Source organism: Equus quagga, chromosome 5 (assembly GCF_021613505.1).
Source record: "Equus quagga isolate Etosha38 chromosome 5, UCLA_HA_Equagga_1.0, whole genome shotgun sequence".
Lineage (NCBI taxonomy): Eukaryota > Metazoa > Chordata > Mammalia > Perissodactyla > Equidae > Equus > Equus quagga.
Window position 1 is genome coordinate 67,090,614 of NC_060271.1, and position 139,227 is coordinate 67,229,840.

The 139,227-nt window shown below is 47.2% G+C and overlaps 10 protein-coding genes and 1 pseudogene across 17 annotated transcripts in view; 5 read left to right on the forward strand and 6 right to left on the reverse strand.

The window, feature by feature from the left end:
• Window positions 1–460, reverse strand: part of GNLY (granulysin) — a 4,370-nt gene extending 3,910 nt beyond the window's left edge. Inside the window, exon 1 of the mRNA XM_046662904.1 lies at window positions 309–460. Coding sequence (XP_046518860.1) covers window positions 309–396 — 88 coding nt within the window. The 5' untranslated portion in view covers window positions 397–460. The remainder of the gene's footprint in view (window positions 1–308) is intronic.
• A 7,537-nt stretch (window positions 461–7,997) lies between these two features.
• LOC124239651 (probable G-protein coupled receptor 160) lies at window positions 7,998–9,002 on the forward strand (annotated as a pseudogene).
• A 17,372-nt stretch (window positions 9,003–26,374) lies between these two features.
• SFTPB (surfactant protein B) lies at window positions 26,375–36,361 on the forward strand. Of its 5 annotated transcripts, none has more exons than XM_046660395.1 (11): window positions 26,375–26,534; window positions 26,883–27,010; window positions 27,354–27,425; window positions 27,809–27,934; window positions 28,552–28,695; window positions 28,933–29,022; window positions 31,703–31,886; window positions 32,046–32,206; window positions 33,113–33,193; window positions 33,722–33,806; window positions 34,713–36,361. In XM_046660395.1, the coding sequence occupies exons 1-10, from the start codon at window positions 26,471–26,473 to the stop codon at window positions 33,782–33,784; spliced, it is 1,113 nt and encodes a 370-aa protein (XP_046516351.1). In that variant the 5' UTR covers window positions 26,375–26,470; the 3' UTR covers window positions 33,785–33,806; window positions 34,713–36,361. The 5 variants fall into 5 exon arrangements, with proteins under 5 accessions (XP_046516351.1, XP_046516353.1, XP_046516354.1 ...); XM_046660397.1 differs by having other exon boundaries at window positions 34,761–36,361; XM_046660398.1 differs by having other exon boundaries at window positions 35,136–36,361.
• Window positions 36,362–44,547: 8,186 nt separating this feature from the next.
• USP39 (ubiquitin specific peptidase 39) lies at window positions 44,548–75,448 on the reverse strand. Its single transcript, XM_046663014.1, has 13 exons — window positions 75,150–75,448; window positions 72,499–72,568; window positions 70,907–71,001; window positions 69,615–69,751; window positions 68,239–68,391; window positions 64,392–64,617; window positions 62,838–62,915; window positions 61,609–61,676; window positions 60,720–60,908; window positions 56,938–57,080; window positions 47,756–47,891; window positions 45,928–46,014; window positions 44,548–45,075 (listed from the first exon to the last, which is right to left on the reverse strand). Exons 1-13 carry the CDS (start codon window positions 75,415–75,417, stop codon window positions 45,028–45,030), a joined length of 1,698 nt encoding a protein of 565 aa, XP_046518970.1. The 5' UTR covers window positions 75,418–75,448; the 3' UTR covers window positions 44,548–45,027.
• A 1,980-nt stretch (window positions 75,449–77,428) lies between these two features.
• Window positions 77,429–83,003, forward strand: C5H2orf68 (chromosome 5 C2orf68 homolog). 3 transcript variants are annotated; one of them, XR_006888584.1, is made up of 5 exons: window positions 77,429–77,651; window positions 77,729–77,847; window positions 78,745–78,896; window positions 79,263–79,558; window positions 80,485–83,003. XR_006888584.1 is itself a non-coding variant. In XM_046660805.1 (4 exons), the coding sequence occupies exons 1-4, from the start codon at window positions 77,545–77,547 to the stop codon at window positions 79,383–79,385; spliced, it is 501 nt and encodes a 166-aa protein (XP_046516761.1). In that variant the 5' UTR covers window positions 77,429–77,544; the 3' UTR covers window positions 79,386–83,003. The 3 variants fall into 3 exon arrangements, 1 of the variants encoding a protein (XP_046516761.1); XR_006888583.1 differs by having other exon boundaries at window positions 80,488–83,003; XM_046660805.1 differs by having other exon boundaries at window positions 79,263–83,003.
• Window positions 83,004–84,912: 1,909 nt separating this feature from the next.
• Window positions 84,913–89,182, forward strand: TMEM150A (transmembrane protein 150A). 2 transcript variants are annotated; one of them, XM_046660803.1, is made up of 8 exons: window positions 84,913–85,064; window positions 85,600–85,780; window positions 86,224–86,271; window positions 86,613–86,699; window positions 87,318–87,385; window positions 87,694–87,821; window positions 87,987–88,164; window positions 88,406–89,182. In XM_046660803.1, exons 2-8 carry the CDS (start codon window positions 85,716–85,718, stop codon window positions 88,645–88,647), a joined length of 816 nt encoding a protein of 271 aa, XP_046516759.1. In that variant the 5' UTR covers window positions 84,913–85,064; window positions 85,600–85,715; the 3' UTR covers window positions 88,648–89,182. The 2 variants fall into 2 exon arrangements, with proteins under 2 accessions (XP_046516759.1, XP_046516760.1); XM_046660804.1 differs by lacking the exon at window positions 84,913–85,064 and adding an exon at window positions 85,093–85,519.
• A 693-nt stretch (window positions 89,183–89,875) lies between these two features.
• Window positions 89,876–91,742, reverse strand: RNF181 (ring finger protein 181). Its single transcript, XM_046660807.1, has 5 exons — window positions 91,589–91,742; window positions 90,824–90,954; window positions 90,533–90,642; window positions 90,276–90,350; window positions 89,876–90,015 (listed from the first exon to the last, which is right to left on the reverse strand). Exons 1-5 carry the CDS (start codon window positions 91,672–91,674, stop codon window positions 89,956–89,958), a joined length of 462 nt encoding a protein of 153 aa, XP_046516763.1. The 5' UTR covers window positions 91,675–91,742; the 3' UTR covers window positions 89,876–89,955.
• Window positions 91,743–94,054: 2,312 nt separating this feature from the next.
• On the reverse strand, window positions 94,055–100,891 carry VAMP5 (vesicle associated membrane protein 5). Its single transcript, XM_046663383.1, has 3 exons — window positions 100,737–100,891; window positions 94,976–95,113; window positions 94,055–94,500 (listed from the first exon to the last, which is right to left on the reverse strand). Exons 1-3 carry the CDS (start codon window positions 100,737–100,739, stop codon window positions 94,291–94,293), a joined length of 351 nt encoding a protein of 116 aa, XP_046519339.1. The 5' UTR covers window positions 100,740–100,891; the 3' UTR covers window positions 94,055–94,290.
• A 1,790-nt stretch (window positions 100,892–102,681) lies between these two features.
• VAMP8 (vesicle associated membrane protein 8) lies at window positions 102,682–106,049 on the reverse strand. Its single transcript, XM_046663545.1, has 3 exons — window positions 105,896–106,049; window positions 104,388–104,546; window positions 102,682–103,131 (listed from the first exon to the last, which is right to left on the reverse strand). Exons 1-3 carry the CDS (start codon window positions 105,896–105,898, stop codon window positions 102,991–102,993), a joined length of 303 nt encoding a protein of 100 aa, XP_046519501.1. The 5' UTR covers window positions 105,899–106,049; the 3' UTR covers window positions 102,682–102,990.
• Window positions 106,050–115,321: 9,272 nt separating this feature from the next.
• GGCX (gamma-glutamyl carboxylase) lies at window positions 115,322–125,950 on the forward strand. The gene is made up of 15 exons (XM_046662103.1): window positions 115,322–115,462; window positions 115,861–116,031; window positions 117,173–117,331; window positions 117,660–117,825; window positions 119,474–119,552; window positions 120,021–120,127; window positions 121,009–121,172; window positions 121,523–121,788; window positions 121,927–122,058; window positions 122,434–122,585; window positions 123,029–123,198; window positions 123,384–123,514; window positions 123,811–123,958; window positions 124,117–124,312; window positions 124,751–125,950. Exons 1-15 carry the CDS (start codon window positions 115,420–115,422, stop codon window positions 124,935–124,937), a joined length of 2,271 nt encoding a protein of 756 aa, XP_046518059.1. The 5' UTR covers window positions 115,322–115,419; the 3' UTR covers window positions 124,938–125,950.
• A 2,859-nt stretch (window positions 125,951–128,809) lies between these two features.
• MAT2A (methionine adenosyltransferase 2A) lies at window positions 128,810–135,892 on the reverse strand. The gene is made up of 9 exons (XM_046661225.1): window positions 135,687–135,892; window positions 133,538–133,615; window positions 133,314–133,436; window positions 132,467–132,579; window positions 132,237–132,380; window positions 131,822–132,040; window positions 131,415–131,597; window positions 131,132–131,265; window positions 128,810–130,457 (listed from the first exon to the last, which is right to left on the reverse strand). Exons 1-9 carry the CDS (start codon window positions 135,775–135,777, stop codon window positions 130,355–130,357), a joined length of 1,188 nt encoding a protein of 395 aa, XP_046517181.1. The 5' UTR covers window positions 135,778–135,892; the 3' UTR covers window positions 128,810–130,354.
• Window positions 135,893–139,227: the final 3,335 nt, after the last annotated feature.

Below are 139,227 nucleotides of genomic sequence, written 5' to 3' on the forward strand. Positions count from 1 at the left end.
CACAGATGGAGAGGCAGAGGCCCAGGAGGGAAAGGGGGACCCAGGCCACACAGCATGATCAGCAGAGCTAGGATTGGAGCCCCGGCCAGGGCTCACTCCCTTCCTACTAGCTGCCTCTCCCCCTCGGCCAGGTCACTGACAGGCTGGCGCTGAACCTGGCTCTGAGAGAAAGGCCCAGCCTCCACGACGGTGGCGAGAAGGCTGGTGAGGTCCTGGAGACCCAGGGAGCCTGTGGTGCTCCTGCTCGGGGCTCACCAGGCAGGGCCGGGAGGAGCTGTCAGCATCTGCACCAAGGGGGATGTCCTTACCTGGGGTGCCCAGGAGCGCCGAGGCAAGGAGCAAGAGGGTCCGGGAGGTCATGGTGGGGCAGCTGCTGAGGCGCCCTCCACACCCCATTTTATGGAGGCTGGGAACCCGGCTGGGTGACCTGGCCAGGTCCTTCTCTCGGCCACCTCCCCATGTCACTGGGTTTACCACAAACACCAAAACTAATCTGTGGAGAAGTAGGGGGGAGGAGTAACACGTCAGAGGTTCCATGCCCCCCATCATCTCACCTTCCCCCACCCCCACACTACTAGAACTTTCTGAGCTGAGAGGGGTTTGCTGGAGGGCATCAGAGGCCATGGTGCCCACTCTGCCCGGGATACAGTAATGGAAGGAGAAATCCCTGCAACTGAGGGTCAGGCAGGGCCCTTGGCTACGTGAGCATCCAACCCCTCCGCCCCTTCTCTCCCTCCTCTCCTGGGGTCTCAGCTGGTGTTCCTCCATCACATGCCTCCTCGTATCCCTGCTCCCGCCACAGCCACTTAAGCCAATGTAGCACAGATTTAGCCGGATTTAGAAAAAGTCCCAACTCTCCATCCTCCTTCAGCATTCTCTCTAATTACTGCACCCCCTTCCACCTCCCCAGCAATCCCATCATCAGCTGAGTCCCAAGCTTCAGCCCAGCCTCTTTCTCCAAAACATTGTATCTTTCCTGAGTCCATTGGGGCCCTGCTCTCCACTCGGCTTCTGCTGAGAAGAAAGAAGATGGAGTCCCAAGGCGGGCAGGCCTCTTACAAGCTGAGGCATGCTCAGGGCATCACAAGCAAGATTCTCCATCTCTTGGATCCACAGTCCCCTCTCTGTAAAATGGGCAAGGTGTTGCCTGCTCACAGGGCTCCAAGGTGGCGCGTTTGCACGTGGGAGGAAGCTTTGCAGCCTGCAATGTGCTAGGCAAATGTAGGCTGTTATCATGGGCCAGAATTCCCTGCGGTGAGTCTGCGAAAGCTGGTTCTGCGGGGGCTAAAAGGTGCTATTGGGGCGAATGGGGAGGCAGGGTTCCTGTCCTCACGCGGAAATGCCGGGCTGGCGAGCAAGGCTGGCTTCCCATGGACTCCTCACACCTTCACCATGCCAGAGTGTGTGCTGGACCCCAAAGCAGAGCCCTCTGGCTTTCCCAAATGTCTTTGGCCACAAAACCTTTTGGTTGAGGAGCCACTAGAGGGTTTGAGTGGCAGTAACTGATCTGGTCACCTTCTCAGGCTGGTGGGACCAGGAGGGTTACTGGCCTAGCAGTCTCTGGAGCCTGAGCGGCAGTCGTCTTGGAGACAAAAAACAGACAGACAGACAGTCAGGCCCCTCCGCAGAGAGTCCGACTGGGGGTCCTCCTCATTCTCACTTCCTTTCTCAAATGGAGGCTGAGTTGAGAATAGGGAAAGCAGGTTTGCTACACCCCATGGTGGATCAGACTGAACCGAGACGGGCAGGGGGCCCCTCGAAGACTTTCTGGCTGCTCACCCCAACCCCAGGGAGGCAGATGCATTTACACACTCACCACACACACTCACTCACATCACACACCTACACACAGTCATACCAACTCACAGTCACACACTCATTCACACACACTCACAGACACTCAGACACACACACTCCCAAACACTCACACACCTACATACAATCACACACCAACTCACAGTCACACACTCATTCACACACACTCACACACACACACCCCACCTTTATCCCTGCCCATTGTGGAAGCCACTGAATGCCAGACTAAAGAGCGTGGAATTTAATTTAGGCACTTTTTTGTCTCTTATTTTTATGGAAAAAAATGTTAATCAGATAAGTAAGAAAAAACAAATGAAACCACTCATAATTCACCGAACAGATATAAGCCAGTTAAAGATTTACAAGGATATCCATTTATACTTTTAAATACATATATTTATAAATAAGTGTAGTTTAGGTATAATTATAATTATATATCATAAAAACCATTTTTAAGATTTTTTTTTTGATGAGGAAGATTGGCCCTGAGCTAACATCTGTCGCCAATCTTCCTCTTTTTTTTTCTCTCCCCAAAGCCCCAGTACATAGTTGCATATCCTCGTTGCAAGTCATTCTAGTTCCCCCATGTGGGACGCCATCACAGCATGGCTTGACAAGCAATGTGTAGGTCCACACCCAGGATCCGAACCAGCGAACCCCAGGATGCCGAAGCAGAGCACACAAACTTAACCACTCAGCCATGGGGTTGGCCCCAAAAAAACAATTTTTAAACAGCTCTTTTCACTTAACAAAATATCATGAACATCTTTCATGTCAATAAATTTAGATTTCCTTCACCAGTTCCACTGGTTGCCTAATATCCTACATTAGGGATGAACCATGACTGAGTCCTTTGGTTCTGGGACTCACGTGTCCTCCGTGGTGCTTCCACTTGCGGAGCAGAGGCTGAGAAATCCCTCTGATGGCTTGTGCAGTACTCCAGGTGAATGATACCAACACCTTTTTCAGACCGCGTGCTTCATGATCTCAAGATGGCTGCTGTAGCTCCTCCAGACCTCAGGGCCTCATCCCAGGTGGAAAAATAGAAAGAGTGAAGCAGAAAGAGGTGGTACCTATACAAGAAAAGCAAATCTTTCCCAGAAACCTCCATCTCCGATTCATTGGTACTTCTCGGTGCTACCCTGGCTGCAAAGGGCTATAGGGAAGGAAGCCTTTGCTGGGCTTCTGTTGCCACTTTGAACAAAATTGAGATTTTTCAGGAAGATGAGAAGGAATGGGAATCGGGCACGCAATAGCAGCATTGGCTACAGGAGGACTTCTTGCTAAAAGAGGCATTTTGAAGGAAGACGATAGAATTTTGTAGCCAATTAGATATAGGAAATAGAGGAGAGAGGAGGCAAAAGTTTCCAATAGTTGGGGCCTAGGAGACTGGTTGTAAAGTAGAAAAGTCAGGAAAAGGAACTTGTTTGTGAAAATGGAGTTTGAGGGGTTGCATTTTTATCCAGCTATATGGTGACTACTTGAGGGCAGAGGCACCTCGGGGTCAGGATCTCCCCACCACGACTAGAACAGCCCTCAGACCAAATGGTCCAGTGATGTCAAACTCGACTCACCTCATATAAGGAAACTAGGACTCGGAGAGGTCCAGGGAATTGCCCCAGGACTCACAGCTCGAAAAGGATGCATCTGGAGATTTGAACCCAGGCCTGTCTGAGTCCAAAGCCCAAGCCTTTCCCCAACTCCAGTCCGTCTCTGTCCCGAGGCTTCCAGGGCATAGGCGCTGCCCTCTCACAGCCAGGTCGAGCACTGACCCCTCTGCTCTGCCCACCACCTCTGCTCTAACCACTTGTAGAGGCTTATGTGTGAAGACCACATGAATTAAGGGGAAAAGTCCCCAGAAGGTGACTCACGTCTTTCTTTGTTGTGGGGTATTTGGTAAGACCAGATATTCCAGTAAGACCTTGGGGGTTGAGGGGTACCAGACGAAGTTTATGCAGTTCACCACAAACCTCCACCCAGGCCTCTGGGGTCCCTTGTGAAGAGAAACTGGGGCAAGTTCCACCTTCGTCCTACTTGTGGGGTCCCGGGGGACCAGCCTGTTGCAAGTCAAGCCCAGGCCTCCTGGGAGTTTCTGTGTGAAGGCTATTGCTTTCTGTATCTTCTTCAAGAAATCTTTACTTTCTGCAAGGTCATGGTGATATCCTCTGATTTTCTTCTAGGTGCTTTATAGCTTTAACTTTTACATTTAGGCTTATGATTCATCTCAAGTGAGCTGGGTTGAGATTCTGTCGTTTCACATCGACTTCTTGGAAAGAATTTCCTTTTCCCATCGAATTGCTTTGGTACCTTAGTCAGAAATCAACTGACTGTATGAATGTGGGTCTACTTGTGGACCCTTAATCATAGCGACTACTACTTCAATAATAATAAGAAGAAAGCAATTCGCTTTTTTAAATGAGCACAATATTTAAACAGTTAATTCACAAAGGAAGAACAGCCTATAAATATTTTAAAAAGTGCCCAACATCATAAGTTATGAGGGAATTCTATATTAAAACTACAATGAGATGATGGCGTCAAAATGACTAAAATTAAAAAGACAAGATCTCACTTATATGTGGAACCTAGAAAAAAAACCAAACTCATAGATACAGAGAACAGATAGGTGGGTGCCACAGATGGCGGCAGGCAAAATGGGTGAAGGTAGTCAAAAGGTACAAACTTCCAGTTAGAAAATAAATAAATCATGGGAGTGCAATGTACAGCATGGTGACTATAGTTAATGATGCTGTATTATATATTTGAAAGTTGCTAAGAGAGTAGATCTTAAAAGTTCTCATCATTAGAAAAAGAATTGCAACCATGTGTGGTGATAGATGTTAACTAGACTTATTGTGGTGATCATTTAGCAAATATACATATATCAAATCATTGTGTTGTGCACCTGAAACTAATACAATGTTATATGTGACTTATATCTCCATTTTTAAAAAGTGAATAATAATGCTTATTGTGCAAGGTTGTTGGGAGATGTTAAAAATCATATTAAAGAGTTGGCACTTAGAGGAAAAAAAAGACAATCCCAAACACTGATGAAGATGTGGAGCAACCATACTTCAAACACTGTTGGTGGGAGTATAAATGGTACAATCACTTTGAAACTTGGATGGACAGCTTTGCCTGGCGTTAAGCATACACCTGCCCTATGAGCAAGCAGCTCCGCCCCTACAGCTTCACCCCACACTAAATGAAAGCACGTGCACATACAAAGACTATACAGGAATATTCAGACGTTGGACCCAGTAATTACACTCCTAGATACATACCCAAAAGAATCAAAAACAGGCACATACCCAAAAGAATCAAAAACAGGCACTCAAACAAACATTTGTATGTTAATGTTCATAGCAGCATTATTCACAATACCCAAAAGTGGAATCAATCTAAGTGTCCATCAACAGATGAATGGATTAACATAATGTGGTATACACATACACTGGAATATTATTCAACCATAGAAAAGAATTAAGTTCTGACACACACTACAACATGGATGAACCTTGAAAGCATTATGCGAACTGAAAGAAGCTAGACACAAAAGGATAAATATTGTATGATATCACTCACATGACATATCTAGAATAGGCAAATTCATAGGAACAAAAAGTAGATTAGAGGTTCCCAAGGACTGAGGGGAGGAGAGACGAAGGAGTTAGTGCTTAATGGTTATAGAGTTTCTATTCGGGGTGATGAAAAATCTTTTAGACATAGATAGTGCTTATGGTTGCACAACACTGTGAATGTAATTAATGCCACTGAATCATACACTTAGAAAAGGTTAAAATGGCAAATTTTATATTATATGTATTTTACCACAATAAAAAAATTTCTTAGGGGGCCGGCCCCATGGCCAAGTGGTGAAGTTTGTGTGCTGGGGTGGCATCCCACATGCCACAACTAGAAGGACCCCCAACTAGAATATACAACTATGTACTGGGGGGATTTGGGGAGAAAAAGTAGAAAAAAAAAATTTTTTTTTAAAGAGAATGTTCACAGAAACTTTTTCATAAGAGCCTAAAATTAGAAATAACCAAAATAGCCATCAACAGCTAAATGGATAAACAAATTAAGGTATAGCCATACAATATAACACTACTGTTCTAATAAAAAGAAAGGAATTTAGAATACATGCAACAAAATAGATGAATCTCAAACTCTGAGCAAAAAGAAGCAAGATGCAAAAGATTACATTCTGTATGATTCCATTTCTATGAAGTTCTAGAAGAGGCAAAATTCATCTATGGTGAAAGAAAGCTGAGAAATGCTAGGAAGTGGGAGGGAGATGTGGGGATTATTGGCTAGTTGCACAAAGGGGCTTTCTGAGGTGATGAAAATGCTTGATATCCTGCTCAGGGCGTGAATTGCATGGGCATAGACAACTATCAAATCTCACCCAACTGTACACTTAGGATTTCTGCATTTCACTATATGTAAATCATATCTCAATAAAAGGTTTTCTAAAAAATTCTGAAGTTACAATTTTATGACTCCTAATGAACGTGATCAAATACTTTCCAAAAGGATGGTGTCCATTTACATCACCTGTACCAGTTCCCTGCGCTTTCACCAGCATTAAATACTATCACAGTCTTTTCTTTTCTTTTTAAAGATTGGCACCTGAGCTAACAACTGTGGCCAAACTTTTTTTTTTTTCTGCTTTGTCTCCCCAAATCCCCCCAGTACATAGTTGTATATCTTAGTTGCAGGTCCTTCTAGTTGTGGCATGTGGGACGCCACCTCAACGTGGCCTGACGAGCGGTGCCATGTCTGCGCCCAGGATCTGAACCCGCGAAACCCTGGGCAGCTGCAGCGGAGCGCAGGGACTTTACTTGGCCACGGGGCCGGCCCCCTATCACATTCTTTAATTTGCAAATGTAAGTGAAAATAGCAACTATTTTTTGTTTCCACTCATGACTACAAATTGAGTTTCATATTTTCCCATATGTTTGTTTACTGCTACATTTCTTTGGGGGGGAATCATCTTTTTGTGTCCCTGGCCCATTATCGATCAGACTCTACTATTTTTTTCAGTTTGTAAGAATTCTTCATGTAATAAATACACTAATGGTATGATATATTTACTCCAAATATTCTGTCACTTCTTAACTGACCTTTAAACTTGGTAAGATTTTTCTTATGTACAGAAATTTTTCATTTTCTATAGTCAATATGTCTTTTTCTTTATGACATCTTTTCTCAGTTTGTAAAGTTGTCATTACCTCCTTTCTGTAGAAAATCTTTGCTTTCTAATTTTTGTAGTCATAGATATTTTTAATATGACAGTTTAATTCTCTGGAATTTATTTTTGTAAGGTAGGGAGAAGGATCAAAATTTATTCTTTTCAAAATGCTATTGGGTTAATCTAAAACTATTGATTGTATAATATCTTCCTCTCCACGATTTGAAATGACTCTGTTATCAAATATTAAGTTATATGTAATAAGATAAAATTTCGAGCTATCTATTCTGTCTCATTGACCTGAATATCTATTATATTACTTTAAAATTATACTCCAGACATTTTATATACTGTAACACTTTATATACCAAAAGTATATGTAAAGTATACTATATATACTAACCACTAAATATATACTAAATACTAAAGATAATGCTTTAGAAATTGTTTTGACAAATGAAATATCACACTGTAATTCTCATTTAAAATTTTGTTGTAACTCAACAATAATATGGAAAAAATTGATCTCCTTATAGCCACTTTTCCAACCATGAGCATAGTGTGACTTTCTGGTTTTCCGAGTCATCTTTGATAGCTCTCAAAGAAGTTTTAGGAAGAACTCTCCAGCGTGGGGATGCCGAGCATGCTCGAGCCGGGTGGCCTGGGGAGGTGGTGGCGGGGGCGCCCCCCCCATCCCCTAGGCGACCACTCAGACCCGCCTGCGGAAGAAGGACCAGGCACAGTGAAACTTGCTCGGTCCCACACTAGCACACATGACTCGGAGCTTATTCATATGACGTTTTGGTATAACAAAATAAAATGCAGGGAACCAAAAGTAAGATAATTAAAGGCAGTAAAACTGAAATAAAATAGGAAGATCATCAGCCAAGAAAGACCCAGTGGAGAAAGCAGAGGATGGGAAAGAGAGTGAAGCAGGGTTTTATAATGATGTATTTCAGCAGGCTGCCTGAAATTTAACTGAAAAATCATTGCTTTTTCTTTAGAGAACTGCTCTTTTCAGTTACATGAAACAAACCAGCCTCTCGATGTGAACTGTCTGCTATTCTTGCTTATACTTAGGAAAATATAATTAAATATTCTCATGCTTGGCATGAGAAGGAAAAACACCTATAAAATTTTATGGAATATTTTTCATTTCACTAGCATTCATCAATCTTTCACTTTTAGTAAACATTTCCGTTGTATTCTATTTCGGGGATTTTGTACTTTTAGGCATTAGGTTTACTAAATACCACATCTGCCTTTTTACTCAAATTATTTTCTTTACTTGTGGCTTTTTGCATTAGCCAGTTTTCCTGATAGCTTGTATAGATTATTACCTGAATTTCTCTAAAATCACCCTTTCCGTTTAGATGTCAAAAATTATTTTTATTTCTTTACAGTAATTTTAATTTGGATTTCCATTCTTCCTTATGTTTTGGGAGATCTGTCTGTCTACCGAAGTCTGAAAGCACAGAATATTTATTCTTATCAGTGTCCTTTTTGCATCGGCATTCAGAGTTACTGCCTGTCATTTTCCATGGTGATTTTATTTATGGCTTTTACAACCTCTGGCCAGAAGCTATGACCTTGGTACAGGCCACTGAGCTAACTTCCTGTATGAATGAGACTATCCAATATTTTCTCTTTTCATCCTACTCCAATTATAATGCGAGCCCTAAAAAATACTCTTGCCCAAGCTCATTATCTCTTTTCTTGGTACCTGGTTACCATCTGTGCCACTTCAAGTAATCCCCCTTTTTCTTAAAGTACAGATGCCAGCGTTTTCTGAGAGGAACATTCTCTGGTTGTACTTTGTCAATAGTTTTCACATTGCTACAGTGATTGCTTTAATTGTCACAAGCTTGATTTAAGAAACATTGCATTACTTATGGTTCCATTTGTCAACTGGAAATGCTGCTTCATCCCACTTACGGTTCATGATCTTGAGCAAATTGAAAAGCCTACATCAATAATAATTTGTTAATGTCTCAACAAATTATCTCTAACATTACAACTAATCAAAACTTACAACTACAGGGGGCCCACCTGGTAGCATGGTCTTTGGGTTTGTGCACTCTGCTTCCGTGGCCCGGGGTTCACAGGTTCCGGTCCCAGGCACGGACCCGAGCACAGCTTGTCAAGCCATGCTGTGGCAGGTGTCTCACATATAAAATAGAGGAATATGGGACAGATGTTAGCTCAGGGCCAATCTTCCTCAGCAAAGAGAGGAGGATTGGCAGCAGATGTTAGCTCAGGGCTAATCTTCCTCACCAAAAAAAAAAAACAAAACAAAAACAAAACCTTACAACTACAATAAGAATCCTAATTTTTAAAATGAGAAAGAATAATGACTCAGGACATATAAAAATGAACTAAAACTTTTCCTGTCCTAATTTTCATACCTTTTCAAAATGTATCTTTTGGGATTATGATGCTATTTATTAAACAGTATTTCCTTTTAAAAACAAAATAATTCCAAGAAAAGCATTTATATCTGTTCAGGAACATTGCATATTACAAATGTTAATTTGTTATTAACACAAAAGTGAAATGAGTTAACATTTGGCCATACGGATGTTTGTGTCACCCAAAATACTACTGGATGCAAACTGTTATGTAAACATGAGATTCATTGCCAACTTAAGATACGAACTTAAACATTTTTATCTAATTAAAAAAAAAACTCTCAGCAGCAGCCTACCACCCAAGATACAACTGTGGGAGAGGACAGCAAGAGAAAGAAAAACCCCCCGAGTGGCTGCTCCTGTTAGACTTTCTCGCTCTCCACTTTTCCTTCCTTCCAGCTGAAGAGGATGGAAAGTTACTCACACTTCCCAGAATTCATTGCAACTTGGGTCTGGATGTGAAATCAGGTTCTACAATTAGATGCACTCATGTGGGACTTGGGAGGCTGACCCCAAAGCCATCTTTCTGTCCTCTTCTCACTGTTTTTGCTAGCAAGCAAGGTGATGAAAACCTAAGGTTTGGGGGCAGAGCATTTCTTGTATCAAAAGGCTTCTTCAGGGGCTGGCAAGGTGGCCAAGTGGTTAAGTTAGCATGCCCCACTTCAGCAGCCTGGGGTTCGGATCCTGGGTGCAGACCTATCACCAGCTCATCAAGCCATGCTGTGGCAGCATCCCACATAAAAGAACTAGAATGACCTACAACTATGTACTGGGGCTTTGGGGAGAAAAAAAAAAGAGGAAGTTTGGCAACAGATGTTAGCTCAGGGCCAATCTTCCAAAAGAAAAATAAAGGAATCCAATTAACCATTTAAAAAAAAGGCTTCTGAAGTTTGGCTTTCCAATCCCTGGATGGCAGCTTCAGGTGTGTGTTCTTGAACTCTCAGCTTCAGGGTCAGCCTCGCGACAACTATTGTGAGCAAGTTGGTAATCGCTCTAGGAGCATTTCTGGAGGCACAATCCAGAACCAGCGCCTTCAGTCCTACTTATGATTTTTAAGGACCTAATTCCCTGTATTAAGTCCCTTCCTCTCGAAATATCTGGAGTTTTCCTGTTTCCTGCACTCAGCTCTGACTGAGACAGCTTTCATCATCCCAGTAGTCCTTCCATAAAAGAAAGAAGTGGGTGGGGGTCTAATTTACTCTACCAAAGACGGCATGTCTGTCCCTGCACTGTGTCCTCTATGTCTTTAGGGGACCTTGGGAGTGTGGCACGCACACACGTTTAGTTCTTTCTGTTAACCCAGGGGTTTAAACTGCCAGGTCCGTAGTCAACAAGGAGGTGGCTGTACCTTTGAAGGCCAGATCAGTGTTAGTGATGACTCAAATTATCGTACGAAGCCACATGCCAGTCTGTCCCATCACTCCCCATATCCAGCTGGAGTTGGGGCAATAATGTAGCCTCTCGGTGTCCCTTATAAATTTCTCTCCATTTTGCTCCCAGAGGTCCCTGACCCATAGAGCACTGTCTTAAGGGACCCCCTTACGCAATAGGTTGAGAAATCACTGCTATTGCCCATGTCAGCCCATGGCTATGTTAATTTTCTCTTACTGCCCTGACAATTATCACATAGAGGTTTAAAATAATGCCCATTTATTGTCTAACAACAGTTCTGCAGGTCCGAAATCTGGGTAGGCTCAACTGATTCCTCTGCTCTGGGTCTCACAAGGCCAAAATCAAGGTGTCGGCCGGTCAGGATCTTATCTGGGAGGAATCTGCTTCCAAGCTCATGCAGAATGTTGGCAGAACTCAGTTCCATGTGGTTGTAGGACTGAAGTTCCCTCTTCCTCGTTGGCTGTCAGTTGAGGATCATTTTCAGCTTCTGGAGGCTGCTGTCGCTCCCTGGCTCATGGCCTTCTCCACCTTCAAAGCCAGCAAGAGCAGATCAAGTCTTTCTCACACTTTGACTCTCTCTAAAGTCTCCTCTGCCTCGTCTCCCTATCGTCTCCCACTCCACACACATATACTCACACAGGGCCACAAGCCGTCCTGCCTGTTCTTTCTTCTTCTCTCCTTGGACCCCCACTTCAGCACCTCCAGCTGGAGAGCCCTTTCTTTGCTTTATCATCCATGAGTTTATGATTTAAATTTTTGAATTTGATTTATGAGCAGCGTGAGGAAATTCTTTAAAAGTTTTTTAGTTGTGAAAAGCATAAGGAAAACAAATATAAGCCCCCACTTCCCCACAATTCTATAGTCTCTCTCCTTAGAGGAAACTACTGTTAAAACTTTCTTTTTTATCTTTCCATACAAGCATTGTATATATACATTGCTCCATTCTTAATTACGAAATGCAAAACATATTCAGATATGTGCACAAAACGAAATGGACAGCTCAATTGTTTATTATGAAGCAAACATCCACATAACCACCACCCAGGCTAAGAACCCTGCCAGCACTCCAGAAGCACACACTCCATGTCCCCACTCTCCTCCCCTAAGGTGATACTACCCTGACCATAATGATAATCATGTCCTTGTTTTTGTCTCCAGTTCTACCATCTGAGCACATACTCTTAAGCACTATAGTTCCATTTTCTCTGCTTTTGAAATGTATATAGACAGAATCATATAGCACGGACTCTCTTGTGTCTGACGTCTTTTGATCAGCATTAACATGAATGAGATTCATCCATATTGCTGTGTGTATGATGAGTTTGTTCTTTTCTATTACTGAGTACTACCCCATTGTGTGAATATTCAGTAATTTATCTGCTCTCTTGTTGATGAATATCAGTTTTGACCTACTGATACACACTAACTATATTCTTTTTTTCCAACTTTATTGAGACATAATTAAAGTACACTCACCTGCATTTTGTACGACTTTGTCAATTTTTTTTCTTCCTTGCCCCAAAGCCTCCCAGTACATAGTTTTATATTCTAATTGTAGATCCTTCTAGTTCTACTATGTGGGACGCCGCCTCAGCATGGCTTGATGAGTGGTGCTAGGTCCGTGTCCAGGATCTGAACCTGCAAAACCCTGGCCGCAGAAGCGGAGCACGCGAACTGAACCACTCGGCCACAGGGCTGGCCCAACTTTGTCAGTTTTGACACACACTAACAGCTGGCAAAACTATCACAGCATGAAAGTGAACACGTCCATCACCTCCTTGCGTTCTTTTGGTTGGATGGAGGGATGGATGGATGGATGGTTGGTTGGATGGATGGATGGATGGATGGATGGTTGGATGGAGGGATGGATGGATGGATGGTTGGATGGAGGGATGGATGGATGGATGGTTGGATGGATGGATGGATGGATGGATGGATGGATGGTTGGATGGATGGATGGATGCATGGAGATGGTCTGCAAGGAAGAAATGAAGGAAGGAAATCTAGATGATAGATGGAATGGATGGATGGATGGATGGCTGGATGACTACAAGGAGCCTCACATGGTATAATTCCTCTTACCATTTTAGATGCACTTCTCTGGATACCTTTTAAAACAGATGTGTTACAGAGACAGTTCATGCATCAACTGACGCTAAGGGTCCATTCTGGTGCCTGGGTGGCCTGCTGACCCGGGAAATTGACTGGTGATTGAGAAATGACAGGCACACCCTGCTTTGTGTCTTGGACAGCAGCTCGTGAATGTAACACTCTGGGCAACTAAAGACAAATCAGACAGGGAGGACTGACTTGAACCTCTCTACGTTGCTGCTGATCTGAGCTGAGTGTGCACTCCCGATCACATGACCAGCACCGTTTGAGTCACATTTCAGAGTATCACATAAAAGAGAGATCAGTAATGTCTTAGAGAGTTAGCAGACCTCATCTGCACTGCCCACAACCAGTATCTCAAGTTCCCAGGCCGCAAGAGGGGCCCAGCCTTCACCCAGACCTCTGTTCTCAGAAATTATTTCTTTTACATCACCTCTTCTCTCGCGCGTCCATCTTTTGCTCTCCTCCACATAACTTCTCATAACTCTCCCATCCCAGCACCACCCCTACATGGGTCCCCTCCTTTGAGACGCTCCAAAGTCTCTGGCAACTTCCATCTCTGGCTTCTGGGGCGGATGAGACTTTGGATCTAGAGGCCTTCAAAATGGGGTTCTTACAGCCCACTCTGAGCCCTCACCTCCCTCCCCTACCTTCACGCCCACCAGCTCCATCCCAGAATGACCCAAAAGACTCTGGCGTCCCCTGCAGCCTCGCTGGGACATCGGCTTCTGTTGCTGGGTGTCCTGGTGCCTGCCCCTTGCCACCTCCACTGCCCTGCTACCTCATGTAACGGGATTGGGAACACCGCTCTCACCCTTCTGGACTCTTATTCTCCAGCCCGACCCTCCATGTTTTGGGATTCCTGCTTCTCCCTCAGTGCTGTTAATCCACACCAGCCCTGCCTCACCACACAAGCAAGATAAGACAAAATCTATACTAATTAGAATTGTTTTCTAATAGCTTCTTGTTTGCTAGTATATTTGAGGAAGGAGGGAAGTTTCTTTAGTTTCATTTTTTTAGGCCCATTTTTTTTTAAAGTACAGAGACAATGAGTAATTATCATGCATAATTCTACCAAGAACTAGCCATTTTCAACAAGTCAGTGTACTACTTGTCTTTAGATTTTTGTTTTCAATATTAACCCAAGTTTCCCCAGGCACACCAACCTGGGAGTAAATTTGAGGTAGCGACATTTACCCATATTTGTTGTCGCCTACCCTGTGGGCCATTACAGGACTTCATACCTCCTACAAACTACCCTCCAACTATGTCTGCAACTGGGTCCCCTATAAGTCAGGACAGCTGCAATGTGGCAGCGCTGGACACCCCCTCTTCCCGAGGGCGCATGGTGATGGGCGCTGTCCCTTCTGGACTGCCACCAGGACCTGCTGGATGTGGCCATCTCTGCCAGGGGTGCAGAGCTGGCCTGTGTCCCCTGGCAGTCTGGAGACCTCCAAGTACCAAGGACCCTGAAATGAGGAGAGCCCTCATGCCCCGGCACACCGGCCAGCCCTTCTCCATTTGTTATGCGTTGTGAAGCAACATGCCCCAGGGTTTTTAGCTGAAGCATCTCTTTCAGTGTTTACTCACAGTCATCCTGTCCCTGGGCAAGAGTCACTGGGGGCTGGGGGCAGACCTGGCTGATTTTAGGACTGCTCGACACTGCACAGCACAGAGCGCTGGGGCTCTGCTACAGACTCAAGTTGCGAGCTGGTTCCTTCTTCTCCTAGGAGGAGGGCTCTCCCAGCAGTTGCTCAGATAGGCTTCTGGATAGTCCCCCCAACAGTCAGCAAGGATAGTCAGCAAGGTGCACCCTGACCCAGAACTCCATTGGGACCACATCCATTTATTCAGCTAATATTAATTGAACACCTACTCCGGGCCAGGTGCTCCACCTGACACTAAGGATAGGAAGGTGCATAAAAATGAAAACGAGCTTACGTTCTAGTGAGAGAGAAGACAACAATCACACAAATAAGTGTGAACAGTAAGAAACAATAGTTACGATGCTCTAGAGCCGGGTATTTGGCGCTGTGAGAAATAACGAGGCTTTTTTTTTTTTTTTTTTATCTAGCTGCCGTGAAGGAGCGCCTTCCTCACTAGACCACAGCAGCATCTACACATGTGTGGGACCTGGGGTGCGGGGACACTGAACCCCTGATGCTCCCCTCGTGCTCAGCGTGTTAAAGCCGCCGAGGAAGGACGTGTGGGGTTCCCGGGGCTCCGTGCGCCAGGCTGCACCTCGCTCCCGGTCTCCACCTTCCGGTCAGTAGCGGAATTACAGGTTCCGGCCGCCTCGTATGTGGATGGAGCCCTGCCAAGCGGGGAAGGTGCGTTGTGAGCAGAGGTAGAGTGTGTCCCTGTGTGGCTGGAGCATTGGCCAGCCAGTGTGAGGCCCTCTGGAGTTCTCTTTACCCCTGGCATGATGAACGACAACGTTCAAGGTGGTGGCCGTGAGTCAGCCTGCGCCCCCAGGATGACGGTGATGAGCAGAACCTCTGACCACCCACCGTGTGCTGGAGGTTGGGCAGGAAACAAAGCTTTGTGGTCCTAAGCCACTAGCCTAGGGGTTTAGTGGTCAGAATTTCCTGAGACTGAGCCTACTGTTGGCTGAAGGCGTATGTTTGTTGTGTTTTCTCAGTAAGACAGCCAGCTTCCGGAGAGCAGTTCTGCCCTTGAATCACCCCCGCCGGGCTTCCTCCAATACGGTGACTTGACTCCAGTCTTTCCAGGAAGCCACTTGTCCCCATAGGAATGGCAGCTGGCACCCTTCCAGTCAGGATCAGCTTCTCTTCCTTTTGTTGAAGCTGCCGTCACCTGCTCCCCTGTCCTGAGACAGTTCACAGGGCAAGGCTCCGGTGGGGCCTTCTGTTGCCCTGGGGCTGTCTGAGCATCCACTTCCTCCCAGCCACCTCTCTCCTCAAGGTTACTTCCTAGGGCCCCACATCTTCCCTCAATGCTTTGCTCAGGCTCCAGGCATATCCATCATGGTCCCCCTTGGTGCTCCACCTGAAGACTTCTCCGCAGGGGGAGGCCACAAGGAGAGGCCTGAACCACCTCTTCCTGCAGAAAGGAGACCAGGCCCCTGTGAGAGGCCTCTCTGGACGCCTTATCTCCTTAGGCCAGAGCAGTTGAGGTTGAACCAGAAAAGCAAAAAAGAACATAAACCAACAATGGACAGAAATTCCCTCCAAACCGATGGCAGCCACAACCTACAGGTACAATTTTAGGGACACTTAAAAGATTCACAATTTAATAAACAAAATGTGGCCCAGTAGTCTCCCCGTTATCCGAGGGGGGTACGTTCCAGGACCCCCAGTGGATGCCTGAAACTGTGGATAGTACCGAACCCTAGATACACTTTCTTGCTATACATACCTACCTATGATAAAGTTTAATTTATAAATTAGGCACAGTAGAGATTAACAACAATAACTAATAATAAAGTAGAAGAATTATAGCAATATACTGTAATAAAAGTTACCATCGATCTTAGCAACCTCCGTACATGATTTTTTTCTTTCCTTATTAAGTCTAGAACTTTCACCTTTTCATTAGAGGAAGTACTTAATGACTTCTCTTGGGCATATGCGAATTGCCAGCATCCCTACTCTTGCACTTTGGGGCCATTATTAAGTAAAATAAGGGTTACTTGAACACAAGCACTGCAATACCATGACAATCTGATAATCAAGACAGCTACTAAGTGACTAGAGGGCGGATAGCGTGTACACTGTGGACACGCTGAACAAAGGGATGATTCATGTCAGGTCAGCCAGGACAGAGTGGGACGACGCGAGATTTCATCATGCTACTCAGAACAGTGTGCAATTTAAAACTTATGGATTGTTTATTTCTGGAATATTCCATTTCATATTTTTGGACTGTGGTTGCCCACAGGTAACTGAAACTGTGGAAAGCGAACTTGCAGATAAGAGCAGACTACTGTATAGAGAGAGAGAGAGAGAAAAAATGGAATATTATTCAGTCTTAAAAAGGAAGGAAATTCTGACACATGCTACAACATGGATGAACCTTGAGAAAACAATGCTCAGTGAAATAAGACAGACACAAAAAGATAAATACTGTGTGATTCCACTCATATGAGTTACCTAGAGTAGTGAAAATCATAGAGACAGGACACAGAATGGTAGTTGCCATGAGCTGGGGGGAATAGGGAGTTATTTATTGTTTACTGGATACAGAGTTTCACTTTGGGAAGATGGACAAGTTCTGGAGATGGATGGTGGTGATGGTTGTACACCAATGTGAGTGTACTTAATGCCACTGAATTGTACACTTAAAAATGGTTATGATGGCAAATTTTGTTATGTGTATTCTAGAATTTAAAAGTAAGATTCACAATTCCAGGAAGGATAAGGGCACCCTATCCTTCATGGGAGCAAAGGTCAACAGGACATCTTTGGAGAGTTATAAGCAATGTTCTTTAAAATTTAAATATTCTGGCACTTTCAGCAATTCTTAGATTTAGTCTACCTAAAAGTACTTACAGAAGTCCACAAACGTGCATATGAAGAGTATTCTTTGAGACATTGTTCCTAATACTGAACACCTGAAAATAATCCAAGGGGGATGGTTAAGTAAATGATGGTATAGCTCAAAAAATGAAATATTGTGCAGGCATCTAAAAGAGTTAAAACTATATTTTCTAACTTAGAAAAATGTTCAAGATGAACTGAGTGGAAAAAAATTAAGAGCATTAAGCATAGGATAATCCCTTTATAGTAAAATAATGGTTCCCTATTGTATTAGTTTTCTATTGCTGCATAACAAATTGCAAAAACTCACTGGCTTAAAACACCCATTTATCATTTCTCGGTTCTGTAGTTCAGAAGTCTGGGTGGGTCACAAGGCCAAAATCAATGTATGGGCCAACCTGGGGTCTGACCTGAAGCCCTGAGAAGAATCTACTTCCAACCTCAGCCAGGCAGAGATCTGTTCCCCGCAGTTGTAGGACTAAGATCTCTGTTTCCTTGCTGGCTGTCAGCCAGCCTCATTCTCAGCTTCTAGAGGCCTGCATTCCTTGGCTCCGGGCTCCTTCATCTGCAAAGTCAGCAATGGCACTTTGAATCCCTCTGCTGTCCCCTTCTGCTACCAGTTGGGGAAAGTTCTCTGTTTTTAGGGTTCATGTGATTATATTCAGTCCAACTGGATAATTTCTCTATCTTAACATCAACTGTACCATATAATATAACCTAATCACAGGAGTGACATATTCAGCAGTTCTGGAGAAAGGAGTGGGACGTCTCTGGGGGGCCATTCTGCCTGCTACACATATAGAAGTACATATATGTAAGATATGTGATGAAATATGCACAGGAAAACGCCTGGAAGAGAAAGCAGCAAACAGTTATCGGAGGCCTTCTCTGAAATCAGGATTTCAGGGGACTTTCCCTTTCTCGGTTGCCCACTGCTGTATGTGGATTTCTTATGCCAACTGCAGGAGACGGTTATCAATGTTTCCTCCCAGTATCCACGCCCACCGCTCTGTGTCAGCACTAAAACTTTGAGAGCACTGTCCCTCCATCATTTCAGCCATCTGCAGGGAAGAACCTGCCTGTTTCAGTGTCTCCCACTGCCCTGCCACAGTGATGGGTTCAGGGAGGGGTACATACCCCAAGTTGAGCCAATGAATTGTGAGATGTTTGCTGTGGCTTTGGGGAAGAAAGGCTTCCTTTTATCCCCATCAGATCCACCAGAGAAGCCCCAGTCTCTGCCCAGACAGGGTGTGGTGAAGCTGTGACACCAGAACAGCTGCGTTCATTTCACTCCATGAGGGAGAGCTGGGAGCTGCAGGAAGACACCCCAGAAAGCGGAGGACAGGCACAAAGAGAAGCCAGACCTTGGTGACATGACTTGAGCCTATGGATCAAGTTTTACTTACAACTACTTGATCTATTTCTGGACTTTTCAATTGCATACACCAAAAATTTCTTTTCTCATATAAGTCAGTTTGAATTACCTTCTCTCTTGTTTTTAACATAAAAATGCCTGATACAAGTATTTTTGCAGTCAGAAATTAATTAACTAACACAAAAATCATGACAATGTTCCCCAAAGTCAAACTTTTTCTTGCTAGCTTTAAGAAAGCCTGCAAGTTGATGTTAGTTCACCCTTTGCCGTCAGATATTTCTCATTTCTGGATATAGTGCACTTGCCTACCTACATAGACCCCGAGGACGGAAGCCCCCTGAAGGCAAGAACTTTATCAGATTTGTTCTCTGCTGTATCTCCAGTGCCTAGACTAGTGCCTGACACATTGTCAATTATATATTTTAATTGAATAAATGAATAAAAAAATGAATAAATGAATGGAACCATTATTTCTTCAAGTTATCCCAACATGGGCTTAGAAATGCATCAATGCCAGAGTAACAATTTGAACTTCCAGGCTCTCTCCCTGCCAGGTATTGCAAGAATCTCAGCCCTTACAAAGTCTCCTCCACTCCCAAGCATTTCTGGGAGTCCCTGGGCAACAGTGAAAGAAGTGCCTTTGTTTGCTTTTCTTGGGTTATGCTGCACACACCATCCTTGCAGCCCAGCCTCTCACCAAGGTGTTAGTGGGACAGCTCTCTCTCCTCTCTCCTTTCCTAGAACCCAGGCCTTAGTTGAGGGGGCGGGGCGGGGCTGGGCTGGTGGATGACTGATGCCAGAACACGCTCAGATGCCCTCCTCTCTTCTGGGGACTGAGGCTTTGTTGGAGCACAAGTCTGACAGGCTGACTCCCTCGTCCCTTAGGGAGAACGTTCTCCTAAGAGGCTCCCCAGGCCCCTGTGCTTCTGTTCAGCAGAATACCACCCCAGGACGCTGGTCAGAACCGAATGTGCATGGACCCTAGGAGGGATAATGGCTGAGGCTCAAGTTGTGGCCTCCAAGCCAAATGGACCTTCGAGCTCAGGAGTGCTGAGAGTTGTCACAAAGGACAGATGGTCACTGGGGTCAAGAGGAGGGGGAGATGGACTCCAGTGGGGGGAAACTGGAAGATCTCCTTAGAGGATATGGAATTTAATCTGCCTATGAGGGATGGAAAGAATGGGCTGACTTCCTTATCTCCTTCCTTTCTTCTGTCTTTCCTTCCTTCCTTCTTTCCTTCATTCCTTCTTTCCTTCTGTCCTTTCTTCTTTCATCTCTCCCTCCCTCTCTTCCTTCCTTCCTTCTTTCTTTCTGTCGTTCCTCCATTCTGCCTTTGGTGAAGATGATTTGGGCTGCACATAACAGAACATCTAACTAGAAATTGCATAAGCAGAACAACAAGGATTAAGGATTATTAAATCTTCAGCTTGGCCAGGTCAGGGCTCTAAGCTATTTTTTGTGCTTCTGTTGTGTCTCCCTTCTTGGGACAGAATGGCTGCCACTGTTCCAACATCTTTGCATGGGAACGTACAAGACAGAAAGAGATATTTCTCCCCATCTGTCTTTTAACCATGAAGGAAACGTTTCCCAGAAGTACACCCACCCCTGCTGCCCCTAGCAGATTTCCATCGGGTCTAGTTAACCAGAACCTGAACACATGCTTACTCCAAAGTAATTACGGGCAAAGGGAATGGCTTGGCCTACTCATGGTGTATCACCAGGGCTGGGGCACAGATTCAGCTCTCCAAAAAACCAGAGCCTGAACTAAATTTGGGTTCTGTTAGCAAGGACGAAAGAGGGAACGGCAGTCAGTTGGTTAAGCAGCCACTATGCCCCTAGCACCTGAGAATCAACAACGAACAAGACAGGCCCATTTCCTTCCTGTAGGGAGTGTCCAGTTAGAAACGGAGGGAAGGGCATTCATGGCAGGGAGGATAAGCAAGTGAGCTTTAGTCACGGCCCTGACGGAAGGTACACCTGGCAGATATTGAGAGAGGACCTCCCTGACAGTGAAGCCAGATGTCACCCACTTTGCACACTCACTCATTTCTCAAGCCTATGCTGCATTGAGTTGTGAAACCCATATCTTCCCCAGGGCCTCTGCTGAGGTCAGACCCTTTGGTGGCAGAAAACACACACAGCAGCATTGACCAGCACCATGCCTGCCATGAACTTGGCAACTGTTAATTCAGATTTGGAAAATATGGGCTCAGGCTCCTAGTGCGGGAGAAGGGGCAATGCAGTGGGTGGAGAATGTGGTGGGCCGCCATGTTAGTTTCCTAGGCCTGCTGTTACAAATCATCAAACTGAGTGGCTTAAAACAAAAGACATTTATTCTCTCACAGTTCTGGATCCTAGCAGTCCAAAAGCAAGGTGTCCTCCGAACCATGCTCCCTGCAAAGGCTCTTGGGCAGAATCCCTCCCTGCCTCTGCCAGCTTAGGGGGCTGCTGCAGTCCTTGGGGTTCCTTGGTTTCATCACAACAATCTCTGCCTCCATCATCACATGATGTTCCCTGTGTGTCCACATTTCCTGCTTCTTATAAGGACACCAGTCATTGGATTAGGGCCCACCCTGATCCAGTTAGACCTCATTTTAACTTACACCTGCAAAGACCCTATTTCCAAGTAAGGTCATATTCACAGATACTCGGGTTTAGGACCTCAACATATCTTTGCAGGGACACAATCCAACCCATGACATCAGAGTAAAGAAAAGGGGGAAAGGGGATGGGAGGAAAGTCAAAGTCAACATTGCCAACTCCTCCCATTGGCTGTTAGCATCAGAATCGAGCCAAGCTTGGTGAGACAGAGGAAGAAAAGAGGATGATTCTGGTGCCCACAGATGTTGAGGGCCCAGAACCATCTGGGCTGCTCAGAAATAGACCAGGGAGCTGGAGATTTGGGGCTGGCCATCGCTGCCCACTGAGTTCCCTGCCGTTCTGAACTCACTATTTGGGAAGCGGCCTCACTTGCCCCCTCCAGCAAATGGGGACAGAATAATCCCTGTCCAGCCCCAGACACCCTCTTTTCCCAAGCCTTTGCATGAGCCAGTCCTTCTGCCTGGATCCCTCTCTCGATGCCACCCCTCCTCTTACTAGGCCAACTCCTGCTTCCTCAGGTCTCTGCTCAGCTGTCCCGTGCCCCACAGAGTGCCCCCTCCCCAGGGACCTGGGCGATGCCTCTACTCTGATTCCTCATCTGTGGCCCTGGAGAGACTTTAAGTCCATGAGGGCAGTGAACACCGTGGTCCCAACTCCAGATCGTTAACTGCACTTTGGTCAAATGTGTGAATGAGTGAAAGCTCTTTGTAAACTCTGTTTCCTTGCCCTCCTTCCTCCTCCCCGGGGGAAATCCCTTCTTTTGAAAGAAAGTAAGAAAAGAACTATGCTAAGAAGGCTGCCATGAGGCCTCCCAAGGTGGCATTTGTCTTGTTTTCCCGTGGGCCCTAGCCCAAACCAGAAACTACATTCCAATAAACTCAAGTAAGAGTTGGGGCGGAGAAGGGAGGAAAGCCACAGGCCCTGAGGCCTCAGTCCCAGAGCGCGCCACATCACAGAAGCACGGCCCGAAACCACAGATGGGATTAAACGGAATTCTGCTCTTCACCTGCCTCTCTCAAAGGATATAAAAGAGATTTCAGTCTGTAACCTGTGACCACACCTCACTGATCCCCTTTTGTCTCAGCCCCCAGTTCTCTCAAGTCCTACACTTCAAAGCCACACATTTCCCACAATCAAAAAGAAAAACAAAACCTTGGTCCACCCCCAGCTTGGCTTGTTTCTCCCTCTCTCTCTCTCTCTCTCTCTTCTTCCCACTCCTTCTCAATTTTTTTTTAACTGTGGTAAAATGCACATAACATAAAATTTACCAGTTTAACCATTTTTAAGTGTACAGCTCAGTGGCATTTGGTATGTTCACAATGTTGTGTAACCATCACCACCATCCATCTCCAGAAGTGTTTCATCGTCCCAAGCAGAAACTCCACACCCGTTAAACACTAACTCCCATTCTCCTCTCCCCCCAGCCCCTGGGAACCCTAACCTACTTTCTGTCTCTATGAATTTGACTATCCTAGGTACCTCATGTAAGTGGAGTCATACTATATTTGATCTTTTGTGTCTGGTTAATTTCACTGAGTATCATGTTTTCAAGGTTCATCTATGTTGTAGCACATGTCAGAATTTCATTCCTTTTTTACGGCCACATAATATTCCATTGTATAGGTAGACCACATTTTTTTACTCATTCATCTGTTGATGGACACTTGGGTTGTTTCCTCTTTTGGCTATCGTGAATGATGTGGTTATGAATATTGGGGTACAAGTATCTGTTGCAGTCTCTGTTTTCAATTCTCCAGGGCATACTCTGAGAAGTGAAATTACTGGGTCATAAGGTAATTCTATATTCAACTTTTTGAAGAATTATTTTGCACAAACTGCTTTCCACAGCAACTGCACCATTTTTCATTCCCACCAGTAATGCACTAGGGTTCCAATTTCCCCACATCCTCATCAAGACTTCTTATTTTCTGTTTTCTCATGATAGCCATCCTAGAGGGTGTAAAGTGTGGCTTTGATTTGCTCCAGGCCACTTTGATTTAAGTAGTCGAGGATCCTCTTTGTAACACCCCACTGCTGGCTGGCTCAGCTCTTAGCTCCCAATTCAAAGTCCAATTGGCTCAGCCAAGCCCACAGATAGATTCTTTTCGAGTCAGGTGTCTACTCCTGGTCCAACCAGCCAGGGGGTTGGAGGGAGGCAGTCCGTGGGGCTTCCCTTTCGGGGAATGTTGTGAGGGTTGCTGGCGGCAGGCAAGAGCAGACTTGTGCAGTGTAGACAGTGGTGAGCTGTGGACGTAGTGGTAGGAAGGAAGCATGAGTCCTGTAGCTTGGTCACGAGGAACTGGCCCTCAGAGATGTCAAATTGTCCACATACCAGGAGGGGAGCCATCTCTTATAAACAAACTCAAGTTAATAAAGCTCTCGGGCCTTGGGGTGGCTAATAGATGTTTTTTTTCCTTCACAATGATTCTTCATTCATTTAGAGTGAGAAGTAGATGGGCCAGGAGGACAGCCTGCTGTATACAAGATCTGTGCAGGCTCTCCCCATAGCCATGCCCCATAGGAAGCCAAGTTTGAATCAGAGATTGTGGTGAGGGTGGCATGAGAGCAAGGGGAACAAGGGACCATGAGGCAGGCCCCTCTCCTTGCCCACGGCAGGGGCAGCTCTGCCAACAGCTGGCTTTTTATGTTTCTTTTATTTTATGCTCTTGGATGGAAGCTCTCAACAGTGTGGAAACACCAATCCCTCTCTGAAGATTTGATGGGAGCCGTGGACCTACTACTCAGAAAACCCCACATAAACACACAGTGTGGTATTCAGTTTGGTGGATTGAGACAGTGCTGTGTGTTCAATTCCATTTCCCTTTCCTCCTGGGCACACAGGAACACCGCATCACCCAGGTTTCCCCATGGTTACGTGGGAACAGGTGACTGACTTCTAGCCAATGAACTGAAGGCAGAATTGAGGGACACCACTCTCAGGCCTGGCCCCCAAAACCTCCCTCACTATCTCCCACTCTTTCTCTCTGTGCCCTGCTGGCCAGATGCAGAGGGTCAGGGGAGGACTCTGAGGCCTGGGGGATGGCCGGGCAAGCAGAGGGAGGAACCTGGGCTGCGGAGGGACTGTGTGGACCAGAGCCTCCCCAACCGAAGCCACCCTGCTCTGTGCTATGGTGTGAGTGGGAAATAAACCTGTGTCACAGAAGCCACTGGACTTGAGGGCTCTTTCTTACAGCAGTTAAACCACTCTGACCAACAAACTGCTGGAGGCAGCTGTTACTGAACCAGGTTCATTTTGCCCATCTCACAAAAAGTCAACCACCAAGATGGCAAGTTTGCAGCGGACAAAGGGTTTATTCACAAGGCAGCCAAGCAAGGAAACGGGAGAACAAATCTCAAATCTACCTCCCTGAAAAATGAAGGTTAGGGATATTCATGGGATACAGGGCAGGGTGGTCTGATGTATAGGATAGGTGGTTGGAGTTGAGGAGAAGCGGGGTAACTGATGATCTGCTCAAACGTAGTCAAGCTTCCTACCTCTTCACAGGATGCATGTTTACAAAATGGTGGCTTTAGCACGATCTGAGGGTGGAGTTTTCGGGCCCCTGACAACAGGAGGTCACTTATTGGTCACCTGCTCAGGCCCAGTTGATGAGTCAGTGGTCTTAACCGGCCTGAACTGGACAAGCGGTCCACTCTCAGGTCCTGAAAAACTTAAGTACCTGTTACCACAGTGACCCCAGCGTCACAGATGTTATCTATAGGCTGGGCTTTAGTAATACATTGTCTAAGTACTTTTGCAAACAGACAACTGAGTATAGTTAAAGCAACTTGACCCCTGGTTTCACAGCCAGCCATGAACCCCCACTCTGCTGCTCAGTCAGTCCTGATTGTGTCCAAACTTGATTGTCTCCAGCTCGGCTCATTCGTGTAACACTTACTAAACTGCAAGCACCTCCCGCTTCCACCCTCCTGAGGTTGTATGCGAGCCATCGGGTTGCTAATCTTCCGTCACACATTTACACACTCTTGGTCAACTCCCAGGATGGCAACTGTGTTTGTCGTACTGACAAGGGCTTGAGGCCAACAGAAACTACATGAATCCCTGAGTGACCTCAAGGATGTCACTTGAGCATCCTGTGTCCAATGGTACTAATTCTTGCCCCGCCCACGGCATGAGTGTCGGAGCACTTCCTGGACTACAGAGGCCTGTGAGCCTCCGCTGGAGAGGGCTCCTCAGCAATCAGAACAACTGATCACCAAGGTGGTGGCCGCTGAGCTGGGGCTCTACTCCCCGCGCTCACCATAGCGTCTGCCCTTGTCAGGTGGTGAGCTTGTCCTTGGACGTGCCCTGCTCCGTGGGGCCTGAACTGAGAGACTCTGCAGCTGCAGAGGACAGTTTCTTTCTCCTGAACCACTAGCTGTGCCTCAGCCCCTACCCCGGAGGGGTCCCCAGGGCACACAGGCAGCATCGCTGTCTGAGAGCTGCTCTGGAAATCTCAGCCTCCACATCCTTGTCTTAGATTCTTGGGGCATTTTGGTTTTTTCATTGTTTCATGTAAACGCTCCTCTGACTAATGCCAGCCATGTGTCCACAGAACCAGAGGCGTTTTCTGAGGGAGAGTATAAGGAGGGAGTGGGAAGTGGGTGGCCTAGGAGAGTCCTGGGTTTGCCCCTCCGGTGCTTGCCCTGGGTCAAGAGCAGGCAGGAAGCTCTCGAGGGCATTGCACAAGAACAGAGGAGGCCTGAGAGGCCTGGGTGGAGATGGGAGGGGGATCACTCTGGCCGCCCTGACCCTGCCTCAGCTTCCCTCCCAGATCCCAGAGATATGGGGCCAGATATGGAGGCTCAAAAGCACCCTGGTTGGAAGGAGCCAGGAGCCCAGGCCCATGGGAGTTAGGGGAGGGGGCAGAGAGCAGGACAGGGCAGGAGACAGGGAGGGGTGGGGGCAGGCAGGCAGGAGTGCTGGGAAGAGCTAGGGCTCAAAGCCCCTGGAGGGCCCTCCAGGGAAAGGCAAACACTGGGTCCTGCTGCTCCCATGGAGCCCTGGCCCCGCCCCCAGCTATAAGGGCCCCGGGCCCAGGCAGGGTGTCCAGGCTGTGGAGGCGTCATGGCCAAGTCACACCTGCTGCTGTGGCTGCTGCTGCTCCCCACACTCTGTGGCCCAGGCACTGGTGAGTGTCCCCAGCCTCTCCTCACCTCCCTCCCAGTTGGGCCAGGTGCGGATGGGACATCGCTGCCACCTCCACTTCTTACTGAGCTCTGGCTCCATGCCAGGCATTGTGCCTAGTCTGTGCATTATCCTCATTTTAAAAATGAGGAAGCTGAGGCTCAGAGAGGCTCCAGGGCTTGGCACAAGGTCACACAGCTGGTGGGCACAAGAGCAGGTGAAACTCAGAGCTATCTGACTCCTGCATGTTTAACAGCCATGTGCTCCCAGTAAAATCGGGTTTGGAGGATGGGTGAGGTCAGAGCACCAGGTGTGGCCTGGATCCCAAGGTTGCTTTGGCTCCAAACTGCAGCTGTCTGGACCACCTCATCACTGGCCTGTGCCCAGGGCCCTGAGTTCTGGTGCCAAAGCCTGGAGCAAGCATTGCAGTGCAAAGCCCTGGGGCACTGCCTACAGGAAGTCTGGGGACACGCAGGACCAGTGAGTACCACCCAAGCATGCATGGGGACCAAAGGTCTGAGACAGAGGGAACTGGGTATGCTCTGGATGGTCCTGAGAGAATTAGAACCCCCAGTAGGGGATGGGATGGGATGGGATGAAATGGAATGGGTTGAAATGGGATGGGATGGAATAGGATGGGATGGGAAGGGATGGATAGAATGGGATGGGCTAAAATGGAATGGATTGAAATGGGATGGGATGGGATTGCGGGTGGCCGGCAGTTGCCTGTGCTTTGAAATTCCCTGTCAGTCTCTGAAAGAGCCTCACCCACCTGAGCTGGGAGCCTGTCACTCATGTGCCCCACCTTGGGCCCCCTCTCCAGGATGATCTGTGCCAGGAATGTGAAGACATTGTCCGCATCCTCACCAATATGACCAAGGAGGCCATTTTCCAGGTGATAAGGCCCAGATCCTGGGTAAAGTTTATGGGCCGAGAGATGGGAGACAGAGCAGGGAGAAGAGGTTAGCCCCATAAAGAGGCCATTTCCAGGCTGAGGGTGAGGCCTGGGTCATCTGGGGACTCCAGGCACCTCCTGGACCAGAGAGGGCCTTGGCAGTGAGCTCAGCAGCACAGGTAGAGATCATCTTTCCTGAGGGAGAAGGGGCCCTACCTGTGCCCAAGTGTACTTAACTCCTTGGCAGTCTCTGAACTCCGGTCCTGGGAGAAGGGTGGCCAGTCTGCCTGCTGGTGGCCCTGCATGCAGGGACGGGGCAGACTTCAGAGAGGACAAGCTGATGGTCCCCTCTCCATCCTTGTTGGCTCCCATCTGCCTCCCAGGACACGATGCGGAAGTTCCTGGAGTGTGAGTGTGACGTCCTCCCCTTGAAGCTGCTCGTGCCCCAGTGCCGCCACATGCTGGATGTCTACTTCCCAGTGGTCATCGACTACTTCCAGAGCCAGATTGTGAGGGCCCGCGGACCTCGCCTCCAACCTGCCTCCCCGCACAGCCCCCCATGCCTACCCATGCCCAGAGTTACCCACACACACAGCACCCAGCCCGCCACACATACACACGCGCACACACACACAGAGACCCTGCCCACAACCAGCCCAGGAAACACACTGCCCCTCAGCCAGGTCCCCAGATCACAGCCCCATCTGCTCACCTGTACACAGTGGGCCTGTGCACTTACAAACAGCCACACACCCCCTCATACCCTTCACGCAAGTAAACACAGTCACACACATAGCACACACTCAGTCTCACATAAAACCCACACTGTTACACACTCACACTTACACTCATGCTTACACTTATTCATTCTCACAAACATTCGTGCTCACGCTCATTCACACACATTCCCAGACACCCGCCCCAAAGTCCCCACCTGGTCCATCTCTGCCTTTTGTCTCCCTCCACACCCATCACAGAGCTCTAAACCACAGCCCCCACCCGGCCTGCTCCCCTGACTCCAGGCCCAAAGCCAGCGGCCCTAGTCCCTGAGTCCTTGAGCAGCCTGAGCAGGAATGGGGTTCCCTCCCGCATCCTAACCACCCCCTCACCCTGCATTGTGCCCTAGAACCCGAGGGCCATCTGCAAGTACCTGGGCCTGTGCAAACTTGAGCGTCCAGAGCCAGGGCTGGAGCCAGAGCGATTGAACCCTCTGCTGGACAAGCTGGTCCTCCCCGAGCTGCCTGGAGAGATACCTGGGCCTGAGACACTGGTGAGGGAGGCCCCTCACGCTGCTGGCCCCTCACACTGGATAGGTGGGGATCCAGAGAGCTAGGGCCACAGTGGAGGCCCATGAGTACTTGGGCCTTGGGAGGGGCAAAGCAGGGAAGGGGACAAGCAACTCCAGGCAGGGCCTAAGGCAGGAGCGACAAGGGGAGGGGGAGGCAGAGCCCGGAGGATGCCTTTTCCCGTGCCCAGCCCAGCCTCCGCCCGTGATTCTCTCCCCCAGGATCTCTCTGAGCAGCGGTTTCCCATCCCCCTCCCCTTCTGCTGGCTCTGCAGGACTCTGATCAAGCGGGTCCAAGCTATGATTCCCAAGGTGAGGCGTCCAGGGGCCCCCAGAGGTCCAGCTTCCCCCACCCCTGTCAGGGGCCAGCTGGCTGCCAGAAGTAGGAGGGGAGCCATTGGTGCATTGTCCCCAGTAGGTGCCAGGCCTAGAGTACATTCAACAAATGTCAGGCCCCCGCTGTGTGCCAGGCACTGTGTCAGGCGTCAAAGTACGAAAATGGACCAGACCCAGGCTTGCCCTCCGGCGGCTCACCATCTGATGAAGAAGAATCCTAGTGGTCTCTCTAGAAAAGCTGCTTTAATTTTTCAAAAGGAGAACTTCCACAGATGGTCTCCCCATCCCCGCCTGCGCCGAATGTGGAGTCTTCTGGACCTGTACTGACCACTGCCCGAAGGCCCCGTCAGCCCAGAGCTCCCCCGCCCTGAAATGGGGCCCAGTGAGGAGAGCCCCTGACCCACCAGCCCTTTCCATCTGGTCACGGAGGGGTCCAGCAGCCGATGAGGTCTCCGCTTTCCCAAGTTTGCCTTGTGGTAGGAGAGATTTTTTCAGATAGTGATAAAGGCAGAGCAGAGAATTAAAACATATGAAGTGAGGGACAGTGACGGGAGAGGGGGTTAGGCTGGTTGGTCAAGAAGAGTGTCTGAGGAGGTGACAATTAAGCTGGGACCTAGAGGACAAGACCCTGATGGGCCACAGGCCTCGATCAAGAACGAACTTGGCAAGCCAGAGGAACAGAAAGCCTGCATGGCTGCAGCAGGTGGGCCAAGGGGAGAGTGGTCGGAGAAGGGACCAGAGGGGAAGGCATGGCCAGGCCATGTGGAAATGTCTAAGTCAAGTTAAGAAACGTTGGACTTTATTCCCAATGCTATTTACAGCTGTGGAAGGGTTTCAACTGGGGGATGCCATGGTCTGAGTTGCACTTTAGAAAGATCACTGTCCTGCTGTTTGAAGGATGGGTTGGGCAGATGGGAGGCAAGAATGAAAGCAAGGAGAGTAATTAGGAGACTATTGCAGACAATCTCAATGAGAGAAGATAGGGGTGGAGGTAAGAGGTGGACTGGGGATATGTTTGGGAGGTGGCTCAACAGGACTTGGTTATAGGTGGGACCTGGGGAGTGAGGACAGGTGAGGAATCCATGATGACTTCATGGACTTTGGCTGGAGCAACCAGCTCTCTGGTAATGTCACCAGCTGAGATGGGTAAACTTGAGAAGAAACTGGTTTGGGCAGAAAAATAACATGGCTAGAAGCCCTCTCCGAGTCCTAAGTCCCAGATGGCAGTACAACATGCAAGAGGAGATGTCGAGCCTTAGGGGAAAGGTCAGGGGCAGAGATATCAATCTAAGAGTCTCTGGCTGTGGACAAGATTTAAATCCAAGGGAGAGTGGGATCATCCATGGTCCATCCCAGGGACGTGGTATGGCCAGGCTGGAGGAGGAGTCCTGGTCAAACAGAGGGAAATGCCAGCAAAAGAGCCCAAGGAGGGCCAGCCAGTGAAGTGGGGGACAGCATGGTGTGATGTCACGGAAGCTGAGAGGAGAAAGTTCTCCCTCCCTTTTGAGGAGGGAGTGGTCACCTGGGCTGAAAGCTCCTGCTGGATCAAGACAAGGCAGGACTAGGGGATTGGGAACAGGGAGGTTGTTGGGGGCCTCGAGAGCTGTTTTGAAAGCATGATGGGGACAGAAGCCCAAATGCAGTGGGCTCCAGGGAGAATGGAGGGGAAGAAATGGAGCAGCAAGTATTGACAACTGTTTCAAGAAGTTTTTCTGGGAAGGGGAACAGAGATGGGTGAGGCTTTTTAATGACAGAAGCTATTTTAACATGTTTATATGCCAATGGGAGAAGTAATGAGGCAGAAGAGAGAGGATAATGCAGGGATGAAGCACTTGTGAAGGGGGAGCTGGGGGGACCAGTGCATGAGTGGACAGGCTGGCCTTTGACAGAGCAAAGATCACTCATCCATCATCGTTGTAGCAGGAGGGGAGGCAGAGTGTGGGTTCCAATGCCAGCAGGTGGGTGAAATGTACCCATCTGGAACACATCACACCCAGAGAGTTGCACTTCCCTGTGCCCAGCTCCCACCTCAACCTTGCTGACTCTGGGGGACAGTGGGGGCTGCAAGCAGGAGCCGGGCCAAGGTCAACCTGTTGCACATGGGTCCTTCCTACAAGTTGGTTGAGTGAATAAAGGAGGGAAGGAATGAGCTAGCATGCTTGCTGCCTCTCTCCTTGCCCTTCACCTTGGAGGTTGTGTTTGGAATCAAGGTCAGGTGGGGAAACTCCCGGCTTCCCCCAGGGACTCCTGCAACCAGGGACCGGTTGGCTCTGGGAGCCACAGACAGGAGTGAGGCCACATGTGGGGAAGCACAGCAAGCCCTGGGTCAGGAGGGAGAAGACACAGATCACGTTCCATCTCTGCCCCCGGCTGCCAGGTGGCCTTGGGATGCCCACCTCTGTGGGCTAGCTATGCCCCTTTCAGCGATTCCAGAGCCTTTGAAGTCAGAGCTGGACCCCCAGCCTGGCTCCAGCACTCGCTTGTGACTCTGGGCAAGTCCCTGGACTCTCTGATGTCCAGTGTCCTTATCTGTAAACAGCATAATCATTTACCCTCTGAGAAGGGAACAAAAGAAAGTCTACGAAATGCCCAGTGGGCACGGAGTAGATCTTGCCAGAGAAGGTCCCACCGTGCCCTCTCTCGACCCCCGCCCCAGGGTGTGCTGGCCGTGGCTGTGGCCCAGGTGTGCCACGTGGTACCCCTGGTGGTGGGTGGCATCTGCCAGTGCCTGGCCGAGCGCTACACTGTCATCCTTCTGGACGCACTGCTGGGCCGCTTTGTGCCCCAGCTGGTCTGCGGCCTCGTCCTCAGGTGCTCCAGCGAGGATGGCACTGGCCCAGGTGAGCCTGCCGCCCCAGCCCCTGCCTACTGTCCGTCTCATCCTCTGCCCCCTCCCTCGGCCCTGCACCACCCTCTCCCTCTCCTATCCCCCTGCACCACACCAGCAAGAACGGAAACTGAGTACCTCTGCAGGGCAGCCTTGACTGTTTTCTCTCTAGCCCTCACCGCTCTAGGGTCCCTCCCGGGAAAATGGCTATCACAAGACTCCAAGTGCCAGCTCTGCCTGTTTGTGACCACCCAGGCAAGAAACAGCAGCATGCAGGCCATGCCGCAGGCAATGCGCCAGGCCTGCCTCGGCTCCTGGCTGGACAGGCAAAAGGTGTGGGGAACTTGGGACCCAGGGTGGGTGGAGGGTTGAGCCGAGAACGGCTTCCCAGCCAGAGACTCACAGGGTGGGCCAGACCTCTGCCCTTGAGGAGCTCAGACAGGACATGGGCCAAACAACGGTGGGACTGTGACTCAGAGCAAAACCTGCTCGATTCAGGAGTCACCTCTGGACAAAGGATATGGGCTGGGAGAACCCACAGGCCTCCCTCATGGAAGAGGAGCAAGGCCAGTTTACCAGGAGACGAATAATGCCAAGGGCCAGGGCCAAGGGAGCGGGAGAGGGCCTGGCCTTCTCTCCAGGGTCCTGGTCCTGTCCCAGCCCCATCCCTCCTCCCATTGTGACTCACTGGGGACAAACCCACCTGCAAAAGAAGAAGGCTGGGCTCGAAGGTCCTAGAGTCGCAGTACTCAGAGCCGATGACAGTGAATTCCCTTTAACGTATGATGCCAATGCCGCGGCCGAGGCCAGCCTGCTGACTGCCTTCCCAGGAGGCAGCTTCCGCAGGGTACTCCTCTGCTCCGTAACTTTCAGGGCTCCCTGCTGCCTACCACACCAGATCTCAAAGACCAGATGAGCTTGAAGGTTTCTTCTAGGACTGAAATTTGGGAGGAGGGGAAGGTGGGGGCTAAGATTCAGCCCCTGTGCCTGGGTTTCAAGACCCTCCATCTCCAACGTTCCTGGCTTTCCCGACAGAAACCCTCCATTTCAGCCCACACAGGGTTGTTCAGTCTTACTTATAGCCTGAGCTGCTCAGAGGGGGCCGATGGCCGGACCTACAGCGGGTTGGGGGGAGCCCTGGAGTGATCCAGATAAGTGGAGAGACCAGGACGGCAAGGCAGGAGAGTCCTGCAGTGGGCCCGGTCCACCCCACATCCATTTGTCTGTCTCCTTCCTCAGTGTGAGCAATTTTTGGAGCAGCACATGCCGCAGCTGCAGACCCTGGCATCCAGGGGCTGGGCTGCCCACGCCACCTGCCAGGTATGCCCGCCCCTGCCCACTGGTCCTAGCACCTTCCTCAGTTCCCAGAGCCCCACCCTCTCTGGTGCATGATCCTCAGAGGGCCCACTCCTCTGGGTCCAGAGCAGCCCCAGGAGCACAGGCCTAGGCCTGGGAGGTGCCCCCCACTGCTTTAATATAGAAAAGGCATCTCAGAGCGGTCAAGAAAAAGCTACAAAAGAATGGAAAGGAGCAGTATGGGAAGGGAGGGGGCAGCTTTAAGGAGTGTGGTTTGATGCACATTATGGGATGGAGGTTGTTCACAGAGCAGTGTGTGCTTGGCAGTGGCTGCACAGTGGGGGTTCTGGGGCAAGCATCCCATCTTCTCCAATTCTAAACCGAGAAGGCCGGGGCTCGGAGCACCCAAGGAGTTAACCAGGTTACACCAAGAGTACCCGCCAGGTGGCAGGTGGAGAGCTGCCCTTTCCAGGAGAGGCCTCCCCATCCCTCTCAGAGCTTGGAATGGGAGCGGGGTTCAAGGCCTCAGGCCCTAATGCTGTCTCTGTGCAGGCCCTGGGGGTGTGTGCAACCACGTTCAGTCCTCTCCAGTGTGTCGGCAGCCCCCACTTCTGATGAGAACTCAAAGCTGTACCAGGTGAGTCCAGGCTCCCAACTGGGGGGAGGAGGAGGGGGGCCCATCCCGCACCCATCAGAGGAGGGCCCCTGTTCCCCAAGCAGGAGGCGGGAGCCACTGCTGCTGGTTGCTCCATCCTCCTCACAGGCTATAACTCAAGGCTCCTGAGGGCCCCTGGCGGCACCAGCACGAGAGTGACCTCTCTCAGACCCCACCCACTCCCTCTCCTCAGAATCCCTGCTGCCCTCAGTGCCAGGCCCAGCTCTCAGCTTCCTTGCCCTGTCCCAGCCCTCAGGAGAGCTTCAGCTCCTGCCTGAGGCTTCCCCTTCACAGCTCACTCTCCGGACTCCCTGATCCTCAGTATTTGATGTGTTCAGACCAAGGTCAAACTTTCCTGAAACTCAGGGGACATCAGACTTCACTGCCCAAAGTGTCATCCCCTCAGATGCCAGGAACTCCACCATCATCTGACTCCACCCTCCTGAGACACATTTCTCTCTCCCTCTCATTGTCTAAGTCAGAGGTAGCACCTTAGGATGCAGGGGTGGGTCAGATGCAGCCTCTGTGACCAGGTGCCTCGGGGCAGGGAAGTGATGCTGAGAGGGACAGACATGGCAACAGTGGGCTCGAAGTGCCCCAGAGCAAACTTGGTTGACTTTACAATTCTGCTCAGAGCAAGCCCCTAACGCAATGGTCATTATTCACTTCTTCGCTCATTTTAAAAAAATGTAGTGAGTGCCTGTGGCCAGGCCACATTCTAGGGACAAGAACTAGAGGTGTGAATAAAACAGGGAGCCCCCCGCCCTCCAGGAGCCCTCCTAGAATCACAAGTCCCTGTGGGAGGCAGTGGGGAGGAAATGTCTGCCCCGACCCAGACCCATCCCACAGGGACCTGTTTAATGGTATCCCTTCCCCACTGATGAGCAGGGCTCCCGGCACCAGGAAGACCTGAGCCTTCCATCCCTGTTGAAACAGGAAGAGCAGTGGCTTGGCACGAGGGGCCTGGGCTCTGGTCCCAACTCTGCCATCAATTGACCACGGGTCCCCAGCCAAGAGATGCCACCACCTCTCTGGCCCTCATTCTCCTCAGCAGCAAAGAGGTTACCAAGTGAAGCGGTCTCCAGGACTCGAGCTCTCCCACATGACAAAGCTCCTCCTCACGCTCCCTGCCCCCACTGAAAAGAAGCCTTCACTGCTATGCTCACCGTCCCCACCTCCTTTCCTCAAAAGGACCTTAAGCTGGTGGGCCACGAACCCACAGCTTGTGCTCTCAGGCCAGTGTCTGTCTTGTCTGTGCTATCTCTAACCACAGCCTGAAACCACAGTCACTTCCGTCCTCTCCGGGTGTAGGGCAGCGTCTTCTGGAGGAGGTCTGCCAGAGGTGGGGCTTCCAGCCTGGGCCAGCTTCACAGTGGACCGGAGCCAGCCCAGCTCCACAGCCCCTCAGGGTTGGGCCGAGGGGAATTTGGCCACCCGAGCCCAGGAGGACAGCAGGGCAGACGGTGGGCCCTGCCTCACTCCCATCTCCATGTGCACAAGATACTAGCTTTTACAATTATTTTGCTAACACTTTCACAAAATTTAAAATTCAGAAGAATAAAAAATGGGAACGTAAGTTACCATGAAAGCTAAGCGTATGAAATCCTTAAACTTTTTTAAAAAATCAGGAGATCCCTGGCGTGGTCAAGAGAGGACATGGCAGTGTTCAGGCATGGTGGGAAGGTGGTCGGGCAAATTTTCATATCTGAAATCTGCTGCTGCTGAAGAGCTGTCACTTTTAAGATGTAAAAAGGGGTTTTCCTTTTTTATGTCTTTCTAAGGTGAACTTCCAACTTTTGTTAGAAATTGCAGGGTGATTCAATTTCTGCTATGATTTATCTCCTCAAAGCTCAGTTGGGGCTGTGCATGCTCTGAATCAGTTCCTATGTAATGCAATGCCTATAATAATGCTAATAAAGTCATATTTCCTTGTACTAAAAAGAAAAAGACAATGTCCTTTAAGATGCTGCAGCAACTGCAGCCTCACTCTGAAGGGAGCCACTGGGAGCCCACCTCACTCTCCCCTTTGACGGAGAAGCAGATGCCCACATCACCTCTCCCTCTTATAAGTGCCTCCAGCCCGGCCCTCACCTGTTACCTTCCCCTCTCCCGAAGAGTCCACTCACTGTGACAAGGTGAGGTTGTCAGGGTACAAAAATCAAAACATACCAAAAAACAGATAAAGAATCCTTTAGCATTAAAGACCTAAATGTCTGGAAGAGTTCCTTTATTTATAAAAGAACTTTTGTGGTATTCCCTATTATAAAAGAAATGTGTTTCTCGTAGAAAATTCAGAAACTGCAGACCAAAAAAGAGTAGAAATCACCCACAACCCTCCCAGTCCTGGGAGAGAACTATAGAAGGATGTATACTTTGACACTGAGCTAGACGTTTTCAATCCATTTTCCCCACACCTCCACCTTCAGGCACCAGGGAAAGCTTTCTATACAACCTGCTCCTGGGGTAGGGCTGATGCACACAAATTCTTGGCCTCTGAATTTGAACTTTTAAGTAAATTTTTGTAAATCTATAGCAGACTACTGTCTTGAAAGCCATTATTTCCATTTCAAAAAGCCCCAAGTCCCTGAGAGAAGAGTGTTTTAAATTCTTTAAAAAGGCTGGTTGGGAAGATGAAGTGCCTAGGCCTGAAGGAGAGGCTTCACTCAAAAGGAGACCAGGAGTTAACCAGCTGGTGGGAGGAGAGAAGTGGCAGGAAGTGGCTAGGGCTGAGACTCAGAGGGTCCCTGAGACGCGCCCAGCATCCTGCATCCCAAGAGGAAGGTGGGGAGGGAGAAGCCCCAGAAGGGGTGAGGCCCCAAGAGCAGAAGGGACTTGATCTTCACTTTCCAGGGTGTGGTGTGAGGAGAACAAGAGTCCCTTAGAGAAGGCTGCCTCCAATGTGACACCACAGAGGGAAGAGCACAGCCTCAGAGAGGGACCTAGACAGACAGGCGGAGGCCCTCTTCAGGGAGTGCCCCCAGCATGACACAGAAGAGCGATCACAGCCCACGGCCCAAGGGGCTGTCAGAATCAGCTCTGGACAAGACGGCGAGCCCCCGAGAGCCCCTGTGACTGGAGACAAAGCACTGACAGATTTTGCGGACCTTGAGAGGAGCAAAAGTCAGACATGTGTAGCCAATGGCAGCACAAGGGGGAGATAAGGCAAGACGAGCAACGCTTCAGTGGAGACCTGGAGGACCAGGGAGACCAGTCATGACATCCTCCTCATGACAGGGCAATTGGTAAATCATTCCCAGGGAAAAGGCAAGGAGGATTCTGTGATTATTTATCCAAGAGGGGCTGCGTATTAAACAACAAGGAATCGAGTTATTTTCAAATGGAATTACTAAGTTTTGGGGGCTAATGAGCCAAATGAGTTCAGTTATAGAGAAATAAAGACAGTTACGTTTTGTCCCCCTGATTAATGACTGAGATTTAAAATCCAAAACACAATCACTATAACATTATTTATCATTCCAAGCCTTTCTCTGCACATATACAAAGAGATGTAACAGATTTACAAAAATGGGAACATTCTATACATGCTTCTTTGAAAACTGCTCTGTTCATTTAAAAATAACCTTTCCAGGTCAACAAATGTAGATACTTATATTACTGCTACTTGCTGCTGGCTTTCTTGATATAAGCGCTTTCCTTTTTAAAACAATTATTATCAACAATGTTGTGAAAAATAAGAATCCTGGCACTTTATCTTTGTTTACTATTCTATTTATTAGAATCAATTCCAAGACACAAAATTTTGGGGGATGAAAACTATGCACACCTTTACCTTTAATCCATGATGTATTACCAAACTGCCCCTCTCTACCAGCCACACCAGTTTCCATCGCAATAGTAAACAAGTGTCTCTTTTCCACTCTCATCAACCCTGGGTATAGCAATCTTTCAAATCTTTGCTAATCTAAAATATAAAAATGACCTCTCTGGTTATTCTAATTTGCATTTCTTTGGTTACTAAGTAAAAGTAAACATTTTTTTTTACATGTTTATTGGCCATTTGTATGTGATCTTTCATGAAATTTCTATTTGGGTTTTTTGTCTGATTTTCCATTGGAGTGTTCTTTTTATTATCTTTCCAGTAAATGAGTATATCAGGTATACTCATTTATTTACTGTCCTATATGTTGCAAATTTTCTATCTATCATATGTCTTTTAGATTTAGGATATGTTTTCTATGTATCTATCTTCTCCTTTGTGATTTCTGGTTAAGAAAGCACGAATTTCACTTCTTTCTCATCTGTGGTTAGAGTGGCCAGAACATGAGGTTTCCAAAAGTGGAAGCATATGGTGGGATCAGGACCGTAAAGACATGCGGGCCAGGCCCCTGGCTCAGACAGCAGTGGTGGAAGCAAGCCATGTGTCAATCACAAGGACGTTAAGCTACTGCACACAGGACATGACAGCTCTAAGCTGTGGTCCCCAACCTTTCAGGCAACATTATCTATTGTCAACCTCTTGGGAGACCGCAAAGAGACAAAATCATCTGTGCAAAAGAAGGATACAGAGAACAGAGACTTAGTACCATGCCATTTGCTCAACAATCACTAGTGACTGACTCCTAAGTGCAAAGCATTTCCCTAGAGCTGGGCACAAAAGAAAACAGTTCCTGTCTGCCCTTTGGGAACTCAGAGTCTAGCTGGGAAGACAGACATTAATCACAGAATCACAGAAAAAAATGGAATACTTCAGGTGCGATAAGTGCTATCAATTAGAGACACACATGATACTAAGTGGATACGAGGCGTCAGAGAGGTGAAGAGGATCAAGGAGCATCCCTAGCAGAGGAAGCAGATGGCACAAAGGGCTGTGGCTCATCTGAGCAACAGAACGAAGGTCAGTGAGCCTGGGATGGAGGACCGCGAGAAACCTCCCCAGAGGAGAGGCCAGAGAGGCTAGGAATTTCAGTCTTTATCCTCAGAGCCAAGGAAGTGTCTTAAGTGAGAGATCAGGGTGTGAGGGAGAGATGAGTTGGTTAGATTTGTTTTTTAAAAGATTACTCTGGTTAAAGTGTGAATGAATTGGTGGAGGGGGACAAGGGAGTGTGGGGAGACCCATTAGGAGCTCACTGTAAACAGAAACCGGCAATAGCTAAGAATGAGAGTGGCAGAGGGCCTGTGCAGAAGTCAGATGGATCTTGGAGAGTGACTTGGGACAATCATAAATTAATCATTAATTATATAATGATCATATTATGTAATTATATAATTAATACTAAATTATATAATTTATGTAACATAATTATATAATTTATATAATTAATAATAAACTATGTAATTTATATAAAAATTACATGATAATTATATATAAATCAATAAGTCAGAGGGTGACTCCAAAAGAAGCTGTTGTCCCAGATGTAGCATGTTTACTGATACAGCACAGCCCCTGGCACTTGTATACTTTATTCTCCACACCGCTTTCTAAAGATCACCAGAAGCTGTCTGCTTTCACCTGGCAGGGCCAACAGTAACCTTCACAGTGTCGCCTCAGGACAATGCCAATTCTCCCGCTCTCCACCAGAACATAGTTCACAGACACCTTGATCGCCTTGACATCCCACAAAACATGACACTGGTCTACTACATTGATGACATTGTCATGACTGGATCTGATGAGCAGGAGTACCAAGTACTTTAAATGTTTCAGTAACACATAAGAAAACAAGAGGGTGGGATGTAACCCCACAATTCAGGGGCCTGCCACCTCAGTGACGTTTCTGAGGGTCAGTGGTCTAGAGTATGTCAAAATATCCCCTCCAAGGTGACAAACAAGTTGCTCTACCTCCTATCACCTACTGCACACACACCCACAAAGGCGGCACAATGGTAGGCTGTTTGGGCTTTTGGAGACAACATACACCCCACTTGAGTGTGCTTTGACACATCTAGAGAGTCACTTAGAACTGTACGGCCACTAGTTTCAAGGAGACTAGAAAAAGAAGTTTCTGCAGCAAGTTTAGGCTGCAGAACAGGCTGCTCTACTACTTGGGCCTTATGATCCAGGAGATCCAATGATATGTCCAAGTGCCCATGGCAAATAGGAACGCTGTATGGGGCCGCCGGCAAGACCCGTAGGACAATCACAGTGCAGAACTCCGGGATTTTGGAGCAAGTTTACGTCCTCTTCTTCTGCAGATACCTATTCTCCTTTTGAGAATCAGTTTCTTCTGACTAGTGACTGGGCCATGGTAGAGACTGAGCACCTAACCATGGCACATCAGGTGCCCATGCAGCCTGAGTTCCCCTCATGAACTGGCTGTGGTCTGATGCCTAGCCATGCTGCACATGCGCAGCTACAGCCTATCATTAAATGGAACTAGCATGAGAGACCAAGCTCAGGCAGGTCCAAAAGGCACAAGTTACATGAGCAGGTGGCTCAGATTCCTTTGGTACCAACTCCTGCTGCATTGCCTCCTGGGGTATTCCTTAAGACCAGCTGACCAAGGAAGACAAAATTCAAGACTGGTTTATTGATGGATTTGCACAATATGCTGGTACAACCCACAAGTGGACAGATTCACCCCCACTCAGGGTGACACTGAAGGACAACAGTGAAGGAAAATCCTCTAGCGGGCATACTTCAGGCAGTATATTTGGCTGTTCACTGTATTTGGAGTGTGAGATGGTCACAAGTGCAGATGTAGACTAATTCTGAGCAGTTGCCAACAGTTTGGCTGGATGGTCAGGGATCCAAAAGGAACAGGATTGTGTGATTGGTGAAAAGAAAGTCTGGGGAAGAGGTATATGGAGAGACTACTTGAATAAGTATATACTATGAAAATATTTGTGTTCCATGCGAATGCCCATCAAAAGGCATGCACTGCAGAGACTCTTCATAAAAATAGGTGTACACAAAGGACATGCTCTCTAATGTCAGCCAGCGGTCTCTTTCTCCAGCCATCCCCAGTGCTTGCTCAAAGAGCTCAGGACCCATGGTAGTGGGGATGGAGAATATGCATGGGCTCGACAACATGGACTTCCCTTCTCCTGACCTGATTAGCACTTCTGCTGAGTATCTAATCCGCCAACAGCAGGGATTAACATTGAGCCCCTCATACGGCACTATGCCTTGTGAAGATCAGCCAGCCACCTGGTGCCAGGCTGATTACCACCTTCTATTATAGAGGCAGAAATCCGTCCTCAGAAGAATAGAAACATTCTGGACACAGATTTGCCTTCCCTGCCCATAATGCTTCTGCCAGCACCACCATGCATTGGCTCACAGAATGTCTTATCAACCATCATGACATTCCACACAGCACTGCATCTGGTCAAGGAACTCTTTTCACAGCAAAAGAAGCGCAGTAATGGGCTCATGCCCATAGATTTAACTGCTCTTACCACATACACCACTATCTGGAAGCAGCTAGCCTAACTGAAAGGTAGAGTGGCTTACTGAAAACTGTTACAGTACCATTTGGTCCTCTTCTTTTACAGGATGCAGTACATACTTTGAATCAGAGACCATTATATGATGCTCTCTCCCTCAGAGCCAAAATACATGGGTCTAGAAAATGCGCAGATGTTGGAGTGACTCTTCTACTACACCTAATAACCTTCTTGCAGAATTTTTGCTTCCTGTACCAACAACTTTAATCTCTACTGGTTTAGAGATTTTAGTTCCCAAGGGAGGAATACTTCCACCAGAGGACACAATAACGGTTCCACTAACTTAGAAGATGAGGGGTCGGCCCCGTGGCCCAGTGGTTAAGTTCACGTGCTCTGCTGCGGCAGCCCAGGGTTTCGCCAGTTCGGATCCTGGGCATGGACATGGCACTGCTCATCAAGCCATGCTGAGGCAGCGTCCCACATGCCACAACTAGAAGGACCCACAACGAAAAATACACACCCATGTACCGGGGGGCTCTCGGGAGGAGGAGGATAAATAAAATCTTTAAAAAAAAAAAAAAAGATGATACCACCTGGGCATTTGGGGCTACTTATGTTACTGAACCAATAGGAAAAAAAAAAAAAGTGGGGTGAGGGAGTGTAATCTACTTGTCAGAGTGATTGATCCTGATTACCAAGGAGAAACTGCACTGTTCTCAGACAATGGACACAAGATGGACTATATCCACAGTAAACGTTAACAGAAAACTAGAGCAACAAAGAAAAAGGGCGGGGGGCGGGGTGAGGGGGCAGGATGGGCAGGATGATTAAGGAGTTAGACCCTCGGGTTTGAAGGTTTGGGTCACTGTCAGGTAAAGGACTCCAACTGAGGTTCAGGCTAAGGGCAGAGTGAATGTGGAAGGGGTAGAGGAAGAAGGAAGCACAGTTATCAATTATAACGTTGCGACCAATTACAGAAATAACAGCTATAAGTAGCTTTATTTTCTATTTGCTTGTTATTACATCTGTGATAATTTGCATATGCTAACCATTTTTCCTTTTTTCCATTTTTATTGTACATACAACTTGAAAGTTATCTCGACAACTTAGTCTTTAGGCAACAGACTATTCAGTGGGACTGTGAATGGATCTGAGGAGTAACCAACATAGCCACCAATGGATACACGACTCTTGGGACTGTGCATTTCATTTTGGGAAAGGGTGGAAACTTGTTCACTCATAAAAAGGGTAGCTATTTTTTGTCGGGCAGAATATAGTGTGGTTTTCTTTGTGGTTGTCGCTGTTGCACGGGAGCTCAAATGTGTGTACAAGAGCGCATATGGAAGCCGAGTTATCAAAGGAGTGGACTGCACCAGTTATCAGTTTAGTGCCTCTCAGCTCCAAATTCACCCTTTTTGCCTGCTCTGTGGAAATGGATTTGGGCCCTCTCGATTTTTTTCTTGCCAGAGCCACTGAAGCTTTGTCAGAAGAGTGTGCTGGAGACACACGGCAGGAAGAGAGCGCTTTCCTTCCCAGTCCCAGTGTGCCTACTTGAAAGCAGACATCCAGCATCAGGCTCCTGCTGTGCTTGTGGAGTCTCTGGTGCCTGGCTCCTGCAGCGCACAGCAGCCAGCAGCTTCAGTGGGCACTCTCCTCCTCCCCAGGCAGTTTGGCAGCAAAGTGAGACACCTCCCCGTCATGTGCTTTCCCTAATGCACTAGAGAGCAGGTTTCTGACAAGTTCCAGGGAGTAGACTTTCACCAAGGCCTGGATCTCAGCCCTGGACATTCTGTGTCAGCCGTAAGGGTAGCAGCTGTTCCTCATGTCTGGTATCCCCACATTCTTTAGAGTTCTCCTTACTTATTACTAGTTAATCCCTGGTTACTCCAATCCTGTTACAGTTGATAATTCTTGAAATTAAACTTTCCCTGATCAACTTATTATATCGTTTCTCTCTCCTGATTGGACCTGGACTAAGCTGGCACTAGCTTAGACTAGACAGTGGCAGAGAACAAAAAGTGGGGAGATTCAAGAAAAAATTACACAGTAAAATTGACAGGACTTGGTAACATTTTAGACAAGGGAAGTGGGGGTGGAGGAAGGATGACTCCTGGATAAATTTCCAGCTTATATAACTGGATGGATGGTGGAACCTTTCACCTACATAGAAACCACTGGAAAGAGACTAAGTTTGAGGAGAAAACTCACACGCCCAAGTTTTGGAAAATGTTGAGTTTAAACTGACTTTAAGACATCCCAAACATATCAAGTAGGCAGTTGGCTCTAAAGTTTAAAAATTGGGAGCCAGCCCAGTGGTGCAGTGGTTAAATTCACACGTTCTGCTTCAACTGCCTGGGGTTCGCCGGTTCAGATCCCAGGTGTGGACCCAAGTACCGCTTGGCAAGCCATGCTGCAGCAGGCGTCCCACATATAAAGTAGAGGAAGATGGGCACGGATGTTAGCTCAGGGCCAGTCTTCCTCAGCAAAAAGAGGAAGATTGGCAGTAGTTAGCTCAGGGCTAATCTTCCTCAAAAAAATTAGTAAAATTTAAAAATAAATAAAGTTTAAAAATTTAGAGAAGTATGGAATTAAGATTTGTTTGAGTGATCGCCCTGAAGGTGGTAAGTGAAGCCACAGGCATGGCTGAAATGGCCTAGAGAAAAAGTAAACAGTGAAAAGGGAGGGCCTAGCACCGTGTCTTGAGGAATCCCAACTTTTAATGCTGGATAGAGCAAGATGAGCCTGCAAAGGAAATCTGAAAGCTGTCAGAGAGGTAGAGGAAAATAAGGAGAGTATTATGTCCCACAAGAAAAGGGTGGTAGCCACAGAAGTGCGCAGCTCCTACCTCCCTTTAAGAGAACGTGCTGTAGTTGACTGACTGCTGCCAGCGGCTGTGTCTACAGATTTCCCCCATTCTCAGATCTCCATAGTGCTCAGGCCAAGGCCACACTCCCTCCAGGCTGTTCCTAATCAATGACTACACTTGATGAAAGCCACATCTGCTCAATTCTTCTGACAGGCAATCTTTGCTCTGGGCTCCCCACTGGCCTGGCACAGACTTTCTCAGGACTGCACTGCAGTCAGATGCTCTTCCCACCTCCCTTCCTTCCCTCTTCCCTCACACAACCTACACTGCAGGCTGAAACCATCCACCTCCAGACCTCTAGTTAAGCACAATAATAATTTATCACTTTGTCAGATGTTTTGTTACTTAGAGACAATGCATCCTAACTGACATACCACCCACAAGCTGACAGGAAGACACACATGATGTCAACCAGATGACAGACTGTAGAACAGACAGTTTGTAAGGATTAAAAAAAAAGTCTTTCCTTTAGGAAGTAGCCTAAGGTAAGGATATAAAACAAGAGGCGGGTTTAAAAACAGGAAAATATTTAATCCACTCCAAAAAACACAACAGGACATAAAAAGAATCACAGGAAAATTATTTACCTATGATGGAAGAAGGATGTTACTGGCCTTGTGCTCTCCGTCCTACAATCCTGAGGCTTTGATGTTTAGAAGAAATGATCTTGTCCTTCAGATACTCCTAGCTACTCAGAAATAAATTATATACGTCTGTAAAAGAGGTCTGCCCAGGCTAAGCTACAAGAGAGCTGGACAGGAAGGAGAAAGAAGCATCAATCTACAATAAATTGACCAAAGAACGGCTGGGTGACATTGCAAAGCAATCCCAGGCGGGTGGGCCCTTCTGATGCTCTGGTGTGAACCACAACCCATAAAAGCGGGCTGGTCCAGGGAATGTGTCAGTCAGCCCATGCTTAGCTACAGCCTCAGTATTCTCATTCACCATCTTCAGCCAAAAGCAGCCGGAACAAAGCCCCAGACTTCTCCTTCAAGCCCCCTGCTGGTTGGTTTCATCATTATCTCGCCTCTTCCAAATCTGTAAGAAATGAATACAAAAGATATTTAGGAGCTAAAACTCAATTCACAAATATTTATCGAGTACCAATTCTGCACTAGACAATGGACAACCTGTCACCCGACTTACATATTGCTAAATCCCCGGAAACCAACTCAAAATCTTTCTGAAAATTCTTACATTCAATTTTCATTTTCCACTCCCTGCCCCTCTTTCTTACTTTCCATTCCAAATTCCCTTTTTATAAAAGGACTCATAGTCAAGCCTACAACCTCAGACAAAGAGCTGAGGGAAGAGTCATCTCTAGAAGGAGAGATGTCTCTCTTTCTTTACAAAGCAATAGCTTTTCCTCAGTCTCCACCTTCCTTCTTCACCAGGTACTAGGGCAGTTAGAGAAGACAGAGACAATCTGCTCCACGAGCTCTCAATCCAGTGGAGAAGACAGTTCAAATGCGATCAGTGCTCCAATAAAGACTTGCAGAAAGTGCTGTGGGGTCACGAGAGATAACTTTGCCTTGAGAATTGGGGAAAGCTTCAGAGACGACTCCTACCTGCCCCCTTGATGATTTCAGGCTCTTCCTTTCGGAAACCAGACCACATACCTCTGCAAAACTAACCTGGCCACAAACATAACCTCCTTACTCACTTGTAAATCTTCCATGCTTCTCCCTGCTGTTCCCTTCTCTGAAAACCGCTCCTTGACTTTCAGGGCCATATAATCCGGCCCCACTCAACTCCCCAGTGCATCCAACCAGGCACCCAGCCTAACCAAGGCTCTAACTCAATCCCATTTCCTGCCTTTGCCCGCGTCATTCCTCTCACCAGCCCAACACTCCAGCTATTCAGTGCTCACCAAGCCTGTGGCCCACCCACCTGAATGTAAGCCTCTGACAGTGTGATCATCTGAGGAAGGATGTCAGTCACCTGGAGGTCTTGTAATTCATACCATTTGCCTGTCCCCTGCAAAAAGTATGAAGGGCTGAGTTAGTCGGCTCCCTAAAACCACAAGGGTGTAGAAGGAAAGGATCACAGTAAAAAGTTAGAAAAATGAGAAGAAAAGCTACTAGACCATCACGCAGCCAGTCATAAATAAGACGGTGCTTGACGTCTGCTGGACATCATTCCATTTAAAGAGTTTTTGGGGTAGTGATCATGGCAAACTTGATTCCTGCCAAGGATTCCTTAAAGTACAATGGAGTCTCAAACACTTCTGTACACCTTTTAAAAACAATTTAGGTGGACAATAAAAAGAGGAAGCCCTCTATTCCTCACCTAAGATGTCTCCTTGCTGCTCAGAAATGACAGACTAGACACACTCACCCAGGAGGTGCAGTGTTAACTATAAAAGTGGACATTCCCACCCTCACTCCAGAGAACACAGCAATAGTCAGCCAAGAAAAAGTGTCCCGTGTGGCCTACAAAACCAGTGCTGTGAATACTGCAAATTCTACCTCATTCCGTGCTTCCATAACAAGGAGAAAAGAGGTTTCTGGAATATGGCAGAGGCACTTCTGGAAGCCTGCCTGCCTCATCCATCCAAATTTCTAAGAATGCCAAAGATAGATACCATAAAAGACAGGTATTCCAGATATTCTGGCTATTCCAATAGTTCGGGATATAGGAAACAAAGAAAGCTCAGGATCACATAATCAAGTCCCCATTCCTGGTCCAAGGACAGGTTAAGAACATGATGAAACCAAGTATCTGGATCAAATGCCAATTCTACAGACTTCAGATACATCACTAAAGCTCTGAGCCTAGATTTTGTCATCTGTAAAAAAGATGTATCAACACCTGTCTCGGAGGTGTGTTTTAAGGAGGTAAATGAGATGAACATGCATTAGCCATTTGGCGTACTTTCCAGCACACAGTAAAGTGCTTGATAAACAGAAGCTAGTTATTATTAAACTAGAGTCCTGGAAGAGACTAATAAATTAGAACAATATGTGCTAATAATCTGTGTGATACCAAATATGTCAAGCACATGTTTCATCCATTTTCAGCTTGAGACAAATTCATAAAATTGTTTTTAGCTGAAAGGGAACCTCTACACCCAGTGCTTTGTAAACTTTAGTTTCATACAAATCAGAGGGTTTTATTAAAATGCAGATTCTGATTCAGTAGGTTTGGGTGGGCCTGAAATTCTGCATTTCTAACATGCTCTCAGACAATGCCACAGCTGCCGGTCCAAGAATCCCACTCTAGGTGGTAAGACTCTAGTCTGAGACAGTGATTTTCAAACTTGGCTGCACACCAGAATCTCCTGCCGAAATTTCAAACATCACAATGCCTGGGTTCCACCTCCGGATAAGCTAATGCAGAGTCTCTTAACCTTAAGTGACATTTTTGGCCAGAAAATTCTTTGCTGCAGTAGCTGCCCTGTACATTGTAGGATATTTAGCAGCATCCCTGGCCTCTACCCCAGTTGAAAAATAACAGGCACAGATTACACTGTTCTAATGTAACTGGCCTGGGGTACTGCCCAGGCACCAGGATTTTTCAAAATCTCCCCAGGTAAATCCAATGTGCAGCCGAAACAGAGATTAGCCTTAACTAATCACTTAAGCCTTAACTCTATCACTTGTGGAGTCTCAAAGTCAAGGCCAAGAAAGGGCAAACTGAAAAGAGCTACCCTCTGAAATGCCAAAGGAACGACACCTGTTTTGGCCACTCTGTGCCAGGACAAGTCAGCGCCACTCACATGATGAAGCACATGGATCCGGTAGGAGCCCTCGGAGGGCTTGCCGTCGTGTACGATGTTGGCAATGAGGTCGTAGGTGGTATTCTTGTGGACTGCCTGTACTTCTTCAGACAAGTATTCCCTCAGATCCACATTTCTGGTGATGATGAAAATAAAGCCAAAAGATCAGACAAATGCTGTGAGGTCAGGGAAAGCATCCTACACAAAGGGATCACAAAGCTGTTGAACCCGACTTTAGGACCCTGGCTTGAAGGAGGTTTGCAGAGCCACAGAAGCCCAGGTTTGTGGGAATTCACATAATTTGCCATAAAAATGAGGCTTTCTAATCAAACTAGAAAGATAGGTTCTGAAGGAAAAGTACATTTTAAAAGCATGTCTAGTAACCAAAAGAGGAGGGCCTGGAGTAATTCAGACTTGAACTGGAATCTGGGCTCTGCCACTTCAGAAGTGTGTGTGATGAGCAGGTTACAACCTAAGCCTCTTCTACGAGATGAGAATGCAAGTCACCGACTCCACCGAGACGGTGAGGATTAAGTGATTGGACAGGTGTAACTACCTCACCCTGTGCCCTACCCGGGAATCAACTGCAGCTGCAGTGTTCAGGCAACACACAGTCTCTGGCCTTAGGCTATGGAAGGCCTGACTACATAACTATGTGGGTTGCTGCTGTATATAACTGCTGTAACAATCTCAATAGGACAAACCAGGCAGATCATCCAGATTTTTTTCTATTTTCTGAGAACTTGCTTCTTTGATTTTTTTTCTTTTAGTCAAGTAAGCGGAAAGGTTACAAGTAACAGAAACCCACCCAAGGTAGCATAAGCACAAAAGAGGAATTTATTCTAGGTTTTCAGACTAGGAAATGCAGCTGGAACCAAGCAATGGAGAAGAGGCAAGACTCAAGAGAGCTGCTTGCTCTCTTTCCTGCTTTTGACATCAGCTTTATTCTTCTTCCCCCATTTGCAGTCTGGCTTTCTCTTCTTTATGTGACCCACCTGTTACCCGACAGCTTCCAATTTCTCAGTTCTGGCTGCCAAAATATACTATTGGCTAGGTTCCTTCAATTGGGACTTAGAAACATCAGATTTATTCTTACTATCTGTTTCAATCCTGTCTTCCTTTGTCTTGAAGAAGCTCTTTAGTCTGATGAAGTCCCATTTGTTTATTCTTTCTGTTGTTTCCCTTTTCTTAGAAGACATGGTGTCCGAAAAGGTCCTTTTAATACTGATGTCAAAGAGTGTACTGCCTACATTTTCTTCTAGAAGCCTTATCATTTCAGGTCTTACCTTTAAGTTTTTGATCCATTTTGAGTTTATTTTGGTGAATGGTGAAAAAGAATGGTCAATTTTCATTCTTTTACATGTGGCTTTCCAGTTTTCCCAGCACCATTTGTTGAAAAGACTTTCTTTTCTCCATTGTATGCCCTCAGCTCCTTTGTCAAAGATTAGCTGTCCATAGATATGTGGTTTTATTTCTGGGCTTTCAATTCTGTTCCATTGATCTGTACACCCGTTTTTGTACCAGTACCATGCTGTTTTGATTACTGTAGCTTTGTAGTATGTTTTGAAGTCAGGGATTGTGATGCCTCCAGCTTTGTTCTTTTTTCTCAGGAATGCTTTAGCAATTCGGGGTCTTTTGTTGCCCCATATGAATTTTAGGATTCTTTGTTCTATTTCTGTAAAGAATGTCATTGGGATTCTGATTGGGAGTGCGCTGAACCTGTAGATTGCTTTAGGTAGAATGGACATTTTAACTATGTTTATTCTTCCAATCCAAGTACATGGACTGTTTTTCCATCTCTTTATGTCGTCATCCACTTCTTTCAGAAAAGCCTTGTAGTTTTCATCGTATAGGTCTTTCACTTCCCTAGTTAAATTCACCCTGAGGCATTTTATTCTTTTTGTTGCAACTGTGAGCAGTATTGTGTTCTTGAGTTCTTTTTCTATTAGTTCATTATTAGAGTATAGAAATGCTACTGATTTATGTAAATTGATCTTATACCCTGCAATTTTGCTGTAGTTGTTGATTATTTCTAAAAGTTTTCCAATGGATTCTTTGGGGTTTTCTATATATAGGATCATGTCATCTGCAAACAGTGAGTTCCACTTCTTCCCTTCCTATTTGGATTCCTTTTATTCCTTTCTCTTGCCTAACTGCTCTGGCCAAAACCTCCAGTACTATGTTAAATAAGACTGGTGATAGAAGGCATCCTTGTCTCATTCCTATTTTCAGGGGGATGGCACTCAGTTTTTCCCCATTGAGTATGATGTTGGTTGTGGGTTTGTCATATATGGCCTTTATTATGTTGAGGCAATTCCCTTCTATTCCTATTTTTTTCAGAGTTTTTATCATAAATGGCTGTTGGATCTTGTCAAATGCTTTCTCTGCATCTATTGAGATGATCATGTGGTTTTTATTCCTCAATTTGTTGATGTGGTGTATCACGTTGATTGATTTGCAGATGTTGAACTATCCCTGTGTCCCTGGTATGAATCCCATATGATTATGGTATATGATCCTTTTGATGAATTGCTGAATTCGGGTTGCCAAAATTTTGTTGAGAATTTTTCCATCTATGTTCATCAGCAATATTGGCCTGTAGTTCTCTTTTCTTGTGGTGTCCTTGTCAGGCTTTGGTATCAGCGTGATGTTGGCCTCGTAGAATGTGTTAGGAAGTATTCCATCCTCCCAGATTTTTTGGAATAGCTTGAAAAGGATAGGTATTAAATCCTCTCTGAAAGTGTGATAGAATTCCCCAGGAAAGCCATCTGGTCCTGGGGTTTTATTCTTTGGGATGCTTTTGATTGCTGTTTCAATCTCTTTCCTTGTGATTGGTCTGTTCAAATTGTCTGCTTCTTCTTGACTAAGCTTTGGGAGATTGTAGGAATCCAAGAATTTAATCATTTCCTCTAGGTTATCCATTTTGTTGGCATATAGTTTTTCGTAGTATTCTCTTATAATCCGTTGTATTTCTGTGGCGTCTGTTGTTATTTCTCCTCTTTCATTTCTGATTTTGTTTATTTGAGCTCTCTTTTTTTCCTTGTAAGTCTGGCTAGGGGTTTATCAATTTTATTTATCTTCTCAAAGAACCAGCTCTTTGTTTCATTGATCCTTTCTACTGCCTTTTTTGTTTCAATAGCATTTATTTCTGCTCTGATTTTTACTATTTCTGTCCTTCTGTTAACTTTGGGCTTTGTTTGTTCTTCTTTCTATAATTCAGTTAGGTGTAGTTTAAGATCGCTTATTTGGGATTTTTCTTGTTTGTTAAGATGTGTCTGTATGGCAATGAATTTTCCTCTTAATACAGCTTTTGCTGTATCCCATATGAGTTGGTATGGGATGTAATCATTTTCATTTGTCTCCAGGTATTTTTTGACTTCTTCTTTAATTTCTTCAATGATCCACCACTTGTCCAATAGCATATAGTTTAGTCTCCACATCTTTGTGCCTTTCTCAGCTTTTTTCTTGTAATTAATTTCTAGCTTTATAGCATTATGATCGGAGAAGATGCTTGTTATTATTTCAATTTTTTAAAATTTGCAGAGGCTTGCCTTGTTTCCCAACATATGGTCTATCCTTGAGAATGTCCCATGTGCACTTGAGAAGAATGTGTATTCTGCTGTTTTTGGGTAAGGTGTTCTATATATGTCTATTAAATCCAACTATTTTAGCTTTTTGTTTAGCTCCACTGTTTCCTTGTTGATTTTCTTTCTGGATGATCTGTCCATTGATGTGAGTGGAGTGTTGAGGTCCCCTACTATTATTGTGTTATTTTTGATATCTTCTTTTAGGTTTGTTAATAGTTGCTTTATGAACTTTGGTGCTCCTGTGTTGGGTGCATAGATATTTATAAGTGTTATTTCTTCTTGATGAAGTGTCCCTTTGATCATTATGTATTGGCCCTCTATGTCTCTCTTTACCTGCCTTATCTTGAAATCTGTTTTGTCTGATATAAGTATTGCGACACCTGCTTTCTTTTGTTTGCTATTAGCTTGGAGTATTGTCTTCCACCCCTTCACTCTGAGCCTGTTTGTCCTTGGAGCTGAGGTGTGTTCCCTGGAGGCAACAAATTGTTGACTCTTGTTGTTTAATTCATCTTGCCACTCTGTCTTTTTATTGGAGAGTTCAATCCATTTACATTGAGGGTGGTTATGGATGCATGAGGGCTTAATGCTGTCATTCTGTCATTCATTTTCTGGTTTTCCTGTGTTTCCTTTGTTTCTCGTCCTGTGTGTTTTAGCCTACCCATTGACTTCTGCAATTTCTTATGCTGGGTTTTTTAGCTTTTTCCTTATTTATGTTTTGTCTCTCTGTTCTATTTCTTAGTTTAGTGGCTACCCTGCAGTTTGTATTCAGAACCTTGTGCATAACATAGTCCATTTTCTGGTGGCCTTTTACTTCCTTAGCCTAAACTGATTCAATCCCTTTCCTCCTCCCCTCCTAAATTATTATTTTCATCTCTTATTCCAACTTGTGTTGTGAGTTTGTGGTTAGAGTGATAAGATCCTCTTTGCTCTGGTGGTTTCCTTCCCTTTATCCTAATGCTGTAGTTGAATATTTGCTATCCTATTCTGATTCTATTAGTCTCCCTACTCTGTGTTTTGTGACCCCTTTCTCCCTTTTTTTCTTTTTTCAGGTATGAGAGCCTTCTTGAGGATTTCTTGTAGTGGAGGTCTTGTGGCTACAAAGTCCCTTAGCTTTTGTCTGTCTGGAAAGGATTTAATTTCTCCCTCATATCTGAAGGATATTTTTGCCGGATAGAGTATTCTTGGCTGAAGATTTTTATCCTTTAAAGTTTTGAATATGTCACTCCAATCTCTCCTAGCTTGTAAGGTTTCTGTAGAGAAATCCACTGAAAGTCTGATAGGAGTTCCTTTGTAGGTTATTTTCTTTTGCCTTGCTGCCCTGAGTATTCTTTGTCATTCATTTTTGCCATTTTTATTACTATATGCCTTGGAGTAGGTCTTTTTACATTGACAAATCTAGGAGATCTGAAATCTTCCTCCACACACACTTCTCACTTAATCCTTAGCTTTGGGAAGTTCTCTGCTATTATGTCGCTGAGCACACTTTCTGCTCCATTTTCCTTTTCCACACCCTCAGGAATTCCAATGATTCTTAAGTTGCATTTTCTCATTGAGTCAGCTATTTCTCTGAGATTTTCTTCATTTTTTTTAATTCTTAGTTCTCTTTCTTCCTCTGTCTGGAGCCATTCAACCTGCCTATCTTCAATTATGCTAATTTTCTCCTCTATGGTGTCTACATGGGCATTCAGGGAGTCCGTATTCTGTTTTATCTGGTCCATTGTATTTTTCATCTCTAGTATTTCTGATTGATTCTTCTTTAAAGTTTCAATCTCTTTTGTGAAATAACTGCAGAACTCGTTGACTTGTTTCTCTATATTTCCCTTTACCTTACTGAGTATTTTGATGATAGCTATTCTGAACTCATTTTCACTTAGTTTACCTATTTCTAAGTCCTCAGGACATAATTCTGTGTTTTTATTGTTTTCCTTTTGGACTGGAGCTTTTATAAATTTCTGGATGGTGGAGGAGCGGTTTTTGCACATAATGCTATTATTCGGTTGCAGTTACAGCCTGTTGCCACTAGATGGGGGTCGAGAGCCACGTGTTCTGAGCCCTCTGCCTTCAGCTGTGATGGCAGTGCACAGAGCAGGTTGGGGGAGGAGGGGCACCTTCTCTCGCATGCAGACCTGGATTCCGATCAGCTCCGGCTCTCTAGTTTCCTGGGGCCCTGGCTTGATGGGGTCCCCCCACGTGAAAGCTTTCCCCCGTTAGAGGGTTTCTGCTGCAGGGGTGGTGGGAGTCCTGGACGATCCCATGGATGCACAGCCCCTCCCCTGCTCCTTCCCTCACCCTCCGCAGTGATCCCAGTCTCTAGCGGAGGGAGCAAAGTTCTCTCTTACCCCATTCCAGCTCCTCCAAGGGTAGCTCCAGCCTCTCCACCCTCTGTCATTTGGCTGCTGTGGGTCTCTGACAAGCTCTGTGTTATTAGGATTCTTTTGGTTGGAATTCAGTTGCTCCTTCTGATTGTAATTTGGAGGGGAGAAAGTCCCAGGCGAGCTCACTCCACCATGTCACTGACATCACTCGTCCTTAATATCTGAACATTCACTTTCAAATACAGAGAAGCATTCTTGACGTACCCAGAATAAAATCTCCTTCTGTGTGTTTCTTTTTTTTTTTGAGGAAGATTAACTCTGAGTTAACATCTGCTGCCAATCCTTTTTTTTTTTTTTTTTTTTTTGCTGAGGAAGACTGGCCCTAAGCTACCATCTGTGCCCATCTTCCTCTACTTTATATGTGGGACGCCTGCCACAGCATGGCTTGATAAGCGATACATAGGTCCGTGCCCAGGATCCGAACTGGCGAACCCCAGGCCACTGAAGCTGAGCACACGAACTTAACCACTGAACCACCAGGCCAGCCCCTCCTTCTGTGTTTTATGTTTTGAATTCTATCCATCAGTTGAACTACAAATGCATACAGGTTATTACAAAGTAAAGTGCTATAGTAAATGCCTACTGTGAAGACTGTACAAAGACAATTATTAAGAACTGTCACACAGGGAGATTGACAATGTGAATATTAAGACAATATGTCAACTACCTAATTTTAGAAAAAATATACCCTTTTGTAGCCTACAAATATATAAAAATTTAAATAATACATGGTAGAATAAGAGATTGTATCCTATTTCTAATCTCTGTACAATTGTCTGATATGCTACCACTCACAACAGGAAACACAATGTCATCTCTGGAAGAATTCACAAGAAAAGCTAACAGTGGTCATTGTCCAGTGGTCACTTCTAGATCCATATCTCCATTTGAATTTTAAACTATGTAAATCTATTACCTGTCCAAAAACACAAAAAGGTTTCAATGTGAACCATGTAGTAATAAAGATGCAACTTTGCTCTAATTATATTATGTAGGTTTCTATGTGTTAGTGATAGCTGTTTATTTCTACACACTGACAGTGTCCCATATAGATTACAATAAATATTCACTGTAAAAGATAATTTAGATACAAATCCTAAGAAATCCATGCGAGCTCTAGGTAGCCAAACTGCCTGCTGGCTTCTCCATTGTTTTCTCCTCAGCTTTAACAGCTGTCCAGAGTTGGCTGAACGAGACCTAGAGAAATGTTCAGGAGTATTTACACTCAAGTTTTCATGACTGAATTAAACCTGTTTAAGTGGCAAAAGGGAACGAATACACGTTGTATCATTTTGCCTTAGAAAACAGGCAAAGAAGCATACTCACCTCCCAGTCAGAACAACAGTCCAATTCAGAGAACACCTAATTAGCTGGAAGTCAAACTTTAAACCTGTACTCCAAAAACCCTATCTCCAAGTGAGCAGAGGGCACCTAATTGCTGCAAGTCCAATATATTCCTGGTAAAAAGGGGATGTGTTATAAATAAAACACAGGAGAAGAATTAGGTACAAAAAGTGTCCTTTTCATGAAGTGGGGACTTGGAATAACCTAGAACTGTATTACTTTGAAAGTAATTACAGTGCATAAAGTAATTTAAGTGCAGGACTCCAGCATGAGTCACACAATTTGAGGTTCTCTAAAGACTAATTAGTTAAGAAGTAACCTTTTTCTTAACCTCTCCAAGCAAGCTTTCTGAAGGACACAAACCACTGAAGTCACAGTTACCAAAACTCCGAATGCAACTGGTAGCAAAATGAACATACCCCAGGCCTAATGTAAAAGATATCGATGGGATAAGGAGACGTCTGCAGTGAGTGAATAGAAACTACTATCAATACATGGTCCTCCTTCCGGAAGCTGCCCTGAGTCAAGAGTGCTCTTTCCTACCTGGTACAGACTGTGACTGTGGCAATTCACAAGAGTCCAGTTCTGAAATAAAACCCTGACTCAAGAGACTGTCAAAGAAAGCTTCTCTGTGGTCCCACCCAAGGTAGCAGAGAGCTGGGCTCCATGTCCCCCAGGTTCACTCTACTTATCACACACACAAGATGCTAGTGATCACAGGAAGAAAAGTGAGAGAAAAGAAAAAGAAATTCTATAATCCTTACCTCCCACTGTTCTCAGATTCTTGGTGATCACAGAACTGGAAATAATAAAATGTTACACCCAGAAGGACCCCTAGGGCTCATCTAGTTCAAGCCTCTCATTTTATCCATGAGAGAACACAGGCAGAAAATTGCAAATGACCTGCCCAAGGTCACACAACTAGGACAGTCCAGCAGTCAGGCCTCTTTAATTTTAGATACTACCTTCTTAACAGCTCATAGAATTAAGAAGTGGAACTATTTTCAAAGAAGAAAATGGGCAATCCTCGTATAGTTTGGGGAACTGGGAAATGGTGGGGGACAGAGGGAGTAAGAAAAGAGATGAGCACCTGTCCATTACAGCTCCCAAAAACTTTGTGAAGGTTAAAAAAAAAAACTACTGAACTAAACATCATGTTAATCCTATACCCATCCAGATCCTTCCCAAAAAGAAACTGTCTTAGGGCTCTACTTTTACCTTATCTAAATGCCAGCACACAGAGACCCACATTTCTTCCTGCCAGCCCTGCCACCAGATTTCCCCTCGTTCTCAGAGATACTGTCTACAGAGTGTGAAAAACTGTGTCTCTCTGAAAACTGCATGGTAAATTAAGACCATCCATCAAAATTTATAACTTCCTTGTCAATAAGGAGACATAGAACACATTCCAGACTTTACTCTCTGGTGAAAAAATAAGACAGAAGGACCCCAAGACCACAAGACAAATCTGGGGTCGTCCCCACTGTCCATGCCTAACTACAGTATGCAAGAAGATGTGACAATCAGTGAATGGATGGACAGACTCTAACTGCTCAGGATCATCTTCAAAGCCAGGCAGAACCTGACCTGCCCTACCCTACTTTGATCAACTGCTTTTCCCGGCACTGAAAGACCACACTTCCCAGCAAGCAGGAGGAGAAGGTAAAAGACGGACTGCCTCCAGGGAAACATCTATTTTTCAAGTCCCTGAAATATTCGTATCCTTCCAATAAAACCCTTTAACTTCCATAGTGTAGGCAGGCTCTGTTCCTTGCAATCTCCAGCTAAGACAGTCCAAAATTAGTAATGGCACAAAAATATGAAAAGAAATTCAGGCTCATTCCCCCAAGAGAAAGTGAAGCAGGGTAATACTCACGTAATAGGGAAGTTGACAATAGTTGGATTCTTCTCCACAAAGAAATTGTTCTTAGTAAATCTCTTAATACAAAAGATTAGATATGGAGGCAGCTTGGTGAGCTGGAAGCGCTTCAGAAAGTTCTCCTTGTAAGTCTTATATTCCTAGAGAGAGAAAAGACAATTATCAAAACGAGTGCTGGAGTACCGGAGCAGGTGCGTGAGTTCCGGTTTGGTTTGGGGTTTTTAGTATACTCTTGCCTTATACTTAGAATTCAGAAGACACTTGATACCAGAAACCACAAACAAGGCTTAGGAATAGCAATTTGGCTAAGGCTGACTAAAATACTTCAACCGTGGGCTGTCTCTCAGCCAGCACATGATCATACTGTTGAACTCCAACCACAGTAATGTGGGTATCCGTTTCTACAAGAGAAACAAAAATACCAAGTGCAAAAGAAGGTTTGTTAAAAGCTGAAGAATTAAAACCATGAAAGTCTCACTCAATTCAAAATAAGGAAGAACTTCCTGATAATTAGATGCATGCACCCATGGAACAGGTACTTTTGAAGCAGTGAGGAGCTCATCAGCATTGAGGGTGTCAACCAACATCCTTCTTCTGAAAGGTCCCAAGACTCGTGGGTCAAATGCAACCTGTCAGGCAACGTTTACTGAGGACTCACTCAGCTGTTCCAGGAGATGGAGTGGTGGAGGACCCAGAACATCTTCCCCAGCCCAAGAGGCTTAAAAGCTAGTGAACACAAATTTACTTTTCCTGAAGACACACACACACAATTTAATATAGTAAAAATTAAGATGCAGGAGGGAAAGATTAGGCATAATCAAAGAGGAAGGACCGATGAGAACAGCCCTGTCTGGAGTGGGTGAGTTTTGGAGGTAAGAAGAGGCCGATTCAGGGATACCCAAGTTTCCCACTAAAATATTTTAATATAAAACTAGGATACTCAAAAAAATTTAGGATATGCATAATCCAAAACCACCTGGATGATGACCTTATAAAATATCAAGTAAGAGTTTCACTTCCACTCGTTACAGCCTGAGGAGCTCCAAAGAGCTGCTTACCAACAAAACTGGTAAAAAATCATTTTACAAAACCACCACCACCACCACCACCATTTAAATTCTCTGGAAATGGTCCCAAGGGCATAGAGCAAATGAAAAAACATTACTAAAGAAAACGGTTTTTAAAATTTTTTTCTAAAATGTTACAAAAAGAAACTCTACTAATTCGGTAAGAAAAGTGAGAGTCGGTGGTATTTGAAACAAGACCTCTCCCTCTCTCCTTCCCAGCTCAGTAAGACAGAAACTCCTCTCTAGACTGGTACAGCCAAAAACTCCATTTCTGATCGTCTAATGGTATAACCAACACGGGAAAACGTCCTTTTGTTGGTATCAAGTAACTCGTCTCAGTGTGACTGAAATAAAATACTGTATTAAAAGCAAAAAACTTTTTAAAAGATCAAGTAAATGCCAAGAGATTTCACTGCCCACCATTGTATCAATGAACAAGTTGACATCAAGAAGCACTATTTTTAATTATCTCAGACTAGTGAAGGATAGACAGATTTAACACCTAAATGATGTCACAGCCTAACTTACAAGGTTTCTCAGGACTTTATGAGAAAACATGAGGGGAAAGAATTTCACCATGGACATCAGCACCACATTCACAAAGCAAGGAGCAATTTGGTTTTAGCTAAACACCACACTATAATAGCACTGTTAATTTTATTGCTTTCAAAGTTTTGTTGGTATACAACTTATAAGTTTGCTATAATTTTACACTCAAAAGTTGTAAATATAGGAGTTTATACACTAACATTTATGTTTCTACTAACTTAAGTAATATTATATTAAGAATAAATTTAAATCAATACTGAGGGTCCATGGGCATCTTAATATTTCTTAAGTTTGAACAAACAGTGACAATAGGGACCAAGTGGCAGAGCTGAAAAAGTCAGGTGAAAAATCTGAGTTTAGATTCTTAGCTCTGTCACTTGGGGCCGGCCCCATCGCTAAGTGGTTAAGTTCACGTGCTCCGCTTCGGCGGCCCAGGGTTTCACAGGTTGGGATCCTGGGCAGGGACATGGCACTGCTCATCAAGCCATGCTGAGGTGACATCCCACACGCCACAACTAGAAGGACCCACAACTAGAAATATACAACTATGTACCGGGGGGCTTTGGGCAGAAAAAAGGAAAAATAAAATCTTAAAAAGCAAATGCTAAAAAAAACAAAAAAAAAAACTGAACTACATGAGCCTAAAGTCTCTCTTTCACCTCCCAAAAGTGAAACGAGTCAAATGAACAGGTTAGACATTTCAGGGATCACTGCTCCCTGTCTCGGTGTGTGTGTGACATGGGCAGCTGAACTGTACATGGTCACCCAGGGCTTGTTCTGCTTACTATGCCTGCTCCCAGTTCCTGACAAGTGACTTGGACGTCGGATGGAAACAGTAATGGGGGTCAGGGAGATGTGTTTTAGAGACTTCTTGGGGTGGCTGCCTTGCTCACAACTCCCACTCCTTGACCAGAAAGGACACCTGATCCAAGCGGGCCTTTCAGCCCCTTCCTGGGAACCTGGAGCAGAGCGGCAGAGCCTGCACACTGGAACAGCTGAGATCAGGTTAATGGGACAAGTCAACAGACCACTACTTCTGAGAACCCCATCACTCTGCTCCTTTCCTTCCCAGGTCCTGCTCGCTTCAAGTTTGCCTAGGATCCTAAGAGATACCTTCCAATAAAGTTCCTCTTCTAATTTAACTAGTTTTTTGTTAGTATTTAATATCTGAAAAGAAAAGAACTTCAGCTAATAAAAAGCAGAAAGTGTTTGGAATGAGGCATCAAGTTAAAAAAAAATTCTCCTAGTAAGGAACCAAAAGGATTAAATCTGTTTAGGATGAAGAAAGGAATTAAACCAAGAAACAGTTAACTCAGCAGATAAAAAGAAACTTTTAACTTGATAAAGAGTAATATTACAGTAAGAATAAGTTATTTCATTTTATTTATTTATACAGCCATACACTGCATAACAATGTTTCCGTTAACAATGGACCCTGTATACTATGGTGATCCCACAAGATTAGTACCATATAGCCCAGGTGTGTAGTAGGCAATACCATGTAGGTTTGTGTAAGCACACTCTGATGTTCACACAATGACGAAATGACCTAATGAGGCCATTTCTCAGAATGTAGCCCCATCATTAAGCAACTCATGACTGTATTTTAAGTTCTTTTTTTTTTCATTTTAACACTGATGTCATATTTTTTAAAAGATGGGAGTTGTTCTTACTTCTGTGAGTTTCTACTGTCTTAAATATCCAGTCCTTTCTCCATACTATCCAAGGGTGGAAGGTTCAAAGGGGTACATGAGAAGTACAAGAGAGGGCACTGTAACTCAAGTTAAGAGTTGGGGGTGATCAGCTGTAAATGGCATGGAGTCTGGGAGGCTCAATAAAGACAATACACTTGGGGCTGGCCCGGTGGCATTAGAGGTTAAGTTTGCATGCTCTACTTCAGTAGCCCAGGGTTCATGGATTTGGATCCTGGGTGCAGATGGACACAGCGCTTCATCAAGCCATGCTGTGGCAGTGTCCCACAAAAAATAGAGGAAGATTAGCAGAGACGTTAGCTCAGGGCCAATCTTCCTCACACACACAAAAAAAAATACACTTTATAACACATGCATTACATACACGTGGCGATATCTAAGTATAAAAAGAAAATGAAAAAGTTAAGAGAGAGAAAGGGGTATCAGCTGGGTAGGGATGCAGAGGGTCTACCTTCTCCGTGATGCCGTTAAACTTGGCCAGGATGTTGAAGAGTGGCACCTGGGGGATAATAAGCTGCTCCTTCTCATCCTTATAGAGGGGGGCAGTAGGAAGGTCCAGCGTCAGGTACATAAAGGTGGACTCCACCATCGTCTCCTGGTACTCGTCATTATGGAGCAGCTGCTCTTTTTCTTCTGCTGGCTAGAAATGAGTGAGAAGAAAAGGAGAGAAGGAGCAGCATGAAGACCACCACAGGTTGAAAGAAACAACACTTTTGTTACATTTACATTTACTTCATTTTATACTGAAGTCAAGGGAGTGCCCAAGAGACCGGGCAGTTGCAAGGGCAGTAGCACCACCTGGTTAGATTAATGTAAGAACCAAAGATCTTCCATCTTCAGAGAGATTTTATTTAAATATCAGACTATTTACAAAGCTTTTAGATGATCTAGAAAGCTTACCTGAGCTTTCTAAAAGAAACACACCAGCACCACCCGGTGGCCAGACCTTTACCCTAACAATCTGCATTGCATGTTTCAGTCCACGAGGACTGCACATACGACGGTAGTCATGTAAGATTAGTACCACACAGCCTCGGTGTGTAGCGCGCTATACCACCTAGGTTTGTGTAAGTGCACTCCAGGATGTTCGCACAATGACAAAATAGCCTAACAACGCATTTCTCAAAACATATCCCCATCTTTAAGTGACGTATGACTGTATGCAAGCAGTAACTCCCAAACTGGTGCGACAGGAACCTGAGGGAACTGCCACTTGGCAGGTGTTTTGTAGAACCTCTTCCTGGGGAAAAAGGCCTTACCAGTTCTCTAGGCGTCTCTGTCAACCCTAAATCCCCTCAGGCAATATAAATCAGTCCAAGACTCAGGTTCAAGCCACTCACCAGGTCAGGATGAGGAAGCTTTTTAGTGAAGATCCTCATGGACCCCTGGAAAACGTCAGTCACGATAGCTGTACAAACAGAAATCAAAGTGCAAATTCTGTCAGGCTGGAAAGCATTTCCAAAATATAGTCCTAACTTCTAAATTTCTGAAATAAACTAGCATCTTCCAGCATTAGACCCAAAGTTCTCACTAAACATAGAAGTACCTTCGTAACATATACCACCATGGCACCTTTATAATTATTTGTGTAAATTCTTTTATGTCTGTCTTCTACACAAGATGCTCTCTGACCTCCGGCACAGGGCCTACCCCATGAGAGAAAAATTAAGTGCGCTTGAAATGAATGATTTATAGCCTGGAGATTTATGAATCACAAAAAATTCATAAGCAAAACAAGATACATCCAAAGAACTTCCCAGAACCATATGCTGCCTGCAGAGGGAAACAATGTCCACCCTGCACCGGACGTAAAAGGAAAATGACAGACTAACGGATGGAGCAGAACAGAACCAGAGCAATGAGACAGAAAAGCACAACAGCGTTCTAGAATGCTAACAGGACACAAAAGTAGAGCACTCAGAGGGTGTATACAGGCTGAAGACAGCTGGTGTAGGCAGCAGGGCCATCTAGTAGGAAGAGGAGCAGGCCACAAGCCCACATCAAGAGACACTAACACCATCAGAACACAGAAAGAAGGAAAAAACTGTGTTAGGTCTCCAAAATTATTCACCCATCTCAGCAGTCTCTAAGATAATAGTTCTTTTTGGCATTCGTGAAAAATGCATGATTACTGCTAAGCCAACATGGATGCTAAGGGACATAGGGACTCAAAGTCTGAGAATCTGTATGGAGGCCAGCCTCATTCCTCCACATGTAGGCTCTGAGCAAGGAGCGAGCTTTTACTCTACTTCACCAGTCAATTTACAAGCCAGGCAAACCACCCCAGCTCCTCCTCACATTAACTCTTGCACAGCCAGGAGACTAGCAGTCTACAGCATGCTGCCCAGCCCCTCAGTGTGAAACCAGGTCAGGATTTCTAGAGCACAATAATATCCATTTCCACTTATTAAAAATGCCATCAGATATAACCATATTATAACAAAAAGGGAGAGGGGCCTATTCGGGAACAAAATTTACCCACGTATACAGATATTACCCTAACATAAAAACAGTTAGGAGGAAAAGGACGGGAAGTTGCAGTGTTTTTAAAAGGAAACACACGACTTACTCTTCTTTTTCTTCTTTGTGCCCCCCAGAGCTGAGTGCAGAGCATTCAGAAACCAAGACAGAAAGTCGACTCCATCCCCTGGAAAAGGAAGGGCGGGACATGTCAAAGCTGGGAGGCAGTACGATAACCCCAACCAAGCGCTGGTTGGCATGACTCCACATTCCTGGTTTTCCTCCTTCCTTTCAGGCCATGCCATCCCATCCCCTGGGCAGCCTCTTCTATCTGGCCATTAAATGACGGCATTCCTCAAGGACAAGCTCTTAGTCTTCCAATCTTTACTCTCTCCCTAGTCTCTCTGATCCAACCTGGACCTTCGATTATCATCTCTACTCCAAGCCTGTATCTCTCTGCCCATCAAAAGCCATTATTATACTTCCCCTCTAAGTCATTCCTCAGCCAAAAAAATGTTTTAAAACATAAATCTGACGTCACATCTTTGTGACATTTAAAAGCCTTCAGAAAGGCGCCAGCCAAGTGGCACAGCGGTTAAGTTTGCACGTTCTGCTTCAGTGGCCCGGGGTTCCCTGGTTCTGATCCTGGGTGTGGACCTATGCACCACTTGTCAAGCTATGCTGTGGCAGGCCTCCCACATAAAATAGAGGAAGATGGGCACAGATGTTAGCTGAGGGCCAGTCCTCCTCAGCAAAAAAGAGATGTTAGTTCAGGGCTCATCTTCCCCCCCAAAAAAATTTTTTTTAAAATTAAAGCCTTCAGTGACTCCCCATTGTTGTCACGATATAACCCAAGCTCCATATAACAGCATAGACAAACCCAACAATCTGGTCCCTCCCTCTCAATCTCCCCCTCCACTCTCCATTTAGAATGCCCAGCCCCAACCTGTCTCCTCCTCTACCTAAGACTCAGGTGCTTCTCCCTCCACTCTGACCCTCAGCCTACCTACATGTTTGACTGGGGGTTCTTGCTCCATGCTCCCTCCTATTACACACCTTGCTTCCTCTATCACAGCACTTAACACCCCATAATCACCTCTTTGCATGACTGTCTTCCCCACTAGAATGGCAGCTCCTAGAAGCATGTTTCTGATCCCTGCAGCTCCAAAACCCAGCACCATGAATGAATGTTGAATAAACTGACATGGATGCTAAAGGATACTATACGAAAGCCAGGTGCTAAGAGCTACAGACTATCCACTTTACTCATATGGCAATAATTAATTGGGTTTGGAGGGATGAAAACAGTCAAAACCGTTCATCAGAATATTCTAGCCTATGACCTGACAAAATGAGAAGCAAAGGTGGCAGGTGCTTAATAAGGGTTAGTTGGGTTAGTACCTTTCCCAGCCCCCTGGTTTCCCCTGAAGCTATGCAGTTTAGTAGTTTAGTTTACCAAATAAGACACACTTCTTATTCAGGTGAAATCTCTTGGGACTCTGAGCAGGGCAGGCTGGGGAAAGCAGAGGGGGGAGCCCAACCAGGCTATGCAGTGGACACTCACTCTGCCACTACAGGGGTCACTGCAAAGTGGAAGTAAATTTGTTCATCAAACTAGTTTTGTTGCCCTCAAGTCAGAGAACACGAACGACTTGTTCCTCACCCTGCTTGGTGATCTGAAAAGTCTTCTTGCTGCAAAGGACAACAGCCTGAAGCATCTCATGGGGAGAGACATGTGCCTTAAAATTCCGAGGGTTCCAGAGCTTTCTCATCAGCTCTCCAAAACGCTGGACCAACAAGAACATGATATCCCCCGGAGGACGCTTGATGTTCTTATAGTTGTCTTCTTCCAGGAAGTAGTTCCGGAGAGGAGGAACGTTAGACAGAGCCTGGAAGTCAAACATTCTGATTAATCCAAAGCTCCTTTGCAGGACCCCGGGAGCCAAGCTCTTTCAACTAAAGATCTTCTAATAGAACTGTGCCTGTGATGCCTTAAAGAACCAGAAGTAAATGGACTCCCAAAGAAGCCTACCCTGAGTTCATGAGAGAAACATCCTGTTATTGGATGTTTCATACAAAGCCCAGTGCTGCAGACACTTTGTTGACATGGATATGACAAAGGAGTTTCTAAAAAAAGTATTCAAATCCCTATCTGCTGACCAACTTATTTAATAATTTCCTTTGTTTACTCTAATCAGGCCTGTCACTACATTTAGATTCACGAGGAATTGAAGGCTAGAAACCCAAATACTCTTTTGTCATCCTCCATTTGGCTGGGGCAGAGATAACTATTGGGAGACCCAGTTCCCCCATCTCTCAACTGCACATTAAAATAATATGAAAATCATCATAATAAAATTTAGTGTTTTCCCCAAATGTAGTATTAAGAATGTGGTAACAAACCATACAACTGTATATAAAAATGAACGTACTCTATTGTGTGTTGGAAAATGGTCAAAAGGTTTAAGAGAACAAAAATAAATTTTACCTCATTAAGCAAAAAGACAAAAACCAGCCATGTTCGTTGAGGAATACATGCTCATGACTCTGGGAGGAAGACCACAGAATAGACCCCAAATAAATGCACAGTCTCCCCACAGGTCTTTCCCTTTGGGTTCATGAATCCCCACCTGTGCTGTGCTTACTATGAACACAACTTTCTTTGGCAAGGTAAGCCACTTAGGAGGAGGACACAAGGTTACTGCCAAATATAATATAAACCAAGGCGTCTCTGGGGAAGACAACTCAGGATGCAGAGAGCACCAAAACCATTAGAGGTGATTAGGAAAATCCCTACAAAAACAGCTTAAACAAACAAGAACTTCCTGCTTAGAGAATAATTACTTTAAAAAAAAAAGAGAGAGTTACTCTCAAATGGAAAAGAATATAGATAAAGTTTATCCTAATTCTCAGTTATCCATGCTGTGGAGAGAGGCTGCTCTCTGGCTTCACAATACAAATAATAGTAAGCGTCCTCGGAGAGAAATTTTCCAGCCTCCAGAGGGAGTACTTGGTCCATTCAACCCTATTTTAGTGGAATCCTCATTGCAGAGGTTTTGTTCATTCACTTTTTTTTTTTTTTTCTGCTTTATCTCCCCAATCCCCCCGTACACAGTTGTGTATCTTAGTTGCATGTCCTTCTAGTTGTGGGATGTGGGACGCCGCCTCAACGTGGCCTGACGAGCGGTGCCATGTCCGCACCCAGGATCTGAACCCTGGGCCGCCACAGTGGAGCGCGTGAACTTAACCACTCAGCCACGGAGCCAGGCCCGATCCACTTATTTTTACAAATAAAGAGAACTTGTTATGGAAATTAAAACCCATCACAAAGCCAAGACTAACTGCCCTAACCATGTTCAAACCCTACCTTCCCACCTGTAACAGTCCTCACAAAGCCGTGAGAGGCAGTAAGAGGAACAGTCTGCAATGTCTCTCTCCACCTAAGAATCTGACTTTCCCAAGGACGAGGCATGACACCAAAACTGAGAGATATACTTTTACAATTTTTTACCCCGTTCTTTTTATTTTTATTTTTGCTGAGGAAGATTAGCCTTCAGCTAACATCTGTGCCAATCCTTCTCTATCTTTTTGTATGTGGGACACCACCACAGCATGGCTGGTGAGTGGAGTAGGTCCATGCCCAGGATCCAAACCTGCGAACCTGGGCCACCCAACTGAAGCATGTGAAACTTTAACCACTACACCACGGGGCTGGGCCCAATTCTTTATGCACAAATACCATAAACAAAGTTTAAAGGTCAAATAAGAACTAGGAGGAAATATCTGCAACATATAACACAAAAAATGGCTAATAAATTATTTCTTAAAGTTCAGTAAAATGAACCAATAGAAAAATGAGCACATAAGGCCCAACAACTCATGAAAAAATAGAAGTAATTAACTTTAGAAGTGAATAAAAAGGTAAGTTAAAGTGGAGATACCTGTCAAAATGGAAAAAATCTTTTTCAATGGTAACAGTGACAATGCAAGATGAAGAACACTCTTGTATTGCTGGTGGATTTGCAAGTTGCTACAAACTCCCTACGGCCTAGAATCTAGGCCTTAGATACATTAATACAAGAAGAGGTAAAGGCTCAATAAATTATAATTCATTAACAAAATGGATTGACACATAATCATTAAGGATGCTGCACAAGAATACTTATTGATTTCATAATACGCTTTTAAGTTAAAAAATATATAAAGATACATGTATATACTGTTGCTTTACACATTAAAAAAACATGTCATTATGTATATTTTAAAAGTCCAGGAAACAAATATAAGAAAATGTAACAGTGTCACAAAAAGTGCAAGACTATACATGGAAGGACAGTCACTGTTAACAGTGGTAATAGGAAAAAAAACTGAGACAAGCTAAATTTTACCTACCAATTGGGGAATGGCAAAATAAATCATGATATTGCCACATAAGAGAATATTATCTATGTGTGTATATGTGTTCTGGAGATCTATAAACTGTGAACTACCCCAGGACAGAGCACTAGGAAAGGAAAGGAAGGAAGCTTTAACTTCATACATCTTTCTTTCCCCCCACTAAGTCTGTGCTTATAATTTTTATGTTTATAATTTTTTAAAATCAATGTTTTTGAGGTATAATTGACATATAACTTATTTTCAGGTATACACAGTGACGCACTATTTGTATACATTAAAATCAATTTTTTTCTGGTGAAATGGGCTTGTTAATTTTCTTACTTATGCTTACCAGCATTTTCTAAATTTTCTACAATATGCACATATTACTCATGGAATTTTTTAAAAAACAAAACAACTGAGGGGGCTGGCCCCGTGGCCGAGTGGTTAAGTTCGCGCGCTCCGCAGCAGGCGGCCCAGTGTTTCGTTGGTTCGAATCCTGGGCGCGGACATGGCACTGCTCATCAAACCACGCTGAGGCAGCGTCCCACATGCCACAACGAAGGACCCACAACGAAGAATAAACAACTATGTACTGGGGGGGCTTTGGGGAGAAAAAGGAAAAAATCAAATCTTTAAAAAAATTTAAAAAAAAAAAAAAAAAAAAAAAAACAAAACAACTGAAAACAGGACAACTTTGGCTTTCCGCCTTTCTCACTTTGGGGCTTAAGCACAGGGAGGGGCAGGAATGAGACATTAGACAGCCAGCAAAATGAACATCTGCACGGTAAAAAAAAAAATGCACCAAAAAAACCCACAACAATCTAGCATTTCTAAATGTTTCCTATTTGGTATTGCCAGGCCACAGGCAAATTCTATCCCTCATTCCCTGGAAGCTCCAGAGGCCAAGAGCTAGAGGCCAGAAGAGGCCTCATCATTTGGCAGTAGCCCCTTGAGCAGACATAAGAATATTATGCTTGGTACAGAACAAAAACTCAAGTAGAGTCCTCGGCAAGACTTGGTGTCTGTGGACCACATGACCACACTCTACCAGAAGGCAGTAATTTCTTAGCCCACCTTCACAGTATTCCCAGGTTACCCCCTCTCCCTCACTGTTCCCGTCTTGATCCTACCTGAAGGACAGCGTTGGCATAGTCGTTGGCCTTTATGTTGTTCAGTCCCACAATACCTGGCAGGTAAGTGGTGCCATCATACGCCCGAGACAGTTTGGCCTGTTTGTCCAAGTTTGCAATCTGCTGCTTTGTGAAGGTGGGCTTCAACACATACTGCAGAGCAAAAGAAAATTCGAAGCTGTCTTAGGGCTGTAAACAGTTCACAACATATATCTGGAACAGCAATTGCTGCTAAAAACAAAAAACACTTTGGTCACGAACGTCTCACCATATACCCAAAAGGGCTCCCAACAACAGATATTAAAACCAAGGTAATGAGGGGTAAGTCCTCTCCCCATTACTAATGTACAAGAGGATCTCCTTGTTTAACCCAAAACCACTGAATCCCAGGTCTTTCCTCAGAACTCAGGTTCAGCCAACTCCATGACAAACGACTGTTAGGAACTGCAGGAGACTCAAGTCTCTGCAGACAGCAGGAGTCTGAATCTCGGGGGGGACCTCACACTGACCCAGCACGTGGACCCGGCACAGGAGCAGGCGCACCTCCTCACCTGTGTGCAGGACTGAGATTAACGACTCCCTGTGGTTGGAGGGGCAGGATCAGGACCTGCCCAGCCCTAGAGCTATGAGGGCGATCATGTCACGAGTGGACAGAAGTCGCCACTAACTCTTTGAAACCTTGAATTTACTTCAGTTTCCCTCTCTGTAAATAATGTCCATAACTACTTCAAACTCAATTATTAATAGATCTAGAAAACTTATAAGAGTAACATACGGAGCATTTTAAAAACTGAGTATCAAGCTTTCCTTAAAAATAAACAGAGCATTCAGCACTATGAATACACAGCCACATGGTGAAAAGGAAAATAACAACAACAGTCCCAACATTAATGGAAGCCTAAGAGGACTTCCCACGTTTTCTACTTAAGTACAGTGATTCTCGGCACAGGTCACAAACCAGAGCCCACAGATGGGACATGCTGAGCACTCTGGCCCCATCAGGTCAAAAGCAGCCAGGAAGTGGTATGCAACTTGGTATCCACTGTCCTATGTCAGGCCCAATTTACATCCCTACTCCACAGTGTGGAAGGATAATTATTTAGCAAAAACGCTTTCACCTCAATGAGAAAGTAGCCATTTTGCTTCGGTCCTAACTCTCAACATTAAAAGCAGGAATGATGGATAGATTGCAGACCACAGGCTGCAATTATGAATCTTGACCTTCTTACTCGGCTTCCCTGGTTCCTCCCAAAGAGAAAGAAGCCTCTGCAAGCCCAAGGGACTGAGATTCTTCCCTGTGGGTGGGGCAGATCCCCAGAAGCCCTGGAGAGGCTCCCAAGAGAACTGGTTCCAAACCAGCCATCTTGGACACACACCGTGATATCCTCCAGCGAGGAATCGATGATCTCATAGTTGTCTGGAAGGCAGTAAAACTTGAGGGTGTGGAGGTTGAGGAAGACATGGTGGCTAAACTGGACGCTGTGAATGTAAGCATGAGACTTCAAACCCCGGCCTGTAGGGAAGGATGAAAGGCTGTAAGAGAAGCGCAGATCCCAGAAAGGCACAGATCAGCTTTGATTCTTTCACTATTTTGAACTGGAACATGTTAATATTAGCAAAAAGAAAGTACTATGCCATCCGTGAAGTGAATCTCCCACATGAACTTCTCTCATCACAAAAGTTAGCAAGAAAGAATAGAACATTAGTTACTTTATTGCCTAGATGGCATAAAACATTGGTTGGGGAAACTAATTCATATACACGAATATGAAATATCTATGTGTGTATATATATGAGCAAGTTTCATATATTAGCACAAATGAGAACTATCTGCATTTATTATATATAATACATGTATACACATACATTGATATGCACATATACACACAAACACATCCTTTAACAGTCTATCTTCACTCAGTCCTAAATTTCCAACTGCCCACATTGAGGACAATCCTACACCTACATACCTTTGTTCATGTTGCCACTCCTTTCTAGAATACCTCTCCCTTAACCCATTCAAACTCTAGATGTCCTGCCAGTTCAAGTCCCATCTCCACCTCCTCTATGAACTCAAACACTCCAGCTAACATTGATCTTTGCATATTTCAACTCCTATTACCCCTATTTATACTTAGTGCCACACAATCCAGCAATAATCCTTATGGTCTTATAGATTGCTGACTGTTCCATGTGTTAATCTTGACTATTCATCAGCTCCTTATAAGAGCAAGGAAAGTAGTTTATATTTCTTTTGAATCCTCCACTATACTCTGAACATAGCATTTGCTTGGTCTGAATGAAATGAAATAATAAATTTCCAGAAAAGAACAGAGTGAAAAAGTCCTCAGAGCAAAAGGATTCTCAGAAAAAGACATAAGTATAGAAAACATTAGAGATTCAAACCCCAGAATCTTTGAGATCTCCTACATAGTCTTTCACACAACTAGTTCTTTCTCCCTTTCATACGTATTCCGGTTCTGACCAACCAGAGACCCTCCCGCTGGTTTTCTAAGAGTACTCCAATTTCCTGGGAACAAAGATAGGGATTATTAGACAGGTCTCCTGACAGCAGCTTACTTTCTTTAAAAAAAGAAAATCTCTCTTGAGCAGATTTGTGGCTAATACTGAAAATTTAGCAAGTTTATAATGCATAACATTTATTTACCCTGAAAGTACTTGCCACACACCAGACAGGCATATGCATTGATATGCGAGAGGGAGATGGAACACAGTTTCTCAAAGTCAAAGTCCAGCACACTCCTAAGAGAACCAAACAAAAGAAAAAACAATTAACAGGGAGGGATGTCTAGGAAAGCAACCAAGGGAAGCAGTGCTGGTTCCGTGTTCCACAATGTCACAGAGCATCCTTCAGAGAATGGTTCAACAACCATATATAAATCGTGGGGAATATTAACTATTCCTCACTAGACATTTAATATAGCACCTTCACCCACCAAGGCCCAAAGCAGGGTAAAGGTGTCTCCACCAGACACATAATGCCAAAGACTCTCTTTCTTTTTAGTATTTACAACCAGCCGAGAACCTTCCATTGCAGTCACTTTCTCCAGAGGGAAAGCTACAAGCAGGACTAAAGTAAGAGGTCCGCAAAAGCATTCCAAACTAAAAGACTGGGGGTGCAAGAACATAAAAAGAGTGAATAAATCCTTTTATAAAAGAAAAATTTATTTTTGTCAATAAAAATAAATGGGAAGCCTGAGATTTTAGGGGACTATCTACAAATAGATCTATTTATTCAAGTGCAAAGTAATGGTATATGAGTACTGGGCAGGTTAAGTGAAAAAAAACTTTACCTCCACTGAATCCAAGTGACAAGGGGTTTCCTCTCAAATATTAATGCCAACTAATAGATGATGGTCCTGGTAAAACTGCACTATCCATTAAAGGGGTCACTAGTCACATGTGGCTATTGGTGTTTGAATTTAAAATAATTAAAATTAAACTTAAAATTCAGTCCTTCAAGTCACATTTCAAGTACTTACTAGCCACAAGTGGCTTGTGCCTACCACAATGGACAGGCCTTATAAAGAGTAATTTCTTTTTTCTTCATCTTCTTCTTCTTCTCCCCAAAATCCCTCAGGACATAGTTGTATATTCTAGTTGTAGGTCCTTCTGGTTCTGCTATGCGGGACACCACCTCAGCATGGCTTGATGAGCAGTGCTAGGTCTGCGCCCAGGATCTGAATCCGCAAAGCCCTGGGCCACTGAAGTGGAACACACGAACTTAACCACTCGGCAACAGGCCAGTGCCAAGAGCAATTTCATTATTATGAAAAGTTCTATTAGACAGGTCTACCCTAGAGCATAAGCTGAAAAGCATCCTAAGATGCCATCTGAGATTAAAGAAAAGAATACCAGGATGAGGTAACTACCTCTCCTTTAGGTCACACTTTTGTCTGTTTTTCTCTGTGGAATTCCAGCCACCTAGAGTAATACCTAGCACATAATGAGTGCTCAATAAATATTTAAATTTGCTATTGTCATTTAAGAATACTATGTATCCCGTTACTCCATCATACAAATTCAAAATGAGCTAAAAGCTTTTTATGCATGTGCTCACCCTAAAAAAACACGCCCTCTGACGCTTTAAATTGAAAGGCAAAGATTAATAAACATGGCAAGAAGGACAATTTTAAAAGGGATAAAATTTGTGAACATATTACTCAATGTACAGTCCAAAGACCTTTGTGCATAGATCCCATTGTTTTTTGCTGCCCTCGGAATCCCAGTTCTACTGACCTGTTAATGGTATCCAGGTATGGGCAGTGGCGGCTCCTCCTATCTTCGGAATCCACACGGCCATTCTTTGCTGAAAGGAAAATCATCACAGACTGTGAAAATGGGAAACTCATACTCAGGGTCAACTACAATTACAAACAAAGAAATCTAGAAACGGGAAAAATTAATCAAGATGAGCTCCTATAAAGGCAGCCTGGCAACACCCAAAAAAGCCCACCAACTGGACAAGCTACAAACTTAAGAATATATTTGAAACATATATGACCAACAAGGGATTCATTTGCAGATTACATAAAGAAATCTGGTGAAGCAATACGAATTCTTAAAGACAAACAACCCAATAGAAAATGAGGAATGCAGTCCACACATATATAAAAAGATGCTCAACCCCATCAATATTCAAGAAAACGCAAATTTCTTTGCATAATGATATACTACTTCACACCTACCAGAGAAGAAAATATAAAATCAGAAAATGCCAAGTGTTGGTGAATATGCGGAGCAATGAGACTGCTCATGTACTGGTGGCACATGAGTATGGGGCATAAACATGGAAAACAGTACAGCAGGATCAGAGCTGAAAATATGCAGACCCTTCGACCAGCAATCTCTTCCACTTAGACCCCCTAGAGAAAGTTTTGCACATGTGCACCACGAATGCTTTACTAAAAAATATTTATAGCAACAATATTTGAAAGAGCCCAAACTGGAAACCCAAATGTCCCCCACAAATACAATGGAGAAACAGATTGTGGTACATCATTCATAGAACACTATTTAGCCACGAACATCTACCTGGATGAACCTCAAAACTACGGCTAGAAAAAAAAAAAAAAGGCAAATCAAAAGACTACATACAATATGATTCCATTCATATCAAATATAACATAAAACACAGTACAACTTAAGGATACACAAGAGGTTAAACTATAAATAAAGTAGAAGTGATTAGAAAAGAATTCAGAATAGTGATTTACCTGAGCAAGGAAGGATGATAAATACAACTGGGAAGGGGCCTGCGGGAGCTTCTAAGATACTGGTTCTGTACCACTTCTTAAGATGGACAGTGTTAGGAGACAATTCTCCATGGGTCTCTCATGTTTCTGCACATACTGTGTGTGATCTGAGGCAATGACTGCCTCCAGACTACCTTGTCAAGGATGTTTGTATAGTGAACAGCCTTGGAAGACAGAGAAAGTGTCTTTCTACAGAGCAAAAGAGAGGCAAGCTCACAGTCCATTATAAAAGATTTGGCTTCTCTATGCTCAGAGTTCCTCTCCTATAAGGCCAGCCTTGGTGTGTAGGGGTTCTCTTCATGCTGCACCGTGGGAACTAACTCAGGGAACTGACACCAATGCTGTATTCTGGCTACTGCTGCAATAAACTGTGTCAGACCCAACAGTCTCATGTCTTACATCAGCATCTGTGACACTGTGGCAGACTAACTTGGTAGCCTGCACATAAGGTAAAAACTCAGATCCTTCTCAATTCTTGACAAGCAGTAGATGTACATCCACACTCTTCTTTAAATTGTACTTGTGCGTTATTACATTCAGTCTACCTTAGTACCTGTCATCTATTTCACGATAAAAATAAAAAGGAGAAAAAAAGACAAGACAGTAACAGCAACTGGGTTCCTAGTGTGTCCCAGAGAAAACAATCTCCTTATCACAGCTATGCAAAATATCTAAGAAACAATTTCTCTACCAAGGAAAGGGAAACCTAAGGTTGACAGAGTATTTAAGTAAAGGAAATCAGAGAATACCCTGAAATTACTAACAAGACTATTCAAGGAATACTTATCAAGCACTTTCTATGAGCAAGGACCCTGCATATAGCCTAGCGACATGTTTAACTGCTACTTCAATAAGCTACTACCTCACCGTAAAGCAAGTATCTAGCAAGATGTTCAAATCAGGAGTTCCAAGTTCAGAAAAGAAAAAGATGTAATTGGTATAAACAGGAAGACCTTCAGAAGTGGTGGAAAACTACTTAACGATTGGTAAGATAAGTTGGAAAAGCACACACTACAGACAGGGAACCAAGGCTGGGCAAAGAGGTCTCTAGAAATTACTAGAAGCATAAAGAACCCAGTGGAAGGAGGCAAAAAGTGCAGTCATGGAGGGGAGTGACAGCCTCACTGGCCACTGACAGGACTCTCAAAGGTCATGGGTTCCAGAACTATTTGCACTAATTTACAGAGGGACAGACACGTCAAACCCACTTTCCCAAACCACAGCGACTCAGTCTGAGAGTCACGGCTGGAATCCAGATATCCCGGCTGGGTGCCCGGATAATGGACAGTATGGTGCTGGTGCCAGGATTCAGGCTCTCGACTCTGATCTAATTCCAGAAATTACAGCAGGACTCACTCCCCAAATGTTTCGTAAAAGTTGAAAAAAGTAACACCTGTAACACAATTAGCACAGCGCCTGGCCCGCGCGTTAGGCATTCGATAAAAGGAAGCTGCTATTGTTATTACTGTTGCTAGAAGAATCATTAACTACGGTTACTATTAAGACTACTACTATCCTCACTAAAACGCAGTGGAGTCGGGACGCGGACACTGGAGTGTGGCTCCCCCGGGGAGGGAAGACTGGGAAGAGAAAAAGGAGAACGAGAGGGTGGAGCCCGCGCCCGGCCCCGCGCACCTCGCACCTCCCGCTCAGGCTCCGAGTCCTCGTCGGCCTCGCGCTCCCGCTTCACCCGCACCGCCGGGACGACGGGCGCCGGGGCCTCGCGCGCGCTCGCCGCCTCGACCTCCCGCTTCACGCGCACCGGGCTGCCGCGGGAGCTCGGCGCCTCGGTCTCCCGCTCCCGATCTCGCTCCCGCTTGACGCGACCCGAGCTGCCCCGCGACTCGGACTCGCGCTTCCCGCGGGTGGACCCACGAGATTCCCGCTTGGACCGGCCGGACATGGCCACCACCGGCCGAGTAGCCCAGCGCCGGCGCCAGGCACGCTTGAGTGAGCGGTACGCGGCCAATCAGGAGCGGAGCTGTTACCGAGCCCAGGGCTCTCTACGGGTCGCCGATGGGGACAAATCACGTTGCAGGAAACTTCTGGGAAGTACTGCGCCCCTTGTGGCCTTCTCGAACCTGTGTGCGCACCTGAGAACGACTTATGGGTGTATTGCCGCCTTACCCATAATTTCCAGCTTAAAGAGCCAGGAACCTTTTAGTGGCTACAGAATTTCCGGATAAAAGCAGCTGTCACTGGGCCCCAGATTTTTTTTTTGAAGAAGAAAGATCAGCTCTGAGCTAGCCACCACCAATCCTCCTCTTTTTGTTGAGGAAGACCGGCCCTCAGCTAACATCCATGCTCATCTTCCTCTACTTTATATGTGGGACGCCTACCACAGCGTGGCTTTTTGCCAAGCGGTGCCATGTCTGCACCGGGTATCCAACTGGGCGAACCCTGGGCCTCCAAGGAGCAGAATGTGTGAACCGAACTACTACGCCACCCGCCGGCCCCTGGGCCTCAGATTTTTTCAAGATAATTTGTGCCCAAAAACCAGAATTGGGAGATCGTCTCCACAGTCTCTGTGCCTCGGAGACTGACACCTCTGCACAGGAGAACTAGGCTATGTCCCCAAAGCATCCCCTTGACGCAGCAACCTGGAGTCTCCAATTCCACATTTAGAGGGTTATTCTCGGTATCACAGAAAAATACAATCGTGGGGCAGAGGGGTGCTTAATGATGATGCTACTAAAGCTCAAATCTCAGGGCTTATTTTCACGACCCCTTCCATGGTTTTGAACTACTTTGTACAATTCTACTCAGGTGTAATTGACATACAATGAACTGCATGTTTAAAGTGTGCAATTTGGTAGATAACTGATGGATGGATGTATACCTTCTGAAACGGTCACCACGATAAAGCTATGAACCTATCCACCAGCCCCAAAGTGTCCCTCTGCCCCGACCATCGATCTGCTTTGTCGCTACAGATTAATTTGCATTGTCTACAGTTTATATAAATGGAAGCTCACACAGCCTGCCCTCGTTTTTGCCTGGCCTCTTGTTCTGCATATTTGAAATTCACCCACGTTGTTGAGTGTATCAATATCTGGTTCCTTTTGATTGCTCAGTGGTATTCCACTGTGTGGATGTACCAGTTTGTCCCTGTTGTAATCACGAATTCCTAACTTTGTCTTTTTTTTAAAAGATTTTATTTTTTTTTCCTTTTTCTCCCCAAAGCCCCCTGGTACATAGTTGTATATTCTTCGTTGTGGGTCCTTCTAGTTGTGGCATGTAGGACACTGCCTCAGCGTGGTTTGATGAGCAGTGCCATGTACGTGCCCAGGATTCGAACCAACGAAACACTGGGCCACCTGCAGCACAGCGCGCCAACTTAACCACTCGCCACGGGGCCAGCCCCAAACTTTGTCTTTTTTAAGAGGACTCTGGCTGGCTCAGCGGTGTAGTGGTTAAGTGCGCCTGCTCTGTTTCGGCCGCCTGTGGGTTCGCAGGTTTGGATCCCACGTGCAGACCTTCGCACGGCTAGGCCCAGAGAGCCTTCGCGCTGTGCAACCGGGACGCCACTGTGTGCCCTGTCTGAGCATTCGCCTCCTTACAACCTCTTCTGAGGTAGGTGCTTGCAGTGTCCCCTTTTACAAATGAAGAAACTGAGGCACAGCGGGGTTCAAGTCAGCCGAAGTCACGCAGCTGGTGATGGAGTTTTTCACAGCATCCTATCACCGGAAAAAGAACGAGAAGGCTCGACAACTAACGCTGAGTATGTAATGTGTGCTTTGTGATTTTCCGAATTTTTGATACATCAGCCTAAATTCTTATTTCCTGTTGATAAATGTCACAAAGAAAAGCAAGGCCTTGCCCGGGAAGTTGAAGTCGCGCATGCGCCTTCCCTCCCTCCGCGCCCGGAGCTCCGAGCGCGGGGACGCTCGGCACTGCCTGCCCTTTCCGGGCGAGACTTCAGGACGCGGGGCCGGAAGTCGGGAGAGGGGCCGCCCGGGCCTCTTCCGGAGGGACGGCGGCCGTTGAGGCCGTTGTGGAGGCGGCGGCGGCTCTGCGCGCTGGGTCCCAAATGGAAGCGGCGCCGGATCCCAGGCCGGGGCTCTGCTGCAAGCCTGGCGGGCGGCTGGACATGAGTCACGGCTTCGTGCACCATATCCGAAGGAACCAGCTCGCCCGGTACCGCCCCGCCCCGCGCCGCCGCCCCCAGCCTGGCCCGGCCCGGCCGTCCCTGACTCCCGCTCGGCTCCCCGCAGGGACGACTACGACAAGAAGGTGAAGCAGGCGGCCAAGGAGAAGGCGAGGAGGCGGCACACGCCCGCGCCGACGCGGCCCCGCAAGCCCGACCTGCAGGTGTACCTGCCGCGACGCCGAGGTGAGGCCGCCCGCCTGCTCGAGCCCGCGCGCTCTTCCGGCCCCGGGCTCTCTGCCCCGACGCTCTCCTTTCTCTGTGTGGAAAAAACCGCTTCTTAGTCCCCAAGGCTCAGCTCACCTCGTCCCTTCGCGGAACCTCCTCGACGCTCCTCAGTCTCCGCTCAGGAATTTCGCAGAACAGGGAGAGTTTATGGCTCCCAGTTAAGCATCATTATTCTAGGACACACGTGGAAGCCGGCAAGAAGCTGTCTGTCTGCCGGTTTACCCCACCGTGCTAGATTTTCCTATTTCCACTACCTAACGGAAAGCCTGGCCTAGCTGTAGGCGACCAGGACATAATTGTGGAATGAAGCCCAAACCCCGTAAATGGCCTTTTTCCCCAGCTTACCTGCAACCAAGAGAGCACGATAGTTAACATATGGCACTAAATTTGTTGAGCGTTACTTAAAGTGCTCTTAGATCTTACGTACATTAATTCACTTAGTTTTCAAAGGACCCGGTAAGATGGGAACTGTTATCATTTCTATTTCACAGTTAGGAAACAGGCACAGAGAGGTTAAGTAACTTGGCCAAGATCTCAGAGTTAGTAAACGGCAGAGCCTGGATTTGAACCCAAGCAGAGCTCTATCCACTTCTCCACTATTTTCCGACCCTACTCACTAGACAAATGCATTGTGTACCTACTATGTGATAGGACTGTGCTGGCCCGGGAGCAGGGATACAAAGGTAAATGAAACTCCTGATTGGCGGCGGCACACTTCACACACACACACACACACACACACTGTCCATAAGAAGATTGGGGCTTTCTTTACGGTATGTTTTCCGATGTCATCTCTGTGGGCAGGGGCTCCAGCAGCCTTTCCCTCTTCCCTCTCACTCTGGTTCATCCTTCCAGATGTTTCTACCCACCCAAGCAACCCAGACTGTGAGGAGTCCGGTGAAAGCAGCAGTAGTGGTGGCTCCGAGCCAGAACCTTCTGGCCATCAGCTCTTCTGCTTAGAATATGAGGCAGACAGCGGAGAGGTCACCTCAGTTATCGTGTATCAGGTACGCCTCTTGGAAACAGCTGCAGCCTGAAGGTCCTGGGCCATGGTAGAAATCACTGCCAGACCCTGAATCATTGTTTTCCTCAGTGCCAGTGGGAAACGTCTGCTCCACGTGGGAGCAGAGACTGCTGGGCAATACTTTTGAGCACAACTCACTTCCATCCTACAGTGATTCTCAGTGGGCAACAGGGAGGGCTCTTGGCCCCCAGTTGAGAATCACTATTACAGGGGACACCTGGGAAGTGACAGGCACTGGTGAGAAGCCATAAGTCAAACGGAGTTCTGTGAGAGTGTTATCTAGGAACAGGGCAGGTCGCCTTTCCCGAAGAGGCCAGGCCCTGAGCTTCCTGACTCTTCCTCCACGTAGGACGATGATCCAGAAAGGGTGAGTGAGGAGGTGTCAACACACACGCCTCTGGATCCACCCATGCGAGAGGCCCTCAAGTTGCGCATCCAGGAAGAGATTGCAAAGCGCCAGAGCCGACACTGACCAGGCTGAAGGCATTCTCTCCAGGCTGGATTCACTGCCCAGGGAGCTCACCCCTAGTTTGGGGGTGCCAGGACCAGTCTGAGCTGATCTTGAGACCCCCACAGAGCTGCCACATCCAGAGGAAAAGGGTGTTGCAGGGACTGTGCGTGGCCACCTCCCTCGCGGCTATTCTTGTACGTTGGCCCATTTGACCAGCCTAATATTCTGGAATTTTTTGAGAATTTTATCTGGCTAGCTTGGTGTTCTGGAAGCAGGGGTTCCAGGGAGAGCTGAGTTTTATGAAGCATTGTGCCAACATGGTGCTTTTTCACTGAGGTCATATGCTGTAGGACACCTGGCCACTGCTGTTCCACCCAGCTCCATGAGCCATGTTTGTTTTATGATTTCTTTCTATGTGCTTCTGCTCACTTCTGTGTTTCCCTAGATCTTTTTTCAACTCTGTTTCTTTGTTCTTTCCTTTCCCTTCTTCCCCACTTCCCAACGTGACTGTGTACCTACAGCTACTCAGGACTTTTAGAGGTGGGGAGTTCTGGGAATCTGCCTTTCTGACAAGCTCTCCCAGTAATTCCGGTACCAATAAAATGGGAGATCTTCAGTTTTGAGCCCTGCTTGCAAGCATGTTTCCCTCCCCTTCCATGGCTTTTGCAAGTTTTTCTCATGCTGAACCACTTTGCACTGTCTAAATAAGGAGACCTAGGAAGATGATGCCAGATTTCTTGCAGCAAAACTTGCCTTGGTTAGGGCTATAATTCCAGCTTTCGAGCTCCTCTCTAGTGGTGAACAGACCATCCTCTGCTCAGACTAAAGGGAATTAGCAAAACAAGCTTGAAATTAACTCTCCAAATGTGATTTCACAGTCTTGAATGTATGTACAAGGGAGTTCAACATTAGCAATAATTGCCTGTTTGGAGCCTAGTTGCCAAAACGAAAAGACCCAAACAATGCCCCAGAGAGAGTGAAATGAGCTGCTCTCATTTGCCAGTCTCATGCCCCATGCTTCCTCCTTCCCTATCTCTCAAGAGTGTACAAACTGAGATCCTTAGAGTAAAGATCCCCAGGAATATCACTGCTTTCACCTAATTGGACATTTTTCCTAAAGCAGGGTTAGGCTAAGGTCTGAGAAGTCCACACGACATCCTGCACACTAAAGTTCCAGGCCACTTCAGTTTTCCAGCAAATCGGCCCAACTTCGTTGACTTGAAGTATAGGACTTCAGTGAGCCTGTCAGCACTGAGACTTGTTGAAACCAAAGTCCCCCTGCCCTGGGGGTTTCTCAACATCAGGGTCTCAAGATCATTCTGGTTGTTCCATCTCAGCAGCTTTTCTCTTAAAGGACAGCTGAGGACACTGTTGGTTTGTGCCTTACACCCCTGAAAACCTACCACCTCAGATATGAGGCAAGGCAGCTACTTAAACTACACCCTTAAACTGCAACAAGCCACAGCTTGCAGTGCCAGTAGAATGCTGGAAGGTAAGTGAGGTGGGTAAGTTGAAGGGCCTGGTTGTGAAGGCATCCAGGACCAGACTGCTGCTGACCCACAGAGCTGACCCAAGGTTAATGCCTTCGACTTGCCAGTCCTGGACTCAGTTCTTCTTTCAAAGGAGAAAGTCTGCACTCTACTTACTCAGCTGGGCTAGAAGTGCCTTTTGACTTATAATGTTAACTACGCTCCAGAGCCTTCTGGGTCAAGGAGGCTATGCATACTTCATCCCCAATCTTCCTACAGCTCAGAGGAACAGTCATTTTAGTCGTCCAGCTCTTCAACTGATTTGACTTGGACATAGGATTTCACTGGAACTCTTAGGCTTCCTAGACCAGAAGTTCTTTTTGGGTCCATCTTCTCACAGCTGGATGGCCTGTTTCCTGGATTAATTATAGAATTTAGAGAGAAGACCAGAGGAGAAGGTTGGGAGCATGGCACCTCAAATTTTAGCCTCCATTCCTGTTTTGTGAGAAGGCAAGTGTGTGCCTGTTGTGTCCTTTTATGTGTTTATCATGTAATCCCCACTCTCAGATAAGAGACTGATAGGAACTCCTTGCTTGTAAAGTTTTTTTCTCGAGATGCTTTCTTTATTAAGTGCATATAAAATATTTTTCTCCCAAGAAAGCAATCTAATTCTTAGCTAATTTAGGCAGTATGATTATAATAAAGCACTAAGCCTGGTACTTAAATGAGAGGTTGTCCTTTAGACTAGGAGGCCTGCTGATGGTGACAACTGCCATTGCTCCAGGCATGCCTGATATGCTTCTCTGGTGATGACCGTCAGCCACTTGACACCCTTTTAACTCAGGCTCATTGCTTATTGCTATTCCTCATCTGGGGTCCAAGATGGTACTACCCAGTTTATTCACCAGACTTGCCTCCAGACATCTTCCAGCTGTTTTCAAAGATTGGTGCTTTGCCATCAAGGAGCATGGCATTTCCCACAGGCTCTAGAGCTGTCCCACAGAGGACTCTTCCCTGCTGTTTGATGTAGTGGCAGCAGAAGTGGACCAGCTGGAGCATTCCAGCAGGCTGCTTCAGAATCAACACTCATTTGACTAGATACATTCTTGGCTGTCTAAAAAAGTCTGGTAGCCTGATAGACGTATCTCATACCCATCCAAAAGGAAGTGGTCTTCACTTACTGAGGGTAAGCCGTGGATTTTAAGGCGCCGTGTTGCCTGGGCCACAACTGGTGGTGTTACAAACAGAAGGAAGCTAGGGTTTGCAGAGGCTTTGGGCTGTGCAAGAGTAAACACTAAAGCTTGAGTTCCAGCCCGCTGGCAAGCATGGAAGTGTCTGAAGAACGTAATGCAAGAAGGGAAAGAAGAATGTAAAGTTTTTTGTACTGAGTGAGAGTGGGAGCCTGTGGAGTCTGGCCAGCCAGTAGGACCGACGTGGGCAACAACCAGTGCTTCTCCCTGTGGAAGAGCCTCTGAAGGGGACATTCTGTCTCCATGGTCCACTCTGAAGGCACTGCCAACTAGAGATTAGCCCATGGAGCTGGAAGAAACCCTTTGGGGTAGTGAGTATCCAACCTTCTGTGCGTTTGGCAGGATCCGGGAATGGTAGAGTAGTGGATTCTCAACTGGTTCACAAGTATAAATAAGGCCTTTGCATATAGAAAGAGGAATAAGGACAGATTACTTTCCTACCGCTGAGTCTTTTGGGAGAATCACCATGGGATGTTGACAGTTACTTTAAACATTTTAAGCTCCCTCATTGAATTCCTGTCCTGTCCCTGAGGAATCTGATGGCCTAGAAGCCATAGGCACCCACCCCAAATTTCCTTAGTAGTTGGAGTGATGCTAGAAATGAAAACTTTCCGAGTGAATGGCTCCTCTGCCTTCTCAGAGCCACCAGGATGAGAGACTGGTTGCACTGGTTATGTTGTGATATTAAATGTATAAAAAGCCATACATTCTGTTTTCTCATTTCCAGCATTTTTGCTGTGTGGATGAATAAAGTGAAGTGTACAAATTATTTGAAAATCCTGGAAGGAAATTACTTTTCAAAAATAGTATTCTTTTTAACCAATAAACTTAACTATTTTTACAGCACAGTTTTTGCCAGGAGTGATGAAATCACTTGTGTACATATGAGAAGTGACGATTAAATGCCTGCCTTAAAATCATTCAGCATTTAAATCTCATCTCTTACTTTGCCTGTTTTAAGAACTGTCCTGATTAGGGCATAACAACTAGACACACATAGCGTTAGAGCTGGACGGGACTTTTAAAGACATAAGGTGGCCCCTTACGGGTGGCCCCGGGGCTAAGTGGTTAATTTAGCATGCTCAACTTTGGCGGCCTGGGGTTTGCTGGTTCAGATCCTGGGCACGGACCTACAGACCCTTCATCAAGCCATGCTGTGGTGGCTGGCATCCCACGTAGAAGAACTAGAACGACCTGCAACTAGGATATACAGCTATGTACTGGGGCTTTGGGGAGAAAAAAAAAAGGAAGATTGGCAGCAGATGTTAGCTCAGGGCCAACTCCCTCACCAAAAAAAAGTATATGAAAAGAAAGACATAAGGTTCTATTTCTTACCTGATACGCAACTCCTCCTACCAACTACCCAGGAAGAGCCTTTCTGTTATAGGGAGCTCTATCTTGGGGTAATTTTATTTGAGGGACTGTTCAGATCGTCATATTAAGCCAGTCTGCCTCATCATAGTTCTCAAGTGTTTGTCTTACCCCCACTGTGTTAGAACAGTCGGTTTAGAACCCGAGTAGTCCTCTTAGGCCTTCCCCATGGTAATGGTTGGGCAGGAACTGAAACCCAGTTCAACAAGCTATAGTAAGATTAAGAATCGCAAAACTTCCAGTGAAGTCGGAAATGCTGAGTTCACAGCAACATTGGGCAGATGAGAAAAAGGTGCCTGCTCCAATGGGAACACACCTGGGCAGGAAGATGGTACATCTCTGAATTAGAAAGAGGTACCCCTTTGTCCGGGGTCACAGAGCATGACCAGCAGAAGGTGTACTATTTTATAGTGCCGTTGTCTGTCCCTCCCACCCCCAGTACAGGGCCTTGTTTCTGCAGATTACCTTTGCCTCACCAACACTGCCAAACTTAAGCTCCCCAGCTCCTGGCAGGCTGGATCCATGCTCCCTTCAGGTAATGATTTGTCAGCCCCAGTGTTGTCTCACAAGGGCTCCACGGGGCTGCCTTCTAGAGTGACAGGCATGCTTCTGGTATGTGAAAGGAAGTATTCCCCCCTACCCCTTTTAATCATGGAAAGAACGTTCGGAAGGGCACTCTTGGCCTGTAAGTTTTGGTGAAGATGGTGGGTAATTTATTCTAGCACTATTCTGTTTCCTTTTCCCAAATTGCCTTGGGTCTCCCGCCTTCATCTCATCTTTTGCTTACCAACACCTGGCTACGTGTGTCTACTTAGAATGGATAACCATTGGTCTCTGTGGCCTTGCTTCACGTGAGTGTTCAGCAGTCAGGAAACATGTTTTGGACACTGACTTCTGGACAGTAGTCTGTATTTGCACCCTTGAAAATTAAAAGTATCTGATAAAAGTAGCCCTCCTCCAGAGTTTGCTGAGCCGAGGGAAGCAAAAGCCAAATCCAGGGCCCTTGAATTTCTTAAGGAAGAGCCAAAGGTTTGTGCTCACTTCTCTGCGGACCCGCCTAGCCTTGGACAGAGGCGAGCACTGGGTGCCACACAGAGAGGTTCCCCGAAGTCTCACTACAGGCTGGCGGGTCCAGGCTGCAAAACGCGCCCAGCGGCGGAGGGAGGCTTCCTTCAGCCTTTGCACGATGACAATCACAGGTGGAGCTTGAGGGCTGTGCAGCCCCGGAGCCTCCCGCCTCCCGAAGCTTCCACCGCAGGAACAAGGCAAACGAGACTATCCTTCTCTCATCTCGGCGTCAGAGCTTCCTCTCGGGTCCCACTCCACAGCCCTCCGCGCTCAGCTCCCCCGAAGTTGGGGCGCCGCCCACGTTTCCACCGTGACGCGGGCGCGGGGGCTCGGGAGTTGTAGTCTCGGCCAGGGCGCGGGCGCCGGGGCCGGGGCCGCGCGGACTCCACGTCCCGGCGGGCGGCGCGGCGGGGCCTGGGGCGTCGGGGGCGGGGCCGCTCGGCCCTTTAAACCTTTCAAGGCTGCTGCGAGGGCCGCAGCCGGAGACGGCGCCACGCGGGGGCCGAGCGGGGCACGGCGGCGACGGTGGGCGCTCCGGGGAGGTGCGTACTGGCCCCTTCGTTTCCCCCGGACGTCCAGGAATCACCCGGGGAGGCTCGTGTCCCCCGATCCCGGCCATGGGCTCCATGCGCCCACGCGAGCGGGCGCCGGGCTGGGCTTCCCACGTGAACCCGCCTCTTCCCTGGGGCACCGGTAGTCGGGTGGTTGCCTGCGCGCGGCCGCCGCTCCACCAGGGCCCCGGACCCCGTCCCAGGCTTTCCTTGGCGTAGGCCCCCTGACTCCTAATTCCAGCCCCTTTCTTAGCCCGCGTCCCTCAGGCGACGGGCGGTGGTGATTCCCTTTCCAGATGTTTTGGCCCCTACTGAGTCTCTGAGCGCGCCGATGGCATTTGGGTGGAACGCGGAGGCCCCTGGTGGATGCCACAGGGTGTCCACGTTCTGGCGGGGCTTAGGCCGAAGTGTGGGCCCTCAGAGCCCCAGCGAGAGCTCTGAATCAGGTGTTGACCACCTTCCTCTGCCCCTCACGGGCTTTGGCCAGTCACTGGACCCTGGACTTTGACCTGTTTCTCTCCACCAGGCCCGGGCAGCTGATGATTTTGGTGAAGTATCTTGAGGTAGCTGCGCCCGCCCCCTCTTCCTCACCTACCTCTTATCCTGCCCCCAACACCACCACCACCCTGGCTCCCCTCCCTCATGACCGCCTGGATCCTCCTTCCTGTCAGCCTGTCAGCATTCTCCATCACTGGCCTATGGACTGTGTGAGTAAAGAGGGGGAGGGGAAGGACAACTAGGGGACAAAATGGGCCTAGGCTGGGGAGGGACAGGGCCCAGTCAGGACCCAAAAGGAGCTTGACGACACACACAACGTCCCTTGTCCTATTGCAAGCTCCAGGGTGGTACCCAGGGTCACTCTGGCCAAAGCCTGGCCTAGTGCCTGGACACACAGCCCCTTGGGACAAGCTGGCACCACTGCTGTCCAGCATTGTAGCCCTGACAGACATACTCCTAGCCAGCACAGTTTCTGGAGGTCCTCTAGTTGGGGGCTGTGCTGTGGGTTCAGGTGTGATGTCAAACCTCAGGGCCACACCAACCTGAGTCCCCAGCTGAATGAGGCCAGAATTTAAGGGAGAAGAGAAGAGTCAGTGGGGGTAGGCTGGGCTGGGAGGGTCACAGGGGCAAGGTGACAGTTCTGCTCCCGCAGGTATGCCATGGCCGTGATGAACCGCCACGTGTGCCCCGTGGAGAACTGGTATGGCGCACTCTGCAGACAGCCTCATTCTAAAGCTCCCTTCATCTCTGTTCCCTCTTGGGCCGGGGCTGCTGTGAGCCAGACGGAGACCCTGGGCTTCACTGCTCTTCTCTGACATTGGCAGCGCCTGTCCCTCCCCAGGCATGGCTTCGTGCCCATCTACCTGCTTCCCACCATCCTTTCACCCCTTTGGCTTCTGTCTCAGGCAGGCCCTGGGAAGCGGGCTCTTCTGCCCCTGCCAAGGGAGGTCTGGGAGGGTGGTCTCTGAGAGGCCTGAGGCTACAGGCTGAGGGCCTGGGGGAACCCCTTTCCCCCAGTCTATTCTCTGTCCTGCCTACCAGGTCCTACAACGAGTCCTGCTTTCCTGACCCTGCTGAGCAAGGGGGCCCCAAGACCTGCTGCACCCTGGATGATGTCCCCCTCATCAGGTAAGGCCTGGAAACTGGGCAGGTCAGGGAGACCCGAGGGCCAGTCAAGCCCCTCAAGCAAAGGCCTGTCCCTGGTTCTCAGGAATAATTATGTTAAGAGCACTTAATAACAATAGTACTTGCCAATTACTATGTCCCGGGCACTGTGCTGAATGCTTTACATGCATAATGTCATTTAATCTTCCCAGCATTGAGGCAGCGATTGTTTTCACCATTTTATAGGCAGGAAACAGACTGAATTATGTCATCTGTCTAGGCCACGCAGCTAGTTAAGTGGAGGCACCCAGATTTAAGCTCAAGCCCTCTGATTGCCCAGCGCAAGTTCTGGCTCAAGAAAAGCCAGTCCCGCTGCAGGCTTTGGCAGTCTCAGGGAGTCCAAGGGTCTCGGGGTCTGCTGAGCAATCCTGCGCACTTCCTTACCCGTCAAACACAAGCTCTGCTTTGGGGGGCCCCAGCCTGGGGCCAGTTGTTTGAGGGACACTGGCCCTTCTCATAAATCAGTGGCTTGCCTGCTACACAACAGACGCAATAGAGCAAGAGAAAGCAGGTGGGCCAGAATGGGGGCCCTCTGGTGCTCCTGCCCCTCTCTCACTTTGTCCTTGCCCCACCTCCTCGCAGCAAGTGCGGCACATACCCCCCAGAGAGCTGCCTCTTCAGCCTCATTGGCAACTTGGGTGCTTTCATGGGTGAGTTGTGCCCTCAGCCCCCCTAGTCAGCCCAGTCCAGTCCACCCCCACACCCTCCCCAGAAAGGCCCAGGAAACCCTTGCTCAGTGCAGCCCACCCCACTGAGGGCTAAAGCAAGAGGGGCCACTTCTCTCCAAAGGCTGACTCTCAAACACAGCCATCCTGCTGGCTGGAGCCTGAGGAAACCCAGTTCACCACCCACCCATCTGTTCCCTTCCGGTCCTCAGAATGTCTGGGGGGAAGCTGGCGGGCTTGCTAGGCTGGAGGAAGGCGCCAGTGCTGGCCCCACCCATGCTGTCCTCCCCCAGTGGCCCTCATCTGCCTCCTGCGCTATGGGCAGCTTCTGGAGCAGAGTCGTCATTCCTGGGTTAACACCACAACGCTCATCACAGGCTGTACCAATGCTGCAGGCCTTCTGGTGGTCGGCAACTTCCAGGTACGCCTGCCTTCCCACCTCTTGAACTTGAGGGCAGCCCTTCAAGGTTGGGGGTTGGGGGAAGGAGGTCCTAGGAGGGAAAGGGGGGAGAAGAGGGACAGAGGAGGTGCGAAGGGGGATGGAGGGGTGGGGCTGCTTCACAGATCAGCCCCTCTCTGGGCTCAGGTGGATCATGCTAAGTCTCTGCACTACGTTGGAACTGGCGTGGCCTTTGCCGCCGGGCTGCTTTTTGTCTGCCTGCACTGTGCCCTCTCCTACCATGGGGCCACCGCCCCCCAGGACCTGGCTATGGCCTACCTGCGGATTGTGCTGGCAACCATTGCCTTTGTCACCCTGATTCTCAGTATCCTTCCAGGTCAGGGCAGCCAGGAACTCATCTTCTAGCCTAACCCTTCTCTCACCCAAGACGAGGGGGGAGGATGGCACACCTTCCAGATAACACTGCCCAGTATTGTATTCTGCTCCCCCTCCCAGGAGGTGAGGCCTGATCCTTTGCCCCAGCCTAGTTATATATCTGGGAAGACAGAAGGGGTGTCGCCAGGCTGCCACACATCCTACTGAACATTTCCTTAGCCTCATTCCAGGTGGTGTCTTTTTCATCCATGAGAGTTCTCAGCTGCAGCATGGGGCAGCCCTGTGCGAGTGGGTGTTTGTCATCGACATTCTCATTTTCTATGGCACCTTCAGCTACGAGTTTGGGGCAGTCTCCTCAGAGACACTGGTGGCTGCACTGCAGCCTGCCCCTGGCCGGGCCTGCAAGTCCTCTGGGAACAGTAGCACCTCCACTCACCTCAACTGTGCCCCTGAGAGCATTGCCATGATCTGAGGTCTGGGGAGGGTGGCTGGCCCAGCCTCCGCAGCTCCCCACCCCATATCTTCTTTGCATTTATTTTGTACCAAAAACTATTTTAAGAAAGTATTCTGTTGGGATATAGGCTTCTTCGCTCCTGGAGGAGGGACCATCCCACACCCACCTGTGCCATAGAGGAGCGGACCGTGGCAGCCTGAGCTGCGCATGACCCACTCCCCAACTCTGCAGTGTTGTTTTTATGTTTAAAGGTCACATATCCTCATTCACCCAGCCAGCCCTTCAGGTGCCTTCTACTCCCCAGTGCTGAGGCCAGACCACTGGGGTTTCCTGCTGCAGGAATTGGGGGCTGGGAACAGCAAGAAGGATAGAAGTCAGGGGGGGCGGGGGGTGAGCACATCTTAGTCTGTGAAAAGGCCCACTTTTGGGCCCACTGAGTTGCACTGGGATTCTTCACTCTGCCCGTTACTTTCTTTAGGGCAAATAACACAGCAGGACCACGTGGGTATTTTAGTACTTTTTTTTTTATATCTATTAAAAGAATTCTAATTTGCATGTTTGTAGTCTGTTCTGGAGAGTCAGAGAGGGCCTGATCGAGGATGGCTTTCCCTAGGCAAAGGACAGGAGGAAGCCCCTGCCCCCAGGGAGAGACTTGAGTGCCCAGTGCTCTTTTTGAGACTAGGGCTGCTAAGAACAAAGGATGCCAGGTGCTATCCAAACACCCCTCCAGGGCTGGAAGCCCTTTCCGGGCCTTTAAGCAGTCTAAAGAACTGACCTGGTCTCATCATTTCACACTTCCTTCCCCTGCTCAGAGTCTGGTTTGAAGTTTGATTCCTTAGTATGGGATATGGGGAGGTGGGGAGAGAACAACTTAAAAACATTAGAAGCAATTTTCACAGTGGAGCTAAGGAAAGCCCCTAGGATTCCAAGGTTGACTAAAAATTGCAGGGGGAGGGGGATCCAGGCTAGTTTTTCTTTACCATCTTTAAGTAGCTACTGGCTGCCAGACCCAGACACATTTTGCTTTCTAGCCACGAAGACAGAGGCCCAAGCCCTGGATGATCTAGCGGCGAGGTTCTTGACCTGGGCTCCACTGACCTCAGGCCAGACAAGGCAGCAGGCTTGGCAGGGAGGGATACGCAACCTGAGGCCTTCTGTGGTTCAGGACTACCTTCCCCATTAGCAGTAGGGACCTAGTGGAGGGTGCAGAGGCCCTGCCCAGACCTCTGAGCAATGCAGCCGCAGGGTGGGTAAAGAAACCTTTAATGAGGATTCGTGGTGCAACAGGAAGATGTTGTGGAAGACCGGTGCCCAGCCCCAGCTGTCTCATGTGTACATGGCTCCATGGAGGTTCTCGAGTCGGTGCTTCTGCTGCTGCTTGCGAGCCTAAAGGAAAGAGGGCACGCTGGGAAGGGGCCATACCTGAAGGCCTGTGGGTGAAGGGATGGGGCAGGTTCTCACTGTTTTCAGGCCCCTAGCATCTGTATTGCCAAGGCTCTTGCCCCTCACTAAAGACACTGGGAAGGTGGCCAGAACCAGGGACCCTAAGGTCTACCCAAGCCTGCTGAGGTGTGGAATGCAAGCATTGAGGACCAGGGACTGAGGGAGCCCCATCACCACCCGCTCTGCTTACCCCAAGCCCCTACCTTATCTCGTCTGTGCTCCTCATAAGTATCATCATCAGTAGGCAGTTCATGGCGGCACAGGGGGCAGGAATTTGTCTGTGAAAAGCAGGGCAGTGTTCCAGCCCGGGTCTGGTCTTCATAAGCTAATATCAGTCCCCTGCTACCAATTCCCACTCCTACCCCTCTCCCTTCCCTGATCCCCCAACAGTCCATAAACAGAAAGAGGCTTGAGAACTGGGCCCAGGGCAGGGTGCAGGCTGGGAGAAAGGAAGCATTACCTTGCTTAGCCAGGGCAGAATGCAGTTGGAATGGAAGAGGTGATGGCAAGGCATCTCAATGGCAGTCTCCTCCTCCTCAAATTCCAAAAGACACACGGGGCACTTGAGCTCTTTAGGAGGGAGTGCTGATCAGGAGAGCTGCTACAGGCCCTACCTCCCAGCTCCCACTCCTGAAGGACACTCTTGCCCCAACCTGGCCTGGAAAATTAAGGGCCAGACCATAGTCTGGCTGGGGTAGGAAGTGGGTCTGGCTGACCTGCCCCAAACAGCAGAAAGAATTAGTGTTCTCACCAGCCTGAGGGCCCCTGATGACTGTCCTAGGGAGGTTCTCAACCACAGTCTTAGCAGCAGGTGGAGGCAGGTGGTGATCCCAATCTACAACCAACCCCAAGTCTTCAAAGTCCATCCTATTGAAAAGTGACCTGGGAAGAAGGATGCAAAGTCAGAACCAAAGAAAATCATCCTTTCTCTTTGCCCTCACAATCCACTAGGCGTTAACAGATACATACCCTGCCCAGTTAATAGTAATCATAGCTACTCCTCAGTAGTGCTCACTAGATAAAAAGCAGTGGGAAATGATTTACAGCTACTATCAGACAAACCCAAGCACGCAGGCCGTTTATTCCCATTTCATACAGGCAACAGGCTCAGAGAAGTTATTCAGGCCACGCAGGGATAACCTGGTAAAGCCAGATTCCAAGTGGCAGTGTCGACTTCCGTGCTTGGAGTTCCTAACGAACGTATTTACTCACACCCTCAGGCCCCTACCCCGCCCCCATGACCCGCCTCCTCCCCTACTTCCTGGGGCCCTCCTCCTCCCGCCCGTGACCCCACCACCCCCCTACTCTCCGGCTCCAGTCTGTCCCAAAATCCCCTTGCCCCGGCACGCTCACGAATGATCCAAATGATCAACTTCCCCCCGAATCTCGCCGCCGGACTAACACCCCAGACTATTTATCCGTCCTCCCCAGAATCCGCTGCCCCAGATAATCCGGCTTCTCCAGCCAGCCCCAGCCCAGAAACCTGCTGCCTGGGCCCCACCTCCCAGCCACCCACCTTGCAAGCTCCAGCAGCATGTTGGTTCGGGCCTCCTGCTCGGTATCCAACGGCTCGCAGTCGTGTTCATCGAAATAGGACGCCATGGCAGCCGGGTTGGCTGACACAGCCCTCACAGCCCCCGGTACTGCGGCCTCGCGGTACTAACCAATAAACTGGCGACTTGAGTGAGGATGACCAATCAGAGCACCCGAAAGGCGGGCACAGTGGCTCGTTAGACGCACATGAAGCGGAAGTATCAATTTTGTAGCTTCTCATTGGCTTAAAAAAGTCAGGTGACCAAAGGCTAAAGCCAATGGCAGAGCCCGGGGCTGGTCAGGAAGCGGCTGTTCTGGAGTCCGAGTCTAGGTTAGGTACCTGGGGATGACGTGTGGATCGGGTCTGTAGCACCCGGAAAAGCCAAGTATTTGGGATGTCGGGGTCCTTAGTCTGCTCTGCGGCTCAGAGGGCCTAGGCAGTGCAAGATGCTAGAGACCTCAGAGAGAGGGAGGCGCTGGCCCAGGGGCTCAGGGTTCTGCGAGCCTAGGGAAAGAGACTGGAGTCAGGGTGCTTCCCGCTGCTCTGCCTTGGACCCCGCTGGACACTTACGCACCCGCTGGGTTCTAGTTGGTTCAGGGGTTGGCGCTTGATTCCCCCTAGATCCCCGCAAGACAAACAAAAATGTCCTGCTCATTTCTTCTGTGTTAGGCACAATAATAAAATGTGGGGCAAACCTCCCCAGCTGACAGGGGGAAGATCCCTGCCGGGGAACCTGGGGCCTTACCTGCTCCTGGGACTATCTATGTAACCTTCAGCCCATTGCTCAACTTCTCCCCTAGCTTCTGTAAAACTAGTGTCTTGAATTAAATAAGTTGTTTGCATCCCTGACTACCCATGAATCTCCTGGAGAGAGAAGGAGAGAAAAGGTTGTAGCTTTAGAAAAAACCCGTGTCTGATACTCTCAAAGACTAATTTCACTGATCCGATTTAACTGAACTGGGCATGGTAGTTTTACAGGTGGTTCTATTTTTTTTTAACATTTAATTAATTTACATTACATGGAAACAGTCTTAAGAGGATTTTTTTTTTAGGAAGATTAGCCCCAAACTAACATCAGCCACCAATCCTCCTTTTTTTTTTTTTTTTGCTGAGGAAGACTGGCCCTGAGCTAACGTCTGTGCCCATCTTCCTCTACTTTATATGTAGGACGCCTGCCACAGCATGGCTTGACAAGCAGCATAGGTCCGCACCCAGGATCCAAACCGCCAAACCCTGGGCTGCTGAAGCTGAACGTGCGAACTTAACTGCTGTGCCACCCGGCGGCCCCTATAGGTGATTCTATTGTGAGGCAGGGTTGAGAACCACTGTACTAAATGATTTGGATGATAGCTACCATTTATCTGGCATCTAGAACCCATTACATTGATGGATATTTTACACACAGCATAAATAATCCTCACAATTGTCCTCGGAGATAAGTATCATTATCCCTTTTTACATATGTAAAACCCAAGTCCCAGAAGTGGCTTGCCCATGTTTGCACAGCCTCTAAGTGGTGTTGCTGACCCTGGCAGAGCCAAGGGCTTTCCTCCTTCTTCCCCAGGAAAGGAAGAGGGTAATGAGCCCAGCCGAAGTAACAGGATCTGTGAGGGTAAAGCGCCACACAAGTCTCTGGCTTGTTCTTGTTTCTCAGTCAGCCCTCACTCTCCCGAAAAGGAACTGCTTCTGTTAAACCCTTCACCCTGAATTCCCCTTCCCACCCACACTTGAGTTTGAGATGGAGTGAAATAGCCCAGGCAGAGGCTGCCCTGCTTCCACCATCTTGGTAGGGCCTTCTTTCCTTCTTCAACGGCCTTCACCCAGTGATCTTTCCTGTGGCCCAGAAGGCAGTGCTGACTTGGCCCTCTGTGGCCCTGGAGCTTTGAAAAGTCCGAATTCTTTCTTACAAGGCAAACGCCAGGCCATCCTTTGTGAGTCGGCATTGTAGCACCATAGAAGCCCTTCCCATTTTCATTGCTGCCTGCCTCATCTGTAATTTGGTGTAAAGTTTGAAGAACGTGGGCAGTGAAATTGAGGAGGAGGAGGCATTCAGAGAGGGAAAAGTCTACCTGAAGGTGACAGTCTCATGATATAAAAATCTTTGAAGTGCTTGCCTCATTGTCATACCATGTAGCATCCCACTGGTTCTCTGAGCATCCCCAAGACATCAGAAAAATAATAGATTTCATTCTCAGAGAAACAGGCCCAGAGGGCAATGATTGAAGGGTCTGGTTTGGGGGCTGTTGTGTCTTTACACCTGCACTCCGAAAGGATCTGTCTGTGAGGGGTGGATCAAGTAGGGAAGGGAGAGAAGGGGGCCACCTCCCAGGGATGGAGTCCTTTGGCTGGTGGACTTTCTAAGCAGTCCTGGGGTGGAAGCAAAGCAGGATGAACCAACCTGGACACCTTCAGACATGCACACACATACACACACACACGCACACCAGCTTTTAACCAAACAGCAGCTTTTACTGAGCTCCAGGTGGGGCTGGCCTGGCATGGCCAGTGCAGCAGGCTGCCCTCAAGGGCCAGTCTGTGGCATGATAGGAGATGCAAAGGTGGACACATTGGGGCTGCCCTTCAGCACTCACTGGGGTGGCTCAGATGGGAGCAAACGCCAGGGTTCTCTGGAGACTAGAACCAGCCAGTGCGGTCATTCGACCTCTCCTCCAGGCCAAGCTGGGTCAGTCCCCAGGCCTTGAGATAATGCCTGTGTCCTGGGCCTGTGGGACACTGTTGTCCTTGCTTGTCTGTGGGAGAAAGACGGCCAGCAGCACAATCAGGATGATGAGCAGGACAAAGCCCACCACCAGCCCCAAGCAGATCCGGCAACGGATGTTCTCCCAGCGCTTCTTCTGGGCCAGGGTCTTGGTTGTCTTGCTGAAGGCTGAGCTCTGTGGATGCCCCCCAGACACAGGGTAGGAGTTAGTTGTTCCCCCAGAGCTCCAGAGCCAGCTCCTCCCAACCCCACCCCAGCATGGCCTAGTTTCCTCCTGAATCCTCCCCATCCGGTCTGCTCCCTTTCTCCACACAGCTTGCGCTGGGACCCTCCCAGCCTGACTCCTGGTCTTGGGCACTGGTGTAGCCCTTGACTCACAGCCCTGTGGACTCACCCCCAGTTAACAATGCCAGTCCTTAACGTTCAGGAAAGTCCACAGCTTTAAACCAAGGACTTATTACTTCATGAAGCCTACCCATTGCATATCTAGACTCAGGGTGCCTCAAGAAACCCACAGGCCCCACACTGGCCCCCAAGCAAGCCTCAGGTTCCACGAAGGGGCTGGAGACCCTGAGCACAGCCTGACAGCTCCCTCTGAAGAACCCTTGCAGCCTTTCCCTCCCTGCTCCCTGCTTCCCCAGGCCTCACACCATGTCCAGGAGTTGGTCTGAACGCTGCTCCAGCTCCGCCAGTTTCCCATCGCGTTCCAGGACCTTGTCGAAGTTGTTGAGCATGATTTCCGTCACCTCCTCCGCCTGCCGCTGGCACCGTTCCAACTCATTCCCTGCCTGGGCATCAAGCCCAAGGTCAGGGCTGCAAGAGGCCCCCATCTGGCCCTCATCCTGAGACCTAGAGGCCTCCTTGCCCCCACTGTGTTTGTGTGTGTGTGTGTGCGCATGTGCGTGCGCATGCAAGCCTGTGTGCACGTGCACGCACACACACATGCAGTGTCTGAGTAGGGGAAACAGCATCTTTCATGTAAGGGTATGATATGTGAAGAGTGAAGGGCCGGCCTCCTGGCTGAGTGTGGCTCACCTTGGTCTCACAGGCTCCTCTCCTTGGCCATCAAGGTAGGTCCTGGGTCAGCCTTGGCTTCAAGCATCTCAGCTTACTCTAAAGTGCCTCAGGATGGGACCTTCCCAGGACCCCAGCCTCCCACAAAGCAGACACTTTTCCCACCTGCTCTAGGATGGCCTCTACCCAATGTATGCCTGCCTCATGGCTTCCCATTGGCCTAAGGAGGCAGCAAAGAACAGGGAACCAAGCTACTTGGCTAGAAGCCAGACAGGGAGGAGATCTACCCTACAGAGCTAGAAAGGTAATTTGGGACCACCACACATCATAACCTCTGCTTAACCCCACAGACACACACAGACACAAACTGAGATCAGATCTCCCTCCCTGGGCCTCTGACTGGTCAGGCCAGTTCTGCCTCATGGCCTGACCCTACATCCACATTAATGCTCGAAGTTGATTCCCTGTCTGCCTGGGAACCTCAGCCTTCCTGGCCTCTGGTCTCCAGCCTTCCAGCTGGCCTGGATCTTCACTAGGATCCAACTCACTGAGACAAGACCAACTCATGGATTTCCCAGCCTGGGCAGCAGCCTCTCCTGACAAAATAATCAAGCTCATTTCAGAGGACTGGGAAGGGAGGTGCAGGGTCCAAGCCAGGGGAGGTTGAGAGGACAGGAGAGAGGAAGAAAGCACAGGATACAAGCAAGAAAGGAACTGGGCTTTGGATGCATGCAACTGAGAGAGACTCAGGGCAGAAGGCCCTAGCGAGAGCTGGAGGTCCAGGAGCAGGTCCAGGGACATGTCAGGGAGATGCATACCAGTGGATTAACAAACCACAGTAACTCCTCCCAGCCTTGTCCCCCACAGCCCATCCCTGTTTTCATCTCCTCCCCACAGAGCATTGGGCAAGCTCTCTTTCCTGCTAAACCGTATTGCCCATTGTCTTCAGCAAACATTTTGGCACTTGACTGAATTCCACTTAAAACCAGAGAAAGGGAAGGGATCTTGTGGTCACAGAGGGCCACCTACTCAGGCAAGAATCCTTATTCAGGATCCTTGCAGCTGTCTTGCACACAACCTCCAAGCATTCCCAGTATATGAGTCCTAGCTCCCCAACTGGACCACAAGCTCCTAGAGGGAGGGCAGGGGCCAGTACCCTGCCTTTGTCTGCCACCATCCCGGGGAGGCAGAACAGCACTGACCATTGCACGGACTCAGTGAGGGGGTCAACTGCATTTTAGCCTGTCCAAAAGCAGCTCTGATTCTCAAGAGATGTTATCCTTGTGTGTTTATCTAGCCCAGCAGGAGTTTCGAGGGGCAGGCATCTGAAACCCAAGTAGGTCAATATTTACTCATGAGCTAGAAAAGCAACCTGCTTTGAGAGGGGGCAGGCAAACCACAGCAGAGGGGTGCACTCAGAGACTGGGGGAAGCAGTAACTGGGGAACAAGGAAGAATGATGAAGAGAGCAGAGAAACTGCACTTGTCTCTACCTTTTCCCGAGTCAACCATCATCATTGCTATTATTACTGCTATTTTACTCAACAAGGCTCCATTATTTGGAGCCTGTCACATTCAAACAGTCCAAGGCACGCACACACCCCCCATTCAAATAGTCCAAGGCAAAAACCTGGAAATGGACAAAGATTCGAAAATGAGAATCACTACTAAAGATGGGTGGGACACTGGATATTATTTTTTCTACTCTGAATGCTACAGCTGTTGTTATCTTATTCTCCAACATGGGGTGACGTTGGGTCACATTCTCCAGGAGAGCTGGCTGTGCCTCCTGCTGCAGTCTGTAGCCTCCTTCCCCCACTGCAAAAGTCAGCCCTTTCCGGAGCCAAGATGGGCCCAGGAGTAAAAAAAACATTCACTCCAGGGAGCACAGAGGCCTCAGGCTCAAGTCTCTGGCCCTCCTTGGCCCCACTCAACCAGAGGAAAACAGACACTGTATGCACAGGTCTCTGCTGGCACAGTGAGAAATAAAGAATTACAGGTGTGGAAGGAGGTAAGCGACCAGAAGGCAAGGCCATGCCGCCTCCTGCCACAGTGAACTCAGCATAGTGCCTAGCACACAATGGATGAGCAGAAAATATTTTCTGAATGAATTGCGCCTGTTCTTAAGAAGTCACTATAGGTTGGGGGAAAGAGACATATATGAAACAATCAGAGAAAGTAAAGAGTTACACTGTGAGATACAAATAGTGAGGGTTGGAGTGGCCCACAGAGAGGGGGATTCTTGGAACTGCGATGGACAGGATGTGAGCCCTTTATGGATGGGGTGGAAGTGGGGCATTCTCGGCATGAAGAGACAGACAGACGCTCAGGACAGTGATGGAGCAGGCAGCGGGTAAGGGTGGAGGGGCAAGAAGGGGCCAGAGAAAGCAGTAAAAGTCAAGAAGAGGAAGCTCCCTTGGAGGGAGGGATAGAAGGAGAACTAGTGTAGGTTTCTGAGCCAAGGGTAACACTGAAGAGGTGCTTCAGGATAATTTCTCTCTTGGTGGTAGACTGGCATGGACAGAAGTGAGAAAACTCAGGGCAGAGAGGCCAGCCAGAAGGGCTGGAGAAGTGCCACCAGCAAGGGTATGAGGAGATGTCCGCCAGGCTAGCGGGGAGCACAGAGCAGAGAGAGGAAGGGAGGGTGAGACAGGAACTTCCAAGCCCTGCCAAGGGCCTGCAGGACTTAAGGTTTCGAGCCGGGGGAGGGAGGGGCAGCAGCGTTGTTGGCAGACAGAGGGTGGTAGTTACACAGGAAATGTTCTTGATAGACCGCTACCCTCTGAAGAGAAGATTCCTCTTTGATCTGAAAACAAACCTCTCAAACACCTCCCTGTCCGAACTCTCCTGTCTCCCCTCTCTTTTGGTTAGTGCCTAAGACACCCTCTTCCAGCTGTCATGGTCATCATAGTCAGATGGCCCCGGGCAGCAACCGGGTGTATCAACTCCTTCCTGGGTCAGCACTCACTCACGTGAGCTCAGAGACTAAGAGCAGTTCTTTACATTGGGGCCCTGGGTTCCTTCAAATCCTGCCTCTGCTGCTCACCAGCTGAGTGACCGAAGACTGAGGACATGACCTTTCTGACCCTCCACTTCCTCATCTGTAAAGTGGTGACAATAACATCTACCATAATGTTGGCTAAGGCATGTGACATATTATAAATAAAGTGCTTAGCACAATACCTGACACATACTAAATGCTCAATATATAACAGCTATTATTATTGATGTAGCTCAAGTTTCCTTAGTTTATTTTTTTGCAGTCAGATCCCAAGAACTACACAATACTTGTGGTCAGTAAAACCTCTTATATATACACAGCCCAGCAAGCTCTTCCTTATCGCACTTAATTGCTTCTAACCTAAATACAGAACTTGACATGGGCCTTTGATAACCTACATCTAGTTTATTTTCATCAGGCACTACAGGCTGTTGAGAAGGTTTTATATCTTGACAGTAATAACATCCACTATTCAACGGGCACATACTCTGAGCTAAGCACTGTGCTGCTAGCTGTTCGCTTTATCTCATTTAATCCTCAGAACAATCCACTGAGGACAGTACTATTATCCCACTTTTATAAGAAACTGAGGCTCAAAGGGGTTAAATCCACCCATCCAAGGTCACAGAGCCAGTGAGTAGAAGATCTGAAAATTGAACCAACATACACTCCAAAGATCACATTAACCTTAACCCCTGTGCTCAGCTGAATGCAGGTCGAGGTCAAATGCTTTAGCTGGCTTGTTAAAGACTCACTAGACCCATTGATGCTGCCAACTCAACTTGTATATGTGTGAGGGAGGTCCATGGCTCAAAACCCAAATTCTTTGGACAGTGCATGAGAGGACCATCTATAAGATGAATGAATTCAAGTCACTACCCATTCAGTTTCCATCTTTCCCATCACTTTTTTGTTCCTACTTTATCCCTATACCCATCACCATGTCTGGCACAAAATAAATGCCCAAGAAATACTTGTTGATTGAATGAACCAGAGACGAAGAGAAGAGAAGGGAAAGGAAGAAGGACCAGGGAGGGAAGGGGGATGGGAAAAAGGAAGGGAAAGATCGAGGGGCAGAGAAAGGGGCAGGAGTGAAAGAAGAAACAGAGGATGGGGCTAGGAGATGGGTAGGAGAGAGAGATCAATGTACCCTCCCCAGGCTCTGATCCACTGTTTGCCTCACATGAACCTGTAAGAGTCCTAGAGTTTTCCAGTCCCCCCCAGTAAATTGTCCTGGCCTCAGCCTTCATTTCAGGAGCTTCCTCTTCTCCCCAAGTGCTAAGAGTCAGCTGGAATCCAACCCCCAGGCCCATCTGATCCCTTGCCCTCCATGCTAGGAAGTGGGCTCTGGGCTCTGTCGCATTCTCCAAGCCTCCCTCAGTTTCCTGGCGTGGCCTTAGAGCTCAGCACCATCTTCCTGCCCTGCTTCCTCTTCCTGCCTCCAGTTCCCTGGAGATGAGGCCATCCAGGCATCACGACCCCTAGCCAGGCCACATCCACTACACTTCTGCCAGCTCCTCAGTGGCCGATCTTAAAGCTCCAAGCCTGCTTCCTGCCAGGCCCATCTTCCCAGAGGTCCCAGAGAAGAGGGGAAGCAGTGGCACCACCTGCTTCTGATACCTTTGCCTTGGAGATGGCAAGTGAGGACAGAGGCCAGAGTGTGCAGCAGGAGTGGAGGATGACTCAACTCAGGAATTTGTCCCTAGTTATGGGTTAGGAGGGACTCAGGCCTAAGCCACACTCTGATAACTTCAGTGGAACTTTTATAGTAAACATCTTCCTTTCTTTTTCCCCAGAGGAAGGAGTTTGCCCTCCAGCACCCTGCCACGGGGCTGGCATGGCCCCCACCACCCCAGCTGCTCAGGTTTCCAACTCCCAGCCCGGCTTGGCTCCTCACAGCTCCAGGAAGGGCTGAAGAGGTCATCACATTACCTACCACTTTTGGAAGCAGGTTTTGAGTGCCGGGCGGGCCTCTGTCATTAACCTCAAAAAGACCCAGCAAGGCAGGTATTGCTGACCCCACTTCACAGATGCGGAAGAAAGGCTCAGGGACGTTAAGTGAGTTGCCCCGGGTCACAGTCCCGGTAAGTGGCCACCACCAGGCTCTCAGCCTGGAGTCTGACTCCCAACCCGGTGCTCGTAACCACTTCGCTCAGGGAAGTGGGCAGCCCGAGTCCCGCTCACTCCGCCCGCACAGCCCGGACCAGGAGCACGCCGCACTTTCCCTCCCGGGGACCGCGGGGAGCGGAGGGTCTGGCCGCGGTCACCTCGCCGCCGAGGGGACCAGCGCAGGTCCCGAGGGACGCCCCCTCCCTCGGACTTCAGACTTCTGCCTCGCACCCCTACGCTCTCCCTCTGCCCCTCGCCCGCCGGCCCCGCCCTGCCCGGGGGCCTCACCATCGCTGCAGCAGTCGCCTGGCCCTCTCCAGCTCCTCTGCCCGCCGAGCGCCCACAGCGCCCGAGAACCAGGAGGAAGCAGAGGGGCGGGGCGGGGCGGACCGCCGGCCCGGCAGGGGCGGGGGGCTCGGGGCGCGCCTTCCCCTAGTGGCTGCCGAGACCAAGTCAAATCGAAAGCGGCCGGCGACGGCGATCCGGGTCGGTCGGGCGCCTCCTCCCGGGCCGCTGGCGCCCAGCTTTGGGTAACTCCCCAGCCTCGTGAATTAGGAGCTACGGCCCAGCAGCCTGGCGCCGGGTCTGCACGCTGGCCACTCCTCGGGGGGCCCAGTCTATGAAATGGGCACAGTGGAGTGGGCTCTGGAGCGGGCTCAGGAAGTCCTCCCTGGGGCTGCATCCAAGATCAGGTAGATTGGGTTTACCTGGGGAGGCATCATTCATTCATTCAACAAGCATCTGTATGAGCGCCATTGTGGGCACTGTGCTAGGCGCTGGATACCCCTGAACAGCCAGGTAGGGTCTTTGCCCCCTTGGTGAGTGCGTCTCACCCGCAACCAAAAACCGACCCTAAAAGAGTTTTGAAATGAAAGTCTGTTCACAGTAAACATTGTGAATGCACTACCTGCCACTGAATTGTACATTTTTAAGTGGTCGATTGCATGTTATATGAATTTCACCTCAATTAAAAAAGAAAGCAGACCCCCGTGGAGAAGGTGCTAGCTCTAGCTTTTCTGTAGTGCCCTCTTCACCACGAGGGCAGGTGCAGCCCTGCCCTGATACGACCCTGCTCCTCAGTCAGAGGATGGGTGAAGCTGGTGGCCCTTCCAGAGCCTTCCCTAGGTGAATCCCCCGTCCATACCTTCTCCTCTCACTGCTGCAGAGACGTCACCAGTCACCGATTCTCCACCCCACCCGATGTCACCATATCTCAAATGTGGCCCCTCTTGAGGAAGGGGGTTGAGGGCTTCCCTCCCTGTGGTTGAGCCCTTGAGAGCACAGACCTGACCCCCACCCTGGACTGTCTGGGTCCCAAAGAAGAGGTTTCATCCCAGTTCCTTAGACCTCGAGTCCAGGAGTGGATTGAGGAGAGAGAGAATGGACACAGTTGTGGCAAAGATTTCCCCAAGGGTCTCTTCCATGCTTTCCCCCTCCCTCCCCAGTTTTCAGAGCATGATTCCAGAACCTGACTTGCCAGTATGAGTCCCAAATCCTATCTCCCAACCCTTCCCCTTCCACACTCCCTCCCCAAAACAGGTTGTTTTCAATGCTAGAAAGCCTATGGGGGAAATAGGAACAGAGATGGCAAGAACCCTTCCCCCGAACTAATGCAGACTGGGCACTGGAAAGAGTGACAATGACGGTGGAACCTGGTGGGGAGGACGGAGGCCCAAAGACAGAGAGGCCCATTGTACATGGAGGGGAAGGAAGGCCACAGGCCCTGTCCTGTGACACTGACTGTGCCCAGCCACGGGACATGGAGCAGAGATGCTCGCCCCCTCAGGACAGCTGAGACCCAGAGGCCCTGCTAAGTCCCAGAAGGGCAGGGGCAGACAAAAGGCAAGGAGGCCTTTACCCAGATCCCTAAATGCTCTGTCCAGGTAGACCTCATGTCTCGGCTAACAGTTCCAGCAGAAAAGTAATAAAGGGACATGGCAAGACTTAAGGGGGACACTTAGGAGTCTTGCACACCACGCTAAAATGCCATGAAGGTTTTGAATTTTCCATATGCCAAGACCCCCAGAAAATTCTTGTTCGTGAGACCTGTGACAATGAACAGAATAAGGAGGAATGAAGAAAGACAGGGAGGCCCCGTCTTTCTTCTCCAAACATATGCTCTCCAACAACCTGGGCTTCAGATAGGAGAACCTTAGCCAGAGGGTGTTCTAAGGGAGAAAAGAAATAGAAGGTCCAAAGGAGGACTGGAAAGGGAGGAAGTGCCTCACACATGTAGGGATACTGAAAGGTCTTTATTGCCCACCGGCCACCAGCAGTTTCCCAGCCACAAGCTGGGCCCTCTGGGTCTCTCCAGCCAACTCTGAGGACCCATGAAATGCAATCACAGTCCAGCTCTCTCCTTCTCGGGGACCAAAGTGCTCCCTGGGGCAGACACTGTGGCAGACGCGCCTCAAAGTGAGGGGCAGGAGGACCGAGCAGCATTCCCTGTGGAGAAGAGTAGGAGAGAGGGCCCCTCGTGGCACCGGTTATGGAGGGTTGCCCCAAGGAAGAGGGCAGGGTGGGAGGGGGCTCCCTAAGTTACTTAATGGATGACACCAGTGGCAAAGAGCACAATGAGGAGGACGATGATAAAAACAATCACGCAGATGAGGACAATCATCTTCACGTTCTTCCACCAGAACTTCCGAGCCACCTTCTGCGACGTGGTCTTGAAGTGTTCGGACTGTTGGGGATAAGGTAGAGTGAGCCAGAGCTGCCTCCCACTGGAACAGGAGTACAAACAGGGGCCCATGTGCGATACACCTAAACAGTGAAGTGGTAAAGTTGAGGTAACAGACTGTTAAATAAAAACATGTTCTGTCCTCCTACCTTGACAAATATACCTTCATAACAATCTGGTGGGCCAGGTTCAAGTTTAGAATTCTTGGGCTCCCCCTGGGCCCCTGCCTGCCCGCTTCTCTTCTTACCCCTGCACTGGTCATGCCCAGTAAAGGGCCTTTTACACTCGCTCACACCCAGGGACACAACACTGGCAGCACAGTCCGCCGTTGGGAGGCAGACACTGGGGCCGAGGGGTGCAAGCTCCAGGTGGGCACCTTTCGTTGGTTCCATGTCTCCTTGCCCATGGGGACTGCTGAAGCTGAAGGGGGACCAGGGGAATACGGAGGTTGGAAGTGAGGGAAACTGCTCTTCCTCTCCCAACTTGAGTTGCAGAAATTAAGTTTCCCTGGGCCATGCTCCCCAGGTAAGGTTGCAGAAAGAAACACTGAGTCCCAGGAAGAAAAAGAAGCTCTACCCAAGATTACACACAGGACTCAGAAAGCCACAGCCAGTCCCTCGCCATAGACATAGAACCCTAGGTCCAGCCTTTGTTGAACTTGAAAGTTACTCCCTCCCTGAGCAGCTGACTGGAGAGAGAGAAGAATGAGATCTAGCAAGATGTGTGGGAGATATTATTCTAGCCTTCAGCCAGCAAGGACCTCGGCATCAAAGACTCACTGCGCTTCCCAGCTTCTTTTTAAAGCGGACTCAGCAAGACTCTAACAGTTTTCCACCCCGGGCCTAAGAACTGGAAAAGGTCAAAGGCCCAGGGAGGATTTTCCAGAGCCAATATTTTTGTCCTGGGGAGGTGAGGTCCAAATGGTTGTCAATGGCAGCCTTCAAAGGGAAAATCAGTTTCATAGGAGAGAAGCCTAAGAAAGCACGGGCTGGATGAGCCATCTATCTGTCTCAGAAAACGCCTCCAAGGGTCAGCCCCTGTGCCCCAACCCCAGTCACTGGACGCATTCCCTGGACCCCAGTACCGATCAGCGGGGTAGAGCAGAATCAGAGGTGGGGACTCAGATCCCATCAATTCCTAAGACAGGTGAAAAGGCAGACTTCCCTCCTAGCCATTTTGCTCCCAATACCACCAAACCTAAACCCCCAACAACCCTCCCTTGCTCTCTTTTTCTCGCTCCCGTGGGTTCTCCATCTCACTGTGGCTTCCAGATCCTCTGTCTTGTTGCGGAGATGGTCCAAGTTTTCTCCTCGGGCCAGGATCCGCTCCACATTCTGGGTCATAATATTCTTGACTCCCTCCACCTCACTCCGCAGGTCCCGCACACGATCATTTCCTTCACCTCCACTGCCCTCCTCCTGGACAGCAACACAGGGGTTAATCGGGCCAAGTGGAGGAACTGAGACTCAGCCTCAGAGGCTAGAGGAGGGGAAGACCTAAAGTGGGCCTAGCACTTTGTAAAGCTTGAAATGTTTACAAAGAGAATGTTTTCATGTATTACTCATGTAATCAAAACTAAATGCATATTTAAGCCCCAGAAGATGAGAGCTGTCGCTAGACAGACCAGATCAAACTTCTTCTTGGGCCCTCCCTGACAAAGAAGAGAGGCATACCACTAATCCCTCTCCACTGCTTCTTTGCTCCTCAGAGAGGGTCAGAGAAGACGGCTGAGCTGGCATCTCACAACGCAGAACCCCGGCGCTATCTCCCAATTCCCAGATCCCACAGGGTCCTTATTATAAACGTCTGTGCTGGCCAGCAGAATGCCCTCACCTAGCCCAACTCTCCCTCTCTCCAAGACATCAGCTGGAGAGCCGCTCCGCCTCTGGCCTCCCGGGCAGCCTAATTGCTGTGACCCAGAGCAACAGCAACTAGGCTCCAAGTATCCTCACAAGGCCCCAAGAGAGAGCCGTTGGGCCACAAACTTCTGCTTTCCCCACCACCTAGTACCAGGCGCAGGCACCATGCCACTGCCTGCTTAAGCAGACATTAAATAAAAGCAGCAGGCTGGGCAGTGGAGAAAAGAGAAAACAAGTCTTCTCTGGCTGATGCCTCATCATCACGCTTCATGATAAGGTTTTTAAACGAGGGAAAAACGTTATTAAGCTCCTCCCTCTCCGACCCACAGGACCTCCAGACACAGGCCAGGGGTGTGGATCCAAACTAGATTATCGCAGAGAACCAACTTCTGGTTCTTTTACAAACCCTTAGCTCTCTTCCTCATGTTTATGGAGGGGAGGCCGATTCCCTGGACTGGAGGAGAGACAAATATTCGGAGTTTCTGTACAGGGATAAAGTGAAAGGCAGAGGCGAAGAGCTCCTGCCGCTGGGCTGGAATCTGCGCTGGGAACAGCAGAGGCGCTGCCCAGAGTGTCACAACACCCAGCCGACCGCGCGGGCTGGAGGAGGAGATGAAGGGCCGCTCGCTCGGCAGCTCACTGCCTGGAATTCGGATTCCCCAAGCCCATCCACCGAAGGCCTGCTCCAGGCCAGCACTGAGGTCAGGGAAGGAAGTCTAGAAGGAGGAGGAACACCCGCCAGGGCAGCTCAGAGCTTTGTGACGCCAAGTCATGAAAGAACAGAGGCCACAGTCAGTGCCGGCCCAACCCGCTGACTTTGCCACCAACTCTCCTTTCCCGATCCCCAGCCCACAGGCCCCTCTGGCTTGTCTTTAAATCAGCCCCTTCCTAGTTCCCAGCTCACTCACCATGTCTCCGAACGGCTGGGGCCTGTCAGCAGCTGAACTTGCTTAGTCTGTTTCCTCTTGGGGCGGCCCTCGGTTCACTTCCTGCTTGCTCCAACTTTCAGCCCGCCCCCGTCTACCTCCCATCCCGAGCCGCTCCAGACACACCTCACGCAGGTTCCCCCAGGTAGGCGGACACCTTCTACTGCCCTCCTAGTCTCCTCCCAAACCAGGGCTTAGGCTTAAAGCAACAGGGCTCCCTGGCACCAAAGGTCTTTTTAACTGCTTAGGAACAAAAAAAAAAAAATCAAGCAGCCCTCCTAGGTTTCCTGAGGCTGGGCCTCCTGATATGGAAGGGGCAGCCATCTCCTTTTTTCATCTCCTGAATACCTGAGCCCAATTCTTAGAGACTGAAATCGACTGTAAGCACCCTGCCCGGCCTAGTTCACAGGGAAACAAAACGGAAATACGAACATTTTTTGCTGGACAGCCATTGTTCCCATGTCCGTGGGTGGGCAGACAGCACTAAAACTCCCAAATGGAATGCTGTGATCCGGACTCTGGTGTCAGAGTCTGAGTTACTAGCTGCATGACCCTGAGTGAACCTCTTTGCCTCTCTGGGTTTTGCAGGTGCTGATGCAGACATGAGAGCGCGCTGGTAAGGAGTAAAAGGATTGCACAGGTAATGTGCCCAGCGCAGTGCCTGGACTGAAGGACTGTCCACTGTGCAAATCAGGAAACAACAGCTCCCTTCCTTCCAAAATTCAACAATCCTACATTTCCATTCAGGGGCCACCATGGGAGTTGGTGAGCCCACTCAAAAATGGTCAGAGGACTGCCCTATAAACCAGAGAGGGGGCCCGGGACAAAGGATTTTTCCACCAACCGGGCTCCAGGCCAGAGAAAATCCACTCTTCCCGGATGGTGTTTATCAAGTCAGAACAGTAACAGAGACATGCAGAAGGGAACATTCCTGTCCCATCCCAGTTCCAAGGGGGAAATGTCAGCTTCTCTAACAAATACTTTCTTTTTTTCAAAGATTTTATTTTTTCCTTTTTCTCCCCAAAGCCCCCCCGGGTACATAGTTGTATATTCTTCATTGTGGGTCCTTCTAGTTGTGGCATGTGGGACGCCGCCTCAGCATGGCTTGAATGAGCAGTGCCATGTCCGTGCCCAGGATTCGAACCAACGAAACACTGGGCCGCCTGCAGCAGAGCGCGTGAACTTAACCACTCGGCCACAGGGCCAGTCCCTCTAACAAATACTTTTTTAAAAGGTCTAATAAAATTTTGGACCTCTGTAGCATTTTGAGACACTTTATTCTAATTTATAATGAAATCTTATTCCCAATTAGATGATCATATTTTGCAGCCCTGAATTTTGGTGGACAGTACCAGCCTGCTTTCACAGAGAATGTGGCTGCCCCACTCCTCACCATCCTTAGAAAGGCTACAACATGGCCAAGTGGAGGCAGGTCAGAATCCTTGATCTATACTTGTGCTGTCCAATACAGAAGCCACTGACCACATGTGCCTGTTGAGCACTTGACATGTGCCTAGTCCGAAATGAGATGTGATTTAAGAGTAAAATACAAACCAGATTTCAGACTTATTATGAATAAAAGAATGTAAATATCTCTATCTCATTAGTAGTTTTATATATTGATGACATGTTGGAATAATATTTTGGATATATTGAGTTAAATAAAAAAAAATATTGGGCCAGCTTCATAGCCTAGTGGTTAAGTTTGGCATGCTCCACTTCAGCGGCCTGGTTTGGTTCCTGGGCATGAACCTATACCACTGGTTGATGGCCATGCTGTGGCGATGACCCACATACAAAATAGAGGAAGATTGGCACAGATGTTAGCTCATGGCAAATCTTCTTCAGCAAAAAAAAAAAAAGCAGCCCTAGATAGTATCGACAAGAATGAGTGTGGCTCTTAAAAAAAAAAATTATAGGGGCTGGCCCTGTGGTGCAGTGGTTAAGTGTGCACATTCCACTTCGGCAGCCCAGGGTTCGCTGGTTCGGATCCCGGGTGTGGACATGGCACTGCTTGGCAAGCCATGCTGTGGTAGGCATCCCACATATAAAGTGGAGGAAGATGGGCACGGATGTTAGTTCAGGGCCAGTCTTCCTCAGCAAAAAGAGGAGGATTGGCAGCAGATGTTAGCTCAGGGCTAATCTTCCTCAAAAAAAAAAAATTATAAAATTAATTTCATGTGTTTCTTTTCTCTTTTAATTTGGGTAGTAGAAAAATATAAATTACAAATGTGGCTCAAATTACATGTCTGTACTTCTACTAGAAATGGTGATCTATACCTTAATATTTATGTGACCTTGGACAAATTTACATAACATCTCTAAGCCTCAGTTACCTCACTGTCTGTGCCTGGCACTTAAACATCCTCAGTAAACGGTGGCTATTGTGATTACTATTATTAAGAGTTTCAGATTCTAAGTGAGGTAGTGGATAGGGGAACATGAGTGGTACCAAGAAACAAAGGACCAGAGTAGGAGGACTGAGGGGAACAGGAAGAAATGGAGGGGGAACCCCAGCGTGGGAATAAGGTTGAGGAGTTTGGGGTCTGGTATGCCCCTGCCAGCCTTGGATGTACTTTGGTGTCCCTCAGGGAGCTGACCCTTGGCCTAGACCCAGCAACCATCAGGGGGGGTTCCAAAGTTGGGCCTGTGACCTCTTCACCCTCATCTTCACGCGGCAGAATCCCTGCAGGCTTGGCCTCACCTGTGCAAACATTACGATGTTACCCTTTGTCAGAAGACCACCTTGCTAATACCCTCATAAGGTGAGACATTCAGTAAGGCATTGAACAACACATTATGAGCAGCAATGGGCAGGGTACAAGAAGAGAAACAGAAGTCATTGATTCCTCTCCAGTCAATGAAGGCCCTATCCCAGGAGAAATGGAGTGTCAGTAACTGTGTAAGGAAAAGATGCTGGGCGGTAGGAGTTGCAGCGAAAGAAGCCATGGTAGTGTGATAGAGAGTGTTCTCAGTCCCCCTGTGATCAGAAGATCTGCGTATCAGCTCTACTACTCCCTGGCTGTGTGGTCTTGGGCAAGCCACTTCCCTCTGGGAGCTTCAGTTTCCTCATCTGAAAAATGGGAATAAGAATGAAAGATGCTTTGCAAGGTTATTATTAGGATTGAATGATATGGGTATATATTTCTATATTTCTGCTAAAGCACTTTACAGATGAAAAAGGAGACTAATAGAGAAAATGGAATGAGAAAATAAGGGAAGAGGAAAATTAACAGCCTGCAAAGCAACTAGGAAAACTTTGGGGTACATTAGTATATATCTCAGTCTTCTTATTTATGGCCCAAGTGGGCAGTTTACTCCTGTACCTCTCAGGGAAAAGGCTAGAGAACAAGGAAAAGGCACATTCAGGAGGCTCAACTGGAATTGCTCCCTGAAGAATCATAAAGCTCTCATCACTGCCAAGGCCTCTTTTGTGTCCAAATCCTTCTTTGTAAGCTGTCACACAATGGGCCACCCCATCTGCGACACAGTCACCCCCCATCTCTCCCAATATGTTCTCTTCCTTTCTGACCATGCTCTTAGAACCCAAAGGTTCTGCCCTTGGCCGTCTTCTCTTCTGACTCTGCACTCTCTCCTAGAGCAACAGTTCTCTATGGGGTTGATTTTGCCCTCCAGGGGACATTTGACACCATCTGGAGACATTTTTGGTTGTCACAACTAGAGGGGTGTGCTAATGGGTAGAAGCCAAGAATGCTAAATTTCCTACAATGCAAAGGACAGCATTCTCGACAATAAAGAGTTATATAGACCAAAATGTCAATAGTGCCGAGGTTGACAACCTCCGTCTCCCTAGGGAAGTGCAATGCCTTTACATTTTCAACAGCCATTTATGGACAAGCCCCAAATCTTATCTCCAGCCCTGTGCTCTCTCTCAACTCTCTCAATTGCCATTGCTGCCTTTCCAATGCCCTGCACAGTCCAGAGACACCTCCAACAGCCAAACCAAACCCTTTATCTTTTCCCCATGTTCCTCCTCCTGGGTTATACTCCCATGCTACCAGTTTCCCAAGCTAGGAACCCCTAAGCCATCTGACATATGCAATGGAACATCACTAAGTCTTGATTCCATCTTGGTCTTGTCTCTCATATCTACCCCTTCCTTTACACACCAACTCCTGCTTCCTAGGTAATGCCAGCATACTCTCTTCTCAGAATAATTCCATTCACCTCCAAACTAACCTTTCTTTGTCCATCCATTCCCCACGGGGCTGCTTGTTATCTTCCCAAAACACAGATTTGAGTATGCTCCACCCTGCCCCAAGGGTAAGGCCCAAACTCCTTAGCTTGGCATTCCAAGACTGTTCTCAACCCGCTTTTTGAAGCTTACCTCCCATGAGCCTCACCTCCCAGCCCCCCCAATCATACCAAATTACATGCCCTTCCCGAAACACACCATCCCTTTTTATATCTTTGCTCAAGTGGACTTTTCTCATGATGAATGAATATGCTGCTTCACTCATCACAGCCTATGAAAAGTCTATTCATATTTAAGACATTGCTTCCATGAAGCCTTCCAGATTTCCCTACTGAGGTTAATGTCCTCTTTTTTTTTTTTGAGGAAGATTAGCCCTGAGGTAACATCTACCACCAATCCTCCTCTTTTTTTGCTGAGGAAGACTGGCCTTGAGCTAACATCTGTGCTTATCTTCCTCTATTTTATATGTGGGATGCCTGCCACGGCATGGCTTGATAAGCAGTGTTAGGTCCACACTGAGATCTGAACCAGCAAACCCCGGGCCACCGAAGCAGAGTGCACAAACTTAACTGCTATGCCACTGGGCTGGCCCAAAATAACTTTTTTTTTTGTGAGGAAGATTGCCCCTGAGCTAACATCTGTGCCAAACTTCCTCCATTTTATGTGGGATGCCGCCACAACACGGCTTGAAGAGTGGTGCTAGGCCTGTGCCCGGGATCCAAACCTGCAAACCCCAGGCTGCCGAAGCTGGGTGCGTGAACTTAACCATTATGCCACTGGGCCAGCTCCTAACATCCTCTTCTTTTTTTTTGTTTAAGATTAGCACCTGAGCTAACAACTGTTTCCAATCTTCTTTTTTTTTTTCTCTTCTTATCCCCAAAGCACCTCAGTACATAGTTGTATATTCTAGTTGTAGGTCCTTCTGGTTGTGCTATGTGGGATGCCACCTTAGCATGGCCTGATGAATGGTGCTAGGTCCACACCCAGGATCCAAACTGGTGAAACCCCGGGCTGCTCAAGCAGAGTGCACCAACTTAACCACTCGGCCACGTGGCTGGCCCCCTAACATCCTCTTTTGATCTCTGTCACATTTTATCTTTCATAAAATCCATAATATGCTTTGCCATTAACTGCATACGCATTTGACTCCTCTGAGACTCAGTTCAGTGAAGGCAGGGGCTGTGTCTTTACTTTACCCCTCATAGAAAATTACATATACCCCTCTCATAGTAGGCACTCACTAAATGTTTGGAGTACTGAATTGAGAGATCTGAAAGAGGGCCTCTTTCTTCACAGTCCAGACAGAAAGATAATTTTCATTAGACAGGACCCATGAATAAGTTTCTTTTCTACATTTTGGGTATTTTATTTCTATTTTATTTGTATTAAATTTTATGGATAAATGAATGCTAAATGCCACAAGTATATTGTATATTGGTCCTGAAAGGATAAACTGGAGATCAACTCTTTGAACAGAAACAAGTTAAAATCATGGGATGGAGAGGTGCTGAGTTAGCACAGCTCATTTATTAGCTGCATTTCTCTTACCCAGAATGCTCTCAGTTCACCCAACTATTAAGAATTTTTTTTAAAAGATCTTATTTTTCCTTTTTCTCCCCAAAGCCCCTGGTACATAGTTATATATTGTAGTTGTGGGTCCTTCTAGTTGTGACACGTGGGACACCACCTCAGCATGGCTTGACAAACGGTACCATGTCCACACCCAGGATCCAAACCAGCGAAACCCTGGGCTGCCGAAGCAGAGCCTGCAAACTTAGCCACTCGGCCACAGGGCCGGCCCCCTATTAAGAACTTTTGATTTCCCTCTCTCCTCTCAAAATTGTACTCATTCTTCAAAGCCCAGCTCAAGTGTTCAAAAAAACTTTCCTGATTTCTCCAGTCATAATTCACTTTGAACCTCATTTAATACTTATGACTTTTTACATACATTCTATTATTATTCTATTATTTCTATATTCTTTTATTATGTTTCCTTATCCTTAAAGTCCTATAAGACAGGGGCCACAACTTAATCATTTCCGTTTCCTCCTCTGTAACTTGTCCAGTTCTTGGCATGTAACAGACCATAAATGCTGGACTTGGTGGAACCATCTAATTTTGAGTGGTCCTAGAAGAACTAGCCCAAACTTCCCAACCCACACTGAATTCATTTGGACTGGGGTTTGACAGCAGGTTAAGAGAGCCATCCCCTAAACGGATCTATGGCTTCCAAAGTGACTTGTCCCGCCTTACCTGTTAGGATGCCCTAGAAGTGGGCCAGACCTTCGAGAGCAGTAACACTGTTAGCCCAGTGATTCCACCTGCCAAACACATCTGTCCCCAGTAATCCCTACTTTTACCTCTACCCCTGCCATTCTTTTCCTTGTTAGGATAGCAGTTCTCAGCACATGGTCCATGAACTTCTACAGTCTTCCACAACAAAAGTACTTCTATAATAATCCTGAGATGTTATTTGCCTTTTTAACTGTGTTGACATTTGCGCCAAGCCAGTGATGCAAAAGCAATGGTGGGTAAAACTGTTGGCAACTTAGCAGGAATGAGACAGTGACACCAAACTGTAGTAGTCATCATTGCATCGCTCCCTGCCGCGCCCTTGCAATTTTTTAAAATGCCATTTTCAATTAACACCCTTAAAGAAGCAAAATAAAATTATTAATTTTATTAACTCTTGATACTAGAGTACACACCTTTTTACTATTTTGTGTGAAGAAATGGGAAATACGCACACAGCGCTTCTATATACCCAAGTCAGTTGTTCTGAGACAAAGGACTTGGGCAGTTAAACTGTGAGCTGAAATAACTTTTGTTTTTAAGTTAATAGACTTGATTTTTTTGAGTAGTACAGACGGTTCCCATACACCCCTTCACACTCTCCCAGTATTAACATTAACATCTCTCCTATTATTAACATCTGGCATCCGTTTGGTACATTGGTAACAACTGATGCACTAATATCAATACATTATTACTAACAAAGTCTATAGTTTACATCAGGGTTCACTTTTTGCTGTACATGTATGCTCCATGACACCATTAGAGGCTCATACAGAATAGTCTCACTGCTCTAAAAATCCTCTGTGCTCCACCTATTCAACCTTCCCTCCCCCTATGCTTGGCAACTGCTGATCTTTTACTATCTCGGTAGTTTCGCCTTTTCCGGGATCATATAGTATGCAGCCTTTACGGATTGGTTTCTTTCACTTAGCAGTATGCATTTAAGCTTCCTCCATGTCTTTTTGTGATTCGATAGCTCATTTCATTTAATCACTCAATACTCCCTTGTATAGATGTGCCCCAGTTTATCCATTCACCTGCTGAAGAACATCTTGGTTGCTTCCAAGTTTGGGCAATTATGAATAATGCTGCTATACGTTCACAAGCAGGTTTTGTGTAGGCATAAGTTTTCAACTCATTTGGGTAAACACCAAGGAGCACAATCACTGATCATATGGTAAGAGTATGTTTAGTTTTGTAATAGACTGCCAAACCATCTTCCAACGTGGCTGTACCATTTTGCATTCCCACCGGCAATGAAGGAGAGCTCCCACTGCTCCACATCCTCCTCAGCATTTGTTGTCAGTGCTTTGGAATTCAACCATTCTAACAGGTATCTCGTTGTTTTAATTTGCAATTCCCTAACAAAATAAGATGTTCAGCATCTTTTTGTTTTTTGTTTTTTGAACTAAGGACAATTTTATTTGAAAAGACATCGGACAAACTATGGTTATTCAAACGGGCACATTTGGCAGATATTTTCTCAAAAACGAAAGGAGTAAGCCTGTTCCTTCAAGGAAAACAACAGACAGTATTTGATGCCAACGATAAAATTTGACCTTTCAAGTGAAAATTAGAATTTTGGAAAACTTGTATCTGTCGCTGTGAACTTGGCAGCTTCCCAACATTTAAGAGACTGTGTGTTTGGAAGAGCTGCATAATTCAGTGAACCAGTGTCTTCCAAATGATGATATGTATGATTTTACAAAGTCATGCATGCATAAGAGGTCCTTTCAAAATGCGAGATATACCAATGATTTTAACGTAATAGAGCATAAAGTTCCTTAATATGGTTTCAGATTCCACATCCGACTAACCTTTAAAAAACTACCACTTCTAAGTTTAGGTGTTGTATCAAAAATATCCCCAATTATCTAAAAAGGCTATTAAAATACTTCTCCCTCTTCTAAGTATCTGTGAGGCCAGATTTCCTTCATCTACGGCAATCAACACCACTTTACAACAGATCGAATGCAGAAGCAGCTATGAGAATCCAGCTGTTTTCAATTAAGCCAGACATTAAAGAGATTTGCACGCGAAACAATACTACTTTTCTCATGCAATTTTTTTTTGCGGAAAACATACTTTTTTCATAAAAATGTTATTTATGTAAACATGTAATGGGTTTATTCCTTTTTGTGTGTGAGTCAATACATATTTTAAACATTTGTCAGCGTAAATTTCCAATAGGGCAAATACGGAAAAAGAAAAGGTCTTCAGGGTTCTCAATAATGTGTAGCGGTGTAAAGGGGTCCTGAGACCAAAATAACGTGAGAACCACTGCTCTGGGATGCCTTCCTCTTATCCTGCGGAGAATTCCAGTGGTGTCGCAGACTCACCTCTAAGAATCTCCCCTGAGGGACCACACTCTACTCACTGCCCCTGCTCTGCATCCCCTCCGCAGTTACGCTGTCCCGGTGTCCCCTGCTGCTTTCAAACCTCTCGTTCTTGCCAGGTACTGGGAGAGGGAATAAAAGAACTCGCACACGCTCTCTAGGCTGCGGCAGCCCTTCCAGGCGCGTCCTCAACTCGGCGGTCACCCTCCCTGGGGAAGAGTCTGACATTTGCGTCCGCATCGCTCACGTCAAGGAGCACCGCAGGGACGCAACAACCTGCAGAAGCCTCATGGGAAGTGGGGGGAACTCCGAGTCTGCTCAGGGTTGAAAGCGCGGAGGGGCCGCGGGAGGCTTCTGGAACGAGACCGGTCCCGCGGCGGAAGACGGGGCGTGCAGGAATTGCCGCAGCCTCACCATCACCAGGTAAGGCGATCCCTTTCTTCGCGCCTGCGCCGCCCCGCCCCGTCTCCTCGCTCCGCCCCTTGCCGCCAAGCAGGGAACCCGGCGCCGCCGGCCAGGGCCCGTCACGACAGTCCTGGCGCTTCCCGGCAGGCCGTCTGGCTGCTGATGTGTCGGGGAGGCGGGGATTAGGGGAGGGGCTTCTCGCCACGCCCTCTGCTCGGAAGGGGCTGCTGCGGCCGACCTACCTAGGTAGAGCCATGGCGGAGCCTTCCCTGTCCGCGCGGGCCTCGCCGGACTCAGGTAGGCTCAGAGCCCCACCCTGTGGCGGACAGAGAGGGGTGCTGGTCTCCGAGGGGCGGGGCAGGAGGACTGCCATGTGGGACTTGCGGAAGGGGGCCTCGGTTGGGAAGGGACTTGTAGAGAGAGATTGCCGTCTGCGGCTTCGGGGTGATGATGACATTCGGGGGCTCTTTGCGGTGAGGGGGCTGTGGTCTAGGGGGGTTCTGGGGCATTGGGCGATCCTGGAGAAGGGGCTGCCCTGCAGGGATGTTTCTGATCAGAGATCAGTGGGAGAACCCAGGTAGGCAGAAGCCCGGGGGCTGCTGGGGCTGTGATTTCTGCTGTTTGGGCAGGAGCCTGTTTTTAAGCACCTGCACCCCAACGCGCTCATGCACACTTTTTCCATTTATTGCTTGCAGATAAAGCACAGAAAGACAAGGCTGGACAGACCTCAGGGCCCAGTCAGGGCAGCCGAATGGGGAAACTCTTGGGTTTTGAGTGGACAGATGTGTCCAGCTGGGGGAGGCTGGTGACCCTGCTGAATCGACCAATGGATCCTGCAAGTCTGGCTGTCTTCCGTTTTCTCTTTGGTAAGTCCAGTTTCTGGGAGGGGCCAGTGTGGTTGGGGGTGGGAGAATGATAGTCGTCCCTTGTCCATTTCTTGGTTACTTAGTGGACTTACCCTTTTCCTCAGAGCTGAAGATATTGATATCCTGGAAGAGGTCTTTGTGGAGTTAAGGATCAAACCCAGCTTTGTCTCCTCTGATTAGGGTTTGGAGGCCAGAGATGCTTTGATCTGAGGCTCTAGGAAACAGAGGGGCAGAGGAACAGGGACCCATTTTGCTTGTGGAGTGAAGTTGCCCAGGAACTATGCTAAAGACTAGACTCCAGAGAAATAGCAGAGGTGACAGGGCAGACGTTTTGACTGTGACTCCCTAATGTGGAGCTTCCTAACTCAGAGGCCACAGCATGTGTGCTTGGAATGGGTTGCAGACGTGCTGAGATATTAATCCCCTTAGCCCAGTGGTTCTCAACTAGGGGCGATTTTGCTACCCCAGGGACACTTGGCAATGTCTGTAGACATTTTTATTTGTCACAACCTAGGGGGAAGGGGAATAGGTGGCTACTGGCGTCTATGTAGGAGGCAAGAATGTTGCTAAATGACCTGTGATACGCAGGATAGCCCCTACCTGCAAATAATTAACCAGCCCAAAATGGGGATGGTCCTGAGGTTGAAAAACCCTGCCTTGACTGGAGCTGGCTTCCTGACCTGAGTGGCCCCTTCTGTTTACCTCAGAGTGTTAGCCAAATACTGCTGTTTTCTCGCTGTGCCCGGAAAAGGTCACGAAGCACCACCTAGAGCACTTTCTGTATCCCAGTAGGACAGACCTTTATAAATATAACTATCAAAACCTGAACAACTTTCATAGCATTTTGTTCACTTCTCTCATTTAACCCTCTCTGTAACCTTGTAAAATATTATGAGCCCCATTTCACAAGTGAAGAATTGGCTCAGTGTGAGGTGCAGTGGCTGTCTGAGACCACACAACTGGCCTAATACGTAGCATAGAGTAGGCACTCAGTAATTATTGTTAAATGAATGAATAAATGGCAGAGCCACAATCAGGAGAGAAGTCTGACCCTGGAGCTGGGTGCGCTCGACTGTATTCCAGTGTATTCCACTGCTTCCTTTGCTGAGCCTAATTGCCCCCTCCTCCACTGCCTTCTTAGGGCTGTTGATGGTGCTAGACATTCCCCAGGAGCGGGGGCTCAGCTCCCTGGACCGAAAATACCTGGATGGGCTGGAGGTGTGCCGCTTCCCCTTGCTGGATGTCCTGCAGCCACTGCCACTTGACTGGATGTATCTTGTCTATACCGTCATGTTTCTGGGTGAGGGAAACTGTGGGATAGATGGGAGTATTGATTGGCCTGCCTAAAACACAGAAATACAAAGCATGTTGATGAATGACCAAGGTCTTGGGTTCCTTATTTCATTTCTGCTGTGACTCATAATTTCATCTTGCTGACCTGTGTATCATCTGAACTGTGACCCCATAACTCTTTTTAAAAATATTAAAATAACATTTAATTTTCATTTAGTTTTACCTCACTATGGAATGTCTGATGATTTTTCTTAATACCACCCACAGCCTGTCCCAAGGGAGCTGGGCCTGTGGTGACCCTTTGACCTCCTAATCCTCTCCTCCACAAATCCCAGGGGCACTGGGCATGATGCTGGGGATGTGCTACCGGATAAGCTGTGTGTTATTCCTGCTGCCATATTGGTATGTGTTTCTCCTGGACAAGACATCGTGGAACAACCACTCCTATCTGTATGGTTTGTTGGCCTTTCAGCTGACATTCATGGATGCAAACCACTATTGGTGAGTCTAGGGGAAAAGATTGGGGGGGTTGGCTGGGTCAGGATGGTTACCAGTGATAGGGGCCCAGTGAAGTCCTAGAATTTGCCCCAGCAAGCATATTTTCAGCCATTCTTTGCAAAGGTTGGTTACAAGGTCACACTTTCATTTGGATGGATTTGGGAGGGGGAAGGGTCAGCGAGGTTGGGGCACTTGGGATGACAAAAAGCAAAATGGCTCCATTCCCACCCCTTCACTCTTTCCATATTTCCCCAGGTGCCTTGATCTATCCACTTCCTGTAATCCTCTTAGAGAGAAGAAGAGAAGACTAAAGCCAGACATAGCTGTTTTCAGATACTTCAAGGGTGGTCATGTGGAAGAGGGAGCAGACTTTCTCTGTGTGAGCGCAGAGGGGCAGAGTTAGAGCCCAGAGTAAAAGTTGCTGTGAGGCAAAGCCATGTCTGAAGGAGAGGGCCCAGCAGGGCAGCTCAGCAGTGCTGTCCTGGGAGGAGGCAACCCTCCCCCACCTCTCATTTAGGTGACCATCTTTCAGCGCAGGTGGAGAAGGGATTTGGAGACAGGGTGGCAGGGCAGATGACCTTTAAGGATTCTTCCCAGTATGAAGTGAAAAGCAAATATGACATGTCAGTAAGATGGGTAAAGGAAAAAAAGATCTCAAACATTGAATTCATTAGTGATTTATCAGTCATTAAGTTTCATTCATTAGTACACAGATACCCCTTTTGTAAACCTGTCAATTCATTCAGAATAGCCAGCTCTGATCATGTAGAATTAAGAGGCAGTTTTGACAGAAGATCCCTGAAAAGTTTCATTTGTATGACTTTTTACACAATTTGAAAAAAATACCTAGCACTTACTGAGGGCTTTCCACATGCCGGGCACTATACTAAACGCTTAATTTTTCCTCATTACAACCCCATGAGGCCCGTAGTGCTATTCCCGTTTACAGATGAAGAAACTGAGGCTTAGAGAAGGAAAGGATTTGCCTAAGGTCAGATAGCAGGTAAGAGGCACAAGTGAGAATCCAGGTCTCCTTCACTGCAGACTCCAGGGCTCTTGACAATAAGTGTAAGCTACCCCTTTCCCAGAGACTCTGCTCATTCATTGTCTTCTTGAAAACCTGCTTTCCTTCTGCTTCCCCACAATACATCTAGTTTTAGTAGCCTGGGTTTATCAGTTCTCTCCCAAGGTAAACTGTTAGCAGGTACGGTCTGCCACTAGATCCTGGCATCCAGGTCTGTGAAATGTCAGTTTGTCTTGGATATTGATTTGTTTTTTAATGAACTGTATATATTTACATATAGCTTTAGCTTTTCAAACACTCCTTCAAATTCATTCTTTTTCAAATTCAGTTATATTCTAGCATTGTAGTCTTTTTCGTGATTTGTTCCATTAGAACAAACTAACTTGCTAACTAACTAATAGTAAATGCTGAACTTTTTGTTGTTATAACTCACTAGTTATATTTCTGTTACGACTTAATCACTGTTATAATTTGTTCATTTAATTCTAAAGGGCCTTAGGAAAGCCCAGAGGACCAGAGAGGATATGGGAGATGTCCTGGGATAGGTAGATTATTATATTTTAAAAGAAAGGTGGAAATGTGGCTGCACTAAGGAACTCTCCTCATTGCTTACTTTCCTTGGCCTAGGTCTGTGGACGGCATGCTGAATGCCCGTAAGCGGAATGCCCATGTGCCCCTTTGGAACTACACTGTGCTACGTGGCCAGGTACAAGATTTTAGGAAAGAGGGAGGTGTTCTTCAATAGCCATTGTCAGCATGACCATCCCATTGCCAGGCTGCACTCTACTCTGCCTCCTTGGGTCTTTTCATTTTTCCCTTTGGCTGGAAAGCTACGCTTGCTTTTCTGTTGTTTCTAATCCTCTAATCTCTGGGTTCTCTCACCTTGTCAAGGAAAGAATAGAGCTTTGTCCCTGCTAGAGTAGAATCCTCATGAGGGAAAGAATAACATCTGTGCTTCATGACTTTCCCTGGTGCCTAATGCTGTGCCTAGCATGGGTAGGATGCCAACAAATACTTGTTGGATGAATGAATATCAGAGATGAGTGAATAGAAGACTGGATCTAATCTTCCTTGGGCCCTGAACTGAGATCAGAACTTATTTAATTTTTGACTGTCTCTGGAAAACAAGGTTCTTTTTTTGTTTGAACATTCATTTTGCATTTTGTGTTTGCAGATCTTCATTGTTTACTTCATTGCCGGGGTGAAAAAGCTGGATGCAGACTGGGTTGAAGGCTATTCCATGGAATACCTGTCCCGGCACTGGCTCTTCAGTCCCTTCAAGTGAGTGGCTGTCAGGGCAGAGGCCTTGTTGAGGCACAGGTACCAAGTGGGTGACTCGCCTCTCTCAGGTCTGCAGTGATGGCTGCTGTTCCTACTTTGCCTGAATTTGCCACATGCTTTCCTCTGTCCGCTCATTTTCCTACTCAGCAGAAGGCAGAGTTGATGATAGCAAAATATCTAGGCCTAGTTGCTCCTGGGAGACTTATGATATGGGTGGGAACTAAGGGAAGAGAAATGAAAAGAGGAAAAGAAAGAAGCCAAACTAGGTGACTTGGTGAATGAGTCAGTGCCCCAGCAGTTGTCATGGGGGCTTGCCTATGTCCTTAGGTTGCCACCTCAGCCTCTTGCCAGAATTCTTCAATCAGTGTACCAAGAAGATGGACAGTGTCCCTGCCCTGACAAAGCCATTGTTACCAACTCTTTACCAAAAAGAGGCTTGCCTCTCTGATTTCTCTCTTCCTCCCATTTCTTCTTTCCTCTTCTTTTACCGTGTTGTTTTTCCTCTTCGCTGTTATTTCCCCGTTCCTAAAGGTTGACTTCATTATTATGTTAGTCACGCATTCATGTCTTAAAGTTTTTTTTCCTTTGTAACCTGCATGAAGAGCCTGCCCTGCACAGCACACACACTTCTCCATCAAATTTTGCCCTAGGAGATCTGCCCTTACTGCATAGCATATCTTGGAAAACGTTGGCCACCTAAAGTGTGTGGAAATGAAAGGGGTTGGAAAACTCTATTCCCATAGGGTGTCTTTGTGCAGAGTTCTTCTGCCCACCTGCTGGGGTACATGCTTTGGCAAGGACAGGGTAGCAGAGGTACGTTTGCTGTGAATGCTGGGTTCTCTAGTGGACAGGTGCTTGACCTTTGTCCCTGGTGTCTGCAGACTAGTGTTGTCCGAAGAGATGACTAGTCTAGTAGTGGTGCACTGGTGCGGCCTGCTACTGGACCTCTCAGCTGGTTTCCTGCTCTTCTTTGATGCCTCAAGATCCATTGGCCTCCTCTTCGTGTCCTACTTCCACTGCATGAATTCCCAGCTTTTCAGCATTGGTCAGTACCTATAGTCTGGTAGGTAACAGGAAACCACAGGCTTCCAGGGAGGGACTAGCCAGAGGCATTGTTTAGGAGTGTGAGATGGTGATGGGAACGGGCTGAAGTGAGCCAGATGCGGTCACTGTGAAATGGAAAGAAACGGGGAGGAGAGGACTGGGGCTTCCGGGCTCAGCTACTATGTTGTGCAGTAAGGAATCTCTGGGAAGTAAGTATCCTCTCATTGAGAACTTCTTTGCTCGTAAGTGGAATACCTAGAAGAGGCTTCCTAAGGGAAGAGAGTTGAGGGGATTACCCATGTTCCCCCCAACCAAACTCCTGAAATGCTTATTTTCTTCCTGCTTTCCTAGGTATGTTCTCCTACGTCATGCTGGCCAGCAGCCCTCTCTTCTGCCACCCTGAGTGGCCTCGGAAGCTAGTATCCTACTGCCCTAGAAGGCTGCAAGAACTGCTGCCCCCCAAGGCCGCCCCTCAGCCCAGCACTTCCTGCATGTATAAGAGGAGCCGGGCCAAAGGTGGCCAGAAGCCAGGGCTGCGCCATCAGCTTGGTACTGCCTTCACCCTGCTCTACCTCCTGGAGCAGCTCTTCCTGCCCTATTCCCATTTCCTCACCCAGGTGTGTATGGGCTGGGGCTTAGCTTGGAAGGTGGCAGAGGTGACAGCAGTAGGGAAAGAATGGGACTGGTTTTGTAGCCCTTCCTCACTAGAGGATGTGAGAACCATTGAGCTGATTCCCTCTGCCCTGCCTTCTCAGGGCTATAATAACTGGACAAACGGGCTATACGGCTATTCCTGGGACATGATGGTACACTCCCGCTCCCACCAGCACGTGAAGATCACCTACCGTGATGGCCGCACCGGCGAGCTGGGCTACCTTAACCCTGGGGTGAGACATCTGATGCTGACAATTCACTGTTCTTCAGGGGCCCCTTGAGCTTTAGGGTCTGGTTTGGTCTTAAACACAATCAGAAAATAAAACAATTTTGGGCCCACTCTGCCCTTTCTCAGGAGCCAGGTTGAACCTTCTTTTATGTGGGTTGAAAAAGGGCAGTGTCATTTATTTCCTTGAACTGAGATTAGATTTAGGAAAGGTAAGTACCACTTGCCCAGCATTGAAAGATTCTTCCCCAAAGACAAATTCAGGGTTTTTTTCCTGGTCAAAATGGGCAGCAGGCAGGGATCTCTCTGTGCCATTGGCAGTGCATGAACTGTCTGGGAGGTGATAATGAGGAAGTGGGACTAATGTGGGGGTTTGGGGCAGGTATTCACACAGAGCCGGCGATGGAAGGATCACGCAGACATGCTGAAGCAATATGCCACTTGCCTGAGCCACCTGCTTCCCAAGTACAATGTCACTGAGCCCCAGATCTACTTTGATATTTGGGTCTCCATCAATGACCGCTTCCAGCAGAGGTGGGCAAGGGGAGCAGAGTTGGGGGAAAAATGAAGTCCAGCTCCTTTTGCCAAGATGAATAGCCCATGCTCCCCAGTGTTGTCTTGCTTGAAAGGCTCTCCTTCTCTGGTGCATGTCCCTGTTGACCTGGTTGTGGGCAAAGCTGATTACTTCCAGCAGGGGGCACCATCATCCAGAAGGAAAGGTAACTGACTTGTTCTTTTAGAAACTATTAACACCGTTCTCCTCAGGTGGCCACTAACCCCCATTCTTCCCAATGCTCCAGAATCTCTTTCCCCTCCTCTTTCTGCCCCAGACTGGCAATAACATGTTGACATAGGCCATTTCTTCTATCAGGAAACCCTGTTCCCTCTATCTGGAAACGGTGATGAAAGGAACAGAACCAGAAGTTCTGGTGGGTGGGTGGTTGTGGCCTCCTTAGAACATGGTTTTCTTTCCTAAGGATTTTTGACCCTCGTGTGGACATTGTGCAGGCCACCTGGTCTCCCTTCCAGCGTACACCTTGGCTACAGCCACTGTTGATGGACCTGTCTCCCTGGAGGGCCAAATTACAGGAAATCAAGAGCAGCCTGGACAACCACACGGAGGTGGTCTTCATTGCGGATTTCCCTGGTATGGAGCAAAGCAAGGGGAGGCTTTGCATGTGGTAGAGGGAGGAGGGGGCATTCCTGGTGGGAGGAATGTTTTTGAAACCTGAAGGGTGGTAGTGGTGACCATATGATGTCTCTGTTCTGGCTGGGAGTGAGTTCACTCTACCATGGGTGGGGATGGATGGGGAACTTTGTTGCCTCTGGCAGGGCTGCACCTGGAGAATTTTGTGAGTGAAGACCTTGGCAACACTAGCATCCAGCTGCTGCAGGGGGAGGTGACTGTGGAGCTGCTGGCAGAACAGAAGAACCAGACTCTTCAGGAGGGAGAAAAAATGCAGGTATTTTGTTGGCATTAACAATGACAGAAAAGTTTCAATAAGTGGAGTTAATTTATTATAGACTCAAAATACTTTACTATAGGAGTGATGTAGTGGGAGCTCAAAAAGCAAGGGCCCTGGGGCTGTGAATAACCTCATCCAGGATTCTAGGGATGAGTTCTTTTGGACTCCAAAACCCGATGAGAAGAAAGATGCCTGGAGGCGAGGGCGGGGGAGGGGGGTGTAGTGTAAGGAGCCCATAGGCTGGCTAGGGAAAGGCTAGAGAGTGAAATCGTCCATTTCTTCCTGCTTGTCAGTTGCCTGCTGGTGAGTACCATAAGGTGTATACGATATCACCCAGTCCCTCTTGCTACATGTACGTCTATGTCAATACTACCGAGCTTGCACTGGAGAAAGACCTGGCATATCTGCAAGAATTAAAGGAGAAGGTGGAGAATGGAAGTGGTGAGTACCTGAAGATTGGGGCTGACAGGGAGTGGGGGTTGTGAATGAGGTCTAGCCGTTAAAGAATGACCTTGAAGTCTCTAGCTGGTGAAAGGGGGATCTGAGAGAGAGAATTCTCTCTCTCTCAGTGATTCCTCTTTTTGCCATCTTCTCGGCAGAAACAGGACCTCTACCTCCAGAGCTGCAACCTCTGCTGGAAGGGGAAGTAAAAGGGGGCCCTGAGCCAACCCCTCTGGTTCAGACCTTCCTTAGACGCCAGCAAAGGCTCCAGGAGATTGAACGCCGGCGAAATACCCCTTTTCATGAGCGATTCTTCCGCTTCTTGCTGCGAAAGCTCTATATCTTTCGCCGCAGGTAAGTTTTCCCCACAATACTTGTCATTGCCGTCAGATGTTTGTAATCTGGGTAACTTTTCTCTGGTGAGGGTAACAGTAGGGACTCTCTCCCAGGAAAGGACATTCTAGCACTAAATCCCTCTTTTTCGCTCTTTGTTCTCTTCCCCCTGATTTAATGGAAGAGTAAATGATCTCTGTCTGATGGCCTGCTGTCTTGTTCTGCCTCAGCTTATCTTCCACCTCCCTGTAGGTTATTCCTACCCGACCCCGGAATCCTCTTCCAGGCTCTATAAGGAGTAGGGTGCCCTTCCAGTTGGGATGTAGGGGTCACTGGGAGGAGATTTTCATTTATGCCTGGGTGAGAGGAGGTAGGACCATGTGGGCCCAAAGGGCTTAGGCAGGAATTCCAATGTTGAAACAGGAGTATGGACTGCATGGCCTTTTCCCTCTTTTTCAGCTTCCTGATGACTTGTATTTCACTTCGAAATCTGGCATTAGGCCGTCCTTCCCTGGAGCAGCTGGCCCAAGAGGTGACTTACGCAAACTTGCGACCCTTTGAGCCAGTTGGAGAGTCGAGTCCTCCAGACACAGATTCTTCAAATCCTCCTGAAACAAATGCTGACCCTGTCCACTCAGAGCTCTGAGGGGGCCAGACGTTGGATACAGATATGGGAGCAGCCAGTGACAAGACCATTACCTACACAGCGGAAGTTTATTTGAAAATATTTCAGATATTTTTTACATTTTTCTTCCTTCTCCATAGCTATTTTAAATTCAGAGATGATAGCTTAGAGGAGCCAAGTAAGTAAAGCAAGGATAATAATTTATCAAGCCAAGGTTGAGGGGCTAAGAAGGGGTTAAAAGCAATGTGAAAATGTCCTTCTAGGATAAAGGGGTAAGAGTCAGGTTTAAAGTGACTGGCTCCTTGGGGAAAGAAATTTAATGTACCATGATGAAAATACTAGCTGACTCTTCTCAAGTGCTTGCTGTGTGCCAGGCACTGTGAAGCACTGTGCCTACATTATTACATTTAGTCCTTAATAGCCATTGTGGCCCCATTTTACAGTTGGAGAAAGTGAGACTGAGAGGTAATGTGACTTGCTCAAAGACATACACCTAGTAAGGGACGGATTGATGGTTTGAACCACAAGTCCATTTGATTTAAGGTCCTAAATACCCTGCCTCTTGTAATTTTCAGTATCACCAACAATAATTCTGAAATAATGTAGCTTAAAACTCGTCTTCGTAATTATGATTAGGATAGTGATCAGGGTCTAAACGCAGAGTAATTTTCTCACTACAGCTCTAGTTCCTTCTTTGTTCCTAATATCTATACAACCAGTAAGTTTTTCACCAGCAGTTATGCAAGTAGTTAGAATAGCACAAAGTTAAACTAATAAGGGAATTTAGATGATTGGTAGTAGCATTTCTCTAAAAATAAGCTTAGTATATTTAGCATTATCATAGCCTTCAGTAAGCAGAACGTGAAGTAAGAATTAACCAAACTTGGTGAGGGTTTAGGGAATGTTTATAGTCACTTTGTACGTTTGGATGAACAAGGGTGATTCAGGAAGCTTCTCAATTCCGTGAAAATTCAAAGGCCTGGCACTGGGCTAGGAAGTGAGAATGCATAGAGTAATAAAAATAAATAAAAGGCCCCTGCTCGGGTCTCGTGGCAGAGACTGGCAGTAAATTGGCAGTCCCACCAACTTTGATAAAAGATTGCATCTCTATTTTCAGGCCTCTCTTCCCATGCCCCACCCCAGCCCCTTGGACAGTGGTCTCAGGATTCTTTCCGAGGCAGCTGCCTTTTCACTGTACACACTTTGGATGATTATGTCCACTCCATGGTTCTCAGTGATCCTGCTTAGATTTCTTTCCTATGCCCTAGACCTCTATCAGCCAGCCCTGGTGGTCTAATGGTTAAAATTTGGGGCTCTCACCACTGTGGCCTGGGGTTCATTTCCCAGTCAGGGAACCACACCACCTATCTGTTGGTTGTCATACTGTGGTGGCTGAGTGTTGCTGTGATGCTGAAAGCTATGCTGCTAATATTTCAAATACCGGCAGGGTCATCCATGGTGGATATTTTTCAGTGGAGCTTCCAGAGTCAGACAGACTAGAAAGAAGGACCTGGCCATCCACTTCCAAAAAAAATGGCCATGAAAACCCATATTGCACTAGAAGGCAAGAGGATGGCACAAAAAGACCGGGCAGGCTTCTACTCTGCTCTACACAGGGTTGCTAGGAGGTGGAATTGTCTTGACAGTATTAACAAGACCTATGTACCTAACCAGTCCCACCTGGATATCCCAGAGCTTTCAAACTGTCCTAAAAAGAACTTACATTCATCCCCAGTCCACTTGCTTCATTAATGAATGCCACTGTATTTTTTTGACCAAGTCATTTGTGAGTCATCAGCCATCTCTGGTACCTCTGTGTTCTTTCAGCCTTTATCTTGGAATCTAGTTAGGGATAGACCAGAGCAGGGCTACCATGTGGTTGTGCACCTTGGGCCTGAATAAGGGCGCCACAGAGGCCAAGTAGGGTCTGACAGTTAAGTCCCTCTAATTCATACAAGGCACTGTATGGGTGAAACATTGGTTTTTGACCCTTTTGCATCTCTCTCAGTGACACTGTGTGCTTTGCCAGTAAATTAAGCTATCTTCTGTTCCCCTCATCCCTTCTTCCCTAATATAGGCAAGGATGCTGCTTTCTCCAAACTGTTAGTGTACCTACCACCTCTCTGACTCATTTTTCCCAGTGGAAATATTGGGGTGGGGTGGAGAGAAAAATGGGCCTAAAACTGATTTAAAAAAAAGCTGTTCAATGGAGATCTTGGTTATTCAGGTTTCAGGAGGAATCAGGCCCTGTGCAACTACAGCTGTCCTAGGACTGGGTTATCACCTTCCTTTTTAGTATCCTTTCTACCCCCAGCATTTGGATATCGTCTGACTGATGTCACCCCCTTTGAAACTTTGTAGGATGGCTGGTACAAATTTTTCAACCTAAACATGAAATATTTGACATTGCTTTACATAACACTCACACTTCATGCTTGTTCAACTATTTGTAATGACCTTCACCCCATTTTATGTCTTTGCTTCTACTCTCTCTAGGCTGGTTAATGCTCCTCCACTTTCTTATCTTTAGGATTCTTTTCCCCCAGGGGCAGAGAACAAGCACCTGCAAAGTGAGTCATTAGTGTGCAAATCCCTTGAGGGCAAGGATTTTCCTAGTAAATATTGAACCCAAACTTAAGGCAGTTACTTTGGTGCTACCACCAGCCTACAGGGACCTACTCATCATTTCCCTTATTTGGTCAACCTGGTTGTGTTCAGCCGGTAATGCGTTATCTAAGCTTTTCGAAATTCGCAAAGTTGAGATTCTCAACTTTGAGTAGGTTAGAGTTGGATACTCCTAAATTAGACTTAAATCTTACCATCCCTATGATTTCTCAATTTTTAGACCTCCAGGTAAATGGGTACAAGCAAGCATTCCTCGAGTCTCACATTTGCAGCAGGCACACAGTAGAGTTGAACCACCTGACTTCATACATGCTGGTAAAAACATGTGCCAAGTGGCTCCAGCCTATACTTTAGCTCCTAGGCTTGAGAAAGGATAGTTGGAGTTGTTTGAGCCTTCTATACAAACTTCCACAAATTTTTTGAGGAAGATTAGCCCTGAGCTAATTACTGCCAGTCCTCTTTTTGCTGAGGAAGACTGACGCTGAGCTAACATCCGTGCCCATCTTCCTCTACTTTATACGTGGGATGCCTACCACAGCATGGCCTTTGCCACACAGTGCCATGTCTGCACCCGGGATCTGAACCGGCAAACCCCAGGCTGCCAAGAAGTGCAACGTGCAAAATTAACCACTGTGCCACCTGGCCGGCCCCCAAACTTCCACAAACTTTGAGTAAGCCTTTGGAAAGTTGTATCTTTGCTGTTAATTTTAAGTTCCATTTTAGTTCATTCATTCTATCTTTTTAGATTGGAAGCTGGTCTCTGTTTCAAAACACTTTCAAACTGTAATGTGTACTGAGCATGTAACTTGTAGCCTGTAACATTTATATAAAGGGATTAATACTTAAGGTACATTAAATAAACCCATTTTTCCACGTTAGTCAAAAAGATGAAAAGTTAATGTTTTAAGAACTGAACATTACTACTCTCTCCACATTATACTCAGTGGTTTTTATGCCTTTAATGGTTTTGAGCCCTTAGACAATTTAAAACACTACTGGTGGTACAAGAGTGACTGCTGCAACAAGGAGACATGAATTTTGGCCATTGCATTGGCCAAAAAAGGCAATGCGAGACAGAGGTCAAATCATTAACTTTCTTCTTAGTGCTAAGGATAGGCTTTACAAACCTACTAAATGCCAGCAGTCAGGGTCTAAGGATTGAAGCGATTTCCCTGAATCATGGGTAGGACTGCAATTTTTCAGGGTTAAAGAGTATGCTCTCAGATCATATTCATAACCAAGACACTTTTAAAGAATAAAGGACACAGTTAAGGTAGAACCTAGCATTTTATTTAGATCTTCATTAAACTGTTGGAATTGAGAACCAGACATACGTAATAAACCTCCAAAAATAGATCCTGAAAGGCACTTTCTGCTTAGGGCAAGCAGTCATGGAATAAGCATGTAAACAAGCTGGCTTCTCTGTACCACACCAGCCAAGTCAGCTTTCTCCATGGCCAGCCGCACCAGCTCTGCCCTCCCTTCTGTTAACACCAGCCAGACCCCCCGTAGGTCTAACCCAAGGTTTTTCTGTAGGACACCTTGGCCTACCTGGGAATGCTGGAAACATGTTATTAAAGGAATCATGGTGTTGAGGAAAAAAAAAAAAAAAAAAAAAAAGAAGAAAAAAAAACTTTTAAAAGCTGCCATCTGAGGTGATGGCTTCTCTGTACTTACGCCATACCCCAGAATACAATAAATAAGCAATTAGAAAATGTTCAAGTATGAAGGGATTTCCTCCTCCCCGCCAAAAGCACTGCTCTCTGAAGGAAGCTGGTTTCTCTGTAGCTACACCAGCTGTTCAGAAAGCTCATTGGACCTGGTTTTGAAAATAAAACAAAGTTAAAACCCTAGGAGGAGTTATTGTGCAGTGTGGAATACTCAGTCTTTCTTATAAAGAAAAAAAAAGTTATCTGGTACCAAAGTGTGCAACCTACAGACCCTCAGGTACTGCCCTGTGACTTCTCTGTATAACATCACAAGGGTGCCAAGTGCCTGTTATCTAGAGCTAGGAGTTGGTGGTTTGGCTAGTGCTGAACCCATGCATAGAATTGGTTTACTAAATAAAAACCTTATTACGTACGTCCTCCAAAAGACAGCTGAAAAGTGGAGAGATTTTGATTTGGTGCTGTTTTAAGAGATGGCAATTAAGAGCATAAGCACCAGGGAGATGGTTTAATGGTAACTGCCTTTTTTTTTTCTTTTTAATGTCAGGCTAGAGCTCCAGCTGGAACTTGCGTTACATGCAAGAATGATTGGATAGGGAACACTCCCTGACAAAGAGCTACATAATTAGAAATGGATCAAGTTATAGGGAGGATAAGGGAAGGCTTCACATTCATAATAGAGCTCAAGACATTACAAATTCATGCTGACAGGGCTGTGGCATTGCCAGACAGAGGCTATAATGGAACTACAAGTACTTTACGTGCACATTACAAGGACATTTTTCAGCATTTGGTTGGGAAGTCAATGCAATTAGGATTTTAGAGGGTTGGGTGATAGGGCACAAAGGTTCAATTTCAAAGCATTATTTACTACAGTGTTGTTGGTTTGTTTCTAGGCAGTTACATGGATCACCTATGCTCACTAAATTCATTATAATGGTGAACAAAACACCTAGGGACAGAATAGCAAGCCCAACTTACAGTCCCCCACACAAGCTAAAATTCATGTCATTGACTAGAGTGACTGCAACTGATTGGGAGCTGAAAGAGGACAGGAAAATTTAGGAAGAAGGGCCCTTTCCCTCAGAGCTTGAAGGCTTCTCTGTAGCCTACGCCAACAAGTCTGGGGAAAAAAGGCTAACACTTTCAATATTTAAGCTTTTTGGGCACTTCCCATGGGAAGCTGTCCCTACCAAAGTGGCCATAGGCTGCAGTCCTCTGATAAATTGGCTTCTTCAGATCCAGATCCCTGGAATATACAAGTCCGTAACTTAATATGTAGCATTCAATTTAAATAAAGCAAAACAATCAGCAAGACTCATTTTCAAGAGTTCTGGCAAATGAGTTCAGTTCTCTGGGGTATGCTAGGAAAAAAGTTTGTGGCAAAAAATAATTTGTTACTTCCCTGGTGTCCAAACTCCTTGCACAGTCCTTATTAGTAACTATAGTTCTTGTTTTTCCGTCCCTGGCTCAACAAATATGAAAACTTGTCATTATTCTGAGAAATTTCAAGTATCAAAAGCTCATCTGAGATCATGGCATACTTACCCAGGTCCCATGCCCACACCCTAACACGGTTATTTTCTCTGTTACCAGCCTTGGACATTCCATTTATCTGTACTAATTTCTGTTAAGTAAACATCCTTAGGTAACATGAGCACAAAGCCCAATATCAGATGTGGACTTTCTAAAGTCGTTAGTCTAAGCCATGGAGCACTATAATTTTACGTTTTTCTTAATTTAAGCCTTTACACTGCAGGAAATTTAAAGGATAACATCGACACCTTCTAGAAATTCAACTTCCCCACTGGATGAGTCTTTCTTCACACCTTCACCTTCTCAGATTTGAATATATCTCAAATATATATACACGCACCCACACCCTCATCATTTTTCACTAGCAACAGGCTTTACCATCTTTACCTGACAATGACCCCAGGGCGGAGGTCAAAATTCTTCTTCACAATCTCTAATAGCTCTCTCTCACTCTTCTGAGAGGTGCCATAATGGAAAATGGAGATAGACAATGGATGAGAAACTCCAATAGCATAAGAGACCTAAAAGGATTCAAATGTCATAAGAGTCAGTGATCAAAAGACACACACACGTGTGTAATACAGTGGTATAAAAAAAAAGTAGATAACTACACTAAATGCCCTCCCATTTACATGCCTTTTAATCACTCTGGTTATATAAAAGTATATACCTGCACAAGAACCCTTCTGCACAGACCTCCTTTAACAAGGGATTTTGCCACCCAACGAGCAGCATAAGCAGCTGAACGGTCCACCTTGGTATAATCCTTTCCTGAAAAGGCACCTCCTCCATGAGCTCCCCAACCGCCATAAGTATCCACAATGATTTTCCGGCCAGTCAAACCAGCATCGCCCTGAAATTACAGGATTTTAGTCACTTTATGCCTAATCCTTTCAAATATGTAGTTCTAGATCACGTTTGTTAAATGTCTATTCTGTATCACTCAGCAAATATCCTCAGGAGATTCACATGTAGGCTTCAGAAAACCTAGAAAAAAGGTGAAAGTAGCCAAATTTCTGCAAGTAACCATCACAGAAGATGCAAAAAATAACCTCAATTGACACCATAAGGCCTTACCTGAGGCCCACCAATAACAAATCTGCCACTTGGCTGTAGATGATAGATTGTATCCTCATCAAGATATTTTGCAGGTACAACGGCTTTGATGACTTTCTCCTTTAGGGCATCCCTCATCTCATCGATACAAACTTCTTCATCATGCTGAACAGATATAACAATTGTGTGGACTCTGATAGGAAGCACAGCACCTCGATCCTGCATATATTGCACAGTCACCTTGAAGGCAACACAGATCCATCAGTACAGTTAGTCTACTGAACAACAGCTCTGTTCTTGGTTCTTTACTCTAAGTTACAATATAACGAAAGACAAATGCTATTCATTCTTTTTTTAGTTAGCTTTATTTAAACAACTTTACTGATGTTCTGTGCCAATGTAACATGTGTAATCTAGCTTTATGATCATCACTTACTTGAGTTTTAGAATCTGGGCATAACCAAGGCAAAGTGCCATTGCGGCGCAGTTCAGCCAGTTTGGCATTGAGCTTATGTGCTAACACAATGGTTAAAGGCATACATTCCTCTGTTTCATCAGTGGCATAACCAAACATCAAACCCTAAAAAAGGAAAGGTCACCAATGTGATCAACTGAAGCATCAGAATTTAGTCTTAGAAGAGATGCAAATAGCGTCTACTAAGATACCTGGTCTCCTGCACCAATGTCTTCCTCATTTCGGTCAAGATGAACACCTTGAGCAATATCTGGTGACTGTTGCTCCAAGGCTACTAGCACATTACAAGTCTTGTAGTCAAACCCTATAAATAAAACAATGTGCCTTGTTAAAAAAAAAAACACACAAGAAAAAGGCCACACGGTCAGCCCCATGGCTAAGTGGTTAAGTTCACATGTTCCACTTCAACAGCCTGGGGTTTGCTGGTTTGGATCCTAGGCGTGGACCTACACACTGCTCGTCAGGCCATGCTGTGGCAGCACCCCACAGAGAAGAACTAGAATGACTTACAACTAGGATACCCAACTATGTACTTGGACTTTGGGGAGGGGGAAAAAACAGGCCACAGGAATGCCTTCCATTTGCAACAATTATCTGGAATTCTAAACACCACTAAAGAAATAAAATACAACTACAGCTTAGTACTTTTAAAGAACGGAACAGGGGGCTGGCCCAGTGGCTGAGTGGTTGAGTTCATGCACTCCACTGCAGGCAGCCCAGTGTTTCGTTGGTTCGAATCCTGGGCGCGGATATGGCACTGCTCATCGAGCCACGCTGGGGCGGCGTCCCACATGCCACAGCTAGAAGGACCCACAACGAAGAATATACAGCTGTGTACCAGGGGGCTTTGGGGAGAAACAGGAAAAAATAAAATCTTAAAAAAAAAAAAACGGAATAGGACTGGAACAAAAGGATAGGGAAACTACACAACTGGAGTTAAAGATTAGCAGTAACAATGTAGAAGACAGAGCTAGAGAGGGTTGAAGAGAACATCTGAAAAAAGGAGGAGCTTAGAAAATCCAACTCATTAAAACACACCTTTGGAAGAATCATCATATCCAATGTGTTTTATGGTTTCACGAACCACTTTCTGGTAGTCAACAGCAGCTCTGGACGTAATTTCCCCAGCAAGAAGGATCATTCCAGTTTTAGCAACAGTTTCTAATAAGAGAGAGATTTACACTCAAATGTCACTTTTATAAAGTAGTTTTCATGATGTTACCTTTTCATCAGTTGACAAGCAAGCTGTATTCTGAACCTACCACAAGCCACTTTGGCATCAGGGTCCTGTTGAAGGTGGGCATCAAGGACAGCATCACTGATCTGGTCACAAATCTTATCTGGAAAAAAAAATTCTTGGCTCAATTTCTTTAACTTACTGTTACTCTAACACCAATTTAACTATTTTCAAGCGTACAATTCAGTGGCATTCCAAGTATGGAGAGCTTAACTGCTGTCTAATTAAAGCACTGCTTTACCAGAAGCCATTTGCCTGAAGAATAAATGCTGTATACAGTACTACATGTTACTTGAAAACTTGACACCATGGTCTTAATATAGCTGTACCACCAAACTCACCAATTCTATCTGCTAGAACTCCCCGCATGTTTAATATATTTTAACTCATTATGATATGCACTTTACACCTTACAAAGACTTCAGTCCCATCTCTCAAGTCTTTCAGACATTTTGAAAAATTAAGTTCCCAGGCAAAACAATTTCCACTGTTAAACAGAACAGCGACATAATTGAGATCAAGTGAAAGTAGAAATAAAGTGGTTCATTTCCAAATCTAGAAGTAAAGCAAGGAAACATTTAGCTTTACAGTATTTCCAAAGACAGTAACACGTTTATTCCAAAAATTTAAAGTATGCATTACAAATCCAACCACCAGAAGAGTAAAGTGTTTGTCTTGTTATCAATTTCTCCCTGATCCTAAAGAACACCAATTAGGGCAACGAGAAATAATGTCAATTAAAGAGTTAAACAATGAAAGCAAGAATACCTTACGAACAAAAGGAATAAAAGAGGAATCATTTGATTTTGTTTTAAGACTAGCCTAGGAACAGGAGCTGAATGAACAGACTGGGATATGCCCAAAATGCATTCTGAATCCTTGTTGATTTTCTCATCACTATATTGTCGTCTATTAAAAATTGGGAGAGGAACAGAAATAACCCCCCAAATGTCACTTTCCTGAATTTTCTATAACCATCCAAAACAAAGCAAAATATGTTGCAGTCAAGTCAGAAGCTCAAGACAGTCTACAAACTGTTATAAAAGCTTGTGACTTAAATGATTAAAAAGGTGGGTCAAACACGTGTGATGCTCTCAACATTGGGGGGGGGAACCCAGTCGAACCAAAAAAAAAAACCCACACCACAGCAGAATACCTCTAGGTTGCTTGTGGGATTTCATCACAGGCACGGTAGACTTACTAGAGAGAAATGGATGCTTCACCCATCAGACTAGATAGCTATGTCATGGTGGTCATCCTAAGAAAGGGCAGAGGCAGTCTAGCAAAATCGTGATCTTCACTAGGTGACGTCTGCAGGCTGAGATTCAAAGTTCCTTGAAATAGCTTCTCCCGTTCACGTGTAAATCGATCCCCATAATGGCGGACCAGTGGACAAAGCCCGGAGGAGGAACGGTGAAGGCAAACCTTGCCTAACGGTAAGCCCCAGCCTTTAAAAGGAAACCCAACGCAACGGCGGCTTACACTTAATTCATGCTTCCTAGCCTTCTCCCGCATGGCCCAAATAAGGTAGGCCTTCTCCGACGCGCGCTATATTTAGTTGGAGGCTGTCACCTTGAAGACGGGGCCACAGACCGCCTAAGGGCACGTCCGTATTCCGCAGCGTGTAGTAACGACCCACGCCAAGGAATTAATGGAAACCCAGGCGGCCCGAGGCGCGGGCCCCGCGCCGCAGACCCGTGCGCTCCCGGGCCCGCCGGCTCCCCCGCGCCCGGCCTCCACATGCGGCAAGCACGTGGTTGCGGCCGCAATGCGGGGCGCGCGCTCCCGACGGCCGGCCGCGAGCACGCGGGGCGGGTCGCCCACTCGAGGGTTTCCAGCCGGCAGGGCGGAGAGGAGGAAACAGTGCCCTCCCCGGGTAGAGCACTGGCTGCCGCAGCCCCCGCCCTTCTCATTTCTGGAATCTTCCGCATGCCGAGGCGCGCGGCCGGATGGGAGGGGACGAGAGGAGAAGGCGGGGGTAGCGGCGGCCACGCGCTCGGCACCGGCGGCGCCACGAGGAAGGCGCGCAGCCGCCGCTCTTCCCACCGCCCGCCGGGCGAGGGCAACCAGCGGGATGTGATGGGCACCGCCGCTCGCAGGTCCCGGCCGGCCGGCCAGCCCCAGCGCGGCCCGACGCCCCGCCCCACGCGTCGCTCCAGGCCCCGTCACCTCACCTGGGTGGCCTTCCCCCACAGACTCTGAGGTGAAGAGGAACGTGCCCTCCTCGATGAATCCCTCGTGGAAGCCGTTGAGCTGCCCGTTCATGGTGGTGTTGGTGACAGTGGCGGGGAGCGAAAGCGGCGCTGAAGAGAGAAGCGAGCGGCGAGGAGACGACGTCCTATTCAGCTCGGGCGGGCGGCGCGGAGCGAACGAGGCGGCGGGCTCTGCGGCCCAGCATTTATATACAGCGCCAGCGCGCGCCCGGCTCGGGCCCCGCCCCTCGGCGCCGCGCGCCAATGCGCCATTCGCGCGAGCGGAGAGGGCGGTGCTTTGAGGGGAGCGCGGGCTGAACCACTCTGGCAGGCAGGGGGAGGGAGCGGAGGTAACGCGCCCCTCCTGCGAATATGTAGCTATCTCAAGCAGTTAGAACAAGGGGTAAGTGGAAACGCAAGGATACTGGGTCGTGGTACCCTTCTGTGCTGAAGGTGGAGGGAAAGCGACAAGGGTTTTGTGGGCCTCCCCCCCTGTGCTGTGACATGGCACCTCCTTTCCGACCGTTGGCCAGGTTATCTGGCCGCGAGATCGCGTCCCCCAGCGGCGGTGGCGGGAATCGGCGAGGGTTTTGTCCTCTGACTCTTCCCGAGGGTCTTTCCGGCCGCCCCGCCTTTAGATGCTCGGGTGACGGGGAGCCAGTGGCCTTCAGCCATGTGAAAGTGGCCATCTTGGCTGGTCAGCGTCCGATTGTTCGCACGGCTGTATTCATCCCCGCGCTGCGCGCTGCTGGCGGCTGGAAGTCCTGAGGGGGGCCGCCTGGTTGCTAGCAATGTCTTGGTTCATGCCTCTGTGGTGAAAATGGCCGCAGAGCAAGATAAGGAGAGTTCTGTCATCCGTTTAAACGACAGCTGTCCTCCTTTCACCCCCAGCGCTAACGTTTGTGAGAGAGGCCCTTCTCCCTTGCTGACACCGCAGTGGAGGCCGCGCTCCGGCTCCTTCAGCTCCGGCCTTTTCTCCGTCCAAGAAAGGAGGCCGCTCGCAAGGCTGACCTTGCACTTGCTGACTTTCCCATGTCTTTGAGGAAAAACCAAAAATGGTTGTTTAGAGTGTCATTTTCATCTTCTGTTCAAGAGACTGTTGAATGTTTTTCTTCGGAGGGGGGGAACCCTATTTAGCCCTTGGATGTGATTAAGCAGATCTCTTGACAGGGTGAAATGGTCTGTTTCATGAAGCTTTCCCTTTAACATGTCCACTTGCGTTTGTCTCAGTTTTGCCCATTAAAGGAATTATACGGAGAGAAGGAAAAAGAACAAAACTTGAGCCAAGAAGGAGTAGGGAGTCAGGAACCGATTTCATGGAGTCCCCGCGTGGAAGGAGCCCACACGTGGAAAGGAGGGCGGGGGTCACTTCCTCTCGTACTGAGGCTGCGACTCGGTGCAGGTCTGGCAGGGGCTGCTGCTGTCCCGGAGGCCCCGAGCGCATTAACATCGGGTTTAATGATGTTAGTAGGGAACGCCTGCTCTTAGGATAGGATGCACCGTGCCCTGGGGAGATGAATGCGACCCCTTGTAGCAGCCTTCAGCTGCCTCTCGCTCACAGAATTAGGTAGATTCTGAACAAGAGTCCTCTCCGCGGTCTGCGGGAGGAATGGTTGGAGTCTGCCAATTAGGAAGCAATGGAAGCACTTGAGCTGTGCTAGGGGCTTTGACAAAGAAGGTAAAGAAAGGGCTCATCTCTAGACTTCATGACGGCATTCATGGTCACTCCGAGCAGGCAGCTAGAAAAGGTTAGATCACAAAAGAGACAATATATGTTATTTTTATTTATTGGTGTTTGTTTCAAACTAACTTAATGGAAAAATAACTGTATAAGACTAGTTCATAATTTTTTGTGTGTTTTAGTGGATTTCACCTTTTTTTTTTTAAGCAGAATGCCAGTTTACTAACTCACAATGACTAATAAAATTGCCAACTGGAACAAATTGCGTGTGTAGGCTGGTCAGTGCATTATCTCCCAGCAGAAAACTCTATATGGGAAGCCAGAATATAATTAGAAGGTTATTTGATTAATATGGAGTCAGAACAAGGGGATTAGTTAAATTCAACGATTAGCTCTTTAAACCCTGATACCCCTATGCTACCAACTCCACAGTGACGCTGTTCCTGCCAAGGAGATTAGAATCAGCTGTTCATACTTGCTTACCTACTTCTCTTTCTTGCCCAGAGTACGTGTAATGCAGTAGTTAAGAGTAAGGGTTTTGGAGTCAAACCTCTGCCACTTATTAACAGTTTTGAGCAAACAACTTAACCTGTCTACACTTCAGTGTCTTCAGTCTGTAAAACTGGGATAATAACAGTACTATCATAAGATTGCTTCAAGGATTAAATGAAATCGTCCAAGTAAAGTCTTTAGCACAGTATCTAGCACATAATGGCTATTTTTTTTAATGTTAGCTGGAACAAATAACCCTTCAGTGGCTTCCACTTGCTGTTAGGGTAAAGACTAAAATCCCTACACACCCTTAAAGGCCTGCGTGTGATTTGGCTGCTACGTCTTCAACCTCATCTTGTGCCACTTTCTCCTTTCTGTCTTCTACTTTGGATTTCTTTTAATTAGTAACAGTTAAATTTATTGATTGATTAGTATCAAAACAAAGCAGGACACATTTTCATTGATTGTATATTTTTCTCATTGTCTTTTCCTCCCACAAATATTTATGAGTACCTCGTCAGGGCTGGTGCTCTGACAGTCCTGGTCTCTGCCCACCTGGAGCTCTAAATGGGGGAGATGCCTGACTAACTCCTCCTCATCCCTCCCACCCCAGCTCAGCTGCCGCTTCCTGGATGAAACCTCTACCTACACAGACTTCTCACAAGGTCCTGGGTTTTCCTATGTGGCACTAAGTGCTGTTTGAAATTACAGATGTGATGATTATTCGATGAATGTCTCAACTCCCAATTAGGTTTGTAAGCTCCGTGAGAATGAGAAGGTGGTCTGTTTTGTTCACGCTTTGTTGCTGACTGCCTGACACACAGAAGGCGCTTAAGAATGTTTGAGGAGAGGGAGAGAGAAGACAGGGAGAAAGAGAAGGAGACAAAAGGAAAAATGAATAAATATAAGGGATGGCAGAAGGAAGTGGGGAAATGAGAAACCCTGGGGATCATGTAAAATAATGCAGAGAGCTACTGCTTTGTTTTAGTCACAAGCATAATCAATAAATTTGAGAGCTCTTTACTAACAGGGAAGCTCATTGCCATCCTGTTCTGAGAGGAATGAGATTTCTGATTCCACATATTAGTGCCTTAGGGGTAAAATAAACCAGGAGAAGTTATTGGTTTATTTCATGTTTAACATTAATGAGCTTTGTTGAATGTGAAATCTAAAGCACATAGAAAAAGTCTAATCACTGCCTAAAGGCTCCAGATTTCTCAACCCAGAGAATGTTAATGTGGCAGTAGTCCTACGAAAGGGGCAAGGTTGGGCTTAGATAAACTGGGTTTGTGACTCAGGCAGCAAGTATAACTCCAGGTCTTATCAGTCTGCCACTCAAGGAGAGAGTTC

Coding starts and splice junctions, on each gene's coding strand:
- SFTPB (XM_046660395.1), top strand. CDS start 26,471: ATGGCCAAGTCACACCTGCTGCTGTGGCTGCTGCTGCTCCCCACACTC. Junction 27,426..27,808: donor CCAAGGAGGCCATTTTCCAG/GTGATAAGGCCC, acceptor TCTGCCTCCCAG/GACACGATGCGGAAGTTCCT. Junction 29,023..31,702: donor TCCAAGCTATGATTCCCAAG/GTGAGGCGTCCA, acceptor CCCCCGCCCCAG/GGTGTGCTGGCCGTGGCTGT.
- USP39 (XM_046663014.1), bottom strand. CDS start 75,417: ATGTCCGGCCGGTCCAAGCGGGAATCTCGTGGGTCCACCCGCGGGAAG. Junction 72,569..75,149: donor GCCTGAGCGGGAGGTGCGAG/GTGCGCGGGGCC, acceptor TTTTCCTTTCAG/CAAAGAATGGCCGTGTGGAT. Junction 62,916..64,391: donor TTTTCAGATCACCAAGCAGG/GTGAGGAACAAG, acceptor TTCCTTTTCCAG/GGGATGGAGTCGACTTTCTG.
- C5H2orf68 (XM_046660805.1), top strand. CDS start 77,545: ATGGAAGCGGCGCCGGATCCCAGGCCGGGGCTCTGCTGCAAGCCTGGC. Junction 77,848..78,744: donor GTACCTGCCGCGACGCCGAG/GTGAGGCCGCCC, acceptor TCATCCTTCCAG/ATGTTTCTACCCACCCAAGC. Junction 78,897..79,262: donor CCTCAGTTATCGTGTATCAG/GTACGCCTCTTG, acceptor TCCTCCACGTAG/GACGATGATCCAGAAAGGGT.
- TMEM150A (XM_046660803.1), top strand. CDS start 85,716: ATGACCGCCTGGATCCTCCTTCCTGTCAGCCTGTCAGCATTCTCCATC. Junction 86,272..86,612: donor GTGTGCCCCGTGGAGAACTG/GTATGGCGCACT, acceptor CCTGCCTACCAG/GTCCTACAACGAGTCCTGCT. Junction 87,386..87,693: donor CAACTTGGGTGCTTTCATGG/GTGAGTTGTGCC, acceptor GTCCTCCCCCAG/TGGCCCTCATCTGCCTCCTG.
- RNF181 (XM_046660807.1), bottom strand. CDS start 91,674: ATGGCGTCCTATTTCGATGAACACGACTGCGAGCCGTTGGATACCGAG. Junction 90,955..91,588: donor ATGCTGCTGGAGCTTGCAAG/GTGGGTGGCTGG, acceptor CCTTCTTCCCAG/GTCACTTTTCAATAGGATGG. Junction 90,351..90,532: donor TTCTGCCCTGGCTAAGCAAG/GTAATGCTTCCT, acceptor TGCTTTTCACAG/ACAAATTCCTGCCCCCTGTG.
- VAMP5 (XM_046663383.1), bottom strand. Junction 94,501..94,975: donor CAGACCAACTCCTGGACATG/GTGTGAGGCCTG, acceptor GGGCATCCACAG/AGCTCAGCCTTCAGCAAGAC.
- VAMP8 (XM_046663545.1), bottom strand. Junction 103,132..104,387: donor CAGAGGATCTGGAAGCCACA/GTGAGATGGAGA, acceptor TATCCCCAACAG/TCCGAACACTTCAAGACCAC.
- GGCX (XM_046662103.1), top strand. CDS start 115,420: ATGGCGGAGCCTTCCCTGTCCGCGCGGGCCTCGCCGGACTCAG. Junction 121,173..121,522: donor TTCCCAGCTTTTCAGCATTG/GTCAGTACCTAT, acceptor CTGCTTTCCTAG/GTATGTTCTCCTACGTCATG. Junction 121,789..121,926: donor ATTCCCATTTCCTCACCCAG/GTGTGTATGGGC, acceptor CTGCCTTCTCAG/GGCTATAATAACTGGACAAA.
- MAT2A (XM_046661225.1), bottom strand. CDS start 135,777: ATGAACGGGCAGCTCAACGGCTTCCACGAGGGATTCATCGAGGAGGGC. Junction 133,437..133,537: donor TGATGCCAAAGTGGCTTGTG/GTAGGTTCAGAA, acceptor CTCTCTTATTAG/AAACTGTTGCTAAAACTGGA. Junction 131,598..131,821: donor TTGTTATTGGTGGGCCTCAG/GTAAGGCCTTAT, acceptor CTGTAATTTCAG/GGCGATGCTGGTTTGACTGG.